This window comes from Sardina pilchardus, chromosome 2 (assembly GCF_963854185.1).
Source record: "Sardina pilchardus chromosome 2, fSarPil1.1, whole genome shotgun sequence".
Classification (NCBI taxonomy): Eukaryota; Metazoa; Chordata; class Actinopteri; order Clupeiformes; family Clupeidae; genus Sardina; species Sardina pilchardus.
In genome coordinates, this window is record NC_084995.1 from 40,878,803 (window position 1) to 41,020,632 (window position 141,830).

The 141,830-nt window shown below is 42.0% G+C and overlaps 12 protein-coding genes across 16 annotated transcripts in view; 7 read left to right on the top strand and 5 right to left on the bottom strand.

Moving 5' to 3' along the window:
• The first annotated feature begins 19,130 nt into the window (after positions 1-19,130).
• On the top strand, positions 19,131-24,980 carry zgc:153115 (uncharacterized protein LOC768186 homolog). The gene is made up of 2 exons (XM_062530520.1): positions 19,131-19,895; positions 21,085-24,980. Exons 1-2 carry the CDS (start codon positions 19,394-19,396, stop codon positions 21,330-21,332), a joined length of 750 nt encoding a protein of 249 aa, XP_062386504.1. The 5' UTR covers positions 19,131-19,393; the 3' UTR covers positions 21,333-24,980.
• An 881-nt stretch (positions 24,981-25,861) lies between these two features.
• On the bottom strand, positions 25,862-32,239 carry colgalt2a (collagen beta(1-O)galactosyltransferase 2a). Its single transcript, XM_062552662.1, has 12 exons — positions 32,007-32,239; positions 31,143-31,250; positions 30,820-30,937; positions 30,204-30,338; positions 29,869-30,073; positions 29,553-29,672; positions 28,441-28,514; positions 27,840-27,946; positions 27,494-27,626; positions 27,257-27,384; positions 26,498-26,704; positions 25,862-26,115 (listed from the first exon to the last, which is right to left on the bottom strand). Exons 1-12 carry the CDS (start codon positions 32,237-32,239, stop codon positions 25,863-25,865), a joined length of 1,821 nt encoding a protein of 606 aa, XP_062408646.1. The 3' UTR covers position 25,862.
• Positions 32,240-34,230: 1,991 nt separating this feature from the next.
• On the bottom strand, positions 34,231-39,488 carry zgc:101744 (Receptor expression-enhancing protein 6-like). The gene is made up of 6 exons (XM_062530521.1): positions 39,366-39,488; positions 39,110-39,267; positions 37,250-37,343; positions 36,951-37,089; positions 36,158-36,326; positions 34,231-34,612 (listed from the first exon to the last, which is right to left on the bottom strand). The coding sequence occupies exons 2-6, from the start codon at positions 39,225-39,227 to the stop codon at positions 34,575-34,577; spliced, it is 558 nt and encodes a 185-aa protein (XP_062386505.1). The 5' UTR covers positions 39,228-39,267; positions 39,366-39,488; the 3' UTR covers positions 34,231-34,574.
• Positions 39,489-46,258: 6,770 nt separating this feature from the next.
• On the top strand, positions 46,259-52,903 carry slc1a8b (solute carrier family 1 member 8b). The gene is made up of 11 exons (XM_062515625.1): positions 46,259-46,653; positions 47,070-47,149; positions 47,541-47,756; positions 48,761-48,803; positions 48,937-49,147; positions 49,239-49,338; positions 50,162-50,395; positions 50,831-51,025; positions 51,301-51,435; positions 51,551-51,650; positions 52,095-52,903. Exons 1-11 carry the CDS (start codon positions 46,411-46,413, stop codon positions 52,245-52,247), a joined length of 1,710 nt encoding a protein of 569 aa, XP_062371609.1. The 5' UTR covers positions 46,259-46,410; the 3' UTR covers positions 52,248-52,903.
• A 1,130-nt stretch (positions 52,904-54,033) lies between these two features.
• Positions 54,034-63,286, bottom strand: elavl1a (ELAV like RNA binding protein 1a). Of its 5 annotated transcripts, none has more exons than XM_062530525.1 (7): positions 63,165-63,286; positions 61,387-61,446; positions 59,203-59,380; positions 58,278-58,381; positions 57,449-57,602; positions 57,129-57,354; positions 54,034-56,799 (listed from the first exon to the last, which is right to left on the bottom strand). In XM_062530525.1, exons 2-7 carry the CDS (start codon positions 61,420-61,422, stop codon positions 56,475-56,477), a joined length of 1,023 nt encoding a protein of 340 aa, XP_062386509.1. In that variant the 5' UTR covers positions 61,423-61,446; positions 63,165-63,286; the 3' UTR covers positions 54,034-56,474. The 5 variants fall into 5 exon arrangements, with proteins under 5 accessions (XP_062386509.1, XP_062386507.1, XP_062386508.1 ...); XM_062530523.1 differs by having other exon boundaries at positions 57,440-57,602; XM_062530524.1 differs by having other exon boundaries at positions 59,197-59,380.
• Positions 63,287-66,179: 2,893 nt separating this feature from the next.
• Positions 66,180-71,068, top strand: pex19 (peroxisomal biogenesis factor 19). Its single transcript, XM_062530527.1, has 8 exons — positions 66,180-66,263; positions 67,742-67,833; positions 68,691-68,853; positions 69,071-69,156; positions 69,256-69,456; positions 69,568-69,726; positions 69,829-69,873; positions 69,970-71,068. Exons 1-8 carry the CDS (start codon positions 66,206-66,208, stop codon positions 70,054-70,056), a joined length of 891 nt encoding a protein of 296 aa, XP_062386511.1. The 5' UTR covers positions 66,180-66,205; the 3' UTR covers positions 70,057-71,068.
• A 29,075-nt stretch (positions 71,069-100,143) lies between these two features.
• On the top strand, positions 100,144-114,813 carry copa (COPI coat complex subunit alpha). The gene is made up of 29 exons (XM_062530529.1): positions 100,144-100,365; positions 100,804-100,917; positions 101,014-101,087; positions 101,212-101,292; positions 101,391-101,467; positions 101,739-101,848; positions 103,828-103,937; positions 104,289-104,388; positions 104,726-104,944; positions 106,904-107,054; positions 107,244-107,310; positions 107,429-107,504; positions 107,658-107,740; positions 107,951-108,176; positions 108,584-108,722; positions 109,020-109,182; positions 109,425-109,571; positions 109,904-110,093; positions 110,193-110,288; positions 110,455-110,543; positions 110,672-110,795; positions 110,926-111,015; positions 111,314-111,420; positions 111,635-111,781; positions 112,154-112,477; positions 112,746-112,856; positions 113,220-113,381; positions 113,688-113,882; positions 114,130-114,813. Exons 1-29 carry the CDS (start codon positions 100,326-100,328, stop codon positions 114,187-114,189), a joined length of 3,672 nt encoding a protein of 1,223 aa, XP_062386513.1. The 5' UTR covers positions 100,144-100,325; the 3' UTR covers positions 114,190-114,813.
• A 592-nt stretch (positions 114,814-115,405) lies between these two features.
• On the bottom strand, positions 115,406-117,986 carry apoda.1 (apolipoprotein Da, duplicate 1). Its single transcript, XM_062530530.1, has 5 exons — positions 117,963-117,986; positions 117,420-117,554; positions 117,118-117,239; positions 116,616-116,701; positions 115,406-116,103 (listed from the first exon to the last, which is right to left on the bottom strand). Exons 2-5 carry the CDS (start codon positions 117,531-117,533, stop codon positions 115,868-115,870), a joined length of 558 nt encoding a protein of 185 aa, XP_062386514.1. The 5' UTR covers positions 117,534-117,554; positions 117,963-117,986; the 3' UTR covers positions 115,406-115,867.
• Positions 117,987-119,133: 1,147 nt separating this feature from the next.
• Positions 119,134-120,437, bottom strand: LOC134099699 (apolipoprotein D-like). The gene is made up of 4 exons (XM_062552675.1): positions 120,318-120,437; positions 120,092-120,213; positions 119,522-119,610; positions 119,134-119,372 (listed from the first exon to the last, which is right to left on the bottom strand). The coding sequence occupies exons 1-4, from the start codon at positions 120,435-120,437 to the stop codon at positions 119,134-119,136; spliced, it is 570 nt and encodes a 189-aa protein (XP_062408659.1).
• Positions 120,438-122,331: 1,894 nt separating this feature from the next.
• LOC134099704 (apolipoprotein D-like) lies at positions 122,332-123,840 on the top strand. The gene is made up of 4 exons (XM_062552689.1): positions 122,332-122,451; positions 122,779-122,897; positions 123,072-123,160; positions 123,602-123,840. Exons 1-4 carry the CDS (start codon positions 122,332-122,334, stop codon positions 123,838-123,840), a joined length of 567 nt encoding a protein of 188 aa, XP_062408673.1.
• A 5,486-nt stretch (positions 123,841-129,326) lies between these two features.
• On the top strand, positions 129,327-134,204 carry samd7 (sterile alpha motif domain containing 7). The gene is made up of 8 exons (XM_062515626.1): positions 129,327-129,429; positions 129,813-129,936; positions 130,139-130,263; positions 130,512-130,590; positions 131,520-132,211; positions 132,487-132,608; positions 133,059-133,169; positions 133,409-134,204. Exons 1-8 carry the CDS (start codon positions 129,327-129,329, stop codon positions 133,646-133,648), a joined length of 1,596 nt encoding a protein of 531 aa, XP_062371610.1. The 3' UTR covers positions 133,649-134,204.
• A 258-nt stretch (positions 134,205-134,462) lies between these two features.
• Positions 134,463-141,830, top strand: part of sec62 (SEC62 homolog, preprotein translocation factor) — a 9,679-nt gene continuing 2,311 nt past the window's right edge. Inside the window, exons 1-8 of the mRNA XM_062530545.1 lie at positions 134,463-134,551; positions 137,375-137,483; positions 137,757-137,862; positions 138,204-138,426; positions 139,715-139,810; positions 139,927-139,987; positions 140,207-140,326; positions 140,880-141,830. The exon at positions 140,880-141,830 is cut by the window's right edge and continues 2,311 nt beyond it. Coding sequence (XP_062386529.1) covers positions 134,516-134,551; positions 137,375-137,483; positions 137,757-137,862; positions 138,204-138,426; positions 139,715-139,810; positions 139,927-139,987; positions 140,207-140,326; positions 140,880-141,439 — 1,311 coding nt within the window. The 5' untranslated portion in view covers positions 134,463-134,515 and the 3' untranslated portion in view covers positions 141,440-141,830. The remainder of the gene's footprint in view (positions 134,552-137,374; positions 137,484-137,756; positions 137,863-138,203; positions 138,427-139,714; positions 139,811-139,926; positions 139,988-140,206; positions 140,327-140,879) is intronic.

Below are 141,830 nucleotides of genomic sequence, written 5' to 3' on the forward strand. Positions count from 1 at the left end.
GCCAGACCCTCCAGTTCCAGCTCCAGGGCTGTGTTCCATGGCCCCAGTCCACTGAAGCTGTAGAGGCTCACTGGGATGGACAGAGACACAGACACAGACACAGGCAGACACAGACACAGACACAGACACAGACACAGACACAGACACAGACACAGACACAGACACAGACACAGACACAGACAGACAGACAGACAGACAGACAGACACACAGACAGACAGACAGACAGACAAGGAAACAAAGACAGAAGGGCATAAGTCATGAGAATTTTTTTATGCGTTGTGGCCTCTAACCCACATGAAAATGTAGTGTTTGTCATTGAAAACGGATATTTTTAATAAAAAGGAGATTTTCTTAAACTCCTTTTCAGTGTTTGTGTGTGGACAGGGGAAAACAGAAGTTTTGGATTGTGACGTAACATGTTCTTGACAACTTTCAACAGATGGTTTTGCGTATCTGTGTGTGTGGATGGAAATATTTGGCAATACAAAGGAGGAAAGATCTACAGTACTTTCTGAAAAATACTCAGCTATGTGTGGTCAGGGCGTCAGTGGAAAAATAGAGGAAAAGGGCAGGGCAAGAGGAGGAATGGACAAATAAAGTTGAGAAATGATGACTGATGAGCAAACCCCAAGAGAAAAATAATATGAAACATATCTGATTTGCATGGTTTTCATGAGAGTGGATGGATGTGGATGGATGCACCTGTCAGTGGAGGCGTTGGCAGCCAGCTGCAGGTGTAGGCTGCTGGAGACGTCAGGCAGCAGCGTTTGCTGCAGGCCCACGTGAACTCCCATGGAGCGCAGGCTCCCCTGCACGCTACTGGCCAGCAGGACCTCCAGCGAGGCCTGGCCTTTCCCATCAGCCCTCACACCCATGGATCCACTGACGCTGCCTGCAGGGGACCTGCCTGCAGTGACATGGGCCTATGGAGATATGAACACAAAGGTCCATGAAGCAAGCCTTACACAATGACATTCTAGCAAGCAACTGTCCTAAATCCGAAATCCAATACTGAGATGACAATTGTGAGAAGGCACCCCACTATAAAACTGACTTCTGACTGAGTCAGTAATATGTGGTTCTGGCTCTGACCACTTGCCCTGAATCAACAACTGATCTGATTCAGTCCTCAGATCAATGCTGTTTCACAGACATGACCTTGCATTATCTTACCTGCATTGCGTTGGGAACTCTTGAAACGAAAGTATGGCTAATGTCCGCATAGAGACCAATGTTCTCAGTGGACCCATTCACACGCACTGAACCCTACAGAAGAGTACAGAAACGAGTGGTTTGGAACAAACACTGCGAAGAGTTATTTATGTGTGCACAAAATACGAGCCCAGCAGAACAGTACCTGGCACACGTGGATATTGTTAATAGCTTTTGCTTTGGCGAGGTAATCAAACCGGCCATCTTTCACACGGTTCCAAGACAAGTCTCCTTCCACACGGAAAGAGGCTGGCATCTGCACCTAGAACAATGGCATAGTAACCAGGCAAAATATGACCAGCTTTATCCAGCACGTCTCATGAAATTGATACTTTTTTCGTTAAACTTCCATTGGACAGCGCCCAAAAAAAAACATGCAGGTGTGCGAAATTTAGCCCAGTAAAATGCAAAACATCAGAGGGAAAACACACAGGAAAAGGCACACGAGAGTGAATACGCCTGTGTGAGGGCAAACTGGGCCAGTTCTTTTGGAGGGAAGCAGCTATGGAGTTATTCATCTTCACCTTGAAGTACCCTGAGATGGGTCATTAATGAGAATGCTTTATACATCAGCAAGGCCCTCTCCTTACCTTAAGTTGGTGAGTGAGATTGGCCCAGATGGTGATTGCTTGCTGGACTGAATTGACCTCACTGAACTGAACCTTGCCATGGATCAACAGCATGTCCCTCTTTTGAACTCGTAACTTTCCATGCAACTCTCGATGTGTCTGTCAGAAATACATACAAACATACATACAGTATATGCATACCTACGTGCATTACGTACATACGGGTATAAAAACATGCATACCTGCAAGCATACTAAACAAACAAGCATGCATGTACACATTATGTACATACATGCATAGAGTATATGCCAAGACGTAATGATAAATCTGAATGTAGGCAAATCAAACCTGTATAGAAACATCAAAGCTATAGAAACATACTGAAGCATAAATATACCATGACAGTTATATTTGAGTACCTGCCCATGACCAAGAGACAGACACATCTCAGAGTCCTGAGGGATGGCAGATGAGCTGAAAGGATGGACCAGGGACGAGCAGATCTACACACAAACACACACAGACACACACACACACACACACACACACACACACACACACACACACACACACATTTACAAGACATCAAATAGCACACATGCAAGGGAAAGCAAATGTATAAGTAATCAGGTATCTGACAATGACACAAGATGACAAACAATATATTGCATTTTTGTGTTAGTCTCAACTCACAAATGGCTTCTGAGACTTGTATCCCATAGTGAGTGTGTGGGTGAATTGTTTGTCATTCTGAAGCAGGGCTTTGGAATCCAGGACGTAGGTGCCCTTTTCGAGATCTATGGTGAAGGTCTCCTGGAGAAGCAGGCTTTCAGGGAGGAACTGGAATGGCTGTCTGCAAAGCAAGAGGACACGTGAGAAATCAGCAGCAAAATCATTATCACGACAGTAACAACACCAGTATCATCAGCAGAGAAAAATTCTTCATCATTACTGTACCATCACTATCATCATCATGATCATCACCATCATCACCCCCATCACCATCATGACCATCACTATCATGATCATCACCATTACCCTCATCATCATCACCATCATCATCATCACCACCACCACCATCATCATCCTTATCATCATCACCATCACCATCATCATGATCAACACCATCATCATCACCACCACCACCATCACCATCATCATCCTTATCATCACCATCATCACCATCACCCTCATCTGCATCACCATCATAATCACCACCACCACCACCACCACCATCATCTTCAGTGTCCTTATCACCATGGTCACCTTTACTCCTGAGATAGCTGCTCTGACTGGAGCGCTGCGTTCTCCATGCTCACCTGAGGCGTAGCGTGGCTCTTTTCTGGTACCTAAACCCAGAGCCATATAAAGAGAGAGTTGCGACAACTCCATTGACGCTAATGTTCCATATTTTCTCAACAATAGTTCCCGGAAGTTAGGATCGAACACTCGTTAAAAGACGGTTATTCTAACGAACAGTCAATCGCTTCCGGGAACTGTTTTGAACTATTTGAAGTTACCCGAACCACGTCACAAACCGAATTTTCTGTACCCGGGTTGTCGCAACTCTCTCTTTATATGGCTCTGCCTAAACCCATCTCTCCTCAGCTCCTCCATGCTCACCTGAGGTGTAGCGTGGCTCTTTTCTGGAACCTGAACCCATCTCTCCTCAGCTCCTCCAGGCTCCCCTCCATCTCCAGCTCTGTGGCTGCTCCCTGAGACTCGGACAGCTTCATCTTCAGCGCCACGTGCCTCTTCTTCAGCTGCTGTATGGAACCAGGAGGTGGGATAGAGCGATGCAGAAGAACGCGCATGAACACACCTTTTTTAACCACAATTTATGATAGACACAGTGTATTCAGAGTGCCATACATCAATTCTACTTCATGTCTTAGAGATAATGTGAAATGTTCTCTTATAACCTCCGCCAAGGAGGTTATGTTTTCATCGGGGTTTGCTTGTTTGCTTGTCTGTCTGTCTGTCTGTCTGTCTGTCTGTCTGTTTGTTCACAAGATAACTCAAAAAGTTATGGATGGATTTCAATGAAATTTTCAGGGAAGGTCTGAAATGACCCAAGGAAGAAACAATTACATTTGGGATTAAATGGGAGTGATCTGTATCACCGTCTGGATCCAGGAGGCGGTTATGTTCTCGCTTGGAGGAGGTTTCCGCTCTCTGAGTGCTTTTCTAGTTGATTATATATTACACTAACTTCAAAATGGTGGCCATTTTCCATTCTGAACAACAGGCACAGATACATTCCTAAGCAGCCTCACACCCTAGGCATCACTAATAAACTCTATATTATTTCCTCTGGCAGTGTCTCCTCCAAACCATGCGGCTCTACCTTATCCATCAAGCTCAGGCTGGTGGTGAGGCTGAGGTTGTAGTGGCCACACACTGCGCCCAGGTCCAGAGTCTTCAGCTGCCTGCCGTCGCTCAGGGCGATTTGGCCCTGCAGGGCCTCCGTCCACGCCGAGCTGAAGGAGCACGAGGCCTTCAGCCCTCGCTTGCCCAGCAGGCCGTGAGCCCCGGCCTGGCACAGAAAGGAACAACGTTCAAAAAGAGTAGTAGTTGTGTGCACATCCCACCTTGCAGGTGCAGGACAAACGGAGAGTAGCTTCAATAAAAAGGCCACTCTTCCTTGATAAACACTACTGTAAAGAGAAATCACAACCAATAGCCCAATGGTAAAACAACCTTATGGCATGTGCAACACTGCTATTTTCTCCCATTTAATGTTTAAAAAACAAGCAACATTTCGACCCTACTGGGCCTTCATCAGACCGTTACTTGTTTTTTAAACATTAAATGGGAGCAAATAGCAGTGTTACGGACATTTGACTCTTTTTATTAAAGAAAGGAACAAGACACCCTTGACACCATAAAAGATCATACACATGAGAACCATCTCATAGACTCTCAACTGTGGTGCAGCATCTCGAAGACGGTGCATCTACCTTCAGATAGGAGACGGTGGGGGTGAAGAGGTGTATTCTGGCCTCCTTCTCCCCCTTCCTGTCCCTGTAGAGGCCCTGCAGCGTGAGGCTCTGGACGGCCAGGAGTCTGCGGGTGGTCAGCTCCGAGCTGAACTCCACCGTGCCCCGCTGGAGCTGGTGCAGCTTGTGCGCACAAAACACATAGAGCCAGGGGCTGTCCATGTTAAATGTCCCTGCACAGATAAAGATAGGAGGAATGGAGGAAGGGAGGCAGAGAGAGAGAGAGAGAGAAGAAGGGGGAGGCATTATTAAATTCCATTCATGATGTTATCAATTGTTGTTTCTGGCTCATGAGGGTGAGTGTGTGTGTGGGGGGGTGTATGACAGGTGGGAATTTTTATCACCTTCATATTTCCTAAGGGAGGCTTTGGAGGTGAGCTCCTTCCAATGTAGGCCAGCCACAAAGGGCAAGTGGTCATTGTAGTTGACCTTGAGATGAGTACGGCCCTCTGCTTTTTTGATCTGAAGCCGAGAGTGGAGTAGTTCTGCCCTGTAGTTCATATCTCTGTCGGGAACTTTCAAGGAAAACTATAGTAAACAAGGATGAGAAAAAAACCCTGTTATCTATATGAAGACAGAAAAGTGCAATAATCTCTTGGTGAGTCTTTAAAGTAAGTCACTTACAGAATATGTTATTCAAAGCCAACTCACAGAACATATATCACTTTCATAACACTGAACTCCTTTTACCCCTTCAATAATACAGAGACGTGCACTATTCCACATGTTTGAATGTTGACTCAAGACATATAGAAACACACCAAGCAGCCAACCAGCTGACCACCTAAGTGGCCAACCAGTCAATCATCCAACTAGTCAAACAACCAACAAACTCACAAACCAGCCGGTAACTAACTGACAATTAACAACTAACACCAACTCAAAACAGCACTTTACTATAAAAACAAAATATGATGTATCCCTTAATAGCTGTGAGACTGAAGATAGACAAACCTCTAGAGCATAGTTGGTGAGGCCGGGCCGTGACTGGTTTCTGAGGGACTGGCTAAACATGACCCTGTGCTTGTTAGTCGTCTGGTCCCAGTGCTTGCCGTAGCTCAGATCCACCGACGCCTGCATGTGAGTGGCACTCCTCTCATGTCTGAGCTGGATCTGGAAATGCAGTTAGGGTCAATAGCTCAATAGGTCATTAATCAGTGATTGTTAGCATTAATAGAATAGAGCAATGAAATACATTGCTCCTTATAAGTCTAGGCTAGTGGAGTTCCTGAGAACGTTTACTAACTCTAGGCATATGGCGCTCTATCTTAATGGTGGTGAGGTCAAAACTACTGTAGCAGAAGAACATGGGGACCATAATCAATGCCAGTCCATATTTGCATTATATCCTACACTGAACTATACAGTGTTCATCACTTGAGATAACAATCAGAGCAGTCATCCCCAGCACATCACTGAGTGTGTGTGTATCCTGTGTTTGTGCGTCAGCACCTTGTGGTTGACTGACGGCGCATGGGAGCAGCGCAGCTCGTGCTGAGCCCTCATGTGATAGGTCTGCGTGGGCATCATCTCTCTGCTCAGGCTCTGGGAGATGTGACACTCCTGTCTGAGCTCGTGGGCTTCCTCTGCAGAAAATGAAGAAATATTGCAGAGTTGTGGAGGACATTAATGCAATGAGTCTAACCTGAGTCACTTGGTTTTGGTTTAATCACTATTAAGTTTTGTCCGGATGGCTCTCAGATTCTCCGATTTTAGGCAAATAAATAAATAAATAACAACAATAGCCCAATGAATCAGAATCAGATCGTGCTTTGATCATAAAGATGAATGAACACAAGTAATGCATTCCTATGTGCAACTTGACCTTATTATTAACCTCATAACGGAAGACATTTTACAAAATCTATGTATAAACCTCAGCTAGTCAGGAAATTACGGTACATAAACATAATGACACATCTTACAGTAATTCAAATCAGATGTGCAAAGAATGTGTTGTTCTCATTCAAGAGACAAATGTATACTGTGTAATAAGTGTGTAATAAAAAATAATCAGACACTTACATAAAGATGCAATAAAAGGCAATGCAGACAACACATAGTGCCATACAATTATGCAAATATTGTGCCAGCCCAAAATCCACAGTTCATGTGCCCTGTCTGGTTTCATTCAGAACATCATTACAGAACGTAATCATAATGACTTTTGCAAAGTTGCAGTTTTTAATAGATCCATCCTAATTGGAGCTCCACCATAGGCCTCTATGCTTCAGAATCCAAAACTTTCATCCACATTTCTTTCTTCTTTCCATACGTATGCTGCATACGGTGCAACCAGAAAATGTTGAGACCCTTTTTAAGTTTGCCACATTTTGCTATGTTTCAGACTCATATTGAAATGGATTTATTTATTTTTCTCCCATCAAATTCTACACTAATACTCCAATACTCCACATAAAAAATAAGTGTTTGGATTGTTGCTTTGTAAATTCATGCATAAAAAATAAGAGACTGAAATATTTACATAAGTATTCAGACCCTTTGTTAGGACCCTTTGTTAGGACACAACCCGAGACAGGGTTGTGTGAAGACACAGATCTGGGGAAGGATACAAGACAATTTCTGCAGCGTTGAAAGAGCCCAAGAGCACAGAAGCCTCCATCATTCTTACCAGTAAATGGAAAATGTTGAAACAACCCACAGTCTTCCCAGATCTGGCCACTCAGCAAAACTGAGTACTGAGTAAATGGAACATTTCAGTATTTTTTTTTTTTTTTTACTTTACTAAACACTCCAAACACCTGCTTATTTATGGAGTATTGGAACTTTGTGTGTAGACGGATGTAGGGGAAAATAATTGAATCCATTTTGAGATGAGTCTGACACATAACAGGAAAAGGGACTGAAAACATTCCAAGGCCTGTGTTTGTTGCTGTTCATCTCCACAGTGCTTTTCAGATTAATGCCTCTCAGTTTACCCACTCACACACACGGTGATGCCAAGAGGCGGCCATGCAAGGCGCCAATCCGTGCATGTACCAATGGTAATGAGTGTAGCTGTTATGACCTGGGGGAGATCTCTTACCTCTGAGTCCATATTTGAGCCTGAGCGCGGAGCTCCAGTGTGGGCCTCTGTGTTCCAGCAGCCCCAGGATCCTGCCCCCGAGCAGCCCAGGCAGCAGGACCTCGGTGTCCACAGAGTACTGCCTCTGCCCGCCATCCTGACGACGGTCGAGCTGCACTGCAGAGCACCAGGGGGGAGACCACAGCTCAAGCTCTCAGATGGCATGACACAAGCTGACAAGACACATAATCTATGATGACAGTTTCCGAACAGAACCACATTGTCTGCTTTAAACGTCTCCAGATGAGCATGACAGAACTAATTTACTGCACTTGGTGTAATCCACGATGCAACACACAACACATTGTTTTTTTTTTAGTTTTAAAATAATTCAAACCACCAATTTGTCCTTACAGTCCTTACTGGAATTGTTTGCTACTGAAAGATTTTATTTCGTAAACTGACAGAAGACTTGGGAAATGTCTTGGCATATTGTGCTGCGCTGTGCACCTGAGAAGGAGGCTGTGTCTTTAAAGATGTTCTTCAGCATGGCCGCCACACTGATCCTTCTATCAAGGCCCTGGGCAATGTCGACAGAGAGGATGATGGGACGACTACGTGCTGTCCCTTTCGCCTCCAGGCGGTACTGCTGCCTCTTCTCTGTGGGAAGGCTGAAAGTCTCCATCATGCCCTGTACACAGCAGTGATGGAGCGGACACCATTGTGATTTTATATAAAAAAAAACGTTTTGCCACCTCAGAGTTGTTAACTCTCAAGCCTGGCTAGGTGTGAGATTGACAAAGACTGAGCAAATCAGGCTTATTCTTTGGAAAGATGTTAAAGTAGATAGATCCAATAGATTCGTTTGACACTAACATGAGACAGAACAGCGTAAGTATCAAACCAAACACGTGAGAACCCTGCCACCAAATCAGGTTTAGCAGATACAGTATGTTAAAGTTAATAACATCTATACAAAAGTCTAATTCTTCACAGAGTAATGGATGGACGCCATATTTGCTACCTGATGTGTGGTATTTCTCACCTTGAGGTAATAATGGTGTGTATGATCCATCAGAAGCTCAAGTTTTGCCGTGTGTGTGCTCTTAACATGATCAAGGTGTCCTGTGAAAGTGTGATAATGAAAAGTACCGACATTTAACTGCCACTCGTATAATCCAACACAGAATGACAATACGATCATTGTGAGATTGAGTGGTGAGGAGGACCTTGGACGAGGATGTTCTTCTGAGGGTGGGTGATCTTCAGCAGGAGCCGGCGGGGGCTCATGATGAACTCCACCCCCGTGTCCCTGGGAACGCTGGCCTGGGGCGTCCTCAGAGAGAGCAGCAGGTGGAGCTCATGGGGCAGCCAGCCGTCTCTCTGGGCACAGCATAATCATACAACGTTTAGTTACCGGAACATTCTGGCACAGCACTCATCCATCACACTCTTTCTGAAAATGCATACATCGCGTGAAGAAATATCATCATAAAAGTTCAGCACAGTGTTTATTTGTCTGTCAAGCTTTGATGAATGTTACACAAACAATACTGCTAGGTAACTGCTCTGAATTACCAGTGGCAGGGAAGTGTAAATAGCTTCAAGCAGGTATTGATGGAGGCCTTTATCGAGTTTCACGAGTCTTAAGGATAGGTTGGTAGGACCGTGGTAGAGGATGGCCTTTCCCATCGCAGACTGAGGATGGGACACATCATAGCACAGCTGCCATCCAACCAACTTCGACCCTTTAGTGGAAAACATGGTTAGAGCACTTCCACATAATTGAAAAAAAAAGATACATTTGATTAGTTTGTTACTAACTGGCGTAATTTACAAGATAACAGCAGGGAAGTTGGAGACAGAGACTCACATGTCTTTGGAGAGCAGATGGTCTTCTCCATCAGGCTCTTAGAGCTGCTCAACTCCTCTCTCATACCCCCACTTACCCTAAATATTCCTGAGCTGTGGAGACATGGAAGACATTATTAGCATGTGTGTGTGTGTGTGTGTGTGTGTGTGTGTGTGTGTGTGTGCAAGCGCATGCCGGTGTGCGTGTCCCTTCCTCTCTTCTAATTGATGGTCATCACTGATTTGAATGAAATCATTTTATCACACAAAAGGCAATTGCATTAAATGTGACAGACTGCACCCTGCAAAGAGTTGTGGCACCCTGCAAACAATCACAACTCCATCAACTGAACATCTCCAGTCACAACTCTTTCCATTACCTGAAAGAGAGAAGGTCCATTGATTCATCGGGTGTGTTGAGAATCACCTTGAAAGCCTGGCCATTGCGGAGCTGTACGCTTCCATCCAGACTGGTGGAGGTTTTGAGTTTAGTTGACCACTCGAGCCCAACCTGCCCAAGGGCCCCATCTACTCCCATTCTAGCTGAGATTCCAACAAGGGCGCTAGTTTAAGGATGAACACAAAACACTTAAAACGCTGTCAAAAAAGCTTGTTAAATGTTTTACTACATTTGCTATATCTGCTCAGGACTTACTTTGGTTTGATATGGCCAGATAATAAGAAGTTGAACCAGTCTTTGACATGGGCATTTCCCTTCAATCGAAGAGAGAAGAGGGACGACATATTGACACCTAACTTGAGGGGTAAACCTGACAGAGATGGAAGGACCAGCTCCTCTGTTAAAACAAAGAACCTGTGGTGCAGTTTCACCTCATGGCCCTATTGGAGACCAGAGAGAAACCAAATAAACAATTGACAACAATACCTTAAATACGAAGATATGAATGACAAAATTCATAAATAAATGACAAAAGGAGTGACGTAGATCTGCACTTGTGCAAGGATGAAAGACCTTACCTTCAGCAGCTTTAGAGCTACTTCTGCTACTCTCAGCGACAGCCTCTCCATGTGGTCAGATAAGTCATCACAGGTAATCATGTCGAGCTCGTTCCCAAACACCTTCATGCTGAACCAGCATCTCGGTGTTGTGACAGCTGATCTTTGCCCTGAAAACTAATTTTTCCCATTAACAATATGATGAGATATTAGCATGATTTGTGTGTTTGCCATCACACTCAAATTCATTTCGTATGCCATCCCAAGTCATTTAATTCCCAGGCTACTTAGGCCTATGAAGTTTTGTACACCAGGTTGGAAATTATATGAAAGCAAAACCCTTTTTCTACTCAAATTACCAGGGCGATAAATATATATAAAGTTTGCCCTCTTCAATTACGTTCAATAGTAACCCCAATCCCCTGGTCTATGGTCTTACCTGAGCTTTGGCCTGTTTGAGGAAGCTGTGAGTCTGGGCTTTACATTCATCTCGTTCAGTGTCTCTGTGACGGCCTTGGCTCTCTGATCCAGCGGTTCCAGCAGCAGCCCTCCTCTGCCGCCTTGAGGCCTCTCTGGCCTGCTGGGGACTCGGCCTGTTCTGGGGATGGGCTGACTGTCCTCTCAGCAAACCCAAGAGCAGCGGCTCCACGTTCTCTGCCCGAAAGCTAATCTGACCAGAGACACAATATATAAAGCTTATGTTAGACTGCCTTCATGGGTGCTACTAAATAATTTATGAAATATTATTGATTACAATACCACACACGTTGTTATGGATAACTAATAAAAACGGTGTTACAGAACAGGTCGTACAAATCAGTTTCGCTCACCTCCATTAGATTAAATGCTCTTCCAAAGACGTGCACTGTAAGATTTGTCATGAGGGAACGTGGGAGGAATGATTTTGGAGAGAACACCAAAGCCCCTTCCATGTTGGCAGTTCCATGGCCTGACACACAAGAACACATACACAGAACTGAACAGACGCCTATAAAACAACTTCAAAATCAGATTTCAGGATCGATTAAAGTAACATGACATTTATTTCAAAAAGGTGATTCATGGGTATCATTGGTCTTGTGAAAAGGCTTTGAGTGTCCATCTGAGTAAATACCTGTGTCTACGGTGGAGTCCATGAAAGAGGAATATTTCCAAGGTTCTGCTTCAAAATTCTTGCTGATAATGTCATCGGGCATTGACTGGAGCAGTGCCTGTTTAAGGGGGTCTTCAGTTTTCTGAATTTGTGTGAGGTGACTCCACACAAATGAACCGACTGTAAGAAAACGGGAGATCACAATATTACACACAAAAAGGAAAACAAGCAACAGCATGCACAATAAAATAAGACATCTATTTTTTTCTCATTTGCTTAGACACAAACCTTGGCTAGATGCCTCTCTCTCAAGGGTGGATCGTATTACCCCAAAGATGTCTTGGTTGGCACAGCGCACAAGCTGCTGATAAGCTGCTATCCTGACCTCCGCGTCCTCCTGGGACGACTGGTATGCCAGCGCCAACACTTTCCTCTGGGGGAAGAAGCTGTCTGTCAGTGAAAGGTGAGGTCTGGGCTCCTCAGTAAACACACTCAAAGCATTGCTCTCAAAGAATCAGCTCATTTTACATTCAGACAAACAATTACAGTTTGGAAAAAGGTGTACCGGTACTTGAAACAGCCTGGAAGCTGCAACCAAACTCTCATGTGTGTTAAAAAAAAAAAAAGAATAAAAAGGAAAAACAATAATGGTTCCACTGACATTAGCATTGCAAGGGATGCGTCTGAAGGCTTGAGTGGCCGCTAGGCGCAACTCCAGAGGGGCTGAGTGGTTCAAAATGCAGTCGTTCAGTTGAGGGATGAGGTCAGCAGCTGCCTGGCCAGAGTTCCCCACAGCTTTCATTATCAGAAGCATCTGCAACCATAGATGTGTGGTTAGCATTATCGCCACCACCGCTGCTGTCATATATCATCATTCACTTCCAACAGCATTCAATTGTGAATGTACAGTAGGTGTTGAATGAGGACATTTCCTCTTAACAGTGTTTTGTTTAAGAACAGTGGTGTTTAACACTAAACAGTCCAGCAGCACCTACACTCGACTCAAACAGAGAGCTCATCAGTGAGGTCTTATACACTAAATACACAATATACTGTATATATTTTTAAATGTGAATGGGGGTGTCTGTTACTCTGGAAGTGTCTTCAGCTCTGCGGGCCTCCTCTAGACTGTTCTTCAGGGCTCGCATGTATTCCTGGACTTCTGGGATCTGGCTGCACGGGGCCTGCTGGACCTGACACAGGCGATGGACTAGAGAAGACCCAGCCAAGAGCAGTTTGGGTTGGGAGACTGTGTCCTGCAGCAAAGTCTGAGGCAGGGAAAGGGTTTTAAAAAAAAAGGTAAAAAAGATACTGCATGGGTCTCCAGAAGCATGCTTCAATGCTCTTACTGGATTGTGTTATCAATGTTTATTAGCAAGGCACTGTTTGCTAACTGCTAAAACTGCGAAATTACTTTCAACATGTTAGCATTGCTAACAACAACAACATTCAACAACCAGTGAACTAACTAATTCAGCTGTGTTGTGAAGCTGGTAGAAATAACTACATTCACAACAGTATTCTTTAACTCACATTAATAGAGCCAATCATCGCAGGAGAGGGATGGTGAGCAAAGGCAAAGGCACTGAAGACTGAAGATGACCGATCCTGCTCGATCTCTTTGGAGGAGAGGAGCTCAGCCAGCAGACCCACACAGCCCTCTGAGCCACACGTAAGGAGGCCATCCATCAGAGGTTGCCTGTGACAACAGCAGACTTTGGTCAGGGCGATATGTTTATGTTTAAAAAAATGACTCTTGCAGTGATCCTTTACTACATAAGCACAGATGTGATGAACGTGCCAGTCTCTGATTCAGCAACATCAACATTGGTTATCTGAGCACGTCAGTGTGAGAAAGTGAGGAGTGTTACCTCATGTTGTAGGTGTTTAGATTTTGGTTTTAAAGATATTACTGACCAGTCATCACGACACTTGAAAGAAGATTCCTGCCAGACCTCTCTCAGCTGTTGTAAGGACAGAGCCCTCAACTGTACCACCAGATCAATGAACTGGTCTGACTGCTGCAACATAGGACAATGGGAAGAGAGATTGGCATGCACTGTTTAAAGACAAAACTCCAATAATGAAGTTATGTACACTTTTGGGATTTAATGATCATATTGGAAATGTATAGTCACATATTTGTAATAGTGGCCTTAACTTGTGGCACAAAAATCAGGTTCAACATGCTTCTGACCTGTTGCTGGTCAGTCATGTGGGTGCACAGCCCTCGAACAGTAGCAATGACCTCCTGTAATGCAGACTTTTGTACTTTCGTTGGGTCATCCAGGGTTTCCTCAAATTTAAGGTCAGTCAGATATCTGGACCTACGTTTGTCTGACAAGGATCACAAGTTAATTAAAAATATATAATTTCAATTAAATAGCACATTTTGTACTGAACAAAGTTTCCAGTCAAGTGGAAATTAATACAGCACTAAGGGTTGAGTTGAAGTTATATTACAATTTGATGTTGATGTTGTTGAAACAAACAAAAAAAAAATCAAATTTGTCTAGTTACTATTTTACTTTGTATTGTACACGCCAACTCTAAAAACTTACCAAAACTCAGTGGTATGTTGTCCAGGCTCCTCAGCAGAATGAGAACTGACACAGTTTTCGTCTGCACAACACCAGACAGTCCGGATGACGCTAACAAGGAAACGGTCTCTGTGCAGTTCACTTTCTCCATTGTATTTTTCCCCAAATGTTGAACACACTCATGTTTCATGGAAAGAGCCTAGTAAAATATTGCATATAAAAACTGAATAAAGACTGCATAAATTCCAATTCAGTCTGCAATGACGGTGTTCTCCACAGTCAGTTAAACCTCTGACAGAAGTCTTCATATGATACCATAAACATCTCCATATATCTTCAGCCATACAGTATAAAATACAGCATTCTAGAACCTCAAGTCACTTACGTTGTTTTCTTTTAGTGCCACAGAGTGTTGCCAGAACTCAGAAACCCTCGTCTGATGACACTGCGGGAGGCTCCGAGCTTTCACCAGTACATTCCCCCTCCTCTCGTAGTGGCTCATACAAGTACCATATATATCTGTCTGGAGAAGGGAAGAGAATGCTGTTATGCTATGCTATCTCATCATTACATGAGGATTATGGATAATATACCATACATTTATTAATCAGTGACTGAACTTAATATAAACTTCTCTGTGTTTGTTTTCTGTTTTCAACCCGCTTGGCATGGTACACAGTGGATGATACATGAATGTCACACCAACGCATTGGTTTCATTCAGACCTTGCTCCAGTCCAAAGTGACTCCAGAGAACAATGCTCAAGTTACTTTCCAATAACACACTGCACATGTATCTGGAGCCCATGTCACTGGCTAGCTTGATGTCTGACCCCGGGGTCCTCACCTCCTCCACCATCACCCGGGTCCCCACGGAGTGGGAGGTCTGGAGCATGCTCAGTATGGCTCTCTTGATGTTGAGCGCCCACACCTGCTCTCCCTCCTGCGGACACAGAGTGGTGACCTTTCCTTCCTGAAGTGAGAACCACAGGGGGTTCTTCTCCAGCAGCTCCCTGGGAAATCAAAACACCAGATGGGGTGTGTGTGGGGCTTCTCAGCGACACAACTTCTCAGCGCATCCGCAAACGCACAAACAAGAAAAGACGTCCCTTGTGTAGTCGATATGAGACATGTTATATATATCTAGCTTTGCTCTATGTCATGATGTGCATGTCTTATTCACCACATCAGCTATTTGTTTTCTTTATGTGAAACTCTTACCTCACACTCTTGAGCCGGAGTACTGTGTTTTCTCTCTGTGACGAGCTGCGCTTCATCTGAGGATTCCTGAGCTGTGTCAATATCAACAAATGAATTTACACAGCATAGTGGCCTTGTTCTAATGTGGATAAGCATTCTGCAAGTAAATAAATCACTTCAAGTTGTAGAGAAACAAACAAACAAACCTTCATCATCATCACTGGACAGTTTGGAAACACATCGATGTCCACCACGCAGTCCATAGACAACTGGCTGCCCATGTTGGAGTGAGTTTGCAGACTCGTGCTCGCAGTTGTGCTGTACCTGAAAGTGTGTCTCACTGCATGCTGGTGATCCACTACTCCAGCCAGGTAAAAACAGACGATATCAGCACATTTATTTACCTCAAATTTATGAAAGTAAATATTTAGTTATTTTTTTATTATAAAACATTTTTTAGTGATACGTGTAAGGTTTTATAGTGTCAATAAACTGTAATATGCTGTTAATGAAGTGTAATTTGCTGTTTTGATTGTATAAAATGACACTGTGTTTCTATTTGCAACATAAGTGGTAAACAATCCAAGAGTAAGACCCCACCATTACAAGTTGTTCTGCAGGGTTCATCCTCCTTAGCGGCATGGTCGTCCCCTAACGATACAAAATAGCTCAATATTTCTGGTTGATTATGCTGACAGATTGAATCAACTGTACTGTTGATTCAGTTCTGTACCAATATAACAAACTGGACATTGAAGCAAGTAATAAAATCTATATAATTGGTGATTAGGTCAATGCTTTTATGTTTATGATATTTGGCAGATGCTTTTGTCAAAAGCGACTTACACTATAAAGTCTATAAACCAATATTAAATGTAATTCTATCATACTGGACTGAAAATTATTGCAATAAAACAACATGAGATAAATAAACAATGCATTTGCTGTAGGTCTATAACTAAAATCACATGAAATATCAAACTAAAAAAATGCTGCGATAAAATGTAAAGAAAGCTGCTTACCATTTACAGTGCTGATTAGAAGTATGAATATGAGTATGAGTATGAGTTCCCCTCCTAATTGCAATGATCCAGGAATCATTTTTGTAATACTGTGATAAATATCAGCCAAGCAAAATGACCAACCCAAGTTACTCTATCCAACAGCAGCACCCTGGTGACACATTGCAACTCCACATCCTGTCTCTGAACTCTGCTGCATGTGGGTCCACTGCATGGACACACAACAGCCAATCAGGAGCTGCTCATCCTGCTGTCTATGTGGTCAATCTGACCCCAACATGCATTCATGTTTGTGAGTGAGTGAATAGTTGAAACCAGTATAGTTTGCTTATTTATGTAGCCTACGTATTTATTGATCATGGAAACGGCCAGATACAACGTTCAATTATTTATCACTGATGATCATACTCTTCAAATACATCTAGGCTACTGAGCTTTAGAGTTATGTTCTACGCAGGATATCATTCAGTCTGAGGATTAAGAGGAATGAAATGTCTCGAGGCAACTAGAATATTGCTGATAGAATGTTGGCTCAAGGAAGGACAGATGAACACACCTATCATCCCCATGAGCCGTCTAAACTGTACGTCCATGGAATAGTAAGAAAGGACTCCATTCCAAGGACTCAATTCCATCCCACTTTTACTTCTATGCGGCTCGGCTTTCCATACATTTACTAAGAGAGACATCTAGTGGCGGCTGCACTGCTGAGGGGCTTTCCTTGAGAAAAGTTTTTTACAAATGACAAAAGATCCTTACAGTAATATGGAACAACAAAACATGTCCCAATGCTCTTAGTGAAGAATATTAAGTTCAAGAGGGAGGGCAAAAACAAACAAATAAAAAAATACCTCAAAATTAAAACCAGTTCAGCAGATGTTTTTTTAACCAGTTGTCTGTACATGAACTATAATTTCAAAACAGGTTTCTTGATCGTTCTGGAATGTTCTAAGGAGTGGGCAGTCTCCTAGCCTGCCAGTTATTTCTTCATCGCACTTTACCTGGAAGGGATGGGATCGCCTCCTATGTTGGCTATGTTGGAAGGCACAAGTGTGCCTTCTTTGAGAGTCTTGAATGCCAAATGAATGTAATGCATGTCTAACCAGAAAAGGACAAAACAGGACTTTTATCTAAGCCAAGGGACAGGAATTTAAACCACTAGAAAAACAAACCTTACCCAGTAAGAAACGTTAGGCCTATGGCTAGTTTAGAGAACACGATTATACAATCCGCAATCCGACTGGTAGGCCTACTGGTCTGGTAACACTATGGTACTATCTACAGGTAACCACTCTGTTGTGGTAGGAATTTCTACTCTAAGAGTGACAGGTCAGACTGAGTAGCAGCTGATAAGTGAAGGCATGGTTTGTTTGGTAGGTCTATTGCCCACAATCGTTTATGTCGCTATAGGAGTTCTGATGAAAAATTCAGTTGATGTGGACAGGGTGGACCTAGACATCAGACATCTTCTATAGGTTTACAATACCATGATGTAGATAGTCGGTGGATTGAGTAGGCCTATTTATAAATAACATAATAGCTTACCACACCAGATTTGTGTAGGCACAAACTTATTATTACTATAAAAACAGACATCACTGACATATAATTATTATATCTTCCAAGCATGTAACATAGCCTAACTTATATATTACCCTGAAATCAAAGTGAAGTAAATTGTGTGGCAATATGTAAGAGGTCACCTTACAATGTGCATGTTTATGTTTGTTTTCCGTATGATAAGGGCTCCTAGCCTGGAAGCCAGGCCAAATTTACCTGCCCTTTGAGTTATTTGGGATATAGAATCTGAACAGGCGATATACTTTTCCTCATAACAATGACAACCAGCTCCAGCATGTATCAAGAACCAGACTGTCTTGCTGGAGAGCAATTTAGAGATTAAAGGGACTGACAGACAGAAATCCATAGATTTAAAAAAAAAAAGAAAACCTATGCAGTCCAATTTGAACCTGATCTTCCTGTGTGGCAATGGCATTTCGAGTGTAGAATTGCCAGGATATGACTATCATCTGAAGACAATGATATGTTGACCTATTATCTAAGCACATAGAGTGTATGATCCATTTTGCGTAAACGTTGAAAATATCTCAGCATCAGGGATAGCTCAGCGTTTGCGTGAGGGCTTATGGAAACAAAATACCAATAAGACTATGCATTTTACTCATTGAATAAGTTGTTGTTCTCCTCATTATGCATTTGTAAATGGACGTTCTGTTCTGGCAAATAAAGCCAGATGGCTAGCCTATATTTTCCCTTCTTCGTAGCAAGTAGCCTATCATACCGTAAAGCATGGTTTTAAATTAGTAATGTCCCACCCATTGCCTTATCTAGGTTAGCAGATAATAGTCCATATCAGTGTGTTATCATGCTGTAGGTTGTGCGTGACAGGCCAGCAATAGCCTTAACTGTTGAAATTAAGGTTACAGGCCTATGTTACTATTTGAAGCCTATTATGTTTTTCTTCCAAAATGAATGTATAGGCTATCTAAATACTAGGTTATGTCTTTCACCTCATATATAAGGCTTCGAGCCTCCGCCCATTTCCTATCCCTCAGCCTACGCTCCACGCCTGCAATGCGACGTCACTTGCTGCGTGTTTCCCTCTCCCGGGGGGCGTAGGTTTCACCGGCTTACTCGCAGACACAATGAAATGTAGGACACCACGTTGGGGACACAAGCAAAGCGTCTCTCTTTAGCGTTTTCCAGCTTTTATTTGAACATTTTTTTCTGTCTTGACATTTGAAAAGGTCGACATTTTTTATACTTTACGCATTGGCGCCGTTGGATAGCAAAGGCTACGTTTTTTTGGCCGACCATTTGGAAAATCTTTGAAAGGATCAGCGCTGCCCAGGAAACGAGGCGAAGCTTTTTCTTGATAGCACTCCGTTTGATTATAAATATACCATGTCAATGTTTGCTTATTCGGATTATTTTGCTGCCGAGTGTCTGGTGTCGATTTCCAGTGGCCCTGTCCTCCATCGACCCACCCCGGTGGCTGCGACTCCCCAGGCCCCTCCTCAGGGCCTTCCACCCGGGGAACCAGACGGGTCAAACGAGGACATGGAGGTACGGGAGACCCTGAAAATGGAGGGGGCAAACATGATGTCGGTCGCAGAAATCCTCACTGATCTACACGGCAAATTTCGGCCAATGTCGGCCTATTCGGATAGCAGCAATTCGTCGTGCGGAGAGAGCGGGTACACCACGTTGTCTGACTCGACCACTCATACCCCAACCATGACCCCCTCTGGCACCCCAGTCCCAGGACAGTACAATACATCACAACAGATTTTGGTAGGGGGTGCACCACGTTCGCCCACCAAGCGTCACCCATGTACTTTCGACGGTTGTGATCGGGTGTATGGCAAATCTTCTCATCTGAAAGCGCATATCAGAACCCACACAGGTATGGTAGCCTAAACTCATTGACAAGTATATTCGAGGCCATGCATAGAGCAGGCCTATTTTCGTTAAACTCCATTGTCTAATCAAAAGTCTAAACAAACACAACCATCCTCTAAATGCACCATCAACATGTATCCTTTGTTAGGCTATGTGAAAGGGTTGACGTTTTCATCAACTAGTGGCAAGCCACGATGTCGTTCAGGGGACCAAATAGATATCCATCACAAAGACTCTTTACTTGCTAGGCCACTACGTAGCATACTCGGATAAACAAAGTAGCCAATTACGCGAACAAACAGTGTCCTTTTAAAGTTATATTGACCAGACAGTAACTTTATTTAACTTTTGGCTTGGGTACTTATTTGTCCGCACCGGCGTGGTCGCCATGTGTGGCACTTGTCATTTCTTTAAAACAAACACACAAAAACGCTATTTTAAGAAAGATATATTTAGTCGATTGATTAGTGGTATTTTTAATCTTAAGTTAGAGTACCGCGGGCATTAAAAGAAAGGAAAAATCCCGACTGAGGCCTGGAACAAAGACGTTTTCGAACAAAGGAAGAAGCGAGGGAGGACCAAAATGCACAGTGACGGGTCTTTAATTTGCATATGAAGAGATTTGGAGTATGAGCTGTACACGTGGTTGTGGTTACATTACGCAGGTTGTCATTTGATCCGTGTATTTATAAGGCGAACCAATCCGAAAAGGGCGTGCGTGTGCATGACCTGTACAACTTCTCTTCTTCAGCTAATGCGGTGTGGTGAAGAGTACAGGCTCCAGTAGTTTTGCAAACGATTGGATTTTATTTCTAAACTTTGTGCAGTTTAGTGCTGGTAGGATATGAAGACCGGTATTGATGTGTGCTCCTCTTTAGCATCCTTGTGCCTCTTATGTCGCAGTGATGGAGAGCCAAATATACTATGCAAAGTGTCTATTTTTAGGCCAGTTGTTAAAATAGTGTGAATTCAGTGTGAATGTGTAGATACATTATTTATGAAGGATCTGTGTTGGAATCAGACTGACAGAGAATATTCTCACAAGAGTGCACTAAATGACATCTTTGGTGTTGCATGTGACAGGTTTGTTGAAAAGAAATACTTTCACAGCATGCTATATGTGAAGTGCACCAATATAGGTTGTAGGCTTGACTGTAAGTGATGTAGCCTACTTATCTCTTGTTGTCTTTCAGGTGAAAGACCATTTCCTTGTACCTGGCCCGACTGTGAGAAGAAATTTGCTCGGTCAGACGAATTGGCACGCCACACACGCACCCACACGGGCGAGAAGCGATTCCTGTGCCCACTCTGCGACAAGCGCTTCATGCGCAGTGACCACCTCAACAAGCACGCCCGCCGCCACCCCGGCTTCCAACCCTCCATGATTGGGCGCAAGGTCTTGGCCCCTGGGGCCTCCGCTGCTCCGGCGGAGCCTCAGTGAATCCCTCAGGTCTGGCCCAGATGGGCCCCGCAGGGGCAGGGGTAGGGGCAGGCAGCCACTCCCTCAGTTGAACCAGCTCATCCAGGCTGCCCTCCTCTGTTCGGTTCTCCTTCCCCGGCCTGGACCTCGTCCTTGTCCACAAGGAAACCAACCACTTATGCTTTACAACACAGAGCCTCATAACTTTTGATGTTTCTTTTGACTCCGAACACTCACAACTGCAGGGATCTTCTGTGCTCCTTCAGTCCTCCATGCATGTAATGCAAACGCTTTGTTTAGAGATAGAGAGAGAGAGGGAAAACATGTGTGAGTGAGTGATTGTGTGCTCTCTTGGGTTACCCCCTTCCAGTGGCGCAACAACCAACATGTGTAATTGTGGGACTGGTGAAAGCTCATGGTGATCCATATATTAGCCATTACCCATTCACATAAGTTAACATTAGATCTTTTTGATCTTCATGAACGTACACATGTAGAAGCACATCCAGACGTCTGATCTAAATGGCAAGAGACCATTAAGCATTTGACAAAAATGCTTTCAAGGTCCGTTTTCGAATCTCACTCTATGCAGGACATTTATAGAAGTCATATTGCTTCCTGGCCGTGCTTGATGCTCGCTTAAAACTAGCGATGTTTTTTTTTTTTTTTTAACCAGGGTTTTGAGTCTGGCGTCATAGCTGATGGGTCACTACAATGTAGTGCATGGTGATGTCCCCCCCCCCCCCACCCCCCTTGTTCCACGTCCCACATTCCCTAGTCCTTAGTTATGTGATTTGCACTCTTATAGCATAGCCCCGCTATTGTTCTTTCTGACTGCTCTCTGACAAAGCTGAAGCTTGGTGTCCTCCTGCACTGGAACACCTGAATGAGAAAGGTGCTCACATGCTATTTATATGGCTAACTCGGTGCCATTGGCAAGGCTGGCTGCTTTGGTTTAAATGTCAGTGTCAGCTTCACAACTCTGCTTTGCTGAGATGTTTATGAGAAGTGGATGCACATGTCCACTCAAGCTGTTAACCCAACTGGTCAGTGCAGATAGTCCCCACTATAAGGGGAGCTTTTAAAGCCTGAAATACTGTAAGCCCAGCTTATCAGTGGGATGAGTGTATGACTATGTATTCATGTTTCCACTGCGAAACCTCTTGACTTTAGTTTTAAATGATTGCTATTTACATTTATAATATTTTCAATAATAATAATTCTTGAATTCCAGTCAACACTTTGGACTTTTAGCACCCCAAAAAAAATGGTTCAGAGTGGTGTGTTGATTTTTCTAGATGTACTTCTAAGTGTAGAGCAACTTTTTGTTTCTAGGAACCATGAAATGTTGACACGTTGGCACATGGTGTAGCATCGTGTCGAATTCTGATGCAATTCTATATATATAAATGTGTATATACATACCTATATGCTTCCAGTAGAGATGGTATCAAAAGTACTACAAGGAGTAAAACCTATTGATGAGTTATAGTCCTTATATTAGGGGTGACCGAGTATACACTTTAGTATAGCGCTGCTTGGGTATCGTGTGAGTGTGTGTGTGTGTGTGTGTGCGTGTCTATGTCTTTGTTTACTTCCCCATGTTTTCATTTGCTAGAGATGAAGGGGAGAACAATCTACTTTCCGCACAGGCCAGTCTGTGGATGTACAGTAACTCAGAGAACAAAACACATCAGGAAAACTCAGAAAGCCTTAAACTATTTCATAACTTACTTTGCACCATTGTTTACAGGTTAACATTTTTCTACAGATGTATAAGCCACACGGCACAACACAACTAAAGATATACACATATGCAAGATTGCACTTTTCGTAATGGTGTTTGTTTATAAATGCTATTTGCCTGCAAGTGTGATAGGGTACACTGTTTAAATGTGCTTCTATAAATGAACACTGTGGAATTGAACTGAGGTCTATCACAATAAACCAATGCTTATCCTTAATATGCACCTTTGTCCATGTGCTTAGACAAGGGCAATGAAAATTGATTGTTGAGTTTAGATTTTTATTTGTTTGGTTTTTAAATGTAGCAGTCAGTACAGTTTTTTTTTTTTTTTTTTTTTATATATACCTCCCAGATATTTTCAGGAATTTGGCTTTAGGTATTCATTGGACATACATTCACAAAGGGTCCATGGGTTTGGCCTCCATAGCAGGATCTTGTTGAGGACTGAGGAAGCCTCTAGAGGGCAGTACAGGCACTGTCTGCCAAAAGTCTTCCTCACTTGTGCTCCTGCACAGTATACCTCTTATCCAATACTGTAACAGCACATTGTATTCTATCACTGTTTCTCCAGTTACAGCTGTATCTGCTTGACTTGAAAGAACACTGCTTCTTGTCCATGCAATGATGTACAGCAGTCTGTAGACTGCTTTAGATAACTGCTGGCAGTTATTTTGAATGAAATGGCAAATGCCCTCGTGGAAATGAGCAACAAAACCAAACCAGACCTATTTCATTTGTAATGTATGTATTGGAATTAATGCAAAAATATGTACTCCCAAAATGATTTCACGAAGGTCCTCGTGTGTACATGAACATCAAGAAAACCATGCTTTGAATTTCATTTCCCCAACACCCATTTATTTGCTTAGATTTTGTATCTGTAAAAGCTATCTGTATGTATGGGAAGATATGTAAGGGGAGAGACTGTCGGCATTGCATCTATTCAGGACCTCCATGATGTTTACAGCATATTTTCAGTGACCAAGATGATTCTCAGTTGAAACCAATGTGTATCACATGTTTCACTGAATATGATATATCCCAAATCTAAATGGACCCTGCACCACCCTCTTTTCAGAATTTCAACTGGAGTCATAGAGTCTTTCTTTATGCACTGATCATTTTCTTTCTGTTCTGTGCTGTTTTTTTTGTTGTTGTTGTTCTTTTTGGTTTGTACAGTGCTGTCCGTAACATTGATTCATAGGCGTAGTTTAGTTCCTGCTAAGGGTGATATTATGAGCATGAATGCAAGGTCGACTGTAATGAAAGATTTTCAGTAGATTGGAAATTTGCTAGCAATAATTAAAGGTAGCGCCTTGTGAACGGCGTAGGAATGGTAAATGACCTGATAGCAGCTGCTCTAGACTAGAGACTGTTCCCCTTGCTTGTGATCCTTCTGTGACAGAGTCTTAATAATCAATTCTGCCACAGCACACTTGCTGAACCCAAATCAGAGGTTGTGATCCAGAATGACAGAAATTACATGGTGTTGGGTGTTGATGTTGTCCAGCCTACCCACTATGCTTTACTTACCTTTACTTGACACTGTGGAACTCTCGCTTCCCGCAGAGTCCGGAGTTATCTAAAGAAATGATGGTCGTGGTCAATAGCTACACTAAACTATAGTATTATGTTTTACAGAGGACTGTGGACCTAAATGCTCAATCTGCTCAGGTGTTTAAAACAAAAGCAAAGTGATTTTAAAAAAAGTACATTTTCATACATGGGAATTTGTCATGCAGCACCTACGTATAAACATTTTTTGTTTCTTTGTATTCTTTTGGATTAATTTATTATATCCTATTATTTGTGTGATTTTAAATATTCTTTTTTTCATAGCTTATGTTGTGGTATCAAACATTACTAATATTTGTTTTGCCTCAAACAGAACTGCCAGTGCTTTTTAAATAATAAATAAAATATTAAGATTCAATTAGAAATGTCGACTGTATTGCGTGTCATTATGTCATAGGTTGTTTTATGTCACATTCACATCCAGATTAGTCTGATTTTGAAGGTATTCTTAGTACCCAAACCAAACCTTCTCAGCACGTATGACTTTTAACAGCCTTTTAAGTATTTGCCAGTCTACCACTACAGTCTTGTAATATTAGACTGACTGCACAAATGTTGCAAGATGTTTTAAGCATCTTGTTCAAATATGTCATCAGTACACCAGTGAATCAGATGCCTAGCCTGTGATTCTTCAGAAAGGGGGAGGTGTCGAGTAACCAGGTTTATCTGAGAGAGATGTGTTACAAGTAAATTATGAGTCCGAGTGCTTTGATGAACGTAACATACAATAACCATGAAGTATTATACTACAAAGAGCATTCTTTAATTATCTTGCTGGACCATGTTCAAAGGGAAATTAGAACACATTATTAAATAAGCAAATGAAAGGGCCTCTATTTATATCATTCTCTTTCATACATCAAGGCTCCATTTATCACTTGAGATTTTCCTCAGTAGTCAGTGAGTAGTGCACTATGTGTGAAACTGTGAGCAAACCTAAAAAGACGCAGGGCTGTGAGCAAACCACCAGAGCAGTTCACATCAGAGTGTTTCTCAATCCCGCTCCCGTGTTTCAGACCTGTTCCTTTATCAAATCATACGAACCCACCTGCTCCAGTTAACCTTAGGCAGTAGCAATGTGGTGTCACCCACGTGAGTACAAACTATGACTGTGGATCCCAACTGCAATAGCAGTAATAAGAGATTACAGATATAGTTGAGAATGGTCTTTGCCCACCCAACCCCACCCCCCCCATCTCGTTTCGGTTTTTGAAAATGTCTTATTTTGATCAGAGTTCGTCCCTCTGACTGCTGCCACTGCTGCTGGGGGAGCTTGGGACGGGAGAGCGGGGCCCGGCGCGGTTCTTCTGGGCACTCTGCCGGTCCCAGTCGGTGCTCACCCCCTCGTTGTCCCAGATGTTGGAGGTCTCTGTGTCGCTGGTGTAGCCCGGCTCGCCCGTGTAGTGTGTGGGGAAGAGCAGGAGAGGCTCCACAGAAAAGGCCTTCAAGTCCCTGTTCTCAAAGTGAGACATGTACTCCTCACTGGGCAGAGAGACAGAGAGAGAGAGAGAGAGAGAGAGAGAGAGGGAGATACAGGAATACAGTATTACACACAAGGGCTTAAGGGACATTTTCAAAAGAGGCTGAAAAGAGTTAATACATGCCAACTATTAGCTTTTAAGCTTCGCAGGTTGGTGAACCAACAAAAGTGTGCTGATTGTGACATGAGAGTGATCATTTTTTATCTCAAATTTAACCTATAAGGGCCCATGGAGACGCGGGTGTCACAAACTGACTCCGTGCCTTGAACATTTTCTTTAGAAGGTTTTTTTCCCCCTCTCATAATTTTCATTTTTGAAAAAAATAAATAAAACATCCATGGGCTCTTATGGGTTAGAATATATAAGGACAGAGTACAACTAACTTAGGGTGCTTGTCAAACATTATGGGAAGAAACTCGTCCACGGGCAGCATCTTGCCAAAGGGCTCTGCCTGGAGAAGCTTCCGGGCCCCTTGCAGAGAGAGGGCATATCCCAGGGTCCAGTAAGAGTAGTCGGGGTGCACCAGGTTCTTTACCCCCTCTACCCAGTGCTCAGGCTCCTTCACCTGCAGCCTCTTTCGGCCCACATAGCTGAAAGAGAAAGGAGTGGGGTCAAATGAGAAAGATTTAATTAAGATGAGAGGAAAGATAGAACTGCAGAGATTATGGAGGGTGAAAATGTGAATATTTCAATGAAAGCTTTATGGATACTTGAACTGATACTTTTTGATGATAACATTTACTGTTATTGATGTATGTCACTTTGAACAAAAGAGTCTGCCAAGAACCATAACCATAAAAGAAACACAAGCAGGTATGGTGAGGTACAGTTTGGAAATGTACATATGGATATACTGGAAGAGTTTCATTCCCTCCTCCAAAGTAATCGGTCATTACAGGTACACAAGTGTATCTTGATGGGTACAAATGGCTAGGGTACCAAACAGTACCTGCATTCAGGGGTACATTATTGTACTTCAAAAGGGTACTGCCCCAGCGACAAGCATTTGTACCGACTTAGATACACACTGGTACTTCCATTTCTGAGAGTGTAGCACAGGTAGGCTAAGTCAAATTCATTTCACTGAGTCTGTATGAAGGTGGAAATGTGGAAATGTAAAAAGAAAAACACGTGGGTCTCACACGAGGTCCCAGTCAAGACCAGCCGCCTTTACGTCCTGCATGATGGTGATCAGGCGGCTCTTGAAGCGAGGCTGAAATCTCACGTCATCCTCCAGCAGGAGCACTTGCTGCTGTCCTTTCTCTACCACCTGGGGCAAAGTAAAAGAGACTGAGACACTGTGCTTTGAGGGTATAGCCACACACTAACCCGGTGCCGCACTGTGAGTGTGTGGATGAAGTGTGTGGTATAAGAAGCACCTGTTTCCAGATGTTGTAATGACTCAGGAAACATCCGATCTCGCCTCTTGTCAGGACACGGTCAGAGTATGGGTCTTTGTAGTTGGGCAGCATGTCAATGTCAAGTGCCAGCACCTGAGAGGTGTTCAGAGCTCTGTGAGAGGGAAGAAACAGAGGAGGAAAGGAAAGGGGAGAGAGGGAGACCTCTTGTTTGCAAACTGTCTTGAGCAATGCCATCATACGCTGACCTTTCAAATAAACATCACAGGTTATATTGGACCCCGCAAGGAATAGTTGGGGCTGCTCAGCTAATGGGAATCATCTACACAATAAACAACAAACAAAAATAAAAGTTATTCTGTCGTACTTGCCATCCACAGCATCAGTTTGTGTAGCCTGAAGGCCCAGAGCATCTAACGTGCTCATCATCCTCTTCCTTCGGTCTGGTCTGCGTTTCAGATTAATCAAGTAGATCTAACAAAGGACAAGTTAGAGTTACATTATAGCAAAAGCTACATGAATATCAGACATGGTGGGTCACTCATAAACTACTGTGTAGGTAGATCCAGATACATTGTAGCCAATTGGCAATGGCTACGTACAGTATACTCATGTACAGTAAGTCCTTCACTGAATCATAGGCATCCATCAAAATCTGTGTTCTGGCATTGGGGCTTTTAGTTTAGCTTATTTACTCCTCATTCTAAATCAATTTGGCTGGACATAATCTCACAGAGCTACAATCTGAGTTTCATAATCTGATTAGTGTGTTATTCCAGTGCAATCCAATGATTTGTAACTAGATAGATTTCAAAGCAACAATACAAATTCTAGCAGAGAAACAGTGTAAAGCAGTTATGCACCTCATATGCGAGGAGGAATGCAAATAAAAATCCCTTTAAATACAAATTCAAGATGGCGAGAAAAGGTAAAATATACTGTAAGCGTTAAAGGAAATGTATATTTACCTCATCAAAACCCATTTTGTCCTTCTGTTTAGGTCGGGCATGCAAGAAATGTGATGGCTCCAAAGTATACTCAACTGTGAAAGAAATCACAGTCATCAGGGTGTTTGCTGACAAACTCATATGAAGAGAGACCTTTGTGTTGGTCAGGCCCAGAGTGCTTCAAGTGGAATATTGGATGCATGGTATAAATTCATAAATTCACAAATCAGTTTCATTGTCCAAATCAAGTCACAACTCACCAGAAAACAAAAACATGTGACATGACCATCTATTATCAAAATCAATTTGATGATCTGCCAATAAAATAAAACGGTGGCATACTTTAACAGGAATCATAATGGCTGAACTTGAATGATTGGCTTATATTGGGTCATTTGTAATTGAGAGATGAAAAGAGGAGCTGAGGTAAGAGTGAAGCCAGATTGTTTTTTGGCAGGTCAGTTATGCAAGTAGGAAGTACTGTGAGGAGGGGAAAAAAGACTCATTGAAGGGGGAAGATAGTTGGCGGTATGAGGCGAACTCTACTCTCGGAGGAATGAGACAGAAACGTCACAGAAAAGTGAAACTTCTCTCTCCTCAGTGAGAGGACTGAGTACAAATAGAGACAGTAAAAGAGAGAGAGGAGAGCGAGAGAGAGAGGCTTATTGATTTAGCCTACTGTATATTTTCAAAGACAGGTTCCAACATCAAGGGCTCTAATTTAAATGTTGGGCAAAAGTGCAAAGTCTAACTTAAGCTTGCTTGATAACTATGCAAAATCTGTTTGCAAATTTGATACCATGAGAAAGATCATAAGTACAAACATAGGTGGGTCAGTAAAAAGCTGTTTCACGCCACATGATGCCGTTAGTTCATGCACGAGAACTTTGCTCATAGACTGACTTTAAATCAGCATTTAAATTGGGGCCCAAACATTTTTTTAATTCAATCTCTGCTTGTATTCTATGTAACATATAAGCAATATACTGCATACACAATACACTTACAGTATTACACAAAATGTATTAAAATATTACAAAATGATCATACTTCACAGACTATACTATAAACTGCATTATGCTATGTTTCGTCAGTTGGTACAGTGCGTTTGAGGGTGATAATGTAGAACGTACTCAAAGCCTCAGCGACGGTGTGAGAAAAGCTCTCCACTTCGTCCTCCAGGTTTTGATCAGGCTTCACTGGCACAGGCAGGTACCCATAATGTTTTTTGTTACACACAAACATCTGCACACCTATGCATGGCCACATAGAGAGTAGAGAGAAATTACAGTTAAGAGACACCAATTACAGAGAGCAAGCTTTTAACATAAGCCTTTGCACGTTAATTACATTCATTCATGGATGTCTAATTTTCACAACAGGATGGAATGTTTCAGATGAACGTAACAGGCACCTGCTCCAGGAAGAGAAGGTTCCTCCTGTACTGACCTGCTTGCCTGGCGGAGAAGGAGAAGATCATGATGTCGTCCATAATCCAGGGGTAGAGGTGATGGACTGGGTAGAAGGCCAGATCTCTGCTGGCTTTCCGCCGCAAGTCCAGCAAAAATGTGGAGTGCACCATAGGAACGGCGTGACATCCTTCACGCTTCCCGTCTCTGATGGGTATGTACTCGGGGGTGCGTTTATAATAACCCTGTGGAGAAAAAGTGACATGGCAGACCACCACTCTGAGGAAGCCATGCTACTGAAACATATCACTACAATTTCAAATAATTAGTTGATTAAATTGTGAAACATCGGAGGTGAACAAAGGCAGTGTGTACCTGGGGAGTCATGCCACACCAGAAGTTGGAGTAAAGGGTGCGGGATTCCAGCATGGGCGCCACCAGAGTCTTGTTCTCAGCCATCAGCAGTGTCAACACTTCAGGATTTGTCAGCAAATTGTCACTGTCTGCAAACTGCAACAGCACAAAATCAGCTGTTCAATGTAAAAAAAAAAACTTTTTTTTTTTTTCAAATGCCAACTTAACACTATGGTGTAAAATCGTACTTATATACTATAGGCCTACATATGTTAAATGTATGGACAGTGTATACTGGATCAAAATCAGTCATATGCATATGGAGATGCATGAGATGTCTTTTCCAACAAATTGATTGAAACGGCTTTACGATACAAGATAAAGCAAAACAAAATTTAAAAAACAGTGTCAACAAGTGTTTGAACATAATGCAACCACTGGAATCAAATTGGAGATCAAACCAGGAGAAGTAAGTGTAGAGAGCTAAGTGTGAATCTGACTACTTCATGTCTCTGACATGTACTTCAGAGACCATTGGACAGCTGTGGAAGAGCATAACATATCATTTCTATGGCCGGTAGATAACGCATCACAAAATGGGAAGGGGTGAAGGGGCCGCCGCTGGCTGGGCTCTCACCAGTATGTAGTCTGCCCACAGGGCCCTGGCTCTCCTCAGCGCTGCCTGCCTCAGCCTCAGCACATGGGTATACCTGGAGTCCACCCAGTGCTTTGGCCCCTCCTCACCAAGCAATGCACTGCAGGGGAAGTCACACACAGCACTCACTGATTGATTAAAAAACTTCTGGTTTTCACTTGTCTACATTTCAAGAATATAATTTCAGGGTCGTAATTTCTGTATCAACCACGTGTGGTTGTGACTAGTTCCTACACCTGAAAGTATAACACTATCATGAAATAATACAGTCGTATAGCACTGCAGTCTTCGGAGTGCAAGCTCACCTGGACTCCCCGGCCCTCAACTCAACCGAGTGGTAATGGCCCTCTACTGTACTCAGCCAGTCCTGTAGCATTGCCGTTGTGTTGTCTACATTGTGATCCGTGGCTACCCTGCAAAGAAACACCATGTTACACTATTTTATATATTCAGTATCATGCCATGCCCTTGGGCCAAATGATGCTCTAACCTCCTGTATACAGTGCAGAATACAGTATGTGTCAATAGGAACGGATATGTTTGTGACCCTAATGCAGATGAAACATACAGTCCTCCGATCAGATAGATGCGGCTTGTTTGGTGCTACTGTTGTAAGACAAACGGAGGCCACATGAGCAAATGGTGAGCACCTCATTCCCACCTCTCTCTTGCCTGTGTTGCCCACAGCATTCCTGCACCGTGCTGTGACTCCTGTCCTTGCTTTCCCACTCTGCGCTACTGTTTGCTTTTCTAACTTTCCCAAGTGCTTCAGACTGGCAATGCAGAAAGCCTCTGGTCTCTTGCACAGTATGTCTGACTGCCACAAATGGCTTCTTTTTCTATTTATCAACCTGACAGTTTGAAAACTAACTGAAAGAAACGCGTTCCTGTAAAATCTTCTATTCTAGGTTGGTATGATAATAAGCTTGGAAAACAACAACAACAACAACAACAACAACAAAAACAGTCTATAGCCATTTGCATCAATCACTTCACAATCATAACTCCATCTAGATATCTATTTAAGTGTCATTCTGTAATCAAGGGAGAAGGTAAGAATTTTACAAACATGCCACGTGATTTGTCTTTAGATTTGATCTAAAATGTTATGCAAAGTATATATGAGTTTAAAGCCAAAATTCAGACATTAGAAATCGGATATCTCATACCAAATTGTGATGCGGTCCTTGGGGTAGTCCAGTCTGTCTATGCATCCCAGGTAGAAAGGTAAACTATGTTCTGCATTTCGAGCAAGTATGGCAATCAAGACTTTGGGCTTCAACAAAGATGACTCGGGTCGAACTGGGTCCACATCAAAAACAGACTGACTCGTATAGGCACATGTCAGTCTAACCACAAAAACGGTAAATAATATACCGGTACCTATTCTCTCTAACGGCATTGTTTCAGAGCTAGTGCAATACGCTATGTTGTCCTCCGCCGCTAGGACTCCGACTAGTGCGGTGGATGAGATGAAAGGCTAGAGAACTGAGCTTGGAGCATCCTGCATAGAAAATAGGATGGTCCATTGGTAAAGCATCTACGGTGAACGGAAGCGGAACGGAACGGAACCTATGAGACGGTAGAAATGATAACTCGTCTTGTCATGTAGTGTTAAATTATACCGACTCAACAATATAGCCTACTAAGACACTGCGTTTTAATGTAAATGCATTTCTCAAGCCAATTATTTAGAATCGAAATGAAAAAACGTTCATTTTACGTAGGCTAGCTACACTGCCGCCGCCCGCCACCACCACCACGCGCATTACGCACTGTGCATAGGGCACCAAAGGGCGTCGGGGCACCGACATTTAGTCAATAAATATAAGCTTTACTTCAAACAACTTTTCATCCTTCCGAACGTTTACAATGCCAAAATAAAGCAACAGCATGTTACATGCAATGATGATATGGATCTTCTCATTCCCCACTATGCAGCAGATACTATCATTTCAACGTTATGCTACTCCATTTAATTGGGAACGTCAACGCATCGAGTGCGCACGAGATGGAGGGGTAGAGAGAGAAAGCTGCCGTGTCACTGTTGATTATTTATATCTCCTTTAGGATATAATAAACATTTTTAGGAGAGGAGATTTTGGAGTTATCCGGCTTCCACTATTAGGCCTATACCGGCGTGACGGTATTCTATCATAGGCCATGTCCTCGGTATTTCTTTCTTCAGGTTCTGTTTAATTTATCAAGTAAAACTAGCTGAAGAGACAATTGTCATTGCCTCAACGCACAGCCAGGTGTCACGTAGCCTAGTTGCAGTCACATAGCTGTATCTACCACTGAGGCCTTTCGTAAATGAAAAATCCTTGCCAGAACGCATCGTCAGGTGACACGTAGGCTACCTCGGACAACGAGTGAGAAAGCTAAGGGTTAAAGATGCAACAGGCCATGTTATGCTGAAATTCAGTGGCGACGAACCTAGCTTACCTGCACCGAAAATTACGATATAGCCTATTACTGTGATAAGATGGATATTTGATGTGAGTATTATCTAAGCATGGCCCAAACATTGTCAAATGATATCAGCTATTGGTTGTTTAGACTTGTTTTAAAGAGAAACTCGTCAACTATTTCAACCCGTTTAAAATCATTTGGATGATTAAATGATCTGTTCCGTTGAAAATTGTGACTTTGGTACAAGCAGTGGGCAATTGATTGCCGTGGTTGTTTTTCCCCCCTTTGATCAGTTGAGCTGAAGTATGGCCAAAAATCTCTTTAGTAGGCTATAATTTATTTATGGACCCAACAGGTTTACATTTTCACAAAAATAAGACACACCAACAATATAGCTTAATTGTTAAATAGTTTGAAACATTTTGTACGATACGTTTGTAAAGTTGCAGGATCACTGGCAGCTACAGAACCACAGATGAGATGGAGAAAATTGGGCAGGATCGTTCATAACACTCCCACCCAGCAGAGGGAACCAGTTCAGGAGTCCTTCACCAACAGGGGAAGTTATTGCAGTCAGGTAATTTGGTAATTTCCCCTGCCTTAGAGCTGCATTAATGAAGTATAGTAGTAAATGTGGTCAAACCTGGCTGACTGACTAGTTAGAAAAATCTTATTTGTTTTTCCATGGCAAGGAAAGATGAACTACTAACTCCATTCATATAAAACCTACTGGCACTAAAAGGGGTAAGAGGAATGAGTAATTAGTCAAAATAAAAATTCATATTGTGACAATGGCAAGTGGGTCGGCGTCATTTGATGCCAGCAGACAGTTACATTCCTGCAGAGTTTGATAGCGTAGTATCAGGACTTCCAGCAAGATAAGGACTGACGTTTGCAATATCATTGCATATTTCAGTGAGTGGTGTTGGTGTAAGTGGTAAACACACTCAAACATCAAATGATTCAGAATGTGGATACCACTCAGTTTCACAAAACATTTCCAGTTTATTCACTTTAAAAGGAGATGAACTTGTACCAGACATGACACACACACAGATACATTGTGGAACATAAAAAGGACACGAGTGACAGGCCGCTGTATTAAATTGTAGAACATTCCCCTTCTCTAAACTCTTAAAAGTATACAGTGACTGAACATTTATTATTTAAATAAAACATTGGCTGATAGTGCTTAGCATTTGGCTCAGGTGCAATATTTTAGTACTGTTGATCAGAAAGGGGTCTTCCCTGAAATCCATGTGGCCGAACAAAACAACCGCCGAACAAAAGCACCCGGTGAAAATGCCACAGGCTTGTGCGCTTCATTAGTGTTCCTTCTCATGTCCAAGTCCGAATCTGGTAGCTGAGAGACAGACAGAGAGACATTTGCACATCAGACATGGTCCTGATAAACATCAGATTGTCCTTGAATCCACACATGACCCAGAACTATTTCCAAACATTACAAAATAGAATTGAAATAACACTTCATCCATCTTCCCAAAATGACCCTCCTCCAAAAAAATATTGACCAGATGGTTTTACCCCATAAACAGAACCCGAATGGTCAAAAATATATTTGAGCCATTTTAGGTGATGGAATTTAAAGCCAATTCACACCAAAGATTCAGTTTGACTTAAACAATAAACAGACACTAGAGTTTAAACTAATCTAAACATTGCATATTGTTGCGAGCTGCTGCAAAGTATTCATCATGTCAGTTGCAAGGTTTTAGAATGCTTTTACTTCAGAGCGTTTATGACGTGTTGCCATTCAGTCAATCCAGCAGAGGCGTCAAGTTAAAGTTCTTAAAGATTATTTTTTGGGGGCTTTTTATGTGTTTAATTGGACAGGACAGTAGAGAGTATGACAGGAAGCGAGAGGGAGAGAGAACTGGGGTGGGATCCGGAAAGGACCACTGGGCGGGAATCGAACCCGGGTCGCCGGTGTGCGGTGCAGGTGCCCCAGCCAGTCGCGCCATGGCTGGGGCCCAAGGTAAAGTTCTTACCAAAGGAGAGGCAGAGAAATACTTATTAACCAAGTGTTAGGGTGATGTTTGAGTGATGCAGACACCAGTCTTTAACATCACCCAAAACTAATTCAGATTTAGTGAGAAAAGGCATTATGAAATGGTTGGTCATGTTGCGAGATGTTCTAAAAAAAAAAAAATTCATGTGTTGCAGAAAGTTGCTGGTTTATAGAGTGGTGCAGCTTGTCTCGTCGTGAATCTTCAGCATAAATTGGCCTTTACATATACATTGCTCAACAACTGCTATGCATGTGGTCATCCGGAGACATCAGAGACACTGAGTCAGCTGACCTGGCAAACATCTATTAGGTTGGATTTGACAAATCATAACAATTGTAACACTGTCAAATTCTAAAGCTTGCCTAACTATTTAAGCAAGTAATAAGATACATTTAATCACTATTTCTTAGAACAATAGAAGGGATCAATTGTGATATGATACAGAACCTATCCCGCAAAGTATCCATCCAGGAGTTTAATCTAGAAATGTACTGTGCCCATGGTACTGTGGTCATATCTATACTGCTATGAAATAAGAGGTCATTGATGGCCTATCAGGCACTCACAATTACAGGTGTAAAGTAAAATATCATTTTAGGCATTTTTAAGCATATCTAGCATCCTCTTTCAAAGTTTTAGTGGTATGCTTGCATAAATTATTGTCTTTGGACAATGTAACTCCATGTGAATACAGAATACATCTTCCTCCTGAAGATTTGATATGATCTTTTCTTAATGTGTACAGCAACCTTTTGCCCTTCGAATCTGGTTATAGAAAGGACTGCAGAATTCAACCCTACAAGAAGCATACAATACTGCATTGTTCTAATTCAATGAAGCACTGGATTCCACATTACTCCCAGGCTTGGCATACTTGCCTCCTTCTGTAGCCATTTCTGCTGCATGTTTGGCCTTGCCGCTCAGGTCTTTGACCATGCTGTCCATTCTCGCTTCGTGCTTGAGGAAAAAAGGTCGTATCACACGTCCATAGATAATCTGCGACCCGTTCCAGGATACTGGAGCCATGCACCACAGTAGAAAGACACACTAGAGGGGGGAGGGGCAGACACAGTGTTCTCAGTTTAAAGTCCACAATCCACATTCTAGCTGCTGAAACGCAGAACTAGCATCTACCTTGATTAATAGTTGTAAAGCATTTGTATGTCAGAATGAAAGTGTTTGATGATTAGTCAATCAGTCAGTCAGTCAGTCAGACAGACAGAGACAAAAGGCTTTATATAAACAAGCATTGATTCCTAGTTTTAAAAAGGGGTCACCAAGTCCAGGAAAAGGGTCACCAAGTTATCTATTTCTGGAGATTTTAGTGCTGTCAGCATCCAAAACACATGCTAAATCCAAAATATAAAGAATAAGTCAGGATATTAAAGGTCTACAAACGTATTGAATCATTACACACCAAGATCAAAAGGGTGATGAAACATGAAAATCCTTTCATCATAGTTTAAAAATACAGTGACTTCACATCACAGTGAGAAAATAACTTTATATAAAAAACATTTATTCCAACACACTCTTGAATAAATGTAGGTTCTCAAGACTGCCTTCACAATTAAAGTACAATCACTTTCTACATGAAAAGACCATAAAAACAAGAATTAAACAATAATTAAAGAACATCTGACCAAAAACAGGCCATGTCCCGTGCCTTACCTTTCCAGCATAATAAAATGGAAACCAGAAGAGAAAGATGTCCGAGAAGAACTCTGACACACTGAAGAGTCCATAAACCACCCAGTAGGTCAGCCACTTGGTATCATCATCTTTGTTATTGCTTTCAATTGCTTTAATTCTATAAATCACAAATGCACACATTACTTCCAAGTAGCATGGTGTACCCATGGTCATTAGACAAGTAATGTTAAAGCTAACGCCAAATTACTCATACAAGTTTTTATTAGATGGCTCTTCACATGGAATGTTCATACAAGGAGCGATTAGTTTATACTTACGAAAAATAAGCTGGGTACACAAAACCGATCAAGTTGCAGAGCAGAGATGCACCATATCCAAATAATAAGTACACTCCCAGAAATACTGCGAAACCTGGGGAATAAAACAGGATGAAAAAAATGATTATAGAAGCATCCAGACCTTTTCAACTGGAACATTACACTACCCAAATAGGACACGGCATCACATGATCCACAGACAGGCCTCAGATTAACAGGATGTGAGGAGCTCAACAGGACACAACAGAGTTCAAACACAGTCTACAAACAGCTCGAGGCAGTGGCAATCAACCAGCCATCACATTCAAAAACAAATTCCAAGAGACTGATGTGGACAGTGTCTTGAGTCTAGCCTAGTGTCTTGCATTTGCCACTAAAGATGCCTGTTAGGTCCCCATTCATTAAGAGTAAAAATCAAAAACAGCTGGTGTCCAAAGAAGAGTCTACAGATAAAGCCAAGATAGATGTTACGGAGTAGTCCTACGCGTTCTTGCTTCAAGCAAATCCTGCAGCATTATCGTTCAGTTTGCCGGAGCTTGAAGTCTGCGTCTCAGTTTGAAGTCTGCTTTGTCAAGGACCCTCAAAAGGAGCGTGCCATTTCAACAATTCTCCACAACACTGTGCCAAATTCCACAAGTATGCAAATGACAATGGTCTGCTTAACTGCATGTCTTTATTGCCAGGTATTGCTAAGTACAACACAGAGCAGGTTTGGGGGGTTGAATGAGGAAGCTACCTGTACAGCCCCTTGGGAACTTGGCACCCTGTGAATTTGCATAGGGAAATCACACATACACCATGAGTTGCTGTAAAAATCCGATAGTCCTCTCAAACATGATTGGTATATTCCAGCCTGTTCAATCTCAGCATGAAACGCTTAGTCTCCTGACTTTACTCCGTGCTGTCAAACAATGTCTGAACACCATTGTGCCAACACGTGACTTCAGTTATGAGATATAAAGGACTATTGAAAACAGGAATTGTGCACAGTGAGCCCAGCACTCTGGTGGACTAGTAGGCTACTCGACTACAAGAAAACTTGGATGCACAAGCCTTTAGTCTAGCATTAGGCTTAAAGTATGTATACTGGCCTAAGGTTCCACAGTTGAAGGTTCCTTTAGTTCCTGAACCTGTACTCATGGATCGATCATTTTCTCCCTTTTGAATAATAATAATAATAAAATGAGTTATAGTAAAGCTTTCAAGGTCTGAGGAACAGTTTGGGACCTTGCAGTGCTGCAGTGCACAGATATATGGAGACATGTTAAAAATATCTCTTGAGACCAGCTGTTGGGCAGACGGAAATCAGAGCCATTTCATGAGCTCTCTGAAGACTTCTAGATAAACTGGAGAGGAAAAGAAACTGACCTTTGAGTTTATTACAGGTGCAATGATAAAGGGGCAGCTGAAATAACTTTACCTTGATAACAGAGGCCCTTTTTTCACATGATACGGTGGCATAAACTGCCATTGTCTCGAAAGCCAAGCTTTTGATTTCAAATAAATGGTACACTAGTTTGTATTACTTAGCCTGTCACCAACCAAATGGTACACTTTGTGTTACTCAGTCTGTCACCAACAGCCACATGGGAGAGATTGGAGTCATGTGATAAACACAGACCCATTTTCAAGAAGAACAAAGTGAACTTCCCATGATTGTTGTTTTTATTTATTTATTTATTATTTATTTTTAAGAGCATTTCAACGTGAGAACATGTTGCGCTGGCCAGTGGTTATTCTATCCTACTACAGCTCAAATAGCTACGCTGATTTGGCACAACGTTAACTCCGCATTGCATAACGTCTAGAACGCTTTCAAGCATTGGACAGGTCCGAAAGTTCTTCAAATGTTATACTTACCCAAAGCGATATATTGTTTCGAGACTCCGGTTTTCTCTTCCAGCTTACCCAGGAGATCTGTGACTACATTTTTCTGTTTAAAAAATCCATCGGTTTGATCTCTGATTTCATTGAACATGTTTTCTGGTCGGTCGGACGGACAGTGTAGACTCCGTTAACTGCAATCATAAAATATGATAGACCTTAATAAACGTAGACAAATAAATCAGGCAGTATTGGCAAAATGTGTTACCGAATGCATACAGTATAAGCAAACCTCGACACTCGCTTGTGTTCCACAAACTTTTTCAAAACGACGTCGCGATGCAATGTTCGCCGCTGGTTACACTAATCAAGCATGTCGCGTCAGTGATGCGGGAGGAGCCATTTCTGGTGGAAATGTAACTGGGTGAGAGAGAACCGAGCTAAAGTGCAGGTGATCAACATCAAGATAATTGTTGTCATTCTATCCATTATGTCGCTTAACAATTTTTTTTTTTGTGGTTGGAATGTTGAGAATGTGCGTAAAAGGCACGGGTTGACTTTGACGCGTCTTTATACCTGATCTTCTCAATCGCTTTATTTCTTTATTATCAGAAAATGTTGGTGTATTTCTCGAAAGTCAGTGAGTGAAGGCTCAACGAGCGTCCTAAGCAGAATTAATACACCCTCATTAATCTTCACCTTCATCATTTCACCAGGAGGTGGCACTGCTCTCGTGTAGCCTGCCAAAGCAAGAATAGCGAATTGCTTACCTGACCAAATTTTTGCCATTCATTCACTAACAGACTAACATATAAAATATTGTTATGCATCAGCACAGCATTTTGAAATGTAGATTGGAGTCTTGTATCATCATTCTTTTCTTAGAGATGATTGAATAGTAATAATAATAATAATAATAATAATAAAATAAAAAAAAAACTGTAATCCCCATGTTCATTTCACAGATTGTAATTTCTGTTAGGCCTGACACAAATATATTTCACATTTACACCCTTGCTTTACAAACCTAACCCAACATGGCATTGATTATCCTGAGGAAACTAGTGTAATAAGGGCACCTTAAGCTCATGGCATTAATTGCTCGGTCTTTGTCTGTGTTGATGCCCTACTTGGAACTAGTCCATAGCCTACAATTAACTAGTTAACACTGTCGTATATAGATGTGGTAGCCTATGCCCATTGCTTCATTGTTAATTCTGTTTTGTTGTGGACATCAGCGGAAACTGACCCAGGGCAAAGGGAACTTCAATAAGCTGTGTTCTTAAACTATCCCATCTCTCTGATAATGAATTAGCTCAGTAACATCATTATAACATGTCGAGTATTTCTTTCGCATGTGTATTACTAAATTTCAGCTCCCAGGAAAAAGCATTAATCTAGTCTCAGCTGAAGTTCAATTTCAATTTTCTCTGATTAGATCCTTATTTCTCCATGGGAGAGGCAAGTCGGAATCCCTTAAAGATATGATTTCCATATGAATAATATGTTTTTGTTTCTCACAAGAAATAATTCAGCTCTTACTGACATCTGACTTTTTTTTCAGATCATCATTGTCGCTTTGGACAAAGGCGTCTGCTAAATAACCATAGCCATAGCCATAGCCATAGCCATAGCCATCAGGTGAAAATTACTTGGGCAGAGACAGAGACTATTTCTAAATTGAAATTAAGAACTACATGACAATGGCAAAACCATCTCATATGTTAAATTGAGCTTAATTATATCTAGGGGAAACAGAACAAATCTCACATTGAAATTCTTTCACTCTGGTTTATTTCAGTGAGATAAAGACGGCATAATTTCCCCTTGTTGCATTTGATTACCATCATAGGGATCACTGGTAGAATCCTGTTTCAACATTGTTATTGTGTCAGTTGAATAGTCTGAGTGCAGTGCTTTCTAGACTTTTTCTTCAACAGCTAAACCTACTATCAGTGAATGTTTATCTAACAACACTCCATCTACCGTATACATTTAAATCGGACTGACTGTGATCCTATAAATATTTGGACTCAAGTTAAAAATACTGTTTCCCTTTGGATTACATCATATAATTTATTATGGACTAATTAATCCTATTGTAATGGCATTTATTTGTCCTCCTCATTGGTCGCTAACAATGCTCCCTCATGTCTAATGGCAGGCACCCTGTGACCATTGTCAGTATTAGGCCTGGGCTTAACGCAGTAAAGGTCACCGTGAGGTTTAGGTGTAATGAATGAAAGTCATTTTAACTTTCCTGGAATGAACAAGCAAATTTAGTGTATCCCACCTATCCATTTTCACACATCCAATTGTCCGTGCTGGTTGTACTTGTATCGGCCTTGGTGCTTGAATCGTAGTCAGCAGCCCTGAATGGCAATAGTGCTGTATCCTGTATGTTACCTGTAGCCTAGCGCAGGTTAGCTCTTTTGGCCTGGATCGATGGAGGGATTATGTTTGGGGCCAATGGCGTCACATGGCGTCACAACTGGCAGGGCATTGTTACATTTGGACTCTGGCCCCTGCTCTCCTAGCAGTGCCATTGCGGGAATGCCATGTCGTCCCTTGCCATGACGTGACCTCAAATGTCATGTTTACCGTGTAAGCAACACGTACTTGGGTATTTATCGCCTAGCTTTGTGTCACCATATACATCTACGATATTGTAGAAAAATGTATTGCGCTTATGAAATTGCTGTGAAGTGAGGGTGCTTATTTAATAATGCGTTCAGAGAGAGTTGATTAAAAATAATGGTAAATAATCACCATCCATTGCCTTTAACAACACTATAATACTGTAATATACTCAATAAATGCTTCATAATGTAGCATACTTCTAAGGTCCTTGGAAGGTAGGTTACACAAAGCATTTTGGAGAATCTGCCACATTTTTAGCTGTGACTCTTGGCTCATTGGTTATCAGTCCAGGGTCAGTGTCTCTGTTGTGTCTGACCCTTCATGTGATCCTGTTTTTGACAAGTTTGTTAATGTCATCAATTACTCTGTCACTTTCTGTTTATCTTATTCTGTAAGCAGCTCACTGTAAACTGACAGGATTGAAAATGGAATGTCAGCAACATTGAAGATAGAACAGCTGCACCACTGCACTGTTACTGTTAATTCTCATATGCACAAAACATACTGTTGGCCCTGAGCTATGATACATCCAATAGAATAAGACCATTTTATTTGCAGAAAACACACACAATGGAAATGTGAAAGCAAATTCAGTATACTTTTATCTTTAATTGACTGACAACATTTTATTTGCCATCATGTTATCCAACTCCATTATTTTCCTTCTTTTCTGAGGCAGACAAAAACATCCATGTCCCCAAAGATCACCAAGACAATCGGACACAAACACAACTGAGAAGTTACACTAGCGTGCCATCTGAAATCCCATTAAGTTCATGACGTTAAGACTGCACGCCCTTTGTCTGTGAATAGCCACCCAAGCTGCATAAGACCAGTGTACATTTGAAAGGGTGGTACAACACGAGCACATCAGCACTTTGGACTCTATAGTATAGGATACAACATAGACAGCTGAAAAGCCAGCATCCTCCTTCCAAATTTAAAACCAAGTCACAGGTTTTTCTCTTGTTTTCAAATATTGCCATTGTGGTGCAATTTCAATTTCAGCAGCTTTCTTGATCTTTTATTATGCCGTAACATACCTTATCTGTAGACTTCCCACTTTTCTAATTTGAACACAGGTTGCTATTTCCAAGAAGAGAGGAAGGCAAGTGCAGTGAAAGTATACAGTTACACCTCTTTAATTGAGTTGATGTGAACAGCTGCCCATACCCAGGATGCTATATTGAATGAAAGCAAACCAGCTGTCATGTCACTATTGACCCTGGCAAAGGTTATCCAAAGTCTTATTATAATTAGGGTTGGGTATCGAGAATCGAGAATCGATGGGAACCGGGACTAGCTTTCCAATTCTCCCGGAATCGTTCAAAAGTTTAAATTTCAATTCCTAGTATCGATTCCCAGTACACGAACCGGAAGAAGAAGCCGCTAAACACCAACTAAGAAGGTGTTTGCATAACCGAGCTGAGGCAACAAGATGACAGTTCATAGATTTGATATTTATATTGTTGAAAACAGCCCTGTGAGAAATTTATAGTAAATGTCATTCAGAACGACCGTTGGTTAGCTAGCTCATTTAAAATATCCAAACTTTTTTTTACCCTGCCTCTTACAAGAATCGGAATCGAGAATCGTTAGGAACCGGAATCGAAACAAGGAATCGAAATCGGAATCGGAATCGTTCAAATTCAAACGATACCCAACCCTAATTAATATTATTATTATTATTATTATTATTATTATTATTATTATCCAACATTTCTATACGTCTAATTCAGTTTCAACAATTTAATGTAGGTCTTACTGTATTTTCATTTTAAACCTGAAAACTTTATCCTTTTGAGATATTAACAAAAAACAAGTTTATTTTCCCCATAGACTTTGCATTAGCATTATGACATCAAAAAACATGATTTCCACCTGTATCAACAGGTATACTTTCGCTGCACTTGCCTTCCTCTCTTCATGGAAATAGCAACCTGGGTTCAAATTAGAAAAGTGGGAAGTCTACAGATAAGGTATGTTACGGCATAATAAAACATCAAGAAAGCTGCTGAAATTGAATTAAACTGATTTGCACCTATATCAACTGCTGCTCGACTAGGCCCACTCTCCGTCTCACTCCATTCTACATGGATATAAGGCACCTTCCATCCAACTCTCTATCCTTTCATCTTCAAATCATTCTCTCATCCACCCATTAAAGTTTTTACAAAACATGTATTAAACTATCTTCCTAGCAACATCCATTAAACCTTCTGTCTATCAACATGCATTATACTATCTATATTCAACTTCCAAACTCTACTCACCAAAGTAAAAAAAAGGCTACACACACAGATTTGACAATCAGTGTTGCTGTTCATCACAATTCTGCAACTTTGCCGCTTAGAGGGTTAAACATTCTGTCCATCAGCATCCATTAAACAATCTACATTCAACTTTTAAACTAAATCTATTTTAAACCGTCAAAATTGATTAAACTATGTCTATCAACATCCGCTAAACTATCAGCCTAACACAAAAATACATCAAAATTATTTATTTTAAAATGAAATAATAATTTTAAGTGTATCAAAGACATGGATTGCATATCAAAAAGTGGAGACAAGTCTCTGACATCGTCAATGCATGCCAAGATTGAGCAGTGTTGCAGACCGGTCCGGTTCTATTTTGATTGGATGATTAATTAAAGTTATCAAGAAACTGATCATTAAAGTTCTCAAGAAACTTGAGGTCGGCATGACGGAGTGTATTATGTGTGTGAGAAAATCAAGTCAAGTCACATTTATTTATAAAGCGCATTTTTGTATGCAGAGTGCAACCCAAAGTGCTCCACATACAGACAAATGAACAAATTGACAAATATAGAAACAAAATGTTGGACGAAGCGACGTGATTCTCCAGCCTATCCACGCACAGACAAACAAAAAACAAACTAATAAAAAGTAAATAAATAAAAATCTGTAAGTGAAATTCAATCAGTTAGACCTAATGAACAGTCCAAACTGCAAGCAACATGTAGCATGGTGCTCTTGAACAGTACAGCCAGACAACTCTAAGCCATCTGGAGGGCTTTGGACCCGCTGTCAGCAACTTCTCTGGGATACAATAAGGGAGCGTATTGTGTGTGTGAGCAACCTACAATTTGCTCCTCCATCATCTTCCTGAATTTTGATTTGATCACAAATTATGAATTAAATGATTTTACTTTCAGTAATTTACCTAGAAATGTATTCAGAATATTGAGGTGGAAAGTCCTGAAAGCCTAAATGTTATATCCTCAGGAGGATAAGTCATCTGCCATCCAACTTTCTCTCCATTCATCTTCTTCAAACCATTCACCCACCATTAAACCATCCACCCATTAAAATCTATCAACATCCATTAAACAATATGCCTATATATATAAACTTTATTACAGGCTCTAGGCCCAACAGTAAGACATACAACCTCAAAAAGGAATAGAAACATATAGAAACATACAGTTCATAGCCTCAAAAGGCACCCATACCAATGTTTCCAAAAATGTGATTCATATCTGACCGAGCTGAACCTGGGGCTTGTAAGCAGCATTATAATACAATTTTGTGACCCATCCAGTCGGGACATGAACTTAAACATTAGGTTCCTCAAGAGAGCTTGTAGAGTCCTTAGCCCTGAGTCACAGAAGAGCTTACTTGCACTGCTACTCCTGGGCTTTTTCAACAGTATCCTCAGGCAGTCATTATATGCTACCTGAAGTTTGCGCAGTCTCCTTTTTGTAGCTGACCCATAATGGGGCTGTATACATAGGGGTGCAGTATGCACGAAACAAGCTCACTTTGACATAATCAGATCAATATCCATTAAACTTTCTGAATATCAACATCCATTAAACAATCTAAATTCAACTTTTAAATAATCTTCTCGCCAGGTTTATAAAAAATAAAAAAAAACCAACAACAACACTGGGTTTTGACATTTCAAAAGGCCACGGCTTGAAGGTGGTCAGTGATAAAGTACTGTACATGTGAAAATCATTGCATATGTTCAAAGTTTATGAAGGGAGTAATTGACTCATGAAATTCGAATATCATGGCAACCACCTCAAATTATGCACCTTTCAGTAAATACTGGATATTTTAGATTTTCTTTCTTTTTTTTTCATTTAATGCACATAACTGCTGTTTGTTACAATTTTGCGACTTATCCAGATTCTTTAAACTAAACAACACCCATTAAACTATCTGACTATCAAGATGCATTAAACTATCCATGCATTGAACCATGTCTATCCTATCATCACCTCTCTGCATTATCTGCATTAACCATCTCTGCATTATCTGTTTTGACTACATGATATTTTACATAACAATCTTTGCCTTTTCATGCACTGGTAATTGCTTGGAATTGCATGTCTAGTTTTAATTCTTATTGCAATTGTTCAAATTGTTAATGTTCTCAAACTTGCAATCTTGGCTGTAACTCACATGGCAATGCACATCCATTCACAAAGGGCCATCAAATGACCACACCTCTCCATTCTGAAAAGTCACTATAGACCTACAGGTCCCCCCTACACCTGTAAATCCCTGAGCCATGCTAAGTCTCTGCAGTGCAGCGCAGCAAAGCACTGTGAGGCAAGCTTTATACCAGGAGTTGGCAGCAAGCCTGCCTCGAAGGCTTAGTCCTTCACCAGAAAAAGGTTTTTACGGCTTCTTGCCAACACACACATCCTGCACCCAGCATTAGCAATGGAGGACCCAAGGGTTTGTGCCAAGGCAGCTTGTTCAGACCGTCATTCTCCGGCGAAGAATCCCGGGAGAAGGATGATGGAGGGGATGAAGCGCATCCTCCGCAAGCTAGTGTCTAAGAAGATCCGGGGATGGATAAGCGACTTTTGCAAACAGAATGGCCTGCTGACACTCTCAGTCCTTGCTGTGATTTCTGGATGTGTCATTGGATACATGCTGAGGAGTTTCAATTTGTCCTCTCAGGTACAGTGCAGAGACAGCTGACAGTTGGGGTAGACTTGGTTTGTAAATAGAGATGTCCGTGGAGCTCAGACAGGGTTGTTTTGGTTTGCTTAGATTGCTTAGTTGCTTAGTAGGTTTGCATGTTATTCGCCATAACGTAGACAAATGGGTTGGATAAGCAACTATCAGACACAACTGTACTATAATGTATGCACCATGATAAAAGATAGCAGAATGTCATTAACATTATACTATAGAATTCAAAACGTGTGCTTCCTCTTATTCAGGACAAAGACTATGTTACCCTACTAAATGAAATGGTTTAAAATGCTGAGTATTGTATAATGCCAATATACTGTTAGTGCTGTTAGTTTCCTTGCCAATGTACAGCTGAATCAGGGGAGTAGCTTAATTGTTTTGAACATGTTTCCCACTAGGCAAAGATCTACTTTTCCTTTCCGGGAGAACTCCTGATGAGAATGCTCAAGATGCTTATTCTTCCTCTGATCACATCAAGGTAACCATCCCTGTATACACTGCTTGTATGTTGCATCCCTGCTCACTGCTCTCACCAGTTAGTGATTCTATCAGTTACAATTACCAGCTACTCAACCAATTACAGTTACCGGTAACACTATCTAGTGTCTGTACATGATTGTACAGGTTGCACATTGTACATTAGAGGTTTCAGCCAGTTCAAGGCCAGGGACAGTTTGGGACAGACAGAATCTAATCTGTCTGTATTCCTGTTCCTTATCCCAAAGGGTTTAGCTGTTTACTTGCCATGCAACTGAACATGACCAAACAAATAAAAAAAAAACAAGATTTTGTGTGAAAGGCTTGCATGCTGTTTGAATTGCGTGTACAAAATGTGACTTTTGCGTTGTCCGTGCTTTCCCCGTGAACAGTCTTATGTCCGGCCTGGCATCAATGGACACCAAAGCCAGTGGGCGCATGGGACTTCTCACCATAACATACTACTTGTGGACCACCTTCATTGCTGTGATAGTGGGGATTGTGCTGGTTCTCATTATACACCCTGGCAACGGCACAGAGAAAGAGGGACACACCGGGACCAGTGGGCCTGTGATGACCTCCGCTGACGCTCTCCTCGACCTCATCAGGTGATTTGGCAACACTGACATTTTTTGTTGTTGTTGTTGTTGTTGGGGGGAATTTTTACATTTTTAATTTTTTTAAATTTTGAAAATAAGTGGAATCTACCAATTTACGCAGAGAAGGTGATATTTGCATTTTTATGGTGGTGCCGTCACTTTCCTCTGAGAGCCTTCGGGGCAGTGGGGGGTGGAGCTATGCTTGACGTGTGAGGATTTCCGAGCGACAGTTCCATGTTGGTCACCCATGTGGACATGTGTGTACTGTACCACTGTACGCGCACATGCTGCATCAAACAACCGCCTGACGTCAGCTGGCATCCCTCGTGTAAGAGACGGCTAAACCAAGGTGACCACGGCTTCAGTAATTGCCGTTGCCAAAAGTGTCCCGCTGTCCGCCGCACAGGCTATTATACTGTGACAGCTCAAGCCCTGCCTTGTTCAAAGAACATTATGTTTATCTGACTGCCTCATGGAGACACTGTCTTGGCAAGTGACCAGTCTATGGGCTTTGATCTTAACCTGTGAACAATCCTATTACGGGAAGTATTTTTAACCATGCAGCCTTTAGGATGTGAATGGCTGGTCTACGTAATGAAAGCACTTCAGCCCCCTAACAGATTTAATTGGATTTGAGCCACAAGCCCCGGTGCAGGGCCTTATAAATAAGTGACTTTTGTCACTTGTTCACCTCTTAATCCTTGACCACTACAGATATCAGATTTTCTTTTTTAACTTTTAACCTTAACAAAGGCCTGGAGGAACCTCATCTGACCGTATGCTTTTGAAGACCATGCATGTCTTCAGAGAGAGAGACCTCATGATACCTTAGTGGCTTCAGTGTGAAACGCGACAGGGGGGTTTTATGTAGAAGTCGCTCCAGGAAACAGGCCTTTATCTCCTGAGCTAAACACACACACACTCACACACACACACACACACACACGCACACACATTCAGGCTGTAATCACCTCGTCATTCTTTTTTCTCATGTGTTTCTCTTTTTTAAATAGGAATATGATTCCCTCAAATCTGATCGAAGCAACATTTCAGCAGGTGAGCAGAAATCAAACAAATCCAACCCCCATAAAGATGCAGATGAGAGCGGGTGATTTCCTATTTACCATGCAGTGCATGACAAAAGATGATTTAACATCTAAGTATATTCTGTGCCCTAATTTTATTTCAGTACAAGACAGAGCTGGTGCCTCAAGCAAAAACCTCAACAAAGGAGTCCCAGGCCAATTATGTTTACATCATGCCAGACTATGACAACCCAAAGATGGGTCACCCCGTGTTCCTGGAGATCACCCCTGCCCCGGAGGTCAAGTACAAGGTGGTCCCGGGGAACAGCAAGCAAATGAACGTGCTCGGAATCGTCATCTTCTCTGCCACCATGGGTAAGGGACCCTTTGGCACACACTGTGGGCACAGGTGTTAATGTCAATACATATATGAATACCGCTTCACTGTGGGTTTTTGTCCTCTTAGGTCTCTTGCTGGGGAAATTGGGAGAGAGGGGGTTGCCCCTGGTAAACTTGTGCCAGTGCATCAATGAGTGTGTCATGAAGATCATCAATGCAGCCATGTGGTGAGTGACCCTGGTGTTGAGCTACACCGTGCTGGCTCACTGCATCTCAACACAGTGCGACACACGCACGCACACACGCACGCACGCACACACACACAAACACACACACACACCTGTGAAGGATGACTTTAGGGGGTGCAATAACATGACACTTTAGAATAGTAACACAAATAGCAAGATCAGGACAACACTCTTGAAATGAATGTTGTCCCTATCTGGACACAGAGATGTGTTAAAAAAAAACAACGTAAGTTGTGTTGTTTTCAACACATTCGTGTTACGCGTGTCTGTCTGCCGCCATAGAACGGAAGTGTTTTGAGGAGCGTGGGAAGCCAGGTCCCATCAGATGTGTTGTCACACAGCCCTGAGTCCCTTGAGGGTAATCTGGCCACGAGTGAAGGGGATTACACAGTTAGAATATCAGAGTGGACGCAAGTGACAGTCTCACAAAGACCACATTGATCTGCATGTTTCGCAAAATGCAATAACAATTCCATAACAATAGTGAGTCAGTATAGTGCCACTTAACAATAACAATAGTGTGTCAGTGTAGTGCTACATGGGAAAAGTTATGTCAAAAGAATAAAAAATTAAAAAATAAAAACACTCTTGTTGATTTAAAATGTTGAAAGAAAAACTATTTACACTATTGGCCAGTCTTCCAATATAATAATTTGCTAAGTAAACCCAATAGACGTCGGTCACTGTCTTCTGAGCTCATCCATTTAGACTCATTACATGAGCGTCCTGACTGTTACATAATAGTGAACAGTGGATGAACTAGCTTACCTGAACTGTGTGCTTGTCTGCTCCGAACATACAGGTACTTCCCCTTTGGCATCATCTTCCTGGTGGCTGGAAAGATCCTCGACATGCATGACCCCATCCACCTGGCTGAGAAGCTGGGCATGTATTTCATCACGGTGTTGGTGGGCTTGTTTGTGCACGGCGTCATCCTGCTTCCTCTCTTCTTCTTCATCATCACCAAGAAGAACCCCTTCAGCTACATCCGGGGCCTCCTGCAGGCGCTGGTTATCGCTCTGGCAACATCATCCAGGTAGGCCCGTGTAAACATGTGGAACACATGGAATCTGAGGATGTCAGCAAACTAACTTACGTACTAACTGACTATTAAACAAGGCATAGTGACTAGTGATTTCTGTTCTTTTAAGATATTTCTTATTTTTATATTATGTGTGTTATAGATTCGTATTATTTTAGAACACACAGCAAACGATTGAACCACCTCAAATCCGTACTTTTAAAGGATTGCTCACTGTGAAGCACTTTGGGTGCCTTGAAAAGCACTATAATGTTGTTGTTGTTGTTGCTGTTGTTGTGAGCGTCTCAGTTCCCATAGGGAACCCAGGCATGAGGCCGGGGGTCATTTCCCAAACCCACTCACCATCTCTCTAAAATCTGTTTTTAAAAATGCTCAAAGGCCAAAAATATAGTTTTTTAAAAACAAAACATGTTCCCTTGTCCATTGCAGCTCAGCAACTCTTCCCATCACTATGAAGTGCTTGCTGGAGAACTGCGGCGTGGATCGTCAGATCGCTCGATTTGTGTTACCTGTCGGCGCCACCATTAACATGGACGGCACAGCACTCTATGAGGCCGTGGCTGCCATCTTTATTGCTCAAGTCAACGATTATGAGTTGGACTTCGGACAACTCGTCACTATCAGGTAAGGCTTAAGGGCTCTACTCTGGAAGTACACTAAGTGCATGCAGGGTCCAAGTGCAGGCAGGCATTCAAGTATTCTATAGACCTAAGTATTCAAGTATTATTCTATAATACTTCCACTCATAGTGAACCCCATGTAACTCACCTGGAAATATGTCTGACTAGTACTGCATACCAACATCAGTCGATACTGCAACGATATGATTAAACTGTTTATAAAAAAAGTTATTTACATATGTAATGTATTTATAACATATTCTGGTTGTTCCTCTCCAGCATAACAGCAACAGCTGCCAGCATCGGTGCTGCAGGGATCCCACAGGCCGGCCTGGTCACCATGGTCATCGTCCTGACCTCAGTGGGCCTTCCACCGGATGACATCACACTTATTGTGGCCATTGATTGGATCCTGTAAGTATGACGCTGTCAAAGCCAATGCCATTCCCCTTGACCTTCATTATGTCCCATGAAGCGCATCATAAGGCCCTCCTGATCTCTCATCTCCTGGAAATGTTGTGCTCAACAGAGATCGCTTCAGGACCATGATTAATGTCCTTGGAGATGCCTTGGCAGCAGGCATTATGGCCCATCTATGCCGAAAAGACTTCCCAAAGAAAAGTGAAAGGGTAAGAGAATTTTTGTTTGTTTATGACATAATGCTTCTGTCATTGTCATTCGGTTGTTGTCATGACAGGTTAGGGTTAGGGTTAGGGTTCATGTGTCATGGGTTTCTGACAATGTCATGTCACCCTTATGTAGATACTTTCAAGTGTTTTTCTCTGTGTCTGCTAACCCAACTCCAAGTTGCTTTGTACACATAGCTCAGCGAAACTAAAACTTGAGCGGCAAATGAAAATAGACTGTAGCATGTCCTCATGATCCAACATGTTCAACATGTCAGAATGATGTGTATGCTGAGGTCCTCTTGTCATTACAAGGATCATTGATTGTTTCTTTGAACGTCATACCTTCTTAGAATACAGGAAGTACGGGCTGACAATATGACTATTCTTGGAGAGTTAATCTCTCGCCCACTGCGTGGTCTAACGGATTTGCTTTGTGTTTCCCAGCGTGACACCGTGATATCCTACGGGACTCAGAGTGTCCAGAGTGTGCCCTTATCTGAGATCCCGCTGATAACCAACCGGGACTACATCTTCGAGGTGGCTGGAGACAGTGTGACGGAAAGACCTCCTACCTTATACAATCTCTGCCAGGTCTAATCTCCGTACAGCTTGCACTATACAGTTGCTGCCTTGAACACACAAAAAACCTTGCGAATTTTTTCTTCATAGAACTGTGCCATGAAGAAATTATTCTTGTTTTTCTTTTTTCTATACATTTGTTTTTGTTATCAGGATTGTTATTATCCTCCAATGATAGCCTTTTGACATATTAGTTTAGGCTTTTTTACAAGGAAGCAGATGTGCAGTTCACATTTTGAGAAATGCCTTACAAATCAATGTCAGCTCAATGCACTTGGCGGCAAAGCTTGATATCTGATGAGTTTAGTATGCATATGAGGTTGATCGGATGTAGAAAGGATGTTAACTCTACAACTACTGTGTACCTTGTCATGACCCTTGTGTAGAAACCAGACAATCATTTCAAAAGGTAGAACTGGTCTGTTGACAACAATTTTGTGGTAGTTAATTTTACCAGTAGTTGTAATTATTGGTAGTTTTCACAGTATGTAATTTATCACTACCAATCTGGTTAACATTACTCATTCACTTACAAGTGTATTGCAGCACAAGGACCTACTTTCGCACTTCAGACGTTGCATACTTGCACTTTGCTTTTTGTATTGAAATAAAAGACAAGTTGTTATATGTCACTGTATGATTCATGGAAATGTGTACATGTACAAGGTGTGGTATCCATGCCATTTTGGAGTCAGTGATGTTGATCTCATATTTACTGGTGTCATAAATGAAAGCCGAAAGGTCTGTTTCTTCTGATCTTTGTGTTGTTCTTCTCAATCAAAAGTCTAATTACCATAAAAAATGAAGCATACGTTTAGTGCCATTGTAGTACTAGATGCCATTCGTATTCCCTGACATTCTGGTCAGGTTCACAATGCTACCATCGTTTTCTGGCAGGTGTGTTTCATGCTTTTCATCTGAAAAGCATTTGTTTTGTTTTGAATCAGATGTCACTGTTGTTTGGTTGGCTTCATAACTATCATAAGCACCATTCCAGTGATGGAGCTTGGCTTCATGTTGCTGTTCTCAAAAAAACATAATATTTTCTTAGTCAAGCTACTTGGATTTAGCATAACTTTAAAATGTGGACTGACTTTAACACATGTTCCCATACTGATCAGCTAGCTGGCTGGAGAGTAAGCCAGGCTAAGCAGCATTGTACCCTGACTGCAGTGATAGATGCAAGTGATTAAGATTGACATGATCTGCTGAAATGATGTAATTGCTAATGTCAATGTGGGAAAAACTGTAGGTGTGCAATGGTTCATAGTTTTCAGAAAATAACTTAATTTAAATAGGTTTGTTTTTCGAACTCCGTCTATGGATCCAACCCAGTTTTGTGAACCACTGTTCTATACAACAGTGTTCTGCCATAAGTGCTGCTTGTGACAGCCAGGAATTCCATTCCTGTCGATCTCCATCCACTGCATAGTTATAGTATTGTCAGTGAGGCACGGCAACACTACAGTGATTGAGCTCAGTGTTTTTCATTTCAGCATTAACACTAGATATCAGTGGAATAAGCTAGATGACTACTTGTAGATATGATAAAAAAAAAAAAATAAAGCCAGTGTTTGAGGTCTGTATTGACTATAATGATCCTAGCTTTGCAATTTAATTTGTTAAAGATTGTTCCTTGAGAACTCACAAGGGGAGGTCTTAAAATTCAGTAAACTTTCTGCATTACTTGTGACCTGTCATCTTTCGACCCATCAGCTGCATGTTTGGCTACTCTGCAGTTAGAAGAATAAAAAAGAAATGCCCCTTCCTAACTGCATGAATCATTTTAATCCTCGTAAGTAAATATTATCTCAGGCCTGTTTTATTTTATACAAATTTATGTTAGACATTATCTCGCCACAGAGGTTTCCTACTACAGATGCAAAACAGACTTCAAATCATTCAACGGTAAAATAAATGCTCAGAAGAAAATGTACAAACATGTAAAACCACACACGATGACAGAAATAAATAAGTTGTGAATCTCCCCTCTCCAATCTTTCCCCTTCTCATACAAAATGAAGGCTTCGAAAAAGGAACCCATTTAAATACAAATGAACAGATATGATATTTGCAATAAAGTAAGAAGGGAAACTGAAGTAAAATCCATGTGTGGATGCTCTGATTTTGCCACAAGAGGGCACTGTTTTAACCTCACAGCAGGAAAAAGGACTCAGGTGATGGTTTGTCATGCAGCAACAAAATTAAAAATCAACTGACTGACAATACTCTTCCAATCGACACTTGACTAACACTAAGTTTGCACAAACCCTGGTTCCTGATTACTTGGCAGAAGCATCACTTATTCTAAATCAAGAACAGACAGGAGTGCAAAACTGTGAGGTTAGTTTTGCTTAAATACGGTAATTAAATCATGTGGTTCTAACACTGCCCAGCAATCACTTGAATGGAACCAGGATATTTGTGGGCATCACCTATGTGTTTTCATGATGTGACCCTTTCCTTGTGCTCCACTGACATTTAAAGTAAACCAACTTGAAAGCCCATCTTACCTGCAAAAAATATTTTCATCTTTACATCTCAAGCCATTATTTTAAGAAGCCAAGTGATATTAATATCCTCTTTCGACATCATGTTTCCCAGTAAAATAGTATCAATCTTATTCATTCATCCATTCAATTCTTGCTGGGTTGAGGGATTGAGTGCTTGGATCTCTGACTAATTCTGTATGACAACTGTCTGCTTCACTGCTTGCGCAAAACACTTAAACTATATATACTCCTGCTGGTGACAAATGTCAGAATATCCCATATTCAGAGACAGTTTTGGACGATTCAAATAAATGGACATGACTTGAGTGTTCCAAGGCATCCACTGGTTAATGCCAGATCTTAAACTGATTTGGGCCAACAGCAGGCTCGAGTAACGTACGTGCTGTCTAAAGCCTCTCATGGAGGGAAAAGAAAATTCTAAAGCTGGAGCAAGTTTAACCGAGCCTCCGCTGAACATGGTGGTGAGTCCCTCTCCAGGCTGTCACCTCTATCATAACTACACTAACAAACCAAAATGGATGAGTGAAATCAATTTAAAAAAATGAAACAAAACAAAAAAGGTCGCCAAAAAGAAATAAAATTTAATGATAGCAAATGCCAAGTGAAACAATGAAAACAGAGGAAATCACAAAAGCAAAAGAAAGGGAAAAAGAAAGAAAAATCAATAAAATCACAAGGCAGTCTCCAGAAATGTCAGGGATTATTAGTATGTAGAAAAATTAAACAGCCTCTTTCATATTTAACTACACTTCTTAGAGAAAAAAAAGAAGCAAATTTGACTTTCACGCAGGCAAAAAAAAAAAAAAGATTCTTATCAGACACAAAGCAAACATTTCACAAGAGAACACCAAACTTCAAATATGACATTTTAAACAGATATTTAGTACCTTCCTTGTATCCAGATAATTCCAATGAGTTTGGGGGGAGGGGGGTGCAGTGTTGCCCCAATTTTTGTTTTGAGAGGAAAATGACACCTTCAATTGATTTCTTTGGTCCTTCTTTACTTAGTGTCTTTTCTCTGGGTCCCTTTCGTAAAATTACAAGTTAATAAAAAAGAAAAAGAAAAAAAAAAAAAACATCCGCTCCTGTTTATGCACTAAGAAACGCAACAGCGCTACACCCCACACGTTGACCATGAAAGTTTTTTTCTTTCGTTTTTCTTGGTTTTTTTTTAAGTCACGTGCCAAGAAAACTGTACTTTTAAAAACTCTGATATTGCTCTGAGAAGAGCTCCTGGACTACAGTGTTACTTGGTGACTGATAGTCATGCAAATCTACAGATCAACATGTGACAACTTCTCTGAACCAGAGTCAGAGGTGGGGAGGGACTAGAGGGGAAATAAAATTAAGGCATCTTGTTTCCAAACTATCTTGGACTCGTGAAATCCCCCGTAGTGCTGTGGACAGTAGATCAGAGTCTTAAAAGACAGCATGCCTTGCATTTTCACCACATATATGGCACATTGTGACATTATCAGACAGAAACTACAAGTCTTTTTGAAATATGGAGTTGGTCTATATAATTTCGGAGATGCGGAACACATTTAAAACATTTGTCGCATCATCCAACAGATTGAAAAATGTCTACTTTCCATTAGACTTCTACGAGTATTGTAAAACTTGAAAATGCACGGAGTGGATTACACTTAAAAAAACATTAGCATTTAAACAGTGCCAACCTCTCTTTTTCGGCTGAAAAACTTGAGATCTCTCCTTCATCTGGGTCTTACATTTACTTGTGAGACTTGTTTGTTTTAAAAGACACCTGTAAGATTTTGTCCCCAAGGCGATAACCATTGAGGCTAGCAATGGCCATTGCCGCCTCCTCGTAGTTTGTCATGGTCACAAATCCAAACCCTTTGCATTTATTGGTGTTAAAGTCTCGGATGACTTTGACGTTGGTAACGGCTCCAAACGGGCCGAACATCTGCCACAAAATGCCCTCGTCGGCGTCCTGGCCCAGATTGTAGATGAAGATGCACCAGCCAGAGGTGGAGTTCCCGGGGACATTCACCCCCGAGATGCCACTCATATGGTCCACACTCATGGGGGAGAACCTGAGACGAAACACAGGAAGAGTTAGTGAAGTCAAGTCATTGTATTTGTATAGTGCATCTAACATGCACAAGTGCAACCCATAGCTAAATTAAGTTAACACAACACAATGTATTTCATCTACTTTCAAATAGCTTTAAACTCAATTTGCTGATACACGGCCTTAATAATTATATCTTGTTGCTTTGAAAGTGTGTTACATGATGACAGACATAAATAAGCTTATTAACTGCAATGCAATGGGAACAATACACCCATCGAATGCACAAATGATAATGAACCTGTTTAGATTTTAAGGCTGTGGTTGTGTTTATGGAATACGTGGCCTGACCTGAACCTCTGGGCCTGGTGGTGAACGGGCCCTCCAAAGCGTCGGGACTGTGCATGGTAGATCTGCGAGATGATCTGAGAGTTCTTCGCCTGGTTGGGATTGGCAGCGAACTTCACGGTGATGGGCTCTGTGGCACCAGGTGGTTTCTGGCCATTCAAGTCCTTAATGGCGTCTTCAGCCTCTGCTCGCTTGTCAAAGCGAATGAATGCCACACCTCGCGACATACCTGCACAGGAGGATCACCCTCTTGGTAAAACAGCAAACGGCATATGACATAAGGTTAAGTGAAGGGCTGCACGGTTTTTACTTACTGCACTCACCTGTTCCCTGGTCAACGAGAACGCGTGAGTTAATGATTCGACCATAGCGGGTAAACATGTCCTCCACGTCTTTCTGCGTCATGGTTTTGGGCAGTCCACTAATGTACAGGTTGGCATCCTTTATGGTGTCTGAGCTTGGTCTGGCATAAGACACCTGAAGACAAGAGAGGTTTAAAGAAACAAACTCTTAGCTGCTTGGAAGTAAAAAAACAAGAAAAACAAGAAAAACAGCATAAGTACTGCTGACTATTTGGCTATTAATGACTATTTATTCACTAAAAAATCTTTTATGAACACCAGTTGTTCAGCACCATGTTTATTAACTGGCATGTGTGATGTCCTATACATTTCTACAAATTATGCCCAAAGCCTCAAGTGACCACTACTAAAAGGAGACACTATACTGCTCCTATACTTTCCGACCTCACCAAAAAGTAGTCAAACAAAATGGGGTTAGGGAGTTTGAGTAAGACTATGCTTATTCTCAAACAATTTACAGACTAACTTCAAGTCTGTTTGTAGCAAGAGATAAGTAAAAACTAAAAAGAACCAACTTGCTTATAAAGGAAAACCATAAAATAAATAACTTTGTTAACATGAAAATAAATGTATACAAATGCTGCGTGAGGCCACAATGGAGATCTACGGGATCGTTTCTGGGATATTCCTCTGTCTTTGTTGAGTATAAATGTCTATCAAGTAGCATAGTCTCTACTGCACAAATGCTAAAAGTCTACAGCGAGACTTGACAGAGAGACCCAAGGCTAAGTGAAAGCTTTTCATTCTACCATTTGAAACAAGTGTACAGGAACACCTTTAAGCACGTTACCTTGATAGTTTTAGACTGTAGTCTCAGCCCATTGAGTGTATTGATTGCCCTTTCTGCATCACTAGGGTTAAGATAGTTAACAAATCCGTACCCTAAACTGTGGCCTAGAGAAAAAAAAAAGGAAAACAACAAAACAAAATAAAAAAAACTTTGCATAGTTCCAAACGCTGCATACTGAACAAAATAATCCGTACAACACATGCTAATATTAAAAAGGGTTAAACAAGTCTGTAAGCAAAGGAGAAGAAAATAAAAACCCAAAAATGTTCAGGACAAGTATTCTGTGAAGTAAATTAGGAGCCAGACTAAGGAGGCTCAAAACGACTACTGCATGGTAGATGCTGACTCGTCTTCAGAAAAGGTCTGAAGCAAAAGAAAACAAAAGTTATATTAAGTATAATGTCAACACTGAAAAAAACATTCATGAGTATCTCAATAATTGTCCACAAAATTTGACGACAAATCTTGTTAATTTACAGATTTCTGACCACCCGCTGCACTTAAGTTGTGGGGAGGGCCAATGAAACCAAGAATATAAAAATACGAGCCAATCGGAGTAGATCGTTTCTCACACTCTGTCTAGGACAGACAGATTTAAAGAGGCGTAGGAAAATAAACAGCCTGTCGTCAACAGAGTCATTCAACAGCAGAGTCATAAAGGGGGAAAAACAGAGTGTTACTGAAATACTGTACAAATCAGGTGGAATATTTCCTGACATGAAGACAGACAAATCCACAGCCTCTTTTCCAACTCCAGGAGAGGAAGAGTGAGAGCGAGAGTGAGGGACAGAGACAAGGAGGGACAGAGACAAGGAGGGACAGAGACAGAGACAGAGAGATGGATAGAGAGAGGGAGGGAGGAAGAGGGAGAGCGAAAAATACACGTGTGTGTGAACGGTTGCAGAGAGCTGTTATGTACCGTTACCTGCCACTTTATCCCGGATGAGCTTGGCAGACTCTACCTCCCCAATACTGCTGAAGAGGCTGCGCAGTTCATCTTGGGTCATGTTCTGGGGCAGGTAATTGACAATAAGGTTTGTTCTGGCATCTTTGCCTTCATCGGCCATGTGATCTTCGTAACCGTTAGACATGTCATGCACCTCCTACGTAGATCCGGGAGAAGAAATGGTTAGTACGAGTTCTCTCGACAGGTTGGAGTCCTGGATAACTCTGCATAAGTCGCCTTCATAGAATTTATAATCATAACATACCGATCCCATCTTAAACAAGAGAAGCTAGAGTTTGCCATCAGAGGTAAAATGGTGATATAGCAAGTCTTCTAGGTCAACAACAGAATAGTTTTGCAAAGATAAAACATACAATTAACATTCTGCATCGATACATCTCCACTTCTGACTGCTTTACAGTGAGGAATACGGGAACAAATTCAATGATAGCCAAGGTGCATCCCTGATTGACAAACTCATTGTAGTTAGAAAGTCCAGCCAACATTTGTTAGTCCTGCTGGCTGTAATTTACAGTTACATAACCGTTCCCAACTAAAGCACAATCCAGTCTTGGTTGAGTAGTCCACGTGGCCACCCAGTCAACATTTTACTTAGAGTTACATTTGGAAATACTTCAGTTACCACTTCCTAATCATTTGGAAAAAACTTCAGTAAACTGTGTTGTGATGATAGTATCAGCCTACTCGTGCTGGAGGCCATCTTAATATAATCTTTCAAAATTAGCACATTCAACAACATAAATAATGATTGATTTTGTCTGGCCTTATAAAAAAAACCAAAAAAAAAACAAAGAGAAGCATTTAAGTCCATAGGAAAATGTGAGTATATATGACTTTAAAATGTTTGAAATCTGGGCATCAGCCATTTGTCCTTCACAGTACTATAAGAAATATTACACACACATACAAATAATACATGCTTACTACTTGCCCCCGCATTTGGTTTTCATATTAGCAGACCCAGTTAAATAATGAAAACGAGTATTCTTTGTTGTCTATAAATGCTGGGAGAAACAAACCAACCAAGTACAGCATGAACTGCCAATTGAAGTTACTGAATGACACTGCAACTGAATTCAGGCCATATCAATTTCCCACAACTGCTCCACTCACTGGGTTGCAACAGGTTGGGCAATACAGTTTCACAAGGACCACTAAAGGGGCCTGTCCCTTAACCACAAGACTATATGTTTGAAGACAACACACTAGAAACATCCTGAGTGGACAACAACACTTCCACTGTAAGTGGCAAACACCGCAGCCTTATGGTCAGCCAAGATGAACCACCCCTTGAACAACCAGCACTACTTTGAGCTAACCCATGAACAGGCCTTGTCTAGCTCATCCAAAAGTATTATTTAAAAGGTATAGGTAATTTATTGCCAATTATTTATTTATGAGCCCTCGGTAAAAGGATCAACCAACATGCGACTGAACCCACAACACCTGATTGTGATTTGAATGATAAAACACATCAATGTAAAGTAATAAGCCAAACCAAACATTTTCATGTAAGCCAAAGAAGAATCCTGAAATAAAACTGTACAAAGAAACCCATTAGCCTAACAAATAAGCCACCAAAGGGGCCACGTTTCTGAAGCTTGAATGCCAACCTCAAGCAAGAGAGAATCTCTCTGGGATCAATTTGAGCATTGCAGATATCTGACAATGTCCCATTCATGATGAGAAAGAAGTCTTATTGTGTATTCCTGTGGTGCAAGTCATCAGCTCTCAGGACCTGAACAAACACTGTTCTTATTGCACAAATTCCCACTCTGGGAAACTAACAGTGATGGGGAAATGGACGAAAGATCTTTAAAACATGGAAACCCAAACTGGTTTTCTTAGCCGCTGTCTCACCGATTTATCATAACGTCAAGTCCCCCATATCAAATACAAAGGCTCAAATAGCACAATGTCTTCAGCTGTACCAAACACTATTTGTCTACACTACTTCAAACTGCTCACAGTCTTTGCTTCTCGATACTAGTATTGATAACGTTACAACTAGACAACATTTCTTGGCCAAGTGGCATTACTGTAACCATCAGTACCTTGGATATACATGGGTTGGGCTACATCACAATTATCTACTATAACAAGAGCTACATGACTAATTTTTAGAGATACGTTGCTACTCACTTTTAAGTATCTAATGTGTCCCCTTCTGACTGCCATGAAGAGACTTCACAGATCCCGAATCTGAAGGCACCAAAAACAAAAATAAGGTAATAAAAATACACGCTGACAAAAAAAGGAGGGAGGACTGAGGGTGTGGAGAGGGCAAAGGCAGGTGTTTTCAGAGGGGTGGGATCAAAATGAGCAGGAAAACAATTAATTGAAATAAAAACACAAGGAGGTGCCGAGCCGCCTTCTGTGACCACCTGTGGAAAGAACATAACAGCTATAAGCTTCTGTGTCTGGTCTAGCTTGTTTCAGCGTGTATTTTTAACACCTCACTTTGATTCATTTCTAAAGGGGGAAATATGATGACCCTGAATTATTTCTGCCACCAATCCCAAACTCAAAACATCACAAGTCATTCCCAGTTTAGGTCAAATGCAGGAGTCTTGAGACTTAGACAGTTCTTAGAGGAGGGGTGGGGCGTAAACAAATATTAAGCGAATGCTATTAGGTTGTGCACAAATAAATTATGTCTGAATTGTGATCTGATGCATTCTGGTCACTTAGGCTATGTTTTCCATTCATGAGCAAGAATATGTTAAACAGCACGAGTGTCTCGCAGACAATGAAACGAATAGTGTACAAAACCAGGCAAACCATTGGTTGACACAATTACAGTCTCCTAACCTTGGCTAATCGTTTCCATTTATGGTCATTTGCAGAACTTCAATAGGGCAAAACAGAAACCAGCTCATTGTATCGCAGAAATGTTGGGACTTGCATATTTGAAAACATTCTTTATTGTATAAAAAGTGTCAATTCGTCAGGTTACTAAAACCGGAACGCTCAGAAATCCTCCTCTAAATTGCACTGATACTACTACTTGACCACAATTTTTCCACGGCATCCATATTTCAAAGGTATGTTAAACTGTATGGGGAGCATGATCTACAATTAACCTGAAAAGATGGATAGCAAACACTGCAACGAAGACAACTACCAAGATGACTGATTTGATGACGCGGTGTATGCACATCTTCAGCATCAAAACGGTTCCAGAACTAGGTTCCAGAAACCGTATTTACATTGCTGGTACAGTAATTGAAAACGTTGACCAGAACATACCAGTAATGCACCATGACAAAGTGACAAAGTAACGTTCACCTAAAGTTAGCTTCCTACTCAAGTTACCAAACCCACTAAGGTTATAGTTAGCTAACGTGCCGATAGCTTCGTAAATGATGGCAAATAAACGTCACGGTCAATCATACGGAGATCGTTATGTAATCCAATGCCTCAATTACCTCTAGGTGACTTTAAACATACATTTTTGCCATAGCTAACCCATGACAAGCGAGATTATTAGCTCGCGTGTGGTTCGAAATGCTGGCATGAAAAAAGGGGGCGTGAAAGGACTGTAGGCCCTTAGCAGGCCAGCTAAGCTAGCTAGCTGAATGAGCCGGATAGCTGACGTCTTCCGGTAAATTACAATGTCTTTATAATCATACATTGATGCTTTGCGCATAAAATTGTTAAGGATCGATAATTCTACAACACCAAACGACCATTATTCGACTGCATCCTCACCGCTATAACTATATTTCAAGCTTAGGTACAAAAGTTGCACGCTAACATTAGCTACATTTTCTTCCCGTTCATGAATCAAGCATCAGCAGGCCTGTAGGCCTTCAGCTACCCCACGCTAGTCGCATGGAGGCCACTCTGCAAAATCAAGACACGATAACCCTCAAATTACTTCGGTTTCAGTAAAACAGTGAAATACAAGTTCGTCTTACCAACTTTTCTGTTTCGTCGATTCAATCTCGTTTCTAGAGCTACCCTACACCTCTGTGAACGAATGCAGACAGATATTGACGTTGACTTCTCGTGACACAAACACGCCACCGGGACCCTCTGCAAAAAAAAGCGAGGCTAACTTTATCCCGCCTACCTCATAAGGTTATTCGCCTGCTTCCTTGTCAATTACGCCCGGCATCCTATGATCACATCTGGTATATTTTCAGCTAGCCTATTTTTTGGACGTTTAAAAGGAAATGTTACAAATTGTCGCATGAAAATAAGCGCGTGGTTAACTCAAATGTTGTAATAATTATCTTCAAAGATATAACAATAATAATAATGATGATAATAATGATAATAATATTAATAATAATAATAATAATAATAATATTAATTATAATCAGAATCATAATAATTATATAATCACAGAGAAAAATGTTAGTGTCATGTGGTCCTTTGGTAGCCTATCACAATAGTAGCTTTTAACAATCACCTGAGATTAATCTACAATATTGCATCTGCCATGAACGAATGGTTTTACAACGTAGAGAGGATGTTAGTTGGCCAGTGCCTCGATATTAGCTCGCAGTATCAGTTTGGCCAGCTGAGCTCTGGTCAGGTGCAGTGCTGCTGAGCTCTACGCAGGGCAGAGCTGTCGCCATGGAGCAACACAGTATCTGGCCAAAAGAAATCACAAATGTATGTCCTTTAGTCCTGCAATAGACTCTGAATGACTTCTGGTGTCACGGATGGCATGCAAGTCCACAGGAGAATGGTCAGGATCCATGCTGGCTGGTAGTACTATAGGCATATTTGTGCTGGAAGTGAGGGAACTCCTTCTCCTCTGACACAGAGAGGAGTTCGCCAGTGATGGGCTCGTGCCAGTCTAGTTCATTTCTCCTGGAGCTTGAATACACCCCTGTAGCGAATAATACCCAAGAGGGTTGTATTGATTAGCTAAGATACATCTAGGCTCAGTGGCTACTGCTTGGTGGTGTTCGTAACCATGTGTGTCAGACAGGCAGTGCAACTGACGACCTATAGTGTTGATTCCTGGGGATCAGCTCTGTCTAGTCTGCCACAGCATGCAGCCCAGTAACCTTGCTTCTTGGGGCAGATGAGCAACCATGAGCTCTGGTTTATTGCTTGCCCACTTTCTCATGTTAACTCAGGACTACCATCTTGTCTAATAAGCTGTTTTGACTGTGACTGTGACATTTATCTAAACCTCTTTGTTTTTCAGTCCTGTTGTCTTTGGCGCGCTGTTGGAGTGCATAGCTAAACCTTGTAGTCCTCTGTGGTCCAAGCACACTGTCCAGTCTTTTCAGCATTGTAAAGTCACTCTCCTTACCAGCAATGAGGTGAGTTTGGACAGTATGCTGTATAAAGAAGAAATCCTGAACAGGATAGAAAGTTGGTAGAAAGGTGGGGTGAGCAGGTGCAGCATGATCTATAGTTACCATAGCCCAGTTTGAAGGTAAGGCTGGATATAGGTGGGTTGGTCTTGTGCATGTTGTTCTCCTAGACAATCCAGCTTTAGGACCACTTGCGAAGTATACTTAAGAGCTGGTGCTGCCCTACTTGGATATGTACTCAAGCAAAAGAGCAGCTGTGACCTTCAATTGTAGTAACAGGTTGATTATGAAAGTTGGTTGATGAAGTGCATTTGTTTCTTATAAGAGAGTTTGATTGTGTGTGTGTGTGTGTGTGTGTGTGTGTGTGTGTGTGTGTGTGTGTGTGTGTGTGTGTGTGTGTGTGTGTGTGTGCACGCGCGCCTCCAACATGGCGTCTGTGTGGAGACGGGCGTAAGGAGAGCTCCAACTACCCCAACACAGCCCGCACACCCGTCGTGACTGCCGCCGTTAATGCAATAGATGCAAGATGCTTCAGAGAACGATTCTGATAACCACATGACTGAATCTTGTCTGAGCAATTATTGCATCTGTCAAATTTGTATCCTTATGTGATATTTATTCTTAATTGTGGATACAAATAAAGAAGTAAACTGTGTGTGTGGGTAAATGGGCAAGTTTGTCAATCCAAAGAGGAAGGGTCATTAAAAGTCCAGCAATGAGTATTCCCACACATACAGGCCTGGTTAAATTGACATGGACTGTACCACAGATAAGATTTTCTGTGGCTGTCTGTTATTCACAGAAAGAGCTGGGAGCTCCATACACCCTTCTCTAGACATCAGCTATACACTAAAAAAAAAAACATTGGCCATTAAACTAGATGATTGCTTGATCAGTGTTCATTAACTGAGGCCTAGGGCGTTTGAAGGCGTTTTCAGCCTCATAATGTTTTTTGTCCGATCCTGCCTGGTTGCTGCCAATATATGGCTGCAAAGAAACTTGCTCATGACAGCCTCTTAAAACATCTGCAGATCATCTTGTTCTCAAGCTCCATCCCAGGATGGTCATTATTCAGTTATCAAGTAGGCTGAAGGTGAATATCAAGGTGTAGTCCTCCACCCCCCTCCTCTTTCCACAGGACATGTTTTCATTAGTCTAATACCGGTACTCTATCTCTGCTCTTGGCCACATTTAAGAGGAGGTAGGCCTAATTGAGTCCACACCATGCCACAAATCATATCATCAGATCTCCACTCTCGACACACGCACCACTGCAGTCCACTGAATTTTATTTTCTGCTGAATCATTTTTAAATTGTACTGTATTGAAATGTACCATTATATTCCGCTGTTAACTGCAAGAACAATGACACGATTACACCATATGATTAACTTAGCCGCATACTGCAGTCAAGTCTGGAAGAGCACTGCTGCCACTTAGTGGTGGTTATCTTGACTTGTAGCCTACAATTACTCACATTTTATAGGTTTGCTCGTAGAAGATTCATCATTCATCATTTTTACATATCTACTCTACTCGTGTCTTGTCAATATTTGTGCAATGCTGCAAGTAGTTGGTGTTTTTGTGCTAGAAACGGGCTCTGGCTAAACTGTGTTGAGTCCAGATGATTCACTCATACGTCATTTACGCGCGTCAGCACCCTCTAGGAAGTCAGCAACAAGATGGCGTCAGCGTCGGATCCGCAGGTTGAAGACACCGATTTGGATGAATTATTGGACAGTAAGCTTTGGAGTAATACCTTTAACATATGCGTCAGGTCGGGACATCAGCCGCACATACTTTGATGTGTGAAAGTTTGCTTTGTAGTGTTTATTATTTGCTTTTGTATGCGCATGGCATGGGCTTGCACAGTTAGCTGCCTGTCAGTTTCAGAGTTAGGAGGCTACTGACGCCCTAGTTGACCTTACATTTTAAGTTGATTTGTAAGATAATGTCTTTATTTTATGGTCGTCCGGGAACATTCTTTTTCATGGCATTGTAGTTGTTGGTTCCATAAATGCTCTGTGATAACACTCACTGAGCTTTGTCCTTGAAATAGCCTATTCCGAAAATTACTCGATGTAGAAGCGACCCGTAGAGGATCACGGAGGAACAGCCTAGTTGCTCCGTAAATAAATGATGGCTTGATATAATGGAGAAGCTGTCAAATGGTGAATAGATCTAATGTAGTTGGATAGCATGCTTGTCAATCTGAAGTTGAGGGCAAGAAACCAATTATGAAACACATTGCAATTTAACAGAAACATTTGAACAACTGTGAATTAAGTTCAAGTAGTTGACATAAAATAACATTGGTGTATTTTGTATCATGTGAAGGAGTTTGTAGCAGTACATGTGTCATGTTTTCAGATGGATAATGATCCTATTGACATGCTACTGATGTTTTTTTTTTATCAAAGACATATGTGCCATTACACAAACAGTGCAATGTTAGTGGATGATCGAACAGAAACAAACCCACAGTTGCCAAGTTGTAAGAGCTTTTACCTCATTCTGCATACCTGTTGAGGTGGTTGGGCAAAGGAGGATGTTGGACAAATCGGCATCCATCATGGCCAATTCCTCCCATCCCCTTCATTGGCTGTGCAAAACAGTTCTTTTAGTTCTGCCATTAGAACACTGCTGTCACATAATGTTACTACTTAGTTTTGTCATCATTTCGTTCTCCACTGTATGTGTGATATGAAGATTTCACCAGCATGTATGCGAAGGACCACTTGCCTCAACTTTCAGTATTTGCAAACCCTAAGGCATGTACATCTATGCCCCAATGGCATGTTGTAGTCACTGAGTGATTTTTTAGGTGGGCTGGTATGCTGGACATAACTGTATACACATTTCTTTTACTTTTATTTATTTTACTATTGGGCTGTTGTGACTAGTAAAAATCTAATCTTATCTTATCTTATCTTGCATGAGCTTTTGTCCGGAACTCTTCATCACCTAATGGCTTTAAGTGCAGCATATTATCTACTGAATTGAACTGTCATTGACCATCTACTATGACTGATCATTGACATTCATTTTTATCTGCTGTAGAGAGGGTACATTGTATTGCTGAAATGATTCTGCTTCACCTTTTTAAATATGTGTTCAGTTTTTTGTGGAATGCAATATCCATTGCCAATGGCAATGGCTGTCAAAGACAGTTCACAAAGTAGTGTTCAAAGTTAAGACTAAGTTGGTATTTCTTGCAGGTGCCCTCGATGACTTTGAGAAGACAAACGTTCCACCTTCTGCCCCAGAGGCAGCTGCTGGGCCAAATGCAGAAAAGGCAGATGGGAAGAAGGTAAGCGTCATTCCACTGTAGTACACTTAATGAATTCTCAGATGTGCGCGGCATGTAAAATGAAGGTGTTGTTTTGTGGATGTACTATATTGCCTAATTGATGTGCCCGTGTCAGCCAAGGGGGCAGGCAAATTCCCGGAAGTAGAAACACCTATGCAGCTGGTGATATCAATGCTTGGCTAACCCCATAGGACGCCCATTCATTCAGAATTTTTTTTTAAAAATCCCATTACTTCATGCAACATGTGTCATGTGTCGTCGTTGTAACGTCTGTATTTTCTACACAAGGAGTAGAAAGCAAAACCAATTCATCACTTTCTCGTACATAAAGTTGTTTTCCCGTAAAGAAGTATAGTTAGCAAGTCTGTCGAAGGGAAGCTAACGTTCAACGTCGCAGAGTAGTGTTTGGATAAGAAGCTCAGTCCAGCCTGCATGAAAACCATGACGGAAAATCATTAGCAAGATCAGTGAAAAAGCTATATAGCCTACGGTAGCCTACTGTATGATGGGGTACCTAGGCATTACCTAGAGGCAAGTAAACCTAACAAAAACTCCATCTATCAGACCAGTTACAGCAAGTTAGTCTGTGCACGTATGATGGGAAGTGAACAGAACAGATTTTTTTTCAGTCCCCTCCCATTGAGAACAACAAAGTCAGTTTGTCCATTTCTTTTACTGTCTATCTATGCTCACCCATCAAAGCAAGTTCATTCTCGTGACGAGACACGCGGGCCACAGGAAATTATAACCGGACCGCATCTGGCCGGTGGGCCGCTAGTTGAATAGGCCTGGTCTATGGTGTCAGCCAGGCCTATCATTTATATGTTTTCATTCACTTTGACTGTCTTTCTCCACAGCCCCCTCTGCTGGAAGACAGTCAGTTTTTTGAGTCCCTGTTTGAGGGGGAGATGGCGAACCAGGCCAAAGAGGAGTGGGAGAGGGCAATGGCTGAGCTTGCCCAGGAAGAGCCAGAGCTGCTGCAGCATTTTCAAAAACTGTCTGAAGCAGCAGGGAAAGTCGGTATGTGTGTTTGTGTGTTTGTATACAGATTTCCTTCTTTCATTTATGACATGCACATGCTTAACATAATATGATTATGTGTTGAAGTGACACAGTGGATTGTAGAGCAAGCTGTGTGTTACTACGTAAATCATTTTATTTCATTTTACTATAGAGTGTGTTTTACCACTGTGCAAATGACATGGGATTTGTTGTCTTATCACATTTGTTCCTAAAGGCACTGATGTAGCTTCACAGCAGGTGTTCACCTCATGTCTAAAAGACACCCTCAGTGGACTGGCAAAAAATGCAGACTACTTGCAGGTAATCCAGTCAATGTCAGAAATTGTCAGTAAGAATGGGAAAACATATTGTAGAATGAAAAGCACACATGAAAACGATTGTTTTTAATCCCATTTTAAGAATTCAGGTTTAGCTGGAGACGACCTGGCAAAGACATTAGAAGGATTGGGATTAGAGGACAATGGAGAAGGAGGAGGAGGAGGAGGAGGAGGTGGAGGAGGTGGAGAGGATGGAAATATTCTACCCATAATGCAATCGATTATGCAAAATTTGCTCTCCAAGGACGTTCTTTACCCATCACTCAAAGAGATTACACAGAAGGTATGTCCTATCATAAACCACTTATTGTAAAGATGTACTGTATCTGTTGGATAGATTGTTTTTGTCCAGTATTGTATGTTAAGTGTCTCGGACTTATCTATTTACTTTAAGTATCCTGAGTGGTTAAACAGCAACAAAGAATCTCTCCCTGCGGAGGAGTTCAGTCGATATGAGCAGCAACACAAGATCATGGGAGACATTTGTTCCCAGTTTGAGAACGATGGGGATCAGGAAAGCACTTTTGAGAATATTCTAGATCTAATGCAGAAGGTAAGTCACTCTATCAAACATTTACTCCATGCTCGCCTTAAAAAATGATCAATGATCAATTTTTTATTCAACAACACATTGCATTCATATACCGTTCTGTAGCTGCAAGATCTGGGACAACCACCAAAAGAGTTAGCAGGAGAAGCGGTATGTACATGTTTGTTTGATAGACATAGGTGATTTTCATTTGCACCTCTGGTGTTGTATTTCATGACATCTATGCTGTTTCTTTTCCCCTTACAGCCTCCTGGCCTGAACTTCGACATGGAATCGTTGAATATCCCAGGAGCGCCTGGGGCTGGAGCTGCTGAGCAGTGCTCAATTATGTGATGTGTCATGAGGCACTACATCAGGTGTCACAATACTGTGTCACAAAGCCTGCTCCAGGAGGATGTGGAACTAGAAGTCAGACCCATATCTGACGTGACATGACATGACATGACATAACATAATATGACATGATCTGATCTGTTCTGTTCTGTTGTGAATACTTTCAGGGGGGGAGCTCTGAGTATACAAATTTACATTGTGGATGCAGGCAAGACCCCAGTGTAGTGCCTACCCCTGGTGGGAAAAAAAGTCTCTTTTTCACTGATCGAACATTCACAAGAAAAGAGCCGCTCTTGGAATCTATCACTTAACTTTAATCACCTCTTTGCAATCTTAATTGGTTAGAAGGCTCAAGTAATGACTGATCAGTTTTGATCATCTCATGGTTGCAGATAAATGGAATTGGCAGAATGGTAAACAATGCACTACATGATTCTGTGTGGTTTCAGCTGGCGTGCCAATAACCTCAGACTCACCTGGGTCCTGAGCTCAGTCTTGTCTGTAATGGGATCAGGAGGAGGATGTGTGGACATTAATGTAATTAACTTAAGAATGGATACAAGGCCTCACTGAGAATGACCGACCGGTACCACTATAAACCTCAGGGTAGCAATACTGTTTCACTCACCTCTGGGGTCTTTTGTTTATGCTACACCATGGCTAGTTCTTAAAATAAATATAAAAAGTGAATTAAAAATTAATTTACATTGTTTTAACTAACCAAGTCAAAAAGATGGACTATTAAACATGTTTATATAACCAGCATCTTCACAAATTCAGAGAAATCTAACATTCCGATTTCCTAGAAAACACCACTAAACACATTAGATGTTGAATACCATTCACATTCTGATTTTCTTTCAGTCTGCAATGGTGTAATAGTGACAATGGAAAGGACATCATGGATTTTGAATATATTCACTACATCCAGATATCATTAATTACTCTGAAATCCCGATGACTTCTGATCAAAAAGAAAACCGTGATGAGGAAATAAATTATTTGGAATTCATTCATTCGAATTTCTGTCAGGACTTAAGTGATGTGCCTCCTCATCCTATGTTGTACCCTTGTAAATTGTATAGAATTGTGTGTTGCTCAGATTATTAGGCTAAAATTATATGTTCTATTGTATGTATGTTCTCATAATTATCACTTACATATACAGTTCTGACAGATACCAAGCTTGTAACATTTTAAAGATGGTAATTGTGACTAAACACATACGTAATTGAATAGCATCTGTTTAAAATTGTGCAACTCGTTACAAAGCAATAACACATTAATTATGACACAAATGACATAGTGCAAAGTTAAAATAAAGGGGGGGGTATAATCTAGCAGCCAATCTCCAAATTAGAGAGCCTGTTACAACCTGTTACTCCCACCACTTTTTTTTTTTTCATAATAAAGAGATTCAAATCTATTGATTGAAACAGCAACAATGTCTCCCTAGTCCTTGGTTGTGTGACTCTGAACATAGCTATTTACACAAAGTGCCGATTGGATGGTCTAATTTCATGTGTAAGAAGTAATAGGCTTATTGCTATGATATCACTTTGAAGGAAAAAATACAGACAGGCCAGCAATAACAGTGACTTCCATAAGTATTTAAACATATGCTAAAGTTGGCTATAAAGAGGAATATAAAATCAACTTTTGGGTATCATGGATATTTTGATAGCCTATCAATATTTTTATTCTCATTGAATTTAATGCAAATCAAACAAACTAATAGTCTAACTGGAAAAAAAAACATACCAATCAGTATGGTGAAGGGTACAGTATGTGATGATGTAAGGTTATTTTATTTCCAAAGGCCAAGGGAGCATTATCAGGAGCATGCATCCTGGATCCATGAATAACTGGCCTTTAAAAATAAAAATACTGTATGTCTGCCCCTCAATGGGGATATAACAGGGGTTCCAATACTATGTTAGTATTGGACCCCAGCATTTTCAGGAAAAACATTTATTACAGTGCATGAAAATGCACTGTACTGTTCTTCCTAGGCTTTTTAGAGTGCATGAAAAATGCACTCTATTGTTATTCCAACTATTCTTATTATTCTTCTTCTAACGCTTTTTGTGCGTTTAATGCGGCTTCAACGGTTTAACTTTGAAACTTCATTCAAACTGTGTCGCGTAGATCTTACTTAGGTGACTGGAGACATGTATTTTTCAACTTTGTAACTTTTATACTTTTTAAGCTATTTAATTAAAACTATCAAAATTTCCCCATAGACTTAACATTGTGACTATGACATCACAGTTCCGATTAGAATCCTATGCCAGAACACTCTCTCCCAGGCTTTTAGAATCCTATCCCAGAACTCTAAGGCTTCTAGAATCCTACTGTATGCCAGAACTCTCTCTCTCAGGCTTTTAAGCATAAAGTCTGGCTCTAATAAGACTACAGATCCTATTCAACTGTTCCCTGTGCCCAAAACTGTTTCAAAATAAAAATCCTCACTACCATAATTCACTATCAAATCGTTCAACCATTTAAACTACTCAACTATTTAACTGTTCAGCCATTTTAACTGTCAGTTGTCATCAACTATTTAAACTACAACTATTTATACTCAACTATTTAACTGTTTGGCTATTCCAACTGTCCGTTTTCATCAACTATGACTCCCTCCAACTGTTTCTACTGCCTGAAACTAAATTCACTTTTAATTAATTCAACTATTTCAACTACTCAACTATTTAAACTACTCAACTATTTAACTGTTTGGCTATTCCAACTGTCAGTTTTCATCAACTATGACTCCCTCCAACTGTTTCTACTGCCTGAAACTAAATTCACTATGAATTAATTCGACTATTTAAACTACTCAACGATTTAACTGTTTGGCTATTCCAACTGTCAGTTTGCATCAACTATGACTCCCTCCAGCTGTTTCTACTGTCTGAAACTGTTTCAAAAATATGAGTCCTCACTAAAACAATTCACTATTAATTAATTCAACTATTTAAACTACTCAACTTTTTAACTGTTACGCTTTTCCAACTGTCAGAGTTAATCAGTTATGACTCCCACCAACTGTTTCCTCCACCCAAAACTGTTTCATAATGAAAGTCCTTACTACAATTATTCACAATTAAATAATTAAACATTTAAACTACTTTAACTACATTTATTACGACTGTAAACTAATTAATCAACTGTTCAGCAATTTTAACTGCCAGTTGTCTTCAACTATGACTACCACCACCTATTTCCTCTGCACACAACTGTTTCAAAATAAGTCATCAGTGCCATAATTCCGTATTTAATAATTTAACTATTTAAACTATGCAACTATTTAACTCATTTAGCTCAACTATTTGAACTACTCAACTGTTTAACTTTTTGCCCATTCCAACTGTTAATCGTCATCAACTATGACTCCCATCAACCTTTTTTCTACTTCACCTCTATCTTTGTGCTTGAATGATATTTGAAACATTATCTACAGCGCCCTCCACAATTATTGGCACCCCTAGTTAAGATGTGTTCTTTAGCTTCTGATAAATTCATTTTTTTTCCAAATAATATAGGACCACAATGAAAAAAAGTGTAAAATCCAACCTTTAATACAAGTGCATTTATTTAGAAGGAAAAAAATCCCACATTAAGAAAATAATTATTTTACATCAAATCATGTGTGCCACAATTATTGGCACCCCTGATGTAAATGCTTTGTACAACCCCCTTTTGCTAATAAAACAGCACCTAATCTTGTCTTATAATGTTTCACAAGATTAGAGAAAACAGAAAGAGGGATCTTCGACCATTCCTCTTTGCACAAAATCTCCAAATCATCCAACGACCTGGGTTCTCTCCTCTGCACTCTGCTCTTCAACTCACCACACAGGTTTTCAATGGGGTTGAGGTCTGGGAACTGAGATGGCCATGGTAGGAGCTTGATACGGTGTCTGGTCAACCATTTCTGTGTAGACTTGGCCATATGCTTAGGGTCATTATCTTGCTGAAAGACCCAGTGACTATCCATCTTCAGCTTTCAGGCAGAGGCCACCAGATTTTGATTTAAAATGTCCTGTTATTTCAAAGCATTCATGATGCCATGCACCCTAACAAGGTTCTCAGACCCTTTGGAAGAGAAACAGGCCCACAGCATCACCGATCCTCCCCCATACTTCACAGTGGGCATGAGGTGCTGTTCTGCATACTCATCTTTTTGTTACGCCAGACCCACTTAGAGTGTTTGTTGCCAAAAAGCTCTAACTTTGTCTCATCTGACCAAAGCACACGGTCCCAGTTGAAGGCCCAGTACCGCTCCAGACGTTTGTGCTTATGATTTTGAGTGAGAAAGGTTGTTTTCCCTGCATGCCTCCCAAACAACTTGTTGGCATGTAGATAGTGCCTGATGGTTGTTTTGGAGACTTTGTGACCCCAAGATGCAACCATTTGATGCAATTCTGTAACAGTGAGTTTTGGAGATTTTTTTATTTCTCTTACCATCCTCCTCACTGTGCGTGGTGGCAAAATAAACATGCGTCCTTTTCCAGGCTTGTTTACCACTGTTCCAGTTGTTTTAAACTTCTTCACCATTCCTCTGACCATAGATATGGGCAGGTGTGCGAGTGGCTATTTTCTTATAGCCATTGCCTTACTTGTGAAGGTCGACACACATCTGCCTTACTTGAACAGTGTGTTCCTTTGTCTTTCCCATGTTGAAGAGAAATGGCCTCTGTGTCACGTCATATTGATAGCCCAGGGAAACAGGATGTTAAAAATGACTAATTAAATGTTCCTACGTATTCTGATTGACTTTGTAAACTACTGTAGAAATGACAGAAATGACAGAAATACTTTAATTACATTTATTTCCTAGGAATTGTTAGGGGTGCCAATAATTGTGGAACAGGTGATTTTATGAAGAATAATTATTTCTTAATGTGGGATTTTTTCCTTCTAAATAAATGCACTTGTATTAAAGGTTGGATTTTACGCTTTTTTTTCATTGTGGTCCTATATTATTTGGAAAAAAAATGAATTTATTAGAAGCTAAAGAACACATCTTAACCAGGGGTGCCAATAATTGTGGAGGGCGCTGTAACTATATTTTACTGAGCAGAAATGTTTGAATTTTCATGCACTCGTAATTCCCTGGAATTGCTTTCTCTAGTTATTATTATAGTGCATGAAAATGCACTATATTGTTCTTCCTAGGTTTCTTATTATTATTACAGTGCATGAAAATGCACTGTACTGTTCTTCCTAGTCTTCAACTTCTTCATCTTCTTATTATTACAGTGCATGAAAATGCACTGTACTGTTATTCCAAGTCTTCTTATTAGAGTGCATGAAAATGCACTCTACTGTTATCCGATTTATTACAGTGCATGAAAATGCACTGTACTGTTCTTCCTCGGTCTTCTGCTTCTTCTTATTATTCTTCTTCTAACGCACGCAATTCAGCTTCAACCGCTTAACGTAGAAACTCCATTAAAATTTTGTCGCGTAGGTCTTACTTACGCGATGTGGGCTTTGTATTTTTCAACTTTGTAACTTTTATACTTTTTAAACTATTAGTTAAAAACTATTACAATTTCCCCCATAGACTTAACATTGCTCATTATGACATCACGGCAGCAATTAGAATCTTAGGCCAGGTGGCCGGCCACCTGGGCACCAACTGTCAGTTTCTCTGGCTTTAAGCATACAGTCTCTCAGAAGACTACACATATCCTGTTAACTGTTTCCTCTGTCCACAACTGTTTCAAAATAAAAGTCCTCACTGCAATAATACACTATTAAATCATTTAACCATTGAAACTACTCAACTATTGAACTGTTCAACCATTCCAACTGTCAGTTATCATCCACTATGCCTCCAGTCAACTACATGAAACCTCCATGTACCTAGCAACCAACATAGCAACCATTAAAATTAAGTGTTCATGACCGTTTCCATAGCAACCAACATGATTATACTGCAGTAACTTCTTGTTTCTTGATAGTGGCCACCATGGATACCCTAGCAACAAATGTTTCAAAATAAAAGTCCTCACTAGCAAGTTAGCTAGTTAGCATGGTTAGCATAGTTAGCATTTTTAGCATAACTGCAAAAAATCATCAACTAAGTCAGCTAATCAACCTGGTTAGCATTATTAGCAAATTTAGCATTGTTAGCATTTTTAGCATTACTGCTAGAAATCATAGGTTAAGTTAGCTAATCAACCTGGTTAGCATTGTTAGTAAAGTTATCATTGCTAGCGTAATTAACATTTTAGCGTAACTGCTAGAAATCATTACCTAAGTTAGCTAATCAACATTTTAACATGAATAGAAATCACTAGTTAAGTTAGAGCTGGAATGTTTCATCTTTAAACTGTCTACTTTCACACTATCAACTCTCTGTAAACTATGCAACCACCATGTTTACCCTAGCTACACCTTAGCAACCATATCTACATTATCTATCTATTTTTGCATTTTCATGCACTGGTAATTCCTTGGAATTGCATTTCTAGTTATTATTCTTCTTCTAACGCACGCAAATCAGCTAGAACCGTTTAACGTAGAAACTTCATTCAAACTGCGTTACGTAGGTCTTACTTAGGACATGTGTGCTATGACTTTTCAACTTTGTAACTTTTATACTTTTTAAACTATTAGTTAAAAACTATAACAATTTCCCCCATAGACTTAACATTGCTCATTATGACATCACGGCAGCAATTAGAATCTTACTCCAGCTGGTCAGCCACCTGGGCACCAACTGTCAGTTTCTCTCAGGCTTTACAATCTCTCTGAAGACTACATATTCTGTTCCCCTGTATCCTCTGCGCACAACAGTATCAAAATAAGTCCTCCTAATTCCATCCAACTTTATATCCATTCATCTTCTTCAAACCATTCACTCATCCACCCATTCTAAACAGTCTGCCTATCAACATCAATTAGACGCTCTACATTCAACTTTTAAACAATCTACTCTGTCTCAGGCTGGCTCTCTTAAGACTAGCCAGTTAAATTGATTACACCTGTATCTGTATCCACTACTCTCAGTAGAGAGCTGTCTCTCCATTCTACAAGAATATAAGGCACATTCCATCCAACATTCTATCCATTCATTTTCTTCAGACCATTCACTCATCCACCCATTAAACTGTCTATCAACATGTATTAAACAATCTGTCTATCAACATCCATTAAACTCTCTGTCTATCAACATTAATTAGACTATCTACATTCAACTTTTAAATTATTTACTCTGTCTCAGGCTTTAAGAGTACACTCTGGCTCTCTTAAGACTAGCCAGTTAAATTGATTACACCTGTATCAACTACTCTCAGATAGCTGTATCAGTGTCTCTCTTAACAAGAATATAAGGCACATTCCATCCAACCTTCTATCCATTCATCTTCTTCAGACCATTCACTCATCCACCCATTAAACTGTCAATCAATATCTATTAAACAATCTGCCTATCAACATCCATTAAACATTCTGTCTATCAACATTAATTAGACTATCTACATACAACTTTTAAAGTATTTACTGTGGGTCCCTCTCAAGCAGCGTTTATATGTCCTCCCTCGCTCCTCGATCCTCAATGATCTACATAAAGAAAGATAGAAGAAGGGCTAGACTATCCCATTGTTGCCGCTCCATCATTCTTTATGTAGATCAGTGAGGAGCGAGAGAGGACGCGTAAACGCTATATGAGAGGCACCTTCTGTCTCAGGCTTTAAGCATACAATCTCATTAAGACTACAGATCCTGTTTCACTACTTCCTCTGTCCACAACTGTTTCAAAATAAAGGTCCTCACTGCAATAATACACTATTAAATCATTTAACCACTGAAACTACTCAACTATTGAACTGTTCAACCATTCCAACTGTCAGTTATCATCCACTATGCCTCCAGTCAACTACATGAAACCTCCATGTACCTAGCAACCAACATAGCCACCATTAAAATTAAGTGTTTATGACCGTTTCCATAGCAACCAACATGATTATACTGCAGTAACTTCTTGTTTCCTGATAGTGGCCACCATGGATACCCTAGCAACAAATGTTTCAAAATAAAAGTCCTCACTAGCAAGTTAGCTAGTTAGCATGGTTAGCATTGTTAGCATAGTTAGCATTTTTAGCATAACTGCAAAAAATCATCAACTAAGTTAGCTAATCAACCTGGTTAGCATTGTTAGCAAATTTAGCATTGTTAGCATAGTTGGCATTTTTAGCATTACTGCTAGAAATCATCGGTTAAGTTAGCTAATCAACCTGGTTAGCATTGTTAGTAAAGTTAGCATTGCTAGCATAATAAACATTTTTAGCGTAACTGCTAGAAATCATTAGCTAATTTAGCTAATCAACATTTTAACATGAATAGAAATCATTAGTTAAGTTAGAACTGGAACGTTTCATCTTTAAACTGTCTACCTTCACACTATCAACTCTCTGTAAACTATGCAACCACCATGTTTACCCTAGCTACACCTTAGTAACCATATCTACATTATCTATCTATTTTTGCATTTTCATGCACTGGTAATTCCTTGGAATTGCATTTCTAGTTCTTATTATAGGTCATTATTATTCTTCTAACGCTTTTTGTGCGTGCAATTCAGCTTCAACCGTTTAACGTAGAAACTTCATTCAAACTGTGCTGCGTAGGTCTTACTTAGGTGACTTCAGCTATGTATTTTTCAACTTTGTAACTTTTATACTTTTTGAACTATTAAATAAAAACTATTAAAATTTCCCCATAGACTTAACATTACATTATGACATCATAATAGGGCAATTAGAATCTTATGCCAGGTGGCCAGTCCAGGTGCAGCAGCTCTCTCTCTCTCAGGCTTTAAGCATACAATCTCATTAAGACTACAGATCCTGTTTCATACTTCCTATGTCCACAACTGTTTCAAAATAAAAGTCCTCACTGCAATAATACACTATTAAATCATTTAACCATTGAAACTACTCAACTATTTAACTGTTCAACCATTCCAACTGTCAGTTATCATCAACTATGCCTCCAGTCAACTACATGAAACCTCCATGTACCTAGCAACCAACATAGCAACCATTAAAATTAAGCGTTTATGACCGTTTCCATAGCAACCAACATGATTTTACTACAGTAACTTCTTTACTCCTGATAGTGGCCACCATAGATACCCTATCAACAAATGTTTCAAAATAAAAGTCCTCACTAGCAAGCTAGCTAGTTAGCATTTTTAGCATAACTGCTAGAAATGATTAGCTAAGTTAGCTAATCAACCTGGTTAGCATTGTTAGCATAGTTAGCATTGTTAGCATTGTTAGCATAACTGTTAGAAATGATTAGCTAAGTTATCTAATCAACCTGGTTAGCATTGTTAGCATAGCTAACATTTTTAGCATAACTGCTAGAAATCATTACTTCAGTTAGAACTGTAATGTTTAAGCTTTAAACTGTCTACCTTCACACTATCAGCTTTCTTTAAACTATGCAACCACATTTTTGCATTTTCATGCACTCGTAATTTCCCTGGAATTACATTCTCTAGTTATTATTAAACTTCTTCTTCTAACGCAGCCAATTCAGCTTCAACCGTTTAACGTAGAAACTTCATTCAAACGTTGTTGCGTAGGTCTTGCTTATGCCATGCCTGCTTTATATTTTTCAACTTTGTAACTTTTATACTTTTTAAACTATTAGTTAAAAACTATTACAATTTCCCCCATAGACTTAACATTGCTCATTATGACATCACGGCAGCAATTAGAATCTTACTCCAGCTGGTCAGCCACCTGGGCACCAACTGTCAGTTTCTCTCAGGCTTTACAATATCCCTGAAGACTACATATTCTGTTCCCCTGTATCCTCTGCGCACAACAGTATCAAAATAAGTCCTCCTAATTCCATCCAACTTTATATCCATTCATCTTCTTCAAACCATTCACTCATCCACCCATTCTAAACAGTCTGCCTATCAACATCAATTAGACGCTCTACATTCAACTTTTAAACAATCTACTCTGTCTCAGGCTGGCTCTCTTAAGACTAGCCAGTTAAATTGATTACACCTGTATCTGTATCCACTACTCTCAGTAGAGAGCTGTCTCTCCATTCTACAAGAATATAAGGCACATTCCATCCAACATTCTATCCATTCATTTTCTTCAGACCATTCACTCATCCACCCATTAAACTGTCTATCAACATTTATTAAACAACCTGTCTATCAACATCCATTAAACTCTCTGTCTATCAACATTAATTAGACTATCTACATTCAACTTTTAAATTATTTACTCTGTCTCAGGCTTTAAGAGTACACTGTGGCTCTCTTAAGACTAGCCAGTTAAATTGATTACACCTGTATCAACTACTCTCAGATAGCTATATCAGTGTCTCTCTTAACAAGAATATAAGGCACATTCCATCCAACCTTCTATCCATTCATCTTCTTCAGACCATTCACTCATCCACCCATTAAACTGTCAATCAATATCTATTAAACAATCTGCCTATCAACATCCATTAAACATTCTGTCTATCAACATTAATTAGACTATCTACATACAACTTTTAAAGTATTTACTGTGGGTCCCTCTCAAGCAGCGTTTATATGTCCTCCCTCGCTCCTCGATCCTCAATGATCTACATAAAGAAAGATAGAAGAAGGGCTAGACTATCCCATTGTTGCCGCTCCATCATTCTTTATGTAGATCAGTGAGGAGCGAGAGAGGACGCGTAAACGCTATATGAGAGGCACCTTCTGTCTCAGGCTTTAAGCATACAATCTCATTAAGACTACATATCCTGTTTCCTCTGTCCAAAACTGTTTCAAAATAAAAGTCCTCACTGCAATAATACACTATTAAATCATTTAACCATTGAAACTACTCAACTATTTAACTGTTCAACCATTCCAACTGTCAGTTATCATCAACTATGCCTCCAGTCAACTACATGAAACCTCCATGTACCTAGCAACCAACATAGCAACCATTGAAATTAAGCGTTTATGACCGTTTCCATAGCAACCAACATGATTATACTGCAGTAACTTCTTGTTTCCTGATAGTGGCCACCATGGATACCCTAGCAACAAATGTTTCAAAATAAAAGTCCTCACTAGCAAGTTAGCTAGTTACCATGGTTAGCATAGTTAGCATTGTTAGCATAGTTAGCATTTTTAGCATAACTGCTAGAAATGATTAGCTAAGTTAGCTAATCAACCTGGTTAGCATTGTTAGCAATTTTAGCATTGTTAGCATTTTTAGCATTATTGCTAGAAATCATCAGTTAAGTAAGCTAAACAACCTGGTTAGCCTTGTTACCATAGTTAGCATTGCTAGCATAGTTAGCATTTTTAACATAACTGCTAGAAATCATTAGCTAAGTTAGCTAATCAACCTGGTTAGCACTGTGAGCATAGTTAGCATAGTTAACATTTTTACCATAACTGCATGAAATCAGTAGCTAAGTTAACAATCAACCTGGTTATCATAGTTACCATAGTTATCATTTTAACAGGAATAGAAATCATAAGTTAAGTTAGAAGTGGAATGTTTCAGCTTTAAACTGTCTACCTTCACACTATCAACTCTCTGTAAACTATGCAACCACCATGTTTACCCTAGCTACACCTTTGTAACCATATCTACATTATCTATCTATTTTTGCATTTTCATGCACTGGTAATTCCTTGGAATTGCATTTCTAGTTCTTCTTCTAACGCACGCAATTCAGCTTGAACCGTTTAACGTAGAAACTTCATTCAAACTGTGTTACGTAGATCTTACTTACGCGATGTGGGCTTTGTATATATCAACTTTGTAACTTTTATACTTTTTAAACTATTAGTTAAAAACTATTACAATTTCCCCCATAGACTTAACATTGCTCATTATGACATCACGGCAGCAATTAGAATCTTAGGCCAGGTGGCCGGCCACCTGGGCACCAACTGTCAGTTTCTCTGGCTTTAGCATACAGTCTCTCAGAAGACTACATATCCTGTTAACTGTTTCCTCTGTCCACAACTATTTCAAAATAAAAGTCCTCACTGCAATAATACACTATTAAATCATTTAACCATTGAAACTACTCAACTATTGAACTGTTCAACCATTCCAACTGTCAGTTATCATCCACTATGCCTCCAGTCAACTACATGAAACCTCCATGTACCTAGCAACCAACATAGCAACCATTACAATTAAGTGTTTATGACCGTTTCCATAGCAACCAACATGATTATACTGCAGTAACTTCTTGTTTCCTGATGGTGGGCACCATGGATACCCTAGTGTTACGGCTCCAAGAATGACACTATGGTCTGGTGTAACACATTTAATTAAAAATCATCTGTTGGAAGTAAGAAGATGTGATATTCGTTAATGCTCTCTCATTCACGTACTCACTTACATTTACACTCTTGTTCTCTGACCGTTTCACATTACCAATTCTCAAAACCCATATAGTTCATATACAACACAATAACACATTGGATTCCATAAAAACATTACCACAGCACACAACCACAGACAATACGTTACATAAGACAGATTATATGCAAAGCTTTTAAATGTGCATAAGCAGTAACAATGTAACAGCTATTCAATCAATAGTCATCTCTCATAAAGCAGTCAATATATAACATCTGTTCATCTCACAAATGGGCATAAGCAGTAACAATGTAACAGCTATTCAATCAATAGCCATCTCTCATAAAGCAGTCAATATATAACATCTGTTCATCTCACAAATGTGCATAAGCAGTAACAATGTAACAGCTATTCAATCAATAGTCAGCTCTCATAAAGCAGTCAATATATAACATCTGTTCATCTCACAAATACAAACAGCAACCAAGAAACAGGTAAGTACCACTATATGTGTATCGTAGCTAGCACAACATTAAATCACCCAATGACAATTCTCACTCTCAAGCATAAGATATTCAAACGGTAAGTATCACTGTGTGTGTATCGTAGCTAGCACAACATTTAATCACCCAATGACAATTCTCACTCTCAAGTATAAGACATTCAAACGGTAAGTATCACCGTGTGTGTGTGTGTGTGTGTGTGTGTGTGTGCGTGTGTCTCTCTCTCTCTCCACGCGCGTGTGTGCACAACATTCTCATTGAACAACATTACTTACTTAACGTAACGTTTGATTTCTTGTCTCTCAATTTCTCTTTCCCAGATAACACAGTATAATTCCTAACATCAACATACATAACTAATGTGACATTAAAACCATAGAGGATAATAGCAAAGACCGTACAGAGTGCCGCATAGCAATAACCTCAACTGTACGGCTTCAATGCTAACCGTTAACGTTCGCTACTTGAAGACGCTAGCCACAACTCACAAAAGAAAACTAATCAACTCAAACTCAAGAAACTCATTACTGTGCAGTTTGTTACTTGTATTGCTATCACTTAACACTATTTTTAGACTTATGTTTTAAGGGTATTTACCTGTTGGAAGTAAGAAGATGTGATATTCGTTAATGCTCTCTCATTCACGTACTCACTTACATTTACACTCTTGTTCTCTGACAACAGAAACCCACCAGCGGTTACATACATGAATGGAAGAGAGCGCCCTCTGCTGGACAGTTTTTCTAAGCAGTGTCTGTATCACAACAACAGGTCTACAGCGTGCAGAGTGTTCCTAAAAACTAAACGATGGGGTTCAGTCTTTTCTGATTTAATCAGTCTATGCCACACTCATCCCCACAAAAATAAATGTCTCCTGACATTTGTCAATAAACCACAGTTAAACTGGCCCAGGGCCGCCAAAAGGTCTCAGGCTCTGGAATTCGAGTCTCTGTTACCTTACAATCCCGTTGTGCATAGCACGGTTGGCCTAAAGTGTCATACCTCAACATCACCGGTTGCTTTCTCAGTCTCTTCGGTTGTTGTCTCACCAGCTGGCTCTCTGAGTCAGAGGTGTCGACCTCCTCACTAGATGAAGTGAGATCTGGTGAATGATGTTGTAGTGGCACATCCTCTTCTAACTGATGTTGTTCTGGATGATGTTGTAGTGGCAAATCCTCTTCAGACTGCTGTTGTAGTGGCAAATCCTCTTCTGATTGCTGCTGTAGTGGCAAATCCTCTTCTGACTGCTGTTGTAGTGGCAAATCCTCTTCAAGTTGCCCCAGTAACTGCTGTCTGGACCAGAACGGCTCAGCTTGTGGGTTCAAAAAGGCTCGCTCGCGCGGGTTTCTCTTGGTGCCCTGGTGCCACTGATACGTGACTCGATCCTCGTCTTCAGAGTCACTGTATGGCTCTGGCTGTGTTGGAGTTGGCTGAGGCTTGTTCCTTTGATGAGCTGCCTGGTTGTGTCGACGTTGGTGAGTTATCCCCTCCTGCTCCTCCAGAGGCAAATAGTCACAAGGCAGAAGGAGGTTCCTATGGATGACCCTGTTCCTGCCTTTGCCATTCTCAGGGCTTATCTCATAGACCGGACTGTTGTCACCTTTCTGTCCCTTCACCAAGTAGACCAGCTCTTCCCAGTATGACCGAATCTTTCCTGTCCCTCCTCTGGGAGTCAGGTTGCGGACAAGGACCCGGTCTCCTCCTTGTGCTCTCTTGTCGTAATGAGCTTTGCCACGGGCTGCACATTTGTTGGCTGTCTTGGAAGCTATCCCATATGCATCCTCCATTCTCTTTTTCCAAGTTGTTACATAATCCTGGTAAGTATGGTGGGACTCCTCTGTTGGCAAGCTGAACAAGAGATCGATTGGCAGGCGGGGCGATCGTCCAAAGAGAAGGTAATAGGGTGAGTAACCTGTTGCTTCACATCGTGTACAATTATATGCATGCACAACTTTTGCCAGTGATTCTTTCCAGTCCAGTTTCTCCTCATCTGCAAGGGTCCGTAGCATAGCTAGTAGGGTACGGTTAAACCGCTCTACTTGCCCATTACCTTGTGGGTGATAGGCTGTAGTATGGGATCCACGGATGCCTGAGAGTTGTTTCAGTCTGGCCAACAATTTGTTCTCAAATTCTCTGCCCAAATCATGATGTAGTTTGCTCGGGAATCCAAATTTTAATGCATAGTCATTGAAGATCTTATCCGCCACCGTCTTTGCAGATGTGTTTCTGGTGGCGTATGCCTGGGCAAACCTCGTGAAGTGATCCATGACAACTAAGATGTACTCATATCCGTGCTTGCACTTGTCCAGGTGTAAAAAGTCTATGGATACCATTTCGAAAGGGTAAGTGGTATGGATGGGTATCATAGGGGCTCGGGTTTGTTTGTTCGGCCTCTTTTTCTTCAGACACTCACACACATTAGTAACAAAGTGTTCCACATCTCTCTGCATTTGGGGCCAGTAGAACCTCTCTCTAATCAGATTGAGTGTCCTCTCCACACCCAAGTGACCCATGTCTTTGTGCAACTCTTTGAAGGCCAATGCGTGGTAAGTCCTCGGTAAGAGCAGCTGTTCTCTCCTGGAGGTCTTTCGTCGCAGAATCCCATCCGCATCAACAAAGATTCTGGTCCACTGTTTTAACAGCAATGTCACGTCTGGATGCTCATCCTTTGTTTCTTCTCTCCCTGGGCGATGGTTCTCACGCTTATACCTCAGGACCCTGCCAATGACCCCATCTTCCTCCTGAGCTTTTCGGATCTGCGCTGGTATGAATGGCTGGCCAGGGTTGCTGTTGCCACCATCCCTCACCAGCTGAAGGGCATCAATCTGCACGACTCCTGCACCTTGGCGGGGGCTCTCTCTCTCCACAGCCACTCCTTCCATTGATGCACCAATGACATCCTGACCTACTTCTTCCGTGCACTTCTCCATGTAGCTCTCCATGTTCAGAGGCATCCGGGACAGTCCATCTGCGTCAGCATTATTTTTTCCAGGCCGATACCGTATTATGAAATTGAAATCCGCCAACTCTGCCACCCACCGATGTCCAGTGGCATTGAGCTTAGCTGAGGTGAGCACATACGTCAAGGGGTTGTTGTCTGTGTAGACGATAAAGGACGGGGCGTGGAACAGGTAGTCCCGAAACCGCTCACATACTGCCCACTTCAGCGCTAAGAATTCCAATTTCCCAGAGTGGAGATGGTAATTCTTCTCTGATACACTTAGAGTACGTGAGCCAAACCCTATTACCCTCATCTTTCCCTCTTGCCGTTGGTACAGAACCGCACCCAAACCCTCTTGGGATGCATCACAGTGTAACACAAATGGCTGCATGAAATCAGGGTAGGCCAGCACAGGAGGCTTCATGAGGGTGTCTATCAGCTGGTTAAGGACAACTTGATGTGCGCTGGTCCACTGTATTGGAGTGCGTGATGGGAGCTGTCCATGCTTGGTCTTTTCAGGAGTCCTACGCTTCCTACGGGGGAGGTCTGGCGAGTCTGGTGTGATGTTCTCAACATGCGAGCTGGTCAGTATCCCATACAAAGGCTGAGCAATCCGGGAAAAGTTAGGAATGTAGGCCCGGTAGTAAGAGAGAAATCCCAACAGCTGACGCAGGTCACCCACCGTAGCCGGTGTTTTCTCTTTCAATGCTTGCACTGGCGCAGTTTCAACTGGGTCCATTGTATAACCTTCACCTGTCACCATCCTCCCGAGGAACCTCACTTTTCTCCGGAAAATGTCACATTTCTTCGGAGTAAGCTTTACTCCATGTTCCTGGTACCGCTGGAGCACAGCCCGGACATGTTCCAGATGATCTTCAAAGCTGCGGCTGTGTACAAGGTTATCGTCTAAGTACGGCAAACAGATAGTGTCCCTCAAGCCAGCTAGGCAGTGCTCCATGCTCCGTTGAAATTCGGCTGGGGCCGAGCTTAAACCAAATGGTATACGCAACCACTGGTAGAGACCCCACGGAGTTATGAATGCTGTCAATGGTTGGCTCTCTTCATCGAGTGAACCCTGGTGGTAGGCCTTCCCTTGGTCCAATACCGAGAACCATGAGCTCCCACCCAGTGCATCCAACATGTCCTGTATTCTCGGGATGGGGTGGCGATCTGGAACTGACTTCTGATTCAATTCTCGATAGTCACAGCACAGCCGTAGTCCCCCATCCTTCTTCCGCACACATACGACTGGTGAGGAGTACGATGACCGGGACGGCTTAATCCACCCCCTGTTCAACAGGTCCTGCAGGTATTCTTTAACTTCTCTATGGAGAGGTTTAGGTACGGACATGTATGTTTTTTTGCACCGGACGGGTGTCCTGCAGAGTGATATGCATCTTGAGAGACGGGATGTACCCGACGTCCTGCTCATCATATGCAAAGGCCTGGCATTCCTCTCTTAGCATTTGTTTTGCTGCTTCCTGTTCTGCTTTGGTTAAGTGGTCAAGGTTCACTGGAGGGTCCCACACCCCTGACTGCTTGTGCCTTTTCGGGGTGGGCTGGGTGTTGACTAAACTGGACGTAGACTTTCCCTCCAGCGGCCTGTCCCTTGCCTGGGTTGCCGGTACATACACAGTCTTCACTGCCTCCAAATGTCCCAAAATTCTGTGTGGCTCCAGGAAGATATTGTGGTCTGTGGTGTTACTTATGGGAATGGGTATGTACATCACCTTTCTCTCTGGGACTCGAACCAGCACTTCGTTGATGACTAGACCCTCTTGAGGTGGGTGGAGCACATCAGGTGAGAAGAACACATCTTGGCCTTGAAACTGAGGACTGATGTGGGCCCGGACATGAGCAGTGATCCCTTGTTTAGCAGGTACAAACACTCTCTTCCACCCAGTCTTGACGACACCGGTATCCTGGTGAGCCTCTGAGTTTTGCATCAGCTTCATTACGGTCTGTGCCATGTCCACTGTAATTGAGAAAGCTTTGCTCACTCTGTGTGCCAGTTCTCGTCTCCCCAGGGCAGCGTTGCTCACATCCTTCTGAACGACTGTCTCAATTACATTGTAACCTATTATGGGGTCATCTGCCACTGCGGGGTCACTAGATACTAGCAGGGGGACTCTCAGTTCCGGTACTGCATCCTGTTCTCCAGCCAGTGTGAAACTCACCTCAATCCAGCCAAGGTAGGGTATGGGTGTGTTATTGGCTGCATGAACGGTGAGGGTTTCTTCCCCTAGTAGTTCATTGATGGGTCGGATTGTTGTATGAGGGAGGTGCTTCCGTCGCCAACGGTCATTTATCACACTGGACTGGGCCCCTGTGTCCCACAATGCTTCAATTGGATGGTTGTCCAGGTAGCAGCTAACCATGCATCGTTTCCCTACCAGTCTGACTAGCTGTGATTGGTGTAGGGGTGATAGATATTGAACATTAAACTGGTTAGATGGGGCATTACTGGCTATTTGTATGTTCATTGGGGTTGTCTGAGTGCATGAGCTGTTTTGTGGTGGGTAGGACCTTTCCTGAAGAACTACTGAGTGTCCCGCCTCAGCAGCCCCTGTCCGTTTCCCGACTGGTTATTCTGGACCCGGCATCCACGCGAGAAATGGCCCTCCCTACCACATCTGAAGCAATGCTGACAGTTGTCCCCATTCTGTTCCTCTTGACACTTGTTGCAGCCTCGGCCACGCTGCCTAGGCCATGATGGGGTAGTATTGGCTTCCATTGCTTCACGGAACATCTGCTTCATTTCAGTTCTAAGCTCTTCGATAATCTGCTGTGTGCACAATGTCTCCACTTTGTTCTCCTTTGCCTTCACAGATTTCACTGCCGCAGCAGCACTGGCTTCTTTGGATGGTTGAGAAACTTGTGTAGTGGGGTGAGCAGGCTGAATTTCTGTGTGAAGTTCCTGCACACGTGGACCCTTGGCTGTACTGAGCCTTTTCCTTTTCTCTAGGCGTTCACCTTCCAGCTTTGCTGCCTCATTCACCCGCTCAATCAATTCCTCATCTGATGTTCTGACATCACTGAGGTAGGGCAAGATCTGAAATTTCACAGAGTCACTCAGCAATCCAGTTTCGATTGAGCGTAGGAATTTGCGCTGTACGGTCTCCCTGCTATACTGCTCATCAGGATCCCCATTCGTGGCCTTCCACAAAAGCTTGTCCTTCAGTTCAATAGCTCTGAACAGAAAATTTAAGGCTGACTCTCTCGGTTCTTGTGATATGTTGATCAGTTGGTGATAGAGGTCAGTGGCACTCTCTACTTTATAGTGGCCATTTAAAATTGTGAGAAGAGAAGTGAGTGTAAGCCCACGCTTGATCTCTAGCATATCTCGTAAAGGGAGGCCTGGGCTAATGGCTCTGATCACAGCCTCAATTATCTCTGTATCTGAGTGTCCTTTGTCCAGCCCTAGTTCAATTTGTCTGATCAGGCTAAGGTAAGACAGTTTATCCCTCTGGCCACTCTCCCCGATTTGCCCAAAGATCTTAAACTCCCTCCTCAGTGTGACTTCTGGCAATCCATCAGGCTGATCGCGTCTGCTTCGAAACAGAGTATGGCTGGTTTTCGTGTACACATTGTTTGGTGTGTGATCCTCTGTCTCATTTCTAGCGTAACTGGACCGAAGGTATTTTTCACCAAGCCCTCTACCATGGCTGGGATCTTCAAAAACAGTCTCTTTCCTGCGAGCACCTTTCTTCATCTCATTCACAAATGACAGTATGTCTCCTAATAATGAACTAACCTCACTTTCTTCCTGAGCTTCCTCTTTTTCATCCAGCACACCTTCGGCCATGTTGATGAGCGACCTCCGGGTTCTGCTATGGGGTTCTCCTCTGTCCAGTCCATCACATTTCAAGTACATGCAGACGTCAAAAAGGTCCTTCTCCCGCAGCTGCCACAGTGCTTCACTTACTTTGTCTCGAAGATACTGGATGTCTCCCATTGTCTCGTTCAAGGTTCGTCTCCGTGCGAAAGGGGTGATGTTACTTGCAAACAACTCCTCCTGGCCAGGCTCGCCAAAATATGTTACGGCTCCAAGAATGACACTATGGTCTGGTGTAACACATTTAATTAAAAATCATCTGTTGGAAGTAAGAAGATGTGATATTCGTTAATGCTCTCTCATTCACGTACTCACTTACATTTACACTCTTGTTCTCTGACCGTTTCACATTACCAATTCTCAAAACCCATATAGTTCATATACAACACAATAACACATTGGATTCCATAAAAACATTACCACAGCACACAACCACAGACAATACGTTACATAAGGCAGATTATATGCAAAGCTTTTAAATGTGCATAAGCAGTAACAATGTAACAGCTATTCAATCAATAGTCATCTCTCATAAAGCAGTCAATATATAACATCTGTTCATCTCACAAATGGGCATAAGCAGTAACAATGTAACAGCTATTCAATCAATAGCCATCTCTCATAAAGCAGTCAATATATAACATCTGTTCATCTCACAAATGTGCATAAGCAGTAACAATGTAACAGCTATTCAATCAATAGTCAGCTCTCATAAAGCAGTCAATATATAACATCTGTTCATCTCACAAATACAAACAGCAACCAAGAAACAGGTAAGTACCACTATATGTGTATCGTAGCTAGCACAACATTAAATCACCCAATGACAATTCTCACTCTCAAGCATAAGATATTCAAACGGTAAGTATCACTGTGTGTGTATCGTAGCTAGCACAACATTTAATCACCCAATGACAATTCTCACTCTCAAGTATAAGACATTCAAACGGTAAGTATCACCGTGTGTGTGTGTGTGTGTGTGTGTGTGTGTGCGTGTGTCTCTCTCTCTCTCCACGCGCGTGTGTGCACAACATTCTCATTGAACAACATTACTTACTTAACGTAACGTTTGATTTCTTGTCTCTCAATTTCTCTTTCCCAGATAACACAGTATAATTCCTAACATCAACATACATAACTAATGTGACATTAAAACCATAGAGGATAATAGCAAAGACCGTACAGAGTGCCGCATAGCAATAACCTCAACTGTACGGCTTCAATGCTAACCGTTAACGTTCGCTACTTGAAGACGCTAGCCACAACTCACAAAAGAAAACTAATCAACTCAAACTCAAGAAACTCATTACTGTGCAGTTTGTTACTTGTATTGCTATCACTTAACACTATTTTTAGACTTATGTTTTAAGGGTATTTACCTGTTGGAAGTAAGAAGATGTGATATTCGTTAATGCTCTCTCATTCACGTACTCACTTACATTTACACTCTTGTTCTCTGACAACAGAAACCCACCAGCGGTTACATACATGAATGGAAGAGAGCGCCCTCTGCTGGACAGTTTTTCTAAGCAGTGTCTGTATCACAACAACAGGTCTACAGCGTGCAGAGTGTTCCTAAAAACTAAACGATGGGGTTCAGTCTTTTCTGATTTAATCAGTCTATGCCACACTAGCAACAAATGTTTCAAAATAAAAGTCCTCACTAGCAAGTTATCTAGTTAGCATGGTTAGCATTGTTAGCATTGCTAACATTTTTAGCATAGTTAGCATTTTTAGCATTAGGCTACTGCTAGAAATCATCGGTTAAGTTAGCTAATCAACCTGGTTAGCATGGTTAGTAAAGTTAGCATTGCTAGCATAATTAGCATTTTTAACACAACTGCTAGAAATCATTAGCTAAGTTAGCTTATCAACATTTTAACATGAATAGAAATCATTAGTTAAGTTAGAACTGGAATGTTTCAGCTTTAAACTGTCTACCTTCACACTATCAACTCTCTGTAAACTATGCAACCACCATGTTTACCCTAGCTTCACCTTAGTAACCATATCTACATTATCTATCTTTTTTTGCATTTTCATGCACTGGTAATTCCTTGGAATTGCATTTCTAGTTATTTTTCTTTTTCTTCTAACGCTCGCAATTCAGCTTGAACCGTTTAACGTAGAAACTTGATTCAAACTTTGCTACGTAGGTCTTACTAAGGAGACCTGTGCAATATATTTTTAAACTTTGTAACTTTTATACTTTTTAAACTGTAAATTAAAAACTATTAAACATTTCCCCATAGACTTAACATTGCTCATTATGACATCACGGCAGCAATTAGAATGTTACGCCAGGTGGCCAGTCCAGGTGCAGCAGCTCCTCTCTCTCTCTCAGGCACACTGGCTCTCTTGAGACTACATTTTCTGTTCCCCTGTATCAACTGTATCAACATAAGTCTTCCTAATTCCATCCAACTTTCTATCCATTCATCTTCTTCAAACCATTCACTCATCCACCCATTCTAAACAGTCTGCCTATCAACATCAATTAGACGATCTACATTCAACTTTTAAACAATCTACTCTGTCTCAGGCTTTAAGGATACACTCTGGATCTTAAGACTAGCCAGTTAAATTGATTACACCTGTATCTGTATCCACCACTCTCAGTAGAGAGCTGTGTCTCTCCACTCTACAAGAATATAAGGCACATTCCATCCAACTTTCTATCCATTCATCTTCTTCAGACCATTCACTCATCCACCCATTAAACTGTCTATCAACATCTATTAAACAATCTGCCTATCAACATCCATTAAACTCTCTGTCTATCAACATTAATTAGACTATCTACATTCAACTTTTAAATTATTTACTCTGTCTCTCTGGCTCTCTTAAGACTAGCCAGTTAAATTGATTACACCTGTATCAACTACTCTCACAGAGCTGTATCAGTGTCTCTCTTAACAAGAATATAAGGCACATTCCATCCAACCTTCTATCCATTCATCTTCTTCAGACCATTCACTCATCCACCCATTAAACTGTCAATCAATATCTATTAAACAATCTGCCTATTAGTCAGGGGGCCAAAACTGATATTAAAACTTTGTCGGACACTTTTTGGTACAAGCATACAACCTATCCAGTATTGATATTTAACCCCTCAACATGAGTTCTAGACAGGTTGTCAGCTTAGAAAATTTTATTTTGTCCATTTTAACACTATATTCTTAAAAATGGAAAAAGCGGATTTTCCCCCCAAAGTGCATCCTTTGTCTTCCATGTTACTACTGTAATTTTGGGCAAATGTGCAATATAATCCAACTTGTGTGCAAGCATGATCATTAAAAAATAATGATCAATAAATACCACAAGAGTATCACACCACAAGGGCCACTGGTGTGTCAGGGGGTCAATTCTGAAAAGGGCTTCCGTTAAGACTTTTGCAGACATGTTTTGGTTCAAGCTGTCAGTGTCACCCTATTTTTTTTTGTTAGAAGACACAAATAGGTAAGATATCAGGGTGGTTGTGAAGACGAAGTTAAAAGCTTGTAGGGAGAGACATGCAATGCTGCACAAGTTATAATATTTAAATGTTACAGTGAAAATGTAGAACTGTAGATGGTGGTGTATAGTGCTATTTAACTTCATTAATATACCAGGCTGTGACACAAATGATATTTAATGGACATATTACTATAGTTATTCATTCAATCCAAACATAACTACTCTCTCACTTCTTTAGGGTTAGGGGTTAGTAACTAGTTAGCAATAACAACTTTGTTATAGTCGTATGGCAAAGGTGTGTTTTTCCCCTGTAAAACCCGGGAAGTTAACTGAACTCAAATTATTTGAGTATACTGTAAAGCCTGGGAAGCTAACTTATCTGAAATTATTTGAGTAAACCGGATGCCTTGACATTTGAGTTTGGCAACTCATTTAATTTGAGTGTAAATAAGTCATTCAACTGGAGTTATTAGTATATTGTACAGTATGTATTGCATTTTGTGTTGGGATAACTTAAAGGAGTCAAGTAAACTACACTAATTTTATTCACCTAATAACAACTTGAGTGAATTGTCATGACAAGTAAGAATTATGTAGGCCTACACATGAAAAAATGCAATGTACTCAATGTGTGAGCTATCATTTTCTATGGATTATGGGTAAATGCTTCTTTGATTTTCTAATAAGTATTTGTTCTCTTAGCTGTTAATTGTGGCTTCTTACTGTTTACCAGGTGATGGGCAAAAATATTGTGTCGATGATGATTTTCAGAATATGGTCAGATATACCATTAAGGAGAAGCCCATTCTCAAAATATAAAGAACATTTTGAAGTTCACTTTTTCTTGGCCTAATGCAAAGTTGATTGCGTTTCCCAATTTGACTTTGACCTATAGTCACTTGAAAGTATCATAAAGTTGAGTATCCCAATGGTGTGATTGAGCCTCCTATTGTCTGTCTGTATTGTCTCTTGGGGAGATACAGACACATTATGCATGTTTACATTGAGTAACTATATTACCCCTCTTATGGACAGGATATGAGCTTCAGGAGTAAAGATTTCAGGATTTTTTTTATAGGTTTAAATTTCTATTAAATGAATAGGATTACTGCAGAATGATGGTAGTGAAACATAATATTTATCACCATGGCAGTACTGGCCATCATAATATACTGTATCTTCAGGTTATCATTACGTCTGTCAGAAGCATTACAAGTGATCTAAGATTTTAAAATGAGCCCACAGGCCAAGTCTGTTATGGATAGTCATCTGCTTGATGGTGTGTGGTGTCAATGTAAATAACACAATAACATAACAGCTATAGCCGGAAATATAGTTTAACTATTGCATTTAAGATTCAATTTCAGTCAAGATTAATATGTGATAATGTGTTAAGAATACTATGGACAGTGACATTCTGGGAAATGTAATGTGTGGTCAGACATTTCTTATTGTGAATATACTTCTTGCCATGATTACTTAATTGAAATGAGTGGCATATACAGTCATGGCTGAAAGTGTTGGCACCCCATGCAATGAATAATGTATCATGAATAAATAAATGTTCTTCCTTAAAAGACTGGGGTCATACGTATTGGCACCCCTATGTTAACCCTATGTTCTTTCATTAGGCAGCTGTAAGAGCTTCCATTCCTCAGCTGTAAGAGCAGCTTGGACGAACAGCATTTTCAAGTTGTCAGGGGGGAAACGGACGCTGATTCCCTCGTTACTAGGCTACAACATTTACAGTGGTTGCTCTTTCGAGTTACAGTTTAAGTTGCGTGCATCTCACGTGTGACTTGCGACAAGTTTCAGTTACACCCGGATCGTTATGATTTACAAGTTCATAAGTCATGCGTAACGTAAAGTTGAGTTTGATTTTTCGAGTTATCCATGAAATAAGTGACCTTTAAAAATCTGCCTGCCCCTATGTTAACCCTTTGTGTTAAATTCCCATAGGGTTACATAGGGGTGCCAATACATTTATTTATTTATGATACATTATTCATTCACATAGAAAGTTGGTGTCCTTAAAGGTTGGATATGTTCTACTTTTATTACTTAAGGCATTAAGATCAATTTCCAAAAGATGATTTTATATTCCTCTTTTTAGTCAACTTTAACATGGGTGCCAACACTTTCAGCCATGACTGTATTTTACTCAAGTTGAAATTAGGTGAATAAAATGAGTATACAGTAGTTTACTTGACTCCTTAAAGTTATCCCAACACAAACTACACACATAGAAATAACTCAGCTGAATGACTTATATACACTTAAGTTAACTTCCCGGGTTTTACAGTGCAGCCAAGCAGTGGTGCTCAGGTAGGCAGCCAACAGAAGGTACCCAGGGACCATGTCCATGTGCTCAGTCTGAGTCCTGGTCAGGGACATCGACACTGCCTGGTACTGCACTGACTTCCACTTTCCTCACATCCACATATTGTCAACTCCAAGCACCTGACCTGTACTCACCAAGCTCCAAGCACCTGACCTCTGTGGTTAAAAGCTGGGGGGAAAGCATGCCATCCTTCATGTGCCTTCTTCTGTTGGCTGCCTATACCCGAGCACCACTGCTTGGATGGGGAAAAATGCCTTTGCCATTCGACTATTACAAAGTTATTACTACTAACTAGTTACTAACCTCTAATCCTAAAGAACTGAGAGAGCAGTTATGTTTGGGTAGAATTGATAACTATAGTGATATGTCCATTAAACACAATTTGTCACAACCTGGTACATTAATGAAGTCAAATAGCACCATAGACCACCATCTACAGTTCTACATTTTCGCCATAACATTAAAGTATTACAACATGTGCAGCAGTGCACTGTCTCTCCCTACAAGCTTTAAACTTGGCTTGACTCATTCCCATAGATAGGGGTACTGATTGATAGAGGTTTTGGAATGCTATATTATGTTTCCAATCTGATATTCACTTTGAAAACTGGTTCTCTTTAGGCGGAGATTGTTTTTTTCATGTTCTAGGTCTGTTGTCTCTTATACTGTATAATAAATGTTAATTCTGACACTTCAGCAGACATCCCACGAGTGTTAGCTTTCATTCCATACCATTTTTATCTATATGGTCCTTGTGGTTGTGGAGATATTCAACATTTATCGTTGGCATGTCATGTTGAGCAGGAAACCAAAAAATTGGCCTGAAATTGCTTGCACAAGTCAAAAAAAAAAAAAAATTGCTTGACAACCACCATAATATCTTACCTATGGGTGTCTTCTAACTAAAAAAATAGGTTGACCGCTTGTACCAAAACATGTCCGCAAAAGTCTTAACGGAAGCCCTTTTCAGAATTGGCCCCCTGACTATATCAACATCCATTAAACATTCTGTCTATCAACATTAATTAGACTATCTACATACAACTTTTAAAGTATTTACTGTGGGTGCCTCTCAAGCAGCGTTTATATGTCCTCCCTCGCTCCTCGCTCCTCACTGATCTACATAAAGAAAGATAGAAGAAGGGCTAGACTATCCCATTGTTGCCGCTCCATCATTCTTTATGTAGATCAGTGAGGATCGAGGAGCGAGAGAAGACACGTAAACGCTATATGAGAGGCACCTTCTGTCTAAGACTTTAAGCATACAATCTCATTAAGACTACAGATCCTGTTTCACTACTTCCTCTGTCCACAACTGTTTCAAAATAAAAGTCCTCACTGCAATAATACACTATTAAATCATTTAACCATTGAAACTACTCAACTATTGAACTGTTCAACCATTCCAACTGTCAGTTATCATCCACTATGCCTCCGGTCAACTACATGAAACCTCCATGTACCTAGCAACCAACATAGCAACCATTAAAATTAAGTGTTTATGACCGTTTCCATAGCAACCAACATGATTATACTGCAGTAACTTCTTGTTTCCTGATAGTGGCCACCATGGATACCCTAGCAACAAATGTTTCAAAATAAAAGTCCTCACTAGCAAGTTAGCTAGTTAGCATGGTTAGCATTGTTAGCATAGTTAGCATTTTTAGCATAACTGCAAAAAATCATTAACTAAGTTAGCTAATCAAACTGGTTAGCATTGTTAGCAAATTTAGCATTGTTAGCATAGTTAGCATTTTTAGCATTACTGCTAGAAATCATCGGATAAGTTAGCTAATCAACCTGGTTAGCATTGTTAGTAAAGTTAGCATTGCTAGCATAATAAACATTTTTAGCATAACTGCTAGAAATCATTAGCTAAGTTAGCTAATCAACATTTTAACATGAATATAAATCATTAGTTAAGTTAGAACTGGAATGTTTCATCTACTGTCTACCTTCACACTATCAACTCTGTAAACTATGCAACCACCATGTTTACCCTAGCTACATCTTAGTAACCATATCTACATTATCTATCTATTTTTGCATTTTCATGCACTGGTAATTCCTTGGAATTGCATTTCTAGTTCCACTTCTTCTTCTAACGCACGCAATTGAGCTTGAACCATTTAACGTAGAAACTTCATTCAAACTTTGTTACGTAGGTCTTACTTAGGACAGGTGTGCTATGAATTTTCAACTTTGTCACTTTTATACTTTTTGAACTATTAGATAAAAACTATTAACAATTTCCCCATAGACTTAACATTGCTCATTATGACATCACGGCAGCAATTAGAATGTTACCCCAGCTGGTCAGCCACCTGGGCACCAACTGTCAGTTTCTCTCAGGCTCCTCTCTGAAGACTACATATTCTGTTCCCCTGTATCCTCTGCGCACAACAGTATCAAAATAAGTCCTCCTAATTCCATCCAACTTTATATCCATTCATCTTCTTCAAACCATTCACTCATCCACCCATTCTAAACAGTCTGCCTATCAACAACATCAATTAGACGCTCTACATTGAACTTTTAAACAATCTACTCTGTCTCAGGCTGGCTCTCTTAAGACTAGCCAGTTAAATTGATTACACCTGTATCTGTATCCACTACTCTCAGTAGAGAGCTGTGTCTCTCCATTCTACAAGAATAAGGCACATTCCATCCAACATTCTATCCATTCATCTTCTTCAGACCATTCACTCATCCACCCATTAAACTGTCTATCAACATCTATTAAACAATCTGTCTATCAACATCCATTAAACTCTCTGTCTATCAACATTAATTAGACTATCTACATTCAACTTTTAAATAATTTACTCTGTCTCAGGCTTTAAGAGTACTCTGGCCCTCTTAAGACTAGCCAGTTAAATTGATTACACCTGTGTCAACTACTCTCAGAGAGCTGTATCAGTGTCTCTCTTAACAAGAATATAAGGCACATTCCATCCAACCTTCTATCCATTCATCTTCTTCAGACCATTCACTCATCCACCCATTAAACTGTCAATCAATATCTATTAAACAATCTGCCTATCAACATCCATTAAACATTCTATCTATCAACATTAATTAGACTATCTACATACAACTTTTAAAGTATTTACTGTGGGTCCCTCTCAAGCAGCGTTTATATGTCCTCCCTCGCTCCTCGATCCTCAATGATCTACATAAAGAAAGATAGAAGAAGGGCTAGACTATCCCATTGTTGCCGCTCCATCATTCTTTATGTAGATCAGTGAGGAGCGAGAGAGGACGCGTAAACGCTATGAGAGGCACCTTCTGTCTCAGGCTTTAAGCATACAATCTCATTAAGACTACAAATCCTGTTTCACTACTTCCTCTGTCCACAACTGTTTCAAAATAAAGGTCCTCACTGCAATAATACACTATTAAATCATTTAACCATTGAAACTACTCAACTATTGAACTGTTCAACCATTCCAACTGTCAGTTATCATCCACTATGCCTCCAGTCAACTACATGAAAACTCCATGTACCTAGCAACCAACATAGCAACCATTAAAATTAAGTGTTTATGACCGTTTCCATAGCAACCAACATGATTATACTGCAGTAACTTCTTGTTTCCTGATAGTGGCCACCATGGATACCCTAGCAACAAATGTTTCAAAATAAAAGTCCTCACTAGCAAGTTAGCATGGTTAGCATTGTTAGCATAGTTAGCATTTTTAGCATAACTGCAAAAAATCATCAACTAAGTTAGCTAATCAACCTGGTTAGCATTGTTAGCAAATTTAGCATTGTTAGCATAGTTAGCATTTTTAGCATTACTGCTAGAAATCATCGGTTAAGTTAGCTAATCAACCTGGTTAGCATTGTTAGTAAAGTTAGCATTGCTAGCATAATAAGCATTTTTAGCGTAACTGCTAGAAATAATTAGCTAAGTTAGCTAATCAACATTTTAACATGAATAGAAATCATTAGTTAAGTTAGAACTGGAACGTTTCATCTTTAAACTGTCTACCTTCACACTATCAACTCTCTGTAAACTATGCAACCACCATGTTTACCCTAGCTACACCTTAGTAACCATATCTACATTATCTATCTATTTTTGCATTTTCATGCACTGGTAATTCCTTGGAATTGCATTTCTAGTTTATTTACCATTTCCAAAAGATGATTTTATGTGTTCATGTGTTCAAATACTAATCAAGCTCACTGTAGGCTACACCAATTGTACTTTATGATTTATTGTCATGCACTATGTAAGCAAACATCACATAGGGCCTATGCAGCATGTCAGACCTAACTAGCGAAGAAAAATAAGATGTGTTTTAGTGTTTTCAATAAAAAAAAATGATCACATTAAAATCTGCTTGGCATTTATTTTTCTTTAGTCAGGCTATGGGGTAGACCCTAAATCAGCCCATTCAAATAGCTCATGATCACTGAAGTAAAGCTAAGTAATTACTAGATTTTACTTTGTTCTACTGGTAAAAGGCCAGTGAACATGCAGTATGTTTTAAGCAAGGTGTTTATAAGTATTTATTGTAGGCTACAATCATAGACAGTAAGAGATACAATGTATCCCACAGTAAATCCTGGCACCGGAAAATGCGACGTGGAACCTTGGATGATGGCGCTCCGCGTCCAGCACGAACAGGAAGAGGATGTATGATGAGTGTACGTCGACGTGTCAGCTAAGGAAGTGGTTGGCTGCAGCCTTCCAACAAGCGAAATCTAATAAGATAGGCATAGTACTCTTAAGACGCGAATCGTAGATGAAAGATTGTTAGATCTTAACCCTTTTTAAATAATTCATTTTCTCAAATCATTGTCAGTGGGAGTGTAACAACGTCTCTTAAGATGTTGACCAAATTTGAGACGAAGTCGGCTCGTGTTAAAGGTAAGGTAAACTTGAGTTAGCAATGTAGCTGCGACCGTTCTATCTTACCAGTAGTTATTTAACTAACAACTTCAAGTTATTGAACTTCATATGCTACTATTGTTGCAGTTCACTCTTGCATTTAAGATGACAACAGCTTGTGCTGAATAAGGTGTTTACTAAATGCTGTGCCTGTTTGCTATTATGAATGGGATGCTAAAGCTAGCCGTTAGTGTTACATTAATCGGAGCAGCAAGCGATTGCAATGTCTGTTGACTCATGCTTTATGAGACATGAGATATTGGAGTGAAAACATAATGGTCTTTTGTCAATGAGGACCATTTAACGTTGCCAAATGGTATTGGGCGGCCAGTCTGATAACACTTATTTTGCTAGCTTGGTAGCTAATGTCATAGCATCCATGTTATGTTCAATATCTATGTCAAATCCTTTTTCTAGGGCTCAGTTTCCACCCAAAGAGACCATGGATTCTTGCCAGCTTGCACAACGGAGTCATTCAACTGTGGGATTACCGCATGTGCACCTTGATTGACAAATTCGACGAGCATGACGGTATTCTATGATTAAATGTTGAACGTAAAACACCTTCCTGTTTTTATCTTCACTGTCTGTGACCTTTTTACTGACGAGTGAAACATTTTGTTACAGGCCCAGTCAGGGGAATTGACTTTCACAAGCAGCAGCCCTTGTTTGTGTCTGGTGGCGATGACTACAAAATCAAGGTTTGAGAGAATATTAGGCACATAGCCAATATTTGTTTACATGTATTTACGTGTGTTACAGTATGGACCACATAGAATCACAAGTAAATTGTTGTGTTTAATCTTATGATTTTCTGCATGTCAGGTATGGAACTACAAGTTAAGGCGATGCCTGTTCACACTACTTGGCCACCTTGATTACATCCGGACTACCTTTTTCCATCATGTGAGCATAAGGCCTTTTAATCAAACAGTAACAACAAACATATTGACATTATTTGGAAATGTTTCATTACATACATATCTGCCTTGTGGTGTTTGTAGGAGTATCCCTGGATTTTGAGTGCGTCGGATGACCAAACCATTCGCATCTGGAACTGGCAGTCTCGTACTTGTGTCTGGTGAGTGGGAACACTTTGTTTCTTTAATGAAGTTGTCATGTCAAGTGGAATTCACAGATCGTCTGTACAAAAAAAAAGAAACATATTTGGATAATATTTATTATAAATTAAAAAAAGATGTTATCTCACCTCAGAACATCACAATTATATTCTAAACCTGTTTATTATAGTCTACATTGTGTATTATAATAGTGGATATTCATTATTTTCTCCCCCCCCCCAACTTTTCCTATTTGTGACCTCTGTGTCTCCTGACCCTTGTGTTTTGCAGCGTCCTGACGGGTCACAATCACTATGTGATGTGTGCGCAGTTCCACCCCTCAGAGGACCTGGTGGTGTCGGCCAGCCTGGATCAGACTGTGCGCGTGTGGGATATCTCTGGTGAGGGCGCGTGGGGAGGGCTGGAGTTGAATAGGGGAGAACTCGGGCCTGGTGGGATGGGTGGGCGGGATGAAGGGAGAAAAAGAGGCAAGGGGAGAGAGAGAGTGTGAAAGGAGGTGAGGAGAGATGCTCCAGCATTCCTCAAACCCCTCCTCCTTAATCTCTGTGTGAAGATTTGATCTCTGTGGGCTACTTGCAGAAACACTTCTTGCCATTAATTGTCATCAGAAGATAACACATCAGGCATAGTGAACTGACCTAGATTTAGTGACAAAGCTCAGTCTGTGTGTTGTGGACATTGATTTGAAAAGACTCTTGAAAAGGCAACATGGCCAAATCCCCTGAAAGCCAAGGGGGCTTGACTATTTTGCTCCCATTTATTTCTATTGTCATCTCAAATGAATAATCGCAAAGGAACCTTTACAAGTAAAGAGTGGGGACAGACAGGGCTAAAAAAGAGTCAGTTTGGAAATACAGTGGGGAGATTGGATACTCCCTCATGCAAGAAGTGTTTCTGTATTTATGCATGTTAATTCTTACTGACTTGTCTGCGGTGTGTTTTGTGGTGTGTTTTGTCCTATAACTAAACTCTAATTTCTCCTAACTACTCAAGCAAATAACCTTTAACTGGCTTACTGTCTGCTTCAAGCTGTTTAATCATATATATATAGGGTGTATACTCCAAACTCACAACTAAACACTAAATGTACAGTTGACTTTCTCAGCTCAGATCTGTGTATTTTGTCCATTAGATTTAATCAGTGACACTTTTATTTCCTGTCTCTGTCTGCATGGTGGAATCCTGAATAGAGAAAAAACTTAAGCATGAGTCCTTAAAACACTTTAATGTATTACCCTGGCATCTTATCTAAAGGGTGTTGCAGTTACTATACTATGCTTTTATAAGTAGTATAAGTGCCACAGGCATTTACCTCACACTGTAATTCTTCTCATTTTACGGTCCCCTGTGAGGTTTGCTCAGTTGACTGTAATGGCAGTCTAACATTAATGACTGTTTAATGGCATACTCCCCTCCCCTTCGCTCATTGACATCAGTGTCATTACCCAGGCATCCTCTAACAACAGCATGAAATAGCTTGCATACTTCTCATCCTTTCAGTAACCCAGTGCCCCATCAGAGCATATCATATCATGACACCCCCCTTCCAGCCCGCACTGCCCCATCAGTTCACCAGTCAGTTTCCACCCTGTTCAGGTCCACCAGTTCCCATGCTCCCCCTGGAAACATCCGCACCTGTACATTGGTTCCTGCTCATTGCTCCTCCTGCCCCACTTCTCTTGGACTGTTGGTTCACTTAAGTGATTTGTGCGCTGGAATCACCAGCACAGTCTGTTCTCTCGTTTCGTTGGCGTTTTTCACCGGAGAACAGTAATGATCCTGGCCATGTGGATGTGATTGATTGATTATTTCAAGTTAGCGTCAGTAATACTAATGAAAAACACTTTCATGATCAACTATCTGTCTGTCAGTCTGTGTATTTAGGCATCTTGCATAAAACGGTGCTTTAAAATAGGTAACTCTTGCCTATATCACTGACACTACCTCTGAACCCAATCACATGCTCTCTGTGATTTCACGATCATGTTAACCCAATCTTAAGCCTTTGTTGATGGTGTACGGAAATTGATTATAGAGGCATCTAATGGCTGTGTCCTTGACTACTGTAGAATTACTGTTTTCTGGACTGGGGAACTAGAGAACATTGACTGTGCTTGTAATTCATATCGCCTGTAAGTGGTTAGCAGTCCAACAGTGTGTGCTGTGTTTCCCACAACCTTTCAAATTGTTTTTTTTTTTTATGGTAGCAGTCGCCTTATTCTCAAAGATATTGTTGTTTAAATGACTGAGTAACATGCTTGTTGTTCCCACCTCTCCTCCCCTGTTCTCTTTCGTGGGTGTTGTTGTGTTGCCCGTGTATGGTTCCTTCCCCCGTTTTTGCACGGATTGTCGGTTCCAGGTTTGAGGAAGAAGAACCTCTCGCCCGGTGCCGTGGAGACCGAAATCCGCGGCCTCACAGGGGTGGATTTGTTCGGGGCATCCGATGCCGTAGTAAAACATGTTCTTGAGGTAAGCGCCGTCAGCCTTCATAATTAAGTGGTCACTAGGCAAAATCAATTTGGCAATTTAACACCATGGGAAAAATCTTAAGCACAGATATTGATGAGTCTGAAAAATGCTCCCACATACAATACAATAGCTTTAGTTCTGTTCTTGCCCAAGAGCTTTACGTGTTGACATACTTCACCCACGTTTTAGATGTGGGCCCCTAAATTAGCTAGAAAATGCTTTGATTTGAACTGAGACCTGACACACAAGGTTTAGCTAGAGCAAGAGTGAACCAGGAGAGAAGATGAATTACAAATTAATATCAATAGATTTAAAAAGTCTAAGGGAGTCTGCGTCTGTGTCTTTCATTAGGGTCATGACCGCGGGGTCAACTGGGCTGCCTTCCATCCCAGCATGCCTCTCATTGTCTCAGGAGCAGACGATCGTCAGGTCAAGATCTGGAGAATGAATGGTGAGTGGGTATATAATGATAAGAAATGCCCCCTCCGTCACTGTCCTTGAATCTAGACTCTAAACACAGCTGTATTCTCTGGCATCTAATGTCCAATTTGCTATGTCTGTAGTTCTGTGTTTGTCACTTGCCGTTCTGTAATTAACGTGTAGCGTGTACTTTGATCAGTATAAATGTGTAAACATAAATTGTACCGACTTTACTCACTAAAGCACTTAACACACTGACTAGATTTAGTTTGTATTTATTTGTTTGTTTTGGTTGATATTTTGTGTTCGTTTTTTTTTTTCTCACTTCATGATCTTGATCTCTTCGCTTTGTCTGATGCTGTCCACAGAGTCCAAGGCATGGGAGCTAGACACCTGCAGGGGACATTACAACAACGTGTCCTGCGCGGTCTTCCACCCCCGCCAGGAGCTCATCCTGTCCAACTCGGAGGACAAGAGCATCCGCGTGTGGGACATGTCCAAGAGGACCGGGGTGCAGACCTTCCGCAGGGACCACGACCGCTTCTGGGTCCTGGGAGCTCACCCTAACCTCAACCTCTTTGCCGCAGGTGAGAATGTCCTCTCGGTGCCCTCACACTGGCCTTCAAACATCAAAGTGATGGCCATCGAGACAAATGTTGTTTCTATTTGTTTATTTATTTTCAAAATGCTGTCAGTTTTTCGATGTATGCTTTTATAAGGCAACCCGTTTTGGTGTCATCTTCACATTCATTTTGATAGTGTATACAGTGCCTATAGAAAGTCATCATACCCTTTTGAAATAGTTACTTTTTTTGTCTTACAGCCTGAAATCAAAACCCATTTTTAAAAAAATCTTTTCCAGTTTTATTAACAAATTTAGCTGTACAACATCAAAATAATGAAAAAAAAGTAAACAGTTCTGAAAATTAATAAAAAATTAAAAACTAGAATAACAGGGTTGGAAAAGTCATCATACCCCTGACTTAATACTTTGTAAAGCTTCCTTTTGCTTTCATTACAGCCATCAATCTGTTTGGATATGTCTCCATTATAGCTTTGCACACCTAGATAGGGGAATATTTGCCCAATTTTCCATACAGAAATGTTAAAACTTAGTCAAATTCTGTAGGGAATGGCGATGGACTGCTCTCTTCAAGTCAATCCACATATTTTCTATAGGATTTAAGTCAGGGCTCTGACTTTGCCACTCAAGGATATTCACCATCCTATCCTTAAGCCACTGCTTTGTTCTTTTGGCAGTATGTTTAGGATTATTGTCGTGTTGGAAGGCGAATGACCTCCCCATCCTCAGCTGTCTAGGAGAGGGACGCAGGTTTTCCTTAAGAATGTGGGTGTACTTGGCAGCATCCATTTTCCCTTCTATCCTGACCAATTGCCCAGTTCCCGCTGAAAAGAAACATCCCCACAACATAATGTTGCCCCCACCATGCTTCACACTAGGTATGGTGTGTTTTGGGTGGTGTACTGTGTTGGTTTTCGCCAAACATTGCGCTTGGAGTTCAGTGCAAAAACACATCTGGAATATTCTGCTACCATGTGGAAAAAGCTTATATGGTCAGATGAGACTAAGATCGAACTTTTTGGAGACTAAGATTGAAGTTTTTGGACTGAGCTCCAGGCGCTAACCAAACACTGTATACACACCCAAACACACCCAAAACACACCATACCTAGTGTGAAGCATGGTGGGGGCAACATTATGTTTTGGGGATGTTTCTCTTCAGCGGGGACTGGGCAATTGGTCAGGATAGAAGGGAAAATGGATGCTGCCAAGTACACCAAAATTCTTGAGGAAAACCTGCGTCCCTCTCCTAAACAGCTGAGGATGGGGAGGTCATTCGCCTTCCAACACGACAAAAATCCTAAACATACTGCCAAAAGAACAAAGCAGTGGCTTAAGGATAGGATGGTGAATATCCTTGAGTGGCAAAGTCAGAGCCCTGACTTAAATCCTATAGAAAATATGTGGATTGACTTGAAGAGAGCAGTCCATCGCCATTCCCTACAGAATTTGACAAAATTTTAACATTTCTGCACGGAAAATTGGGCAAATATTCCCCTATCTAGGTGTGCAAAGCTATAATAGAGACATATCCAAACAGATTGATGGCTGTAATGAAAGCAAAAGGAAGCTTTACAAAGTATTAAGTCAGGGGTATGATGACTTTTCCAACCCTGTTATTCTAGTTTTTAATTTTTTATTAATTTTCAGAACTGTTGACTTTTTTTTCATTATTTTGATGTTGTACAGCTACATTTGTAAATCAAACTGGAAAAGATTTTTTTTAAAATGGGTTTTGATTTCAGGTTGTAAGACAAAAAAAGTAACTATTTCAAAAGGGTATGATAACTTTCTATAGGCACTGTACATAAGTGCTCCTTTAGCTTTCAGTGACCATGGGAGACAAGATGTAGAGAAATGGACTGTGATGTATCAGTTACCAAACTGAGTTGATATGATATCTTTGTCAGTATTGTCAGCAAAGCACTAAACTGTGTGTGTGTGTGTGTGTGTGTGTCTGCAGGACATGACAGTGGGATGCTGGTGTTCAAGCTGGAGAGGGAGAGGCCAGCTTACGCTGTGTACGGCAACATGCTGTACTACGTGAAGGACCGCTTCCTGCGCCAGCTGGACTTCAACAGCAGCAAGGACACGGCCGTCATGCAGCTGCGCAGGTACGCCTAGGGCGCAGAAGGGGTCAGGGGTCACACTGCCCAAAGGTCATGACTGTGGAGGCATTTGCCCTTTGTGTGAAGATGATAAGATGGCTGAGTGAGGAGGTCTTTTACATGTCAGACGAGGTAAATGAGGTTACAACGCTCGATATGTTTAGCTGAGTATGTTTGTTCTTTCTCTTTCTGTAGTGGCTCCAAGTTCCCCGTGTTCAGCATGTCTTACAACCCGGCTGAGAACGCCGTCCTGCTGTGCACTGTGAGTATTGCAGGACCGCACATTTATTTATTTAGTGTTCGGAATATCCAGACACATCAAGAAAGCTCGTAGACACGTTTGTAACTTTTATCCCCCTGTTTCTGTCCTGACTGAATAGAGAGCGACAAATCTGGAGAACAGCACCTATGACCTCTACTCCATCCCACGCGAGAGTGACTCCCAGAACCCTGATGGTAAGCCTGCCATCCCCCAGATTTAAGCGTTCTGAAAGCTCCTCTCCATAGCTCTCCAGCTACAAAGTAAAGTTTGGTACTAAGGACTATTTACACTATATGATGATATTAAAGGTGTGGAATGCTAATGTCTCCTCTGCACTCCACTCCCAGCTCCTGAAGGCAAGCGCTCCTCTGGTCTCACGGCTGTCTGGGTGGCCAGGAACAGGTTCGCCGTGCTGGACCGCATGCACTCCGTAAGGATCTGTTTCCCTCCATGCTGTTTCCTAGCTATGATAACAGAATCTCCCTGTTTCCCAGAGTATTGAGCCGATAAGATGCGGGTCTCTTGCTCCGTTGAAACTGACCAGTAAAATGTGTCTTCCTTCAATCTTCTGGCAGCATTATGCCGAGGGCTGTTCCATGACCATTTCTAATGACTTTTAAAACCCCTACGCTCCCACTAGCTGCTGATCAAGAACCTGAAGAACGAGATCGTGAAGAAGGTGCAGGTGCCGAGCTGCGAGGAGATCTTCTACGCCGGGACGGGCTCCCTGCTGCTGCGCGACGCCGACGGGGTCACGCTGTTCGACGTGCAGCAGAAGCGCTCGCTCGCCACCGTCAAGATCGCCAAGGTCAAGTACGTGGTGTGGAGCACGGACACCAGCCACGTGGCCCTGCTGGCCAAACACGGTAAGACACCCGCACTGACACACGTCTGGTCTCCATCCAGGTTTTTTCTCTGTGGTGGGTAGTTCCACAGAACATTTTTTTTTTGTCACGTCCATAACGCCAATGAAATGCCTTGGTATTTGTATGATGTGAATGATAACGTTAATTTTTTTGTGCATTTTTCTTATGTACATTCTTCAGCCAAAAATAGCAATGTAATCATTTACATCATGCCATACCATCAAATTTTTTTGCTGTCATCGACGTGACTAAAAACTATTTTCCGTGGAATTGCCCTGGTCTTTCAGGCTGACCTTGGCCAATGTGTGGCCACTCACTGCCATAACAAGGACCTCACTATCTTTTTTTTATTCTCTTTTTATTCTCTTTCTCTCTCTCTCTCTACTGTTCCCCTTCCCACCACACAGCCATCATGATCTGCAACAGGAAGCTGGAGAGCCTGTGCAACATCCACGAGAACATTCGTGTGAAGAGCGGCGCCTGGGACGAGAGCGGAGTCTTCATCTACACCACCTCCAACCACATCAAATACGCCCTCACCTCAGGGTATGCCCCACACGCACACATACACACACACACACACACACACACACACACACACACACACACACACACACACACACACCAGTATTTCTATACGTCTCTATGACCACAGATTACATCCCTTTATCGTAGCAACCGTAGGATCGTAAACTTTTTGTCCAGCAACCCCCACAATGTCTGATTGTCAAATCAGCAAAATGTTTTTAAAGTATTAATAATCCATGCATTGTCCAGTCCTGGTCAGGTGTCAGTACTTTTCCCCTGTTTCTCATTGGTCCTTTCCGTCGTGTCCCTCTGCAGTGATCACGGCATCATCCGCACGCTGGACCTGCCCATCTACGTGACGCGTGTGCGGGGGAACAGCGTGTACTGCCTGGACCGCGAGTGCCGCCCTCGCGTGCTCAACATCGACCCCACCGAGTACCGCTTCAAACTCGCCCTGGTCAGCCGCAAATACGAGGAGGTCTGTGTCTGCGCCTGTCACTCTGCATGCAACCTTCATCCCACATACTAACTCTGTGCTTTCGCTAAATACACTTCCAAAAAGTACCCAGTTTTTGTCAGAATTTACTCCATATTTAATATTGCAATGTTTTATGTGTTTGACTACACTTGATTTCAAGTTTCATGTCTCATGGATTTTAGGACTTTCACTGTCCAAGCTCTCTTTTGAGTTGAGCTGACCGTTCTGATTTTGTCCATCAGGTGTTGCACATGGTGCGCAATGCCAAGCTGGTAGGCCAGTCCATCATCGCATACCTGCAGAAGAAGGGCTACCCGGAGGTGGCGCTGCACTTTGTGAAGGATGAGAAGACCCGCTTCAGCCTGGCTCTGGAGTGTGGCAACATTGAGGTGCGTGCGTGTGTGTGTGTGTGTGTGTGTGTGTGAGAGAGGGAGGCAGAGATACCTTGTTTTGCCTTCATTCAGATAGCACAGCTAAGGATTTGAACCCAGGTCCCTGTGGGCTCTTGGGTATAGCCGCCTCTTCCGCCACAGCTTCCTAAGACGTACCATTTCACATGACTTACTGTGTGTCTTACTGACTGTTGGCTGCTGGTCTTGTTGCCGGCTTTTCTTCTCGTTAGTGGCTAAATGTCAGGACTGATCTGAGGACACAATATGGGATTACAGTGCTTTGGATCTAAAGCTAATGCCTGACTGCTCTGTTTCCTCCTCATCTGCAGGTGGCGCTGGAGGCTGCTAAGGCCCTAGATGACCGCAACTGCTGGGAACGCCTGGGAGAGGCCGCACTGCTGCAGGGTCACCACCAGGTGGTGGAGATGTGCTACCAGAGGACCAAGAACTTTGACAAGCTCACCTTCCTCTATCTCATCACCGGCAACCTGGCCAAGCTCCGCAAGATGATGAAGATCGGTGAGTGAGCTACAGACACACACACTCTCGCACACACACGCTCTGTGTTTTTGTGAATCTTGAGATCCTTTATATTGATCCTTTTTGTTTGCGTTGTAGCTGAGATCAGGAAGGACATGAGTGGACACTACCAAGGAGCCTTGTATCTGGGCGACGTCAGTGAGCGAGTGCGCATCCTGAAGAACTGTGGACAGAGTGAGTATTTACTGCTACAAACCCCACGTCCCTCCTTGACCCCATAGGGTCCATATCTACACCCACAGTACTGTAGATGCTGTATAATAGGGCTCTAGTGTCATGTTGGTCATCTGGTTGTCAGTGAGTCCGGCTCTGTAAGTGTGCCTGGCTGGTTGTGTTCCAGAGTCCCTGGCCTATCTGACCGCTGCCACCCACGGCCTGGACGAGGAGGCTGAGGCCCTGAAGGAGACCTTTGACCTCGAGAAGGAGATGGTAAGACCAGACGAGCACATAAAGTCCCTGGTTTATCATGCTGTAGTGGGTGTCTTCCATTATACAAACGTATACACTTGGGGATGGATCTTCACAGACTGTGAAATAAAAACTATTCTCCCTCTTAGATTCCTGAGGTGGACTCCAATGCCCAGCTGTTGCAGCCCCCACCTCCCATCAACCCCCTGGACACCAACTGGCCCCTGCTCACCGTCTCCAAGGGCTTCTTTGAGGGGGCCATTGCTGCCAAAGGTGAACTATAAGCACTCACTGACCTTGCTGTCTTGACCGTGTGTTTGTGTGCGTCCATGTGCGTGTGTGGGTTTGTTTGTGTGTGTGTGTGTTTGTGTGTGTGTGTGTAACATTGGTGTGTGTGTTTCAGGTAAAGCTGGTCAGATGGCCGCAGAGATGGATATGGAAGCTCCAGGAGGAGAAGGCTGGGGAGAGGACGCTGAACTGCACCTGGATGAAGGTGAGCGCTGCTTTGTGTTAATCGACCTCCTCTCCTCCCATCTGACCTTTGCCCTTTGTCCTGTGTCCTCTCATTGTTTTCATACTGTATATCCTGCCTTCCTTCCTCGGTCCTCGTTCCCACTGATCTAGATAAAGAATGATGTGGCGGCGGCAACAATGGGGAAAGTCTATCCAGTGCTAGTTATAGATCAGTGGGAACGAGCCTGGAGGACCGAGGATCGAGGAGAGAGGTTGAGAATGGCCATTGTCTTCTGTCCTGTCTGACGAGTGTGTGTTTTTCTGTCTCTCCCCCTCAGATGGCTTTGCTGATGCCCAGGATGTGTTGGGTGATGAGGGCGGCATCGGGAAGGGAGAGGGAGGCGGCTGGGAGGTGGAGGAGGATCTGGACCTGCCCCCAGAGCTGGTGAGGAGTGGGCTTCACCATTCAGACCGTTACACTCCCTACTCACACTATTGCCATCCCATAATGATTATTACCCTGACTATTCAATCCAGGCTTCTTGTTATGTCTTTATATCTGACTTACACCATGCATATATGCACATGTTAAATAGCTTGTCCATATTAAGTCACTGTAAATAAAGTGGTACTGACCCTCCTCACCTTTTGACCAATAGGAGCTGCCTGCTGGAGCTGGAGGCGCAGCTGAAGACGGCTTCTTTGTGCCGCCCACCAAGGGCCTGAGCCCCACCCAGATGTGGTGCAACAACTCCCAGCTGGTCGTGGACCACCTTCTGGCCGGGTCCTTTGAGACTGCCATGAGGGTGAGTCCAGATCCCCAAATACTCAGGCCTCAGCTCATGCTCATGTTTTTTTTTTTTCCTGGAATTTTCCAAAACAAGCAGAATCACAGCGACTGAAACTAGACCACACTTAAGAACAGTGCTTTTCCAGAAACGCTAACCAAATGAACCATCAAATGAACAAACTGTCACATTGCGGAGCTTGTGCATGCGATGCAATTTGCCCTGTCTGACACCAGTAGCCTAGCTCATAATTCACTACAAGTGGGTTAGGCCAGTTAGCCTGTAGCATCCTTTTAGCTCTAGACTAGCTCTAGGCTAGCTGGTTCCTTTAAAAGCTCTTGCATTGTCCTCTGGTCAGTCAGTGAAGTTGTTGTCCCCTCCTCCCCTCAGCTCCTGCATGACCAGGTGGGCGTGGTGTGCTTCGAGCCCTACAAGCAGCTGTTCACGCAGACGCTGTCGCGCGGCCGCACCGCCTACCTGGGGCTGCCCTCGCTGCCCTGCCTGCGCGGCCACCCGCTGCGCAACTGGAAGGACGCCGGCGCCAAGGGCGGCCTGCCGGCCGTCGGCCTGCGCCTGGCCGACCTCATCGCCCGTCTGCAGCAGTGCTACCAGCTGACCACGGCCGGACGCTTCGAGGAGGCCGTCGAGCGCTTCCGCGTCATCCTGCTCTCCGTTCCGCTGCTGGTGGTGGACAACAAGCAGGAGATTGCCGAGGTAACGTGTGTGTGTTTGTGTGTGTGCGCTCACAGTGCTGTTACTTTTGTGCAAATACTTTTACTGTAAGGTGCAAATCTGTTGTTCAAGGCCATGTAGACCCCCGTTTGGATATCTGTTGGTGTTTGTGTGCGTTCCATATGTGAAACCAACTTAGTGAAAATGTGTTTCATGTGACTAGTGCTGATGGGTTGTCAATTAGCCTGTGTAATGCTAGAGCTAGGCTCCAGGTGCATGATGGGACTTGTCTTTCCCCCCCTCTCCACAGGCTCAGCAGCTCATCACCATCTGCAGAGAGTACATTGTTGGGCTCACCATGGAAACGGAAAGGAAGAAGCTGCCCAAAGACACCCTTGACCAACAGAAACGGCTGTGTGAGGTAGGACACACAGGATTGGCTGGGACAAGACTGTCACAACAGCTCGATGGTGTTTTGAGCCCCCAACGTCGTCTTCTCTCTCCGGCAGCGCTGCCACAGTTGACTTAAAGGCACTTAATCCTACCCCTAACCCTAACCTTAACCCATGCCTAACCCTAGCACCTTCCAGACAGCGCTGCCTTGAAGACATCGTTGGGGGCTCAAAACACAAAGAAACGTCACAACACAGTGAAATAACTAACGTCAGAGATGGGACATGTGCTGATATTTTGACATTGAACTTGTGTCTACTAAATCATGTGGCATCATCAGTATTTGTTGACTGCAGATGAGTAAACTGTCTTCCCCTGTTTTGCCCACCAGATGGCGGCGTACTTCACTCACTGTAACCTGCAGCCCGTTCACATGGTCCTAGTGCTGCGTACAGCTCTCAACCTCTTCTTCAAGCTACGCAACTTCAAGACTGCAGCGGGCTTCGCACGGCGCCTGCTCGAACTGGGTCCCAAACCCGAAGTGGCACAACAGGTAACCATTTCACTGTGTGTCTGTAGGTGTGTGTCTGTAGGTTACATTAAATTACATTACATTTCATTTAGCTGACGCTTTTTAACCAAAGCGACTTACAACATGAAAAAAACATTTAGGTTTTTAAGAGAATTTCTAACAACATAAAAAGCCACAGTGTGTGTGTGTGTGTGTGTAGGTGTGTCTGTAGGTGTGTGTGTGTGTGTGTGTGTGTGTGTGTGTGTGTTTGTGTCAGAGGTAAGAGTATTAACAGGGAACTGTCAGCTCATTACAACGGCACCATTGTCTCTCTTATCTGTCTATTAGACCAGGAAGATTTTGGCGGCGTGTGAGAAGACTCTGACAGATGCCCACCAGCTGAACTACGACCCCCATAATCCCTTTGACCTGTGCGCCGCATCCTACACGCCGCTCTACCGTGGCCGGCCGGTGGAGAAGTGCCCCCTGTCTGGAGCCTGTTACTGCCCCACATACAAGGGCCAGGTCTGCAGAGTCACACAGGTAGGCCCACCTCACCGCACCTCTGTCCCACAAAGGACAACATTCTTAGACCTTAGGGCTACTTTTCTTTTATTGTGGCCTGCCGGTGTTACATGAACTCAGTATTGATACATTTGTGGAACTTGGATAGCCAAAATTGTTTATTCTCATCTTGTAAGCAATGACAATAATAAAAGTCAACCGCCTTAGTGAGAGGATTTATTGTTTTAGGTTGTGATATTAAAATGTCTCCCTTTCTGTTTCCCAGGCAACGGAGATTGGGAAGGACGTGATTGGTCTGCGTGTGAGCCCTCTGCAGTTCCGCTAGAGGACTGAGGAGGGAGGGCAGCGGGTCTCTCTGACGGTGTGCGTGCGCAGGCTCGTAGCTCATGGAGGTTACCAAAGCCTAGTGTGATTGGTCGTGGGATGTATGTAAACTGGCACATTTGATTATGTCAGAAAATGTAATGCCTTGTTTTTGTCCCTTCTGGCTTCCCTTCCTTCTCCTCTTCTATCCCGATATCCACAACCCACTACGTTTAGCAGAAGTGGCTCCATTGAGCTCCAGTCCTACAGTAGAGATGGGACCTCCATTTGTACAGTATCAAATACATAACCCCTCTCCCTGTCTATACAAATCTCGACTAACTATCTGTTTTTGTGCCTGACACTCATGTATTTATCAAGTGAGTCAAGAGTTGCTCTGGACACAGGGAACCTTAACCTTTACATGTAGACTTAATGCTCCAAGTGAAATGTTAAGTAATGTGTCATGGCTATACTGTAGGTATGCATTCCACACTGATTGCACACGTAATTCATGTAAGTTCTTTTGGCTTCTTGAAGATTGCAACGGCCTAGATGAAAAATGGCTCTTTTATGGAAATGTATCAAATATATTATTTTGCAATTCTTTCCTCTGCAAACACTGAAATAAATGCTTGACCTCTCAGTCTGTACTTGTTTTTAACCTGCTGAATTGATGAGCCATAACTAACTAGAATGTAGTGCCAGAAAATAGCAAGATGTTTAAAGCAACACTACAGAGTTTTTCATCCCTTAAAATAATTTCCAAAATCATTTCAGTGGTTCATCAACTCGTAACAGGGTGAACAGCACTTCTGCTTTCACTTTGCGGCCCTCTGTCGGCTACAACCGCACTATGTAACTTTATGAGGTGGGGTAGTGTATCTGTAGTTCGATGAAATGAGACATCAGAAACTACAAATTTGACTTGCTTCGATGTCGCAATGCATCATACTTTCATAAAATCATGCAACATATTCTACCTTGTCTGTTATTTGCTGGATAAACAAATAGCGTGTGTGCGACAGAGGAAAAGTGCTTTAGTGTTGCTATAATAGTGAAGAGCAAACATATTTAGTGTCTTGACTTCTGGCCACCAAATTAGCCTAATTAACTCCCAAACTACTCTAGTTTGGGAGTTATGTCAGTTGTTAAATACTCTCAGTAGACCTTTAACTGTAGACGTGCCCTGTAAACTGGTCTAGAAAATGACGAGTGCAGTTCACATGATGCTCGTTAAACACTGTACTTTATTTTTCTCTCCACGGAGGATCTCATGCCTTCAGTTTGTTTCATTAACTGTTTAAATCAAATTTCAGAACCCATTTTAGTGATGCAATTACTCGTGCCCTAAAAATGTTACAAAAACTGAAACAAGATAATGATATATATTACATAGCAAATTGCTCCTTTCACCATAAAATGATAATTCTCTGCATGTATAAAAAAATAAAACAAAATGGATGGAAAGGAAAAGTGACAGTTGGAGATAATTGAAAACAATCAGTGTTCAATCAGTGATGCCCCTCAGGCTGCAGCCAGTCCAGCAGACCTCCTGACGTGCCAGTGTGGCCCTCTTCCTCTCTCGCTCTCTCCAGATTACCCTCTCTCTCCCCCACTCTTCCTCTCTTCCTCTCAGGCTCTCGCTCTCTCTCTCTCTCTCTCTCTCTCTCTGCGCTCCCTGAGATCTCCTGCTGATCTCAGTAGTCCTTCTCGCAGCCCGCCTGCTTGCTCATGATCATCCGAGTGACGTCGATGTTGTTGTTGTTGAAGACGTCCTTGGCCTTGGTGATGGTGGCGGCGGGCAGGCTTCGGGTTCGGCCCAGGATCCAGGCGAAGTCCACGTGGAACAGGCGCAGGACGTCGGTACAGGAGTACACCAGGGCCGAGTTCTCGTAGTCGGTGGACATGATCCAGTATGGGGTGTAGGGGAGCACTGCAGAGCCAACAGCAGAGCAGCACAGCTCAGTCAACAGGGAGCGAGATCACAGGTCACACCACACTCAGTTATTCAGCTATTCACTCAAGACCTCCTCATGATCTAAATCATCTGATCTACATCCTCAACTCGAATAGAACCTATTACATGTCGGACAGGTACATTTGTCAGACATTTTCGATTGGTTAAAAAAAATAATAGGCACATATGTATTATCATTTTTAGTATTACAATATAAAAAAAACAGATAACCCAGGTGTGTGTGTGTGTGTGTGTGTATATATATATATATATACAAACGTGTGTGTGTGTGAGTGAGTGTGTGTGTGTTTAAATACGCGTTTGTTTACGTGTGTGCGTGCACACGTGTTTACGTGTGTGTGTGTGTGTGTGTGTTTAAATACGCGTTTGTTTACCTGTGTGCGTGCACACATGTGTTTACGTGTGTGTGTGTGTTGTGATGTGAGCATCCCCATGCTGTAATGGTTGTGTGCCCCTCCTGCACCCACCGTAGGAGAAGCTGATGCCCAGTTTGGCCGGTTCCCTCATGTCCTGCACCACAGCGGTGCCCTCGATGGCCCTCAGCTCACCCTTTCTGAAGGTCACGCAAAAACAAAGATGCTCCATTTCATAACCCTAACATAATCAATGTTGACATTTGCATTCAATGCTATTTTAGGTTTTTAAACCTCCTGAAGGATGATCCATTTAATGAGCACCTCAATTGGAGGATCAGGATGGCATTTAGTGATGAAGATAAAGTTTGTATCATTATTCTTAATTATTGGCATTATTTAACTATTTAATTGTGTCACACTCAGGTCAGGCACACTCACTTGTCAGATATTTCACTTGTAGTAGTATCACACAAAAATGAACATTGATACATTCAATGAAAATGACATAAATGATACAAGTGTCTATTGATATGTGATTACTATCTTTCAGTATTCAGCACATAGGCCTTCTACAGTGGAGTACTGTAATGTGGCTGAAAGTGTCTGAACTTACAGTATCTCTGAGCTGACCACACGGACACTCCCATCTTGTTTCATGGTGAAGTTGGACTCAATGCATCTCCCTTTCTCAAACTGAGCCGGCAGTTTTGCAACCTCATACCACCTTCCCAAGAACTAAACAACAAAACACAGCAAGCACACACCTTGTTATGTGCATATACTGTATGGTGATGTAAACAAAGTTAGAAAAATAAATCCACCATCAACCTCTGTAAACTTGAGTAATGCCAGTCTCCAACACATAGCTGGTGTTATCTTATTATACTGTAGGAAGTGAAGAGTTAGCTTACGTACCTTTTTCATGCTGAATGCAGATTGCACTGGAGGATCTGGGCATGGGCCCCAGTGAGGGACCTGCGCCCTGATAAGAGGCAGGAGAACGGGTAGGATCAAGATGATGGACTTCATGGTGACAGTGCTAACCTGGATCTGAAATGCAGATAAACAGTGCTGTTCGTTTGGGCATTCATATAAAATGACAGAAGCAGACAGAAGCATCCATAATATCCCTCTCGTTAGGTTCAAGCACCACCAAAGTTTTACAGATCAATCAAAGCAAGAGCTCAATAGTTTCATAGATAAAGAATCACATTGCATCAGCATACATCCAGCTGCAAACACAAACAGATCAAGCAATGTTTACATTGTCACCTAATATGCAAGCATGTTTCTAAAATATCTATACATGGTCTTCATACAAATGAATGCAGTCTCTCGAACCATTTCAATCTATGACTCTATGATTCATCTCGCTATCATTTGCACAGACATGCAACACACGCATTTCATTCTTACAGTAGGAAATATGACAAATATGACGAAAACGCGATATCTTACCTCTGTGGATTCTGTGTGAGAATATTCAACAAATCATGGCGCGCTGTGTATTTATAAGAGCGACTCTGCTGCTCAGGGTCACGTTACTCCAAAGTTGTGTGTCATGAATGAGTGTCTTTGTCAGGGCCGAGCTTATCTCGGACATGAAGCGAGCCATTAGACAAATTGAAATCATGGGGGACATTCCGGCAGAAATGTAATTGGTCTGCATCTACACTCAAGGGGACACCTCTACTTTCCTTGTTGCTCTTTCAAGTTAGATGAGAATAGGAACAGATATGAAACCTGAGATGCCATTTTTGTTTTTCAGTGTGTGTACAATATGTGTGTGTGACACCATATCTTTTTCACAAATACCGTTTACCAGAAAGTTGCTATTGCCATGGTCTTTGATTCAAAATGTGTCTATGCCATCTGTCAGCGTAAATAGGCATTCACACTGGTTGCTTGCAGCTCATCATGTAAGACTGTGCCAGCATGGGCCAGGCTCAACCTCAAAACCGAGGAGAGCATGACCTGAGTGGCAGGGCATGCAGTGGTGACAGTGCACAATGGGCAGCGGCGCAGTGCAGTGCAGTGCAGCGCAGGTCACTTATGAAGGGCCTCTGCTGTCTTCTGTCACCACTACACATGCCTCCAGCCTGACTCACCGCTGGGACGTCCTGCATGCCTCACGTCACCGGCCGAGCCAAGAGGCTGCTCCTGATTCCCAAAACAAAATAGTTTGTTGTTGATGGGTCAGAGTAAGTACACGCTGGACCATGGGCCTGCCCTTTTCTGAATTTCACACATTTGCTGGTGCAAAGAGGACCCAGCTACGACCAGGCCCTGGGGCAACAGGGCAACTATAGCTGCCATCAGCCCACCCCCACCTCCAGTGCTCCATCAGCTACTCAGTTCCCAAATATTACTTTGTAATATTGTGTTGGGTATTTGGCCATCATGGTATATATGACACAATATATTTCTAAAATCATGCTACAAGGCTGTTCATTATGTTTATATATCATCTCAGTGATATTGACCTTGACAGAAACCAAATGACACAGACATATTTTCACCTCAGCTTTGCGTTTATTCAGGTGAACACCTCAATACTGTGTTGTGGAGGACGTTTGTAATGGATACAGCTACCCCTCAAGCTGGAGAAGCTTTAGGGGAGATCATTCCATCATTCAGGCATGCTACTACAGCCGGTCTGGATTGTGGCGGTCAAGTTGTCCGTCGTGATGCCATGGGAATGAAGCTTGTCCTTCAGCCCAGCGACGATGTCTGCAGAGAGGGAGCGAGTCCTGCTCATGATCCAGGCGAACTCCACGTAGGACTCCTCACTGATGTTGGTGCAGGAGTACACCAGAACATAGTTGTCATAGTCGGTGGCGAGCACCCAGTAAGGACGTGGACGTGGACCTGAGAAAATTATTATTGATTAGTGATCATTATTCCTGATTCAATGCAGTATCACTTTACTTAAGTGTGTGTCTTTACATATTCCTTTGGGAAACGTAAGTGTTTATTTTTTCAATTGTAAATGTGTTAAATGTGTCAGTGGTATTCACTTCCTGTGAAGATCACTTCCAGCTTGGCAGGGTCATTCAGATCTGCCACACGAGCTGTTGCCCTGGTGTTGGTGATTTCCCCATCAGGCCTGTCAACAGCACATTGGGATTACATTGAGACAGTCAAACTCAGAGGGAGGCTGCAGAGGTTACCGCAGACATGCTGGTGGGAATCTGCAGGATATCCACTGAACCAGTATGGATGTCACACACACACACACACACACACACACACACACACACACACACACCTCATAGACTGTTTGGGCCATTTAAAACAAACACTCCATACGACTGAACTCTTTGTCACTTGCAAAGAATTTACTCAGATGCCTTGCATTCAGTGTAATTCTTTCTTTCTTTCTTTCTTTCTTTCTTTCTTTCTTTCTTTCTTTCTTTCTTTCTCATTCTGTTTATTTTAAATTATCTTAACTCCTGATTTAACCTTGTTAGTGCATTGCAGCTTTTAACTGTTTGTCCATGCACACTGGTCCTAAGAAAGATATGATATCGCTCCATGGTATGTTTTCCCAGAAGAACAAATAAACTTGAACTTAAAACTCCACTTACAGAAGACCTTGGTTGAGGACATTGACCAGTCCGTCACTCTGGAGGGTGTAGGTTGCCTGGCTACATTCTCCCTTTTGAAACACAGCTGGAAGCTTCTCGATGCCATACCACCTGCCCAAATACTACACAAAGGCACCAGAGCAGAGTCACTCATGAAGATGGCAGTTGAGCCATGCATGGCAGTTGGGCTTGGTGTACTGAGTGAAGGAAAAGAAGGACTCCTTACCTTGGCTACGCTAAAGTCCTGCTGGACAGGAGGTACTGGGCACCGGCCCTTCCCAAAGGACTGGGCTCCGACCCCCAGAGTAGCACAGAGGGTCAGCAACAGCACCCGCACAGCTTGCATGTTCTCTGCCTGCACACGAGAACACACGGGTGGACTGCAGCATATATGTAACTGCATTCTGGCTGGCTGGCTCGTTTGGTATGGTTTGGTTTTGTGTACAAGGCATAATATAGAATAAGCACTGAATCAATAAATAAATGAGAAAAAAGTGTCTCATGATTGTTAATAGTATATCTAATGTGAGCGTTAAATAACAGGGAATATTGGTAAACACATATCAAATACAGAATTTGCACATCTTTAATTATTTACTGGCCTATATAATACATAGCATTAATTTTAGCACATCACATTAGAAAATATCAATTTAAGGTAACAATAAAGCTATCAGTCAGTGTCTATATCTTTCAAATGGCACATATATCTTTACCTGTGTCTGGCTATAGAGCTCGCTCCACTTCAACTCTAAATGTAGTGACAGAAAGCCCAAGGTCTTAGAAGCTTATAGTGCGCATAGGACTTACATAATCATGGAAAAAATATTGTATAACGGCACTGTTTCGCAACATGGTTCCTTATGAGAGATGTAGAATAAATCCCCATTAGTAAACAGCTGCAGCATTCACATGTTGGGGGGCCATTAGGGACCACAGTCCCACACACGTGCATAGGTGATAGTGAGAGCTTGCATCACCTGTACTGTACATATATATGGGAATAAAACCACACTCACTGATAGATCGCCATATGATGAGAATTCGCACCTGAACTGACCTGCTCACTGGACCAATAGGGGGTCATCTGATGGGGGTGTCTGATATTCTAAGTAATATTTGGAGCAAGATTAGAATCTTTTCCCTTCTCTATTTCAAGCTACTTGATAACCCTCAAAGAGTGCACGAGGCCACCACACAAGAAGGAGTGTTTGAACTGGGGCCATGTTAAGGGAAAGCCGCAGATGTGTTTGAAGGATGTATGTTATGAGAGTCATGTCCAGGGAAACATACAGATGTGCTAGAATACATGAACCCTTTTTGTCTAAATTTACGCAGTTTACACAGATACACAGATATACAGTACATGTCCCCAGAAAGAAAAACATACAGTTCCTCAAAAGCGCAGCCAAACAACTGTCAACTTGTTACACCTTTAGGTTTTGCATATGATGCATGACCTGTAAACAAACAGGCCAGTATAAGTATTAGGTAAGGAAATCGGTTTCTGGTAAAAATGTGTTTCATCTTGCTGGGGACATGAAGCTTGGGGTATAGAATGTATTTAGATTTATGGAAGAGATGCAAAATGTTCAGCAATATGTAAAAGATGCGTGACAGGGTGAAAGAACAGGATAAAACTTAAAATGGATACAAATCCTGTATGTGTATTGGATTATGCTATTTGATAGCCAAATCAATTAGAAATTGTACTTCAGTTACAACAGTTTCAATTTTCATAGCAAATAGCAAATAAATTGTTGTGATATACCCATATTCCTATGGAGTATCTGCAGGGTGTTTGCAATTCACAGATCCTGTAGGTCTGCATTGCGATATGTCGATGTTATTGACTCACATCAATGACCATGAGTGTCAACCAAGGTTGATAAAAACCAAGATTGAACAACCCTCCTAACCCCCTGCGACCCCTCCATACGCACACACAAGTTCACTGTAAACATCAGTTTTGTTGGCACAGGTGGTCTTTCAGATATTTCTTTACAAAACATATTTCCTAGAGGTGCCGGGCTATGTTCCTTATTTGGAGGAGTGGGTCTGAGCGTGGGCTATAAATATGCATCCTTAGGTGCCAGACATCACTCAGAACAAGGTGAACACCTCAGGTAAGAGTTCTGAGCAGAGCCTATAGATATACATGCAGCTCTAACTCAGAGCATCAAAAACAAATGAGCTGTAACTGATCATGATCTCCATTTCCAGGTGATACAGGCTTCACAATGCAGGCTCTACAGGTACTGTCTCTGACCCTTCTCTCTGCCCTGGTGGCCAACGCCCAGGTCATCCATCCAGGAAGATGCCCTGTTCCTCCAGTCAAGGAGAACTTTGATGTCACCAGTGTAAGTATTGCTGACATGCAATAAATGCTGCTCAAAATGAAAGCCAGAGAAAAGGTTGAAGTATTGACGTATTAGTTCTATTTCAATATTACCATAATTCATATTCCATTTGAACAACTTTCCTAATTTCAGATCTAACAAATGCATTTGTGATTATGGTCATTTTTTTCTTCTTTGAAAGAATATTAACTCGTTCAAAAAACCTTGGAACAAATTCAATAGCACAGACAGGACAGAGCACAGCAACTGTGCCTTACATTTCCCAGTAGTGTGTAAAAAGTGCACCTGCTGGCTTTGAGGCTGAATGTTCTGTTCTGTCATTTGCAGTACATGGGCCGGTGGTATGAGATCCAGAAGCTCCCCTCCTTCTTCCAGAAAGGCGAGTGTGGTCAGGCTACCTACACACTGGGTGATGGGGTCGTGCAGGTCCTGAACGCTGAGCTGCTGTAAGAGCTATTCTTAATCCCTCTCTCTCTCTCTCTGTCTTAACAGCTGAGTACATGGTGTGCGCAGCTGACTTACTTGTGTGTGACTCTAGAATGGTTTGCGGTGCCAGCTGGCTTACCTGTATAGCGTACATCTCACTCAGCAGTGTTTGTGTTGCTTTGTTGTTCAATCAGGGATGATGGCACTGTCAGTCAGATTGAGGGCACTGCCAAGGTCGTGGATGCTGCTCAGCCCGCCAAGCTGGCTGTTACTTTCTTCCCAGGTAAGCATTGATTCGCATCTCCAGAAAAATGCATAACCTTGACCACATCTCTCAGACGAAAGTTTACTTCAAATCTGCTTCTGAACACGTTCAACATCTCATTGAAACCTTTTTAGAATTATTCGGTAACACTTTACTTGAAGGAACAGTGTCTACATAAGAGTGACACGACACTGTCATGAACACATGACATTGTCATGACACATGAACCCTAACCCTAACCCTAACCCTAACCCTAACCCTAACCCTAACCTTAACCCTAATCATCCAATCATCAGGTCACTCTTATGTAGATACCTTTAAGTTAAGTGTAACCAATTATTCTAATTAATCACATTTAGCAGGACCAGTGCCAGATTACTAAGGTCAACATTACAGTTAGGCTAGAGATCAGGTGTGGAAAGCCAGCGTCCCTCAACACCTCATGGCAATGTCCCACAGGAACCCCTCCTGGTCCTTACTGGGTCCTGGACACCGACTATGACAACTACGCCCTTGTCTACGGCTGCGAGAACTACGGCGGTCTGTTCTACGCTGACTTCGCCTGGATCCTGAGTCGTACCCCCTCCCTCCCCGCGGAGACCATTGAGCAAGTGCACAACACGCTGACCTCCAACAACATCAAGATCAACAAGATGACCATCACTGACCACAGCTCCTGTGACGCCATGCCTCAGTAAGGCAATGGCTGCCATGCATGTGGATCCAGCTGAAGGGTTATTCTCTGTTGTGGTTACCTCACTGCGCACCTTCTGTAAAGAACGTAATGTTGAATAGGCCTATGTCATGTCTAGATCAATGGTCATGAAATTAGCTCTCAACCTCTCTCACTTTCTGATCATTTTAAATGTTAGCATCGTGTAGTTGACAGACTGGGGTGGAGCTGTCATTTGTTACTGTTCCTCAGCATCACAAATGATATTGTCTCTTGTCGGGCATTGTTGTAAGACTTGTTTCTTGGGTGTCTATCCAACTCTTTTGCTGTAAATTATTTCAAATTACAGTGTTTTGTTTGGCTGGTGCCATACAGTAATGCCCAGCAGGTTTTTCCACCTGTAAATAGGTTTGTTTGACTGGTGCTATACAAATAAATTGAGTTGATTTATGCAAAACTGGCAATGGTGTCTATTATTACATTTATGTTTGTTTCCTTGGCTATGCTGGTTCCTGTAGCAAAGAGTAAGAGCATAAATATGCTATGCCCCAAGCATTCGCACTCCATGTTTTCCTACAAGCATTTGCATCTCATTTTGGTCTTGTGTTCTGGAATTAGCCGGTGTGTGGCAGGATTATCATGTTGTCATCTCCTGAGAAGCTGCAGCAGAATCGGGAGAATTTATAGCTGCAGCCATTTTCAGGTTAAACCCATGTTTATCCCTTCGCCCCACTCTGACTCCATAATGCACAACGCAAGCAAGCCGGACAGAAATCCCAGCTAAAAAGCTTACTCAGGCAGATTCCCAAATTAGGGGTTTAGATGTCTTAATTCACTACTAACTTAATTCGTAAGCATATTATTAGAGATTCCTCTCTTTTTTGATGTGGGCATCCCACTTGTTTGATGAGCCAGATGGCACAAACACAAACAACAATGAATTAACACAGGGTGCGGAACAGAGTTGAGAATAATGCCAACAACACATAGACCATTTGAAATGATTTGCTATTGTCAGTCAAGTTTCGAAACAATTGGTAAATTACTATACTAGACTGTAGAATTTGTAAATCTAAAGAAATGCAATGTAATGCAATTATTTTTGTAAAATTATGCAAATATTATTTAATATATTCATAATATATTTGTAATATACCATATATTACAAATATGGTATAAAGTGAACTTTACATTGAATAATGTGTGAGCATGTGTGCGTGTGTGTGTATCAGAGTGTGTGTGTGTGTGTGTGTGTGTGTGTACTAGAGTGTGTTTGTGTGTGTGTGACAGAGAGAGAGAGAGAGAGAGAGAATAATTCATTAATGGAGGCACTATCGACTGCTGTGATGCGGAGCACTGTCGGCTCTGCAGGAGGTGACTGGTCCGTGGCAGACATACCACGCAGTCTGATAAACTAAGTGTCTGACACAGGTCAAAACACCCATATCCCACCAGGCCGCCGCACACCTACCCTAGACTAATTCCGCTGATCCCCACAGAATTAAAAATATATAATTCCTTGAATTGCTGGACATACTCTAAGAAGTTGGTGAGCACAAACTGCCAGATTAACAAGTCTGAGAAGATGATCCTCACAACACATTAAGCAGCATATTTGTTAAATGACCAGGGATCTAGTATAATACTGACATTTCGTCGAACAATACACTGAAAAAAAGCTGATAAACAAAAACAAACTTGTCCCCTTGGAAACAAACTCCCCACTGTGCTCAGCCTGGCATGCCGGCTCCCTCTGAGTGACACATGCTACTGGAGGAGGAAGTTGGGCATTTAGGTGTCTTACCCACGGCCTTAAAAGTGCTAACAAGGGATTAGTGAGGTAAATGTTGAAAGAGGTTTAGCCCCAATGCTTAGGCAGTGTTCTTAATTACAGTTCAAGGCAGAGTCCGGCGCACCAGTGTGGGGAGAGATCATCGTGATGTCAGGGAAGGGAGGGCTTAACACGGGAGATAAAGCCAGCTAATGGAGATAGAATGAAACTGTATTTAAAGGTCTTTTTTAGTTAAGACAGCCTGTTGGCACGGGAGTGTGTGAGGGAGTCGCTCTGCTGCTTGGGTGGTTTGGTGTTCAGTTTTTTCCGAGTGGACGCGTCAGTGCCAAGGCAGAAGAGCCTCTGTGCTTGAGGAGGGCAGTGGTTGGGGTGTGAATTGTGGGCCTTGTCTGAAGATCTACAACGGGCTGGTCATTGTTGTTGTTTTTTTAAGCTGTCGGTGTTGTTGTTGGAGTACCTTTGCTCTGCCTGGTCAGAAGAGTTCAGGCGCTTGCTCAAATCCCTGGCAGAAATTCCAAGGTGAGTTCCTCTTTCACATGCATGTCTTTTATATAATTCTGTAGGCTAATTTGGCTTTACTGCAAGGGCCTATTCTTCCTGTATCTTTTTCGACTGTATACATTTGGTCAATAAGTGTGTATTATTTTCATGGTCTGTTTTTCACACAGCCATTCATAAATGTTTGATACTGCCTTGGACACAGTCTAACACATAGAATGATTCAATGTGCTATACAATTTTACAGCAGTAGCCATTTAATACATGACAAATAATAAAATCATATGTGTGAATTTGGCTGAATAATATTTTTTATCTTTCCCTTATTGTGGTTATGGTCAAACTGTGGGACACAAAATGATTCTTGTTTTTCATTTCCATGTGAAATAGGCTTCTTGCCATGCAGTTGTATGTATTCTGAAATATAGTGTGTGTGTGAAAGACTGCCATAGCTACAGCATAGCTACAGGGACCAGACAGTGATAATATCCTGTCTGATATGACCTCCGCAAATGTACCGCTTAATGCAAGTCGTCAGCAATTTTCCTTTAATTCATTCCTGATAATGAGATTAGTGGGCTGCAAATCCAGCCACTCTGAGCCGAGCGCTTAGACAGTGTGTGGCTTCACTTTGTCACATGAACGCCAAAATCTGGACTTGCCATGGACACATGCCAGACTGCCTGCAGCTTACAGACAACTCTTTAGATGTCTGTTCTGGCTGTCAGGATGCCGTTTACAGCAACACAAAGCCCCTGCTGTTACTTGCAGGTGCCGTGTACCTGACCAGGATGGAAACTGCTAAATGCCGAGCTGTAAAGGCCTACCACTGCCAGTCTTTTAAGGCTTGATCACTACTGATATGTTATTATTACAATGATTGGCCTGCACAGACAGTGGGAGGAGTAAGATCGCATGTGAATATAGTGTGCCTGAGTTCATTAAAAAAAAAGCACAACAAACACAAATGCATGGCTATGATATTGACCCCTGATCTTCTTCAGTCCACCCAGTCCTCCACTCATGCATGCAGAGGCATTTCAGGGCTTTTTCATGCATGTTGCAGTCCTGGCAGGTGTTGCCACGGCCGCCACGTTTTTCCGCCATAAACGGATTGCGCCCCAGATTTATCAGCCAAGGTGTTTTTGGGACATCTCGGGGGCTAATGGAGGCTAATAGGATTAGCACTCTGGGTGTATTGTCCAGTATACTTACAGGCAAGGTTTGCTGAGGGTAAAACTCTAAACGCAGGGATTACTTCCCACACATCCCTTTAAAGTGCTGTATAGTCAGGACTTAGCTAATAGGATCCAGGGGAAGAGGGGGGCCCAGGAGGTGGTTGGGGGGTTGGCCAACAGCCGGCCCAGGCCTGGATGCATGCAGGTCAGCAGATGTTCCTGGCCGGCTGCTGGGCTAACAGGGGGATTACCGGCCCTGGATTAGTTGGGCTTCTGAGGGAACTTTAGGCGCTATGGCTAATACACAAGGGCAAATCTGGTGCTCCCTATGATGGGGAAGGGCGCCTGGCCTAATACTGCGAGTGCACACTCAGGGGTGAGACTACAGAGTTTGTTGTCAATGCTCAACTGTCGACTGATCCAAAGCATAATCTGACTCTGTAACCCCAAACTCAAGTAAACCCCCTGACCATAATTACCTGTGACCACAGCCTTCAACCTAGCCATAAAGCTTTGCAATAACAGTAAGCACCTAAACAATCAGTATCAACAGTTCATTCATATGTGGATAAAGGACAGGATGTCTGTGAACAAAAATCAAGATAAAAAGTAGTGCCTTTAAACATAATATAAAATCAATATAAAACATGAATAGCTTCAGAATTCAATGTGAATTATACTGATCAAATTCTGATTTATGCTGATCAAAACTCAGATCTTCATTGCAAATTGTAAATAACAAAGCTCTTGGCAAAGCTCAGAAACTGAATTTAAGCACTGTATGACATAATCTTTGAGAAACTGATAAGTTTACTATTAGAACACACTCTCGGGATAATTTAAATTAGACATCTCTCCTTCCCTCTCTCTTTCCCCTCCCTCTCTTTCTATCTCCGTCTCTCTCCCCTCTCATTTCTTGATGTCAAGACATGTGTCAGATATGTGTTGTAAAAGATTATGTGTTGAGTCTGGATGCAGTTCGTTGCAATGTCACACCCTCTCCGATGGCTGGACAACAATCCTCAGTTCTGCCCAGCGACACGCCGTCTCGCCTCTCTGTCTCATACACACTGCCTTCTCTCAACTTGACTTTTTGTTCCCTTTACTCAGTTTCAGAACGTGGGGATTTCATACTAAAGGAGTATTAGGACCGAAGGCTGTTGAATAGGAGGCACAGCTCCACAAATACAAAACCTCAGGTAAAAATCTGCCTTCACAATTCATCACATTTGACTGTGTGCCGAATGATATGACATAACTTCCTGCTTTCCAACACATCACTGTAAACTAGAAACGAGGAAACCATTCCTTGCCATATTGTTAGTTTGCTGTTTTCAGATGAATGGTTTACTGTGGGTTCAGACCCACAGTAGAACAAATCATTTAAATAATTAACGAAATATCGATAAAATAGCAAAATATCTTTCCTTTGACTAGTGTTTCACATCTTTTTACATGCTCTGAAAGGCTCCTCTGAATACTCCCATCTAGAGGTGACTTTAGTTTCCTGTTACACACTAAAAATACCAGTTTTATCATTACGATTATGTTACCAGTATAACCCCTATTCCAAGGTCCACGTTTTATTGAGCACCTGTGGTGTCTGCAGCAAGCATGCATCTGCAGTCCATGTTCTAGGTCATGAAGTGAGGTTGAGGTTGGGCAAAGTTGCTGCACAGCACAACACAGTGCTCCCTAGTGGCAGCTCAGTGTAGCATCAATTTCCTAATTCCACCTATGCCCTCTTCATGGTTTGTGTGAACACTGCAGGTAAAAGATGGTGTACCTGAGCTTGTACTAAGACTACTGGTTGGCAGATATTTATTTTTCACTTGCACCCAAACTCATTTGTCTTTTGTGTTTGTGCGTGTGTGTGCGTGTGTGTGTGTGTGTGTGTGTGTGTGTGTGTGTGTGTGTGTGTGTGTGTGTGTGTGTGTGTGTGTGTGTGCGTGCGTGCGTGTGTGCGTGTGTGCGTGTGTGCGTGTGTGTGTGTGTGTGTGTGTGTGCGTGTGTGTGTGTGTTTGCAGGGAGCCAGGTCGTGTCATGACCCCGCGTGAGCAGCTAAGGAAGATGACAGCATTGGGGGAACAAGGAGCCTTGGATGAGAAGCACTGGTACCGCCTTGTCAACGGCATGTCTGCTGCAGGTGAGTGGAGGGCACTTTCATCCATCTGAAATCCTGTTCTTTAGTTGTTTTACAATAAGGTCCCTACTTACTGGGGGGCCTGGACTGTGCTTAAACAAAACTTATAAAGTTTTGAGACAATTTGAGACCAATTTGAGACTATGTTGTCCTTGAGTAAATTCAGTTAAGTTCAATTCAATGTGGAAGGCGACACAGAATGAGTATGTGTACGGAGACTCGAAAATTCAATTCAAATATTCAAATGTCAATTCAATATGATTTGTCACTTTAGTCTTACCCTTCTGCCACGTAACCATAACAACCAGCATCAGTCGGGTACTCTGGGGCCCTGTGAGTGGAAGCTAAAGTGCTGTGTCTGTGTGTGTCTGTGTGTCGCGTGGCAGAGATGCGGCAGAGACAGGAGCTGATGATGAGGAACCAGATGGCGATGGCACCCCAGATCCTGGCCCAGGGCCAGCAGAGGCTGCAGGGCGTGCCTGCCCAGTTCGAGCCTCGCTTCATGGAACGGTGAGTGCCCGTGGCCCGCAGCGGGCACCTCTCTGTCCGCCACCCCTGCCAATTTAGCCAGTCTCCTACAGAGGCTTTGGACTCGACCTCAGGTGCCTCTCCGAGGTGGCTGAGCCCAGCTTTGGTGCGGGATGCTCAAGAGTAATTAGAGAATTACTTGCCACTCAAGCACCCACCCACTCACTCTGTCTCTTCTCCACAGGGAGCTGGTGCCCCCCACTGAGATGGTATCCGCTGATGGCCGCCAGATACATATGGGGGCTCACATTGGACCCCCCCTGCAACCCCACTCAGGTGTCATGCCTGGCAGAGGATTTCCTGGAGCAGGTAGGCTAAGACTTTAATATACAATATATATATGTACATGCTACATGATATAAACTATCACTGTATATCATATTTTTACATAGCAGAATTTGTTATGTATCAGCCATTGTTGTGTATTAGCCAATTTGTTAACAACCAGTAGAATAAGAAGCAACAGTAATTTATATGAAATTACAATTTGAAGCAGAGGCTAGCTTAAAACAAAAATCAAAGTAGCCCTTCTCTTTGTGTTTCTCTGGTGGCAGCAGGGTACAGCTTCCTACCGCCAGAGCCAATGGAGACCGTTGCCAGGCGACAGGAGCTCATTCACAAGCAGAACATTGCCAGGTACCTGAATGGAATACAACTTTTCATTTGACTGCATCCACCCATGTGGAGAAGATTCACAGTTCGTTGTATGCCTGCATGACCTGATTTCCTGATTGAAAAGAGTTCAAGTGTGTGGTCCAGTCAATTATTCATATAGCACATTTAAATTACATGATTTGTAGTAGGCTAAGTAGAAGAAAGAAATATAACAAAATAGCATGATTTAATTGTAGCCGCCCTCGGTTTATTATGTGGTCACAATAACAAGAAATCTTTCTGTACGAAAACAATAAGCATGGAAAATACAGTCCGCATTGACATCAGAATCTGCAAATAGGCACAATGTAAGACACAGTGAGAACAGGTAGTAATACCAATATTTGCTTTGTAAACATCTATAGGGGAAAAAAGAGAGAATTTACATGAGATTTTGTTTTTTAGAAGTTTCATGGAAAGGAAAGGAATAGATGTTTAGCCTACTGAGAACTTCCTCGTCATGTGCTGACCCACTGGTGTAGTTGCGTGGCATTACATTAGCAAGATGTTTTTCGCGGTGATTGAATTAGCATTAGTTTGTGCGAGACGGTTTGCATGCCTTACAAATTAGAGCCCATCATTTCACATCAGTGTAAAAAGCACACATTATTTTACCTTTAATTCGTTACAGTAGAGTACAGTATAGTACAGTAGTTGCTGTGAAATATACAGTGACACCCTGGCAGCTATTGACCCAGTGAATGGAAAAACAATTACAGCATTCACTAGACTACTGTGAACAAAATCTAACTGTTTACGATTTCCCACAATACTGTTGTGTTTTATAGTGATGACTTATACAGTAGTACAGTATATGCTGCATCAAAGTTTAACACTGCAGATTTCACACTAATTGACAAAAGTGTACAATCCAACTGCTGACTTGTGGTCTATGGGTGTTCCCCACTCAGAATGGAGATGAATGCCATCCTGCACCAGAAAGAGCTCGAGAACGCCCAACAGAAGGGCCTCATGGGTATGGAGAACCCCATGATGTACCCAGGCATGCAGGCCAACCCCATGGCATTCAGGGGACGACAGCGTCTCCCGGACGGCCACGACGTCTTTGTCCACCGCACAACCCTGGAGGACCTCCAGGCGAACAGCCTGCTGATGTCCGCCAGCCCCTACCCACCAATCAGCAGTCTGCAGAGGGAGAGGAGCCGCCGGGCCGGCCGGAGGGCAGCCAATCACAAGACAGTAGACAGCAACAGCTCCGGCCCCAAGGGTCCGTCAGAGGACAAGAGCGTGGAGCAGAGTCCAGGAGGGGCCTCGGGGGAGGAGAAGGAGGCGGAGGGGAAGGGCGAGCTGGCCGGAGAGTCCTCCGACAACAAGCCGCACCACGTCAAAATGGACACGGAGCTGGCGCCTGGCAACGGTAGGAAGAGCTACAAAGAGGGAGAGCAGGGCCTGAGGAAGACCTGCATCAGTGGCCAGGACGGCTGCTCGGACGTGACCAACTGCAGCACCGGCGTGGGCGACAAGGACATGCCCAATCCGTGCTCTGCATTCCAGGAGAAGTTCCTGTACCCATCGGCCGCCGGGCCCCTCGCAGGTCTGCCCTACATGCTCCCCGTGCCAGGGAATGGCCTCATGCCGCCTGGTGAGTTCAGTCCGTCTATGAAATAAACAATGCTGGTAACAGGACAGTAAAAGAAATAATAAGAGTCATTCATTTAGTCTTCCAATCATGTGTATTATTTTTTGGAGGGATGTATAACACTTAACTGATGCATAACTAGTGACACCAGTGTAAAGGCCAGTGTCCATTTTCCTGACAATGAGTGATTTCATTGTTTGAATGTGACTTCTTGCTTCTTTTACTGCTTTATCATAATGTTACATGTTGCTGACATTGCCATTATTAATTCTACAAAGGTCCTCACAATGTCTTTCTCAATGGAGAAGAGATGTCAACACTTGAAGATATCAGGAAGTGGACTGTTGATGATGTCTACAATTTCATTGTGGAAATACCGAGCTGCTCTGAATATGCACAGGTGACTGTCCATCTACTGTACCCATGTCACCAGTTCATCTGTGTGTGTGTGTGTGTGTGTGTGTGTGTGTGTGTGTGTGTGTGTGTGTGTGAGAGAGAGAGAGAGAGAGAGAGAGAGAGAGAGAGAGAGAGAGAGTGTGTGTGTGTGTGTGTGTGTGTGTGTGTGTGTCTTTGTATGTCCACTCGCTTAGCTTAATAACTATTGGTCCAGCTTACTTCACATTTTCATGCAAGGCAGAAGGTTATCATAATTCAGCCTTCCTACCTGATCGTCCAAATCCACTACACTTTTTTTGCTTTCTTTAACATTGTGGGATAGTGACGTAGATCTGCAGTTGCCTGATTACTCTTGTTCTTGTCTGTTCATGCACTCTACTTATGAATGAAGGGAAATAGAGTCATTCTATTAATCTTATGTGCAACCCTAATTTGACTGTCATATTTCCTCCAGACGTTTAAAGACCACATGATAGATGGAGAGACATTGCCCCTTATTACAGAGGAACATCTGCTGGACACGTTCGGTATGAAGCTGGGACCGGCGCTCAAGATAAGAGCACAGGTACAAACCTCAGCATTTCTGTCTGCCTTGTTAGATCTTGATGAATCATGAGCACCAAAGCCTTTTTTAGATCAGCAACCATGACTTACTGTATCATGACTAAATTCTCCTTAAAAGCAATCTACATTGCAGACCTGTTAAACACTTTTAAACAATACCCATAGCCAAAGGCTGTATATAAATAAAGAACTAAATAGACACATATTATTTAATTAACTTAATAACTTCATTCTGTGCAGCTGTCTCGGCGAATGGGCAACATGCTGTACATGATGAACATGCCCCTGGCTGCCCCTGCTCTGCACTCCTCGGCGGAGAAGGCCAGTGGAGACCGCTCCTCCGAGATCAGCTCCCCACTCAACTGCAACAGCGTGGAACTGCTGGGCAGCCCCTGTGCCAGGGACACGGAGACCCTGAAGCCGTCCGAGCCCATCTCAGAGACCGAGAACCCTCCCTCACCTGCAAGCAAAACTGCATAGTCAGAAAGAGTGTTGGCATAGGTGTTTGTGTGCATATGTGTGTGTGTGTGTGTGTGTGTGTGTGTGTGTGTGTGTGTGTGTGTGTGTGTGTGTGTGTGCGTGCGTGCGTGCGTGCGTGTGTGTGTGTTCAAAGCAACACCTCAAGACATTGCCTGGTTTCTTTGTTGACTGTCATTCACAAAAGGGCTTATTTTACACCATCTGTCAGATGTGTACAGTATAAAACAAGCTATTTTGAAATTACCTATAATAACACACAATAATTTGTAAAACTGGGTTTTTGTAGAGTGTGATGAGCCAACATGCTTCAGTGACAAGGGACTTATTGTCACTATGTCAAGCTATTGCAGGGAATATCCTGACCCAAGACTCCGTTCACCATGTACATATCATTGAATTCCTGATAATGTGATGGATGGATTGCTGTAGATATGTTTAGTTTATATTTTCGTATTGTATTGATACATTTGTAAATGTTTCATTTAGACCTTTGCAACAAGATTGTATGCCTACATTATTTTACACACTGAAAATAAAAGTTTTAAAATTATAATTTCAATTCTAAATCAATCGAAATAATCGAAATCCTCACGTGATTAATCCTATCCATTCTAGGCACCTAAGCCTATATATCACAATACACCAGTATATCCTGCTAAAATCTAGGTAATAAACACGACAACAATGAGCCTTGTTTAGACAGACTGTAAAGGTTCAACACAGTCGATTAGTCAAGAAATCCATTGGGTGGCAGTGTTGGGAAAGATTGCTGATAGGCGGAGCAGACCCAGATCGCGGCCTGTTCTCGCGGTAGGTTTAGCTTGTCGTGGCTACCACGTCAAGTTGAGACTTGTGAGCGTTGGGATCATGGCGGAGCGCAGGAGGCATAAGAAGCGAATTCAGGTATAGCTTTAGCATTTCAAAAATCATCTCATATGAAATATCCATAATGGGTGTTTGTCTCTTTATCAATTAGATGGTCAGTGTATGAGATTATGTTGCAAAATCGTGAAATAAATAGTTAGATTGTATGCACAGTCTCTCAGTACTGAGTACTCCTCAGAAAGTGGGCTAGCAAAAAAAAAACTATTAACTGGCTAGCGAGTTTATTACCTTGCATCATGCAGGAAGTCATACTCTCACAATGTTGATGTGATACTTATCGGTTATTGATAACTATATTTACATTCTTCAATTGGATATCTTGAAGTCCAAACCAGCTGGATACCAAACGAATGACCACAGCTTATAACGGGAACTGTACACCCAGCTAAGTTGGCCATCTTGGCTTTAGGATGCAGAGTTCTTAGCATCAAATGCTAGCTAGCTGGCTGGCTTGCTCATGTAAATACAAGAGCTCGAGCTAAATAGTTAGTTAAGTTGCCAGCTAGGCTACTAGGTATGCCATGAATAGCTAAGGTGATACGTATTTAACCACGTTTATGTGTTAACAGTATTGTTATTGTGCAGCTAAGGGCGAATGTGATGTGACATGAACACATCAATATTCATTCAAGTGTGATGGAACAACTATGGCAATGTTGAACCAAGCTAATTACCATGTTGACAATTGATACATGATATTCTGAAACAGTTGTGTAGCGAGCTGAGCATTTACTAGAGGCAGAAGGCCAAATAGGCAAGATGTAGTGATCAACCGTTTGATTCGTTTTTATTGACTGCGTGACACTGCTCATTAGTTTGGTGATTTTTAAGCGAATAGACGTCCTAATGTTTTGCATGCTTCAGTCAGGAACGAATCTGATATCTCAGCGTCGTGACGTCATATTTTCATTTGGTTTGATGCCATTATCATTTCACCTTTGAAAGTGCCTTGACTAGATAGTGTTCTGTCTAGCGTTCCACATTCTTGAAGCTTTAGGATACATAATGATAGTTCATCGCCCATCTACTCGAAGCGTGTGTTTACTCTTCCACCTTGTCCATTAGCAGCTAGACACGTTGCCGAAATTATGCAACCTCTGACTGCCAGACAACGTTTAGTCAGGAAGACTACACCACAGTGACTGATACATTATGCAGTGTCGATTGGTTTAATTTAAGGGTATTTGTTGTCATTGAATGAACCGGTAGATTCGTCTTACTATTAACTGAACAACACTATATAGAATCAACGCAATAGTTCCATTTCAGTTTCACATGTTCTGGTGGTGTTAGTCGATCAAATAAAAGGGCATTTCATCATGGACTGTAATGGTCTGAGAACCTAGGTTATTGAAGTCTTGAAGTCCATTGCTAGTTGTGTGCTTGGGTTTATATCTGCAGTCTGCTGGGTGTAGGGTGATGGAGGCGGCCAAAGATGATTCCATGGGCTGGTCGGCTTTGACAGGCACTGTCTGGTATAGATATTTCATGTAGCCAAGATACGAGAAAGAGGTTTCAGAATGCAGAGGCCAAGATTGCACCTGTAGAATGATCATAGAGTTGTTCTACAGAATGTTTTAAGAGGAGTGGATATTCACATATCACCTTTAACACAGCTTTTATGTTAATGTGTGACATCCCCCTAGCTCCCCCATCTTACAGCATATAGCTCAATGCCTTCATCTGATCTCATCTGATCTTATCTCATCTGAGCTTACTTTGGAAGTTGCATTGTCTAGAGATTGATACAAGTTAGATGCCTCAGACAAAAGCCAAAACAAATGCTTACTACCAACCTACATACTAGTGCTTGCCCTAAGTGATGGAAATCTGTGGAAGTGGGTCTGTGTGTGTGTACAAGCCCAGTAGAAGGCCACTTACCCTGTGACTCTCACCGTTGGCTGATGGCTTACTCTCGGTTTTCCAGATCCAAACACTATCCCTGGCCAGTGCTAGTTTGGGTTCTTGTCAAGTTCAATTCGTTTTCTTATATTCCCTTGCTTTCACAGTGGATATATCACATTATGCTGTATCCAAAGATGACTGCTTACTGTATTCAAATGTCAAATGTCTAATGCCACCACAAAGAGAGCAGGCGATAAATCTGATTGTGGGCCAAGATGCCAGAGCGAAGTCTTTTGGTTTATTGTTTAATATAATGACCTGGAATTGTGCATAGGAAAGGTTGTTAGGTCCCACAAATCTTTTCACCAGCCAGGTAGCAACAACCAAGCAATTCCAAGCCAAACACAAGTCAGTAACACCTGCCTTTACATAGTCATTCAGCCTAAGTGTAAGTAGAGTTAGATACTCTTAATGCCGTGGTTGTCTTTTCCTTAGTTCTTATGAACTTAGATTCTTATTATAAACTGTCTTATGAAGCTTATCATTATTTTTTCATATTTTCCCTTGACCTCATGACAAGCTCATATAGGTCAAGGGAAAGTGGATAGAAAAAAGCGATAAGACAGACAATCTGAACGCAGCCCAGGTGTGCTTTTACAGGTAGTTATGGTACTGATGTTCCACCTGAAACTCGCTGCCTTCCCAACAGTGTTACCTCACCTATTGCTGACTGCTTAAAGATAATACTAATACAGTACACAGAGTTCCACAAAAATTGATGTACGATTTTCAGAAATAGCTGTTTTCTCGAGGTCATATTGAGCAGATGAGCAGTGAGCTATTGATACATGCACAAAAGCTTTGATGTCTTTGTTGAACATTTGTCAGAGTGATGTGAAAATGTGGAGGGCCTATGTGACCCAACAAAGGAAATGATGGATTAGTCATAGTTTGTCTTGTCTGTTGACTGATCCGGCAAACGTTACGTCTGTGCAGGAGGTCAGCGAGCCCACCAAGGAGGAGAAGGCGGTGGCAAAGTACTTGCGTTTCAACTGCCCCACCAAATCCACCAACATGATGGGCCACCGAGTGGACTACTTCATTGGTCAGTTCACTTATCACTCTTGCCCCTAGCTGTTCAAGACACTTTTCTCCGTTTATACCCGTCTTTTTTTCTCCAATTTGCTGTTGCAAACTCTGGTTAACATTAAGCAATTTCTTGTTGTAACCATGATGTAGTAAACATCTTGTTTGTTTCTCTCTTTAAGTAAGTGATGGTTTCATGATGATGTTGATGGTTTGAATTTGAATCCGTGCTGTTGGGTACCTGGTGTGACATTACTGTCCGTGTTTTGACTGTCCGTGTTTGAATTGGCAGCTTCCAAAGCCGTGGACTCGCTTTTGGACTCCAAGTGGGCAAAGTCAAAAAAGGGGGAGGAGGCCTTGTTCACCACCAGAGACTCTGTGGTTGACTACTGCAACAGGTTAGTCAGTCAGTCCATCCCCTGAACTGAGAAGAGTGCCTTAACTGAGATGGCTGTGTGTGTGTGTGTGTGTGTGTGTGTGTGTGTGTGTGTGTGTGTGTGTGTGTGTGTGTGTGTGTGTGTGTGTGTGTGTGTGTGTGTGTGTGTGTGTGTGTGTGTGTGTGTGTGTGTGTGTGTGTGTGTGTGTGTGTGTGTGTGTGTGTGTGTGTGTGTGTGTGTGTGTGTGTGTGTGTGTGTGTGAATATGAAGTAATCAACCACAGTGATGAAGAAACACAATGACATGAGTGCAAAAGTGCTGCTATCTGACCATGGGACCTGGTGTGTGGTTTTTCTGAGCAGATTACTAAAGAAACAGTTCTTTCACCGCGCCCTGAAAGTCATGAAGAAGAAGCCAGAGAAGGAGCTGAAGAAGGAGAAGGAGAAAGAGAAGGAAAAGGAGAAAGAGAAGGAAAAGGAGAAAGAGAAGGAGAAGGCCAAAGGGGATAGTGGCAAGGAGGAGGAGAAGAAGGCCAAGAAAGAGAAGAAGAAGGAGTCCGAGGCAGAGTCCAAAAAGGAGAAGAATGTACGTCTTTCTCTCTCTCTCTCTCTTTCTCTCTCTCTATCTCTCCATCGCTGATGCATGTAGAACACGAAACACAGAGACAAGCCTAGAGGTTCGATGTGCAACACTGCAGGGTACCATGATGCACACACATACTGTGTGGCTACTCTCTCTATCATACGTGAAATGCACTTGAGAGTTTAAATGGCCATGCAAGTAGCTCATGAAAGAGTAAACAAACTAAAAAAACAAAAACGGAAGTATATGTTAATCCAAGTGCTTGTTTTGCAAGTCATATTGAGGTACCACAACAAATGTATCACACTGTGCACTGTAGAGGAGATGAGTCCTGATCTGTGTGTGTAGCAGTTACTGCTGCCAATGCCAGTGCTGATGATGGATGCACACAGAAGCCTTGATCAGGGCAGCAACATTCAACCGTGAAGGGAACCTTTGAAATTGTTGCGGTCAAATTTCAGACTGTCCAACATTCAGTGAGGTGGAGCATTGGAAGCGTCATGACCTGCCCATTGGCCAGTTTGAATCCTGAACCCGCGGTTGGCAGTCTGTGTTACAGGATAAAAGTGTGGTTTACTTTTACATTTGTACTACTACTACATAAATGACCAGACATGCCACTACTCCATGAATGATTGTGCACCTTATATATTCCCATCTGTGAGTTTACTCCGCATGCATACTCAACGTAGCACTACATATTGGCACAGATGGGAAATGAAGACGTGCAAATCCATGGGTTGACCAAACTGGGTTGTGTTAAGCACACAGTGTAAAAAAGTGTTTAAGTGATTTGCATTGATACCAAAGGTAAATGCCAGGCCTACAGGTTCGAGTGTTTCCCCTGTAGTACAGTGTCATTGTTTTAGCATATAACTTGCACGGACGTCAAATTTACATATAACACAATGTGATTGAAACAGTCACTTCAGAGCAGGTGGACATCATGTCAAAGCAAACACTGCAGACGCTCATCGATGTTTTTGTAGGTGCTAAAGAGGAAATAATGCAGCAGTAAAGTCTCAGCATTAACAGTTCTGAGATCTGCAACGGCCCTCCTTTTATATAAAAACATGCGCTGCGACAGAGGCCAATCAACAACCAGGCCTATAATTACACAACAGGACATGAGCTACAATAACAATATTCTGTTCACTCAGTAAAGGCTCTCCTTCACTAACCAGAGAACGAAAACAGGAACAAATAAATAAATAAATAAAAAGAATTCATCTTGAGTTTGATCAGCATGGTGTACTTACTTGTTGGACGACCACAATCACATGTCCCACAGGAGGACAGTCCTGGCTCGCCCAAGAAGAAGAAGGACGTGAAGAAGAAGTTCAAACTGGAGCCCCATGAGGACCAGCTGTTTTTAGACGGGAACGAGGTGGGTGCAGCGCTGACAATACTACACTGGCCCTCCGCCTCAGTCATAGGAAATCACCCTGGTGTAATTGGCGTGTAATTGGTGTGTAATTGGTGTGTAATTGGTCTTTTGTCCAGGTGTTCGTGTGGATTTATGACCCAGTGCATTTCAAAACGTTTGCTATGGGGCTGATACTTGGTAAGGTGGATTTCCTTGGTTTATATGTTTGCTTATAAATCCAGAGTTGACATGGATTGATCTCCACATGCAGAAATAAACGCATGGGCACAGTGCACACAATCTCAAACCATGTTCTGTAGTCGAATTGGACAGTCATGATTGTCGGTTGTCACAAGTTCGTGTTATTACGGTCTTAATTACTAATGGCTGTCTTAATTCTGTGTGTGTGGGTGTCAGTCATCGCGGTGATCGCTGCCACGTTGTTCCCACTCTGGCCTGCGGAGATGCGAGTGGGCGTGTACTACCTGAGTGTGGCGGCTGGCTGCTTCGTAGCCAGCATTCTCCTCCTCGCCGTCGGTAAGAACCCTGCAACCTTATTTACACAGTCCATACTCTACACGGCACACACACACACACACACACACACACACACACACACACACCCTACTGTAGCTCAAGCGTCTACATCCTAAGACAAGGTCTCTCAATTCCCCACCTCTGTGCTGAACATTTTCTATGTATCACTGCGTCAGTGTAACAGGTATATGATGTTTTCAGTTCAAGAGTGCTACTGATGAGGTCAGTCGGGCAAGCAGAGCAGGGAGAAATGGACACATAAATGGTGTAGGATTGGGAACACAGCAAGGCATGTTAATGTCCTGCAAGACTTTTGCCAAAGCTGAGTAAATACGACGGTCGATAACATACTTATGTTATTTGATGTTTGTGATGGTATTCGTAAGCACTAAATTTACTGATGTTTGTTATGATCTGTATAGGTGCTAATGGGAACTAATGTTTTGTAACAGTACAGTATGTATACGTGCTAATGTTGACTGTTGTTTGTAACAGTATGGTATGTATAAGCACTAATATTGACTGATACCCTGAAACTCATGTTCCCCTTCAGCTCGCTGCATTCTATTCCTCCTTATCTGGCTGGTGACTGGAGGCCGCCACCACTTCTGGTTCCTGCCCAACCTGACGGCCGACGTGGGCTTCATCGATTCCTTCCGCCCGCTCTACACGCACGAGTACAAGGGCCCGCGTGGCAGCGGCAAGAAGAGCCTCACTGACAAGGGCGACGGCAAGTCCCTGGAGTCCAGCAAGGCGCAGAAGTCGGACAGCGAGGAAAAGTCAGACAGCGAGAAGAGGGACGAGGAAGACGAAGATGAGGAGGAGAGCAAGGAGGGCGATGGAGACGGCGGCGGCGGCGATGGCGATGGTGCCGACGCAGCGGAGAGCGAGGGCCTGCCGACGGAGCGACACTCGGACACAGACAGCGAGCGGCGGGAAGACGAGGGCTCGCAACACAGCAATGGCAACGACTTTGAGATGATCACCCGCGAGGAACTGGAGCAGCACACAGAAGAGGAGGAAGATGAGGAAGAGGAGGAGGAGGAGGAGGGGACGGAGGGGGAGGACAGAGAGGAGAGCGGTGGGCCCAAGCCTGATACCGCTCAAACTTAAAATAGATTTAAAAATACAACATAAAAAACAAATACACACACAAACATTTCGCCTCAAGCAACACGACGCCCACGCACTCCACAAGGACCTGCTAACAGTGCTTCTGTGCTGTCCTGGAGTGCCTCCCATTTCTGTGTCTGTTTTGAGATCTTCCAAATCGAGAATAACAGAAAACATCGTGGCAAAGAAGAGAGACCAGCTATGACAATGAAAATGTACAAACCGTCTTTTTTCTGTTATCTAGAATATTTCTCCCATATATATATATCTCTAAAAAAGCATAAGTATGTAGGTGAGAATCCCGCCTCTCCTCTAAGCTTGAGTCTGTTGATCACGTTTTTTCAACTCATGGTTTAGTAATACATTTACCCCTAATGAATCCATCCTTTAA

Coding starts and splice junctions, on each gene's coding strand:
- zgc:153115 (XM_062530520.1), top strand. CDS start 19,394: ATGTCAATGTTTGCTTATTCGGATTATTTTGCTGCCGAGTGTCTGGTG. Junction 19,896..21,084: donor GCATATCAGAACCCACACAG/GTATGGTAGCCT, acceptor GTTGTCTTTCAG/GTGAAAGACCATTTCCTTGT.
- colgalt2a (XM_062552662.1), bottom strand. CDS start 32,239: ATGCCGTTAGAGAGAATAGGTACCGGTATATTATTTACCGTTTTTGTG. Junction 30,074..30,203: donor GGTGTGGCATGACTCCCCAG/GTACACACTGCC, acceptor TTTTCTCCACAG/GGTTATTATAAACGCACCCC. Junction 26,116..26,497: donor ATGTTTGACAAGCACCCTAA/GTTAGTTGTACT, acceptor CTCTCTGCCCAG/TGAGGAGTACATGTCTCACT.
- zgc:101744 (XM_062530521.1), bottom strand. CDS start 39,227: ATGTTCAATGAAATCAGAGATCAAACCGATGGATTTTTTAAACAGAAA. Junction 37,344..39,109: donor GAAACAATATATCGCTTTGG/GTAAGTATAACA, acceptor TTTATTCCCCAG/GTTTCGCAGTATTTCTGGGA. Junction 36,327..36,950: donor CATTTTATTATGCTGGAAAG/GTAAGGCACGGG, acceptor TCCCCCCTCTAG/TGTGTCTTTCTACTGTGGTG.
- slc1a8b (XM_062515625.1), top strand. CDS start 46,411: ATGGAGGACCCAAGGGTTTGTGCCAAGGCAGCTTGTTCAGACCGTCAT. Junction 48,804..48,936: donor TCGAAGCAACATTTCAGCAG/GTGAGCAGAAAT, acceptor ATTTTATTTCAG/TACAAGACAGAGCTGGTGCC. Junction 51,026..51,300: donor GGACAACTCGTCACTATCAG/GTAAGGCTTAAG, acceptor GTTCCTCTCCAG/CATAACAGCAACAGCTGCCA.
- elavl1a (XM_062530522.1), bottom strand. CDS start 61,422: ATGGCAGTCAGAAGGGGACACATTAGATACTTAAAA. Junction 59,381..61,386: donor GACACATTAGATACTTAAAA/GTGAGTAGCAAC, acceptor GGATCTACGTAG/GAGGTGCATGACATGTCTAA. Junction 57,603..58,277: donor TACAGTCTAAAACTATCAAG/GTAACGTGCTTA, acceptor TCTTGTCTTCAG/GTGTCTTATGCCAGACCAAG.
- pex19 (XM_062530527.1), top strand. CDS start 66,206: ATGGCGTCAGCGTCGGATCCGCAGGTTGAAGACACCGATTTGGATGAA. Junction 66,264..67,741: donor TTTGGATGAATTATTGGACA/GTAAGCTTTGGA, acceptor TATTTCTTGCAG/GTGCCCTCGATGACTTTGAG. Junction 69,727..69,828: donor TTCTAGATCTAATGCAGAAG/GTAAGTCACTCT, acceptor ACCGTTCTGTAG/CTGCAAGATCTGGGACAACC.
- copa (XM_062530529.1), top strand. CDS start 100,326: ATGTTGACCAAATTTGAGACGAAGTCGGCTCGTGTTAAAG. Junction 101,849..103,827: donor GCGCGTGTGGGATATCTCTG/GTGAGGGCGCGT, acceptor TGTCGGTTCCAG/GTTTGAGGAAGAAGAACCTC. Junction 107,311..107,428: donor ACGCCGTCCTGCTGTGCACT/GTGAGTATTGCA, acceptor CTGACTGAATAG/AGAGCGACAAATCTGGAGAA.
- apoda.1 (XM_062530530.1), bottom strand. CDS start 117,533: ATGAAGTCCATCATCTTGATCCTACCCGTTCTCCTGCCTCTTATCAGG. Junction 117,240..117,419: donor CTGCATTCAGCATGAAAAAG/GTACGTAAGCTA, acceptor TTTGTTGTTTAG/TTCTTGGGAAGGTGGTATGA. Junction 116,702..117,117: donor GTGGTCAGCTCAGAGATACT/GTAAGTTCAGAC, acceptor CGTGACCTTCAG/AAAGGGTGAGCTGAGGGCCA.
- LOC134099699 (XM_062552675.1), bottom strand. CDS start 120,437: ATGCAAGCTGTGCGGGTGCTGTTGCTGACCCTCTGTGCTACTCTGGGG. Junction 120,214..120,317: donor AGGACTTTAGCGTAGCCAAG/GTAAGGAGTCCT, acceptor GCCTTTGTGTAG/TATTTGGGCAGGTGGTATGG. Junction 119,373..119,521: donor GGAAGTGATCTTCACAGGAA/GTGAATACCACT, acceptor TAATTTTCTCAG/GTCCACGTCCACGTCCTTAC.
- LOC134099704 (XM_062552689.1), top strand. CDS start 122,332: ATGCAGGCTCTACAGGTACTGTCTCTGACCCTTCTCTCTGCCCTGGTG. Junction 122,452..122,778: donor AGAACTTTGATGTCACCAGT/GTAAGTATTGCT, acceptor TGTCATTTGCAG/TACATGGGCCGGTGGTATGA. Junction 122,898..123,071: donor GTCCTGAACGCTGAGCTGCT/GTAAGAGCTATT, acceptor TTGTTCAATCAG/GGATGATGGCACTGTCAGTC.
- samd7 (XM_062515626.1), top strand. CDS start 129,327: ATGACCCCGCGTGAGCAGCTAAGGAAGATGACAGCATTGGGGGAACAA. Junction 130,264..130,511: donor CAGAGGATTTCCTGGAGCAG/GTAGGCTAAGAC, acceptor TGGTGGCAGCAG/GGTACAGCTTCCTACCGCCA. Junction 133,170..133,408: donor CGCTCAAGATAAGAGCACAG/GTACAAACCTCA, acceptor CATTCTGTGCAG/CTGTCTCGGCGAATGGGCAA.